This window comes from Micropterus dolomieu, linkage group LG04 (genome assembly GCF_021292245.1).
Source record: "Micropterus dolomieu isolate WLL.071019.BEF.003 ecotype Adirondacks linkage group LG04, ASM2129224v1, whole genome shotgun sequence".
NCBI classification, from domain to species: Eukaryota; Metazoa; Chordata; class Actinopteri; order Centrarchiformes; family Centrarchidae; genus Micropterus; species Micropterus dolomieu.
In genome coordinates this window covers 14,585,930-14,689,333 of record NC_060153.1, presented here as the reverse complement: position 1 = coordinate 14,689,333, position 103,404 = coordinate 14,585,930, and the positions used below count along the sequence as shown (strand labels likewise).

Here is a 103,404-nt window from a genome sequence, read left to right as displayed (position 1 = left end):
GAGATCCCCACCCAGTGCCTCAGTCTGTCTAACATGATGTTGTGATCAATGGTGTCAAAAGCAGCGCTAAGGTCCAGGAGTACCAGGACTGAGCACATGCCTTCATCAGCAGACATTAAAAGGTCATTGGTGACTTTAAGCAGGGCAGTCTCAGTGCTGTGGTACTTCCTGAAACCAGATTGAAACTTTTCAAATAATTTGTTATTTTCCAGTTCAGTGAGCAGCTGTTTGGACACAATTCTTTCTAGAATCTTTGCAATAAAAGGCAGTTTTGAAATTGGTCTAAAATTTTGTGGGAGGGAGGGATCTAAACCAGGTTTCTTTAAAAGTGCGTTCACGCAAGCCGTTTTAAAATAATCAGGGACACAACCAGTAGATAGGGAGCTGTTGAAAACAGAGATCAAATGGGGCCCAGAATCTATTACTTTCAGTAAAAACTTTGTAGGTATTTCATCAAGTGGGCTGGAGGACACTCTCATTTGTGATACTGTTTTTAAAAGCTCAAACAAGTCGATGGGATAAAACTGGTTAAAACTCTCTTGTTGCTGGTTAGAGGTCGCGGGGGTAATAGAGGCTCTGATTGACACCACCTTATTGGTAAAAACAATTCACAGTCATCATTACTTCCAGCTGAGGCACAAGGAGGGGTTGGGTTTACCAGCTGATCTACAGTCTTAAACAGAAACCTGGGGTTGTGTTTATGTGCAGTAATGAGTTCAGAAAAAATAAGCTTGTAATTAATTTGTAATTGCAAGGAGAAATGTGTTTTTGAAGGAAGGAAGAAAATTATCAACAGAACACAGAGAATGACAGTACACCACCTGACATAATGTTAAAGGCAGTCAGGCAGGTGAAGTTGAAGAACAAATCAATCAGAAGTACATCTAAGAATTTTGACGTAAGCCGCTGACATCTCTTTTGGCTTCATCTATGTGGAGCCATTTTCATACAATATTCGAAAGAAGACGTTGTTTAAGTGTGTGAAATGCAACAAATGGGCCTGCGATGCTTGCACCTCAGGCCGGGCAATTTATGTGTGCCAGAACTGTGACACTAAAGACATGTCTGATTAGTCAGATACATATGTAGGTCGTACACAAAATTCACATTGTTGCATTAGTGTGTTTAAACACCACATCTGTTTAGTTAAGAAGTTATACATTTAAGCAAGTTATCTGCAGCATTACATTCAATTACCATAGATATATTTGCACTCCAGAGAACGTTTGATTTTAAAGTTCAAAGAAAGAGGTTGTCCCACTTAATGTGTGCTCTGCCAACATTTTTGTTTTGAATTAAATTATTTATTTTCCAAATTCTCTAGGCTTGATTGGTGATTGATTTTACTTTTGGTTCTGTTTACAATTTGAAATTGAAATCAATATTCACAATTAAGTGTTCTAACTGTTTGATAATCCAGTGTGACAACTTACCCAATGCAGTGTGACAACTTACCTGCCGATGGGGCAAATTGTCACACTCTCTATTGAACAGTCTACAGCTCCATAATGAGATAAGATATGAAGATGTAATGAATACAAAACTTCTGCCCAAGACTTCATTCTTTCATTTGGTTTGACATTTGTACCATTGTGATGTAAGGCTCAGTAAATATTAGATGGTGTGAAAAGTGTGACAACATACCCCGCTCTCCCCTTTATTTAAATAATAAAAACAGGTGGTTTTATATGTACAACCTGTTTCTCGTCTGCTCTCAAACAAAATGTAAAATGATGTATAAATGTAAAAAGTTAAATGACTGCTCTCATACTGAATAACTTATACTGCCACACACTAAATGTTAACTTATATTCATCTAGCAGGTGGAAGTGACTGACAGTATCAGGTTCTGTTATATATTACAAATGAATAATAATGCTTGAATCAGATCAACTGAAAGACTCAAATTCTGTTTTATTCTGAAATAAGTTAATCGCGCCACATAGCCAGGGCAACCAACAGTGACTGACATATTTACTCAACCAACTGATGACACAACACTGGGCTAAGTAGATTATCCCTCCAAGCATCAGTCTTTATGGTTCAAAAGCATTTTTAATGGTACAACAAGATATTCTTAAAGGTACAATGTGTAATTCCTGGCCACATGTTCCAAACAAGTAGGGGGCAGCATTTCACCTTCTCCTCCTTCTGCTCTTTTTTAATCTTTATCATAACCTCACAAATTAAGCTTTTTATGTGTTCCTAGATTAGCGGGCTTGGCTTCTTCTGCAACAAGGAAGTTAAAAGAGCCATCGCCTTGTGTGATGATCTGCTGGCAGGGGCTTCTCTCCTGCCAGTGAGTGTCTGCTCCTCTCTGTGACTCTTCTTAGACACAACTGACAAATATGTGGAATAAGTACGTAATACATCACCACCTTTGAAATGATGTCAGAGCTGTTACTTCTTCTCCCTCTGTTGATCAAGTCAGTTTATGGTCAAATTTTACACATTGTACCTTTTCAGCAATTGTTTTGCCGTTTGGCTCTTTCACTGGTCTCCGTCACTCTCACGATGAGGAATATGCCAAATATGAGTCCACTGAGCTTGTAACAAGCTGGCACAGTTAATAATTAAAAGTCCCATATTTGTTTAAGGACACAACACTTTCCCTCATCTGCCTTTGATGTGGCTTAATCTTGTGCTGCAATGACAAAATTATATTTATTATATCACATTATGAGCTTCATAATGTTGTAGTTGCATTGAATGTTCATTGAATCAGTGGAAATTATGTGTTTTGGCAACATTTCAGTTTGTTTCATTTGAATCAGACACTTAACATCCTCAGAAAAACAAAAGTATAACCCAAGAGCCAGCTCACACAGAGACATACCCACAGTAGTAACAAAGTAAATTCCATGACATATTTTACGGAAGCATGGCTGCTGTCTGGTGCTATCACACCCTCCTTGAGTTGGGAGCCAGATGCAAAAGACAGCTAATCTCTCAAAGATAATGTTTTACCCTGCTCCAAGATTTTGCCTCACGATATATCTAATAATTGTTTAGCAAACATCCTTCCAGTTAATGAGTTATAGTTGCTTCATCTATACCTTTTTCCAAAACTGAACTTTCTCTCCACATGCAATTTTTTATTTGCTTGTTTATGTTGCTGCAAATCTTTGCCAGTCTAGGCAATTTGAGATTTGTTTGTTTTTTATTCTCTCACTTTTATTTTACTCTCTTTCTTTGTCTTTGTCTCAAAATATGTCTCAGAGCTGGCATGTGGAAATTTGGGTGGTCTTGTAAAAGCTTGAAAACCTTGTCTGTGGGGGAAAGGGTGTGACCTGAAATGACAATTTAGGAGTTGTCTGCCTTCTTTCCGGCTCTCCTTCATGTACTGTCACCATGTCATCATGATTAAGTTCGCAGGAACACAAGACACAATTAAGCAACATTGCAATGTTTTGCAGCTAAAGCACAAACATAAATGGGACAGGTTAAGTCTAAAATGTTTATCATTCAACTGGATTTAAAGAGATATTTTTTTCTAACTGATAATTCACAATCAGAAGCTCTGCAGTAAAACTGTAAATGCTTGTACGAGTGGAAAATGCACTGTTGGATACAACTATTTCAGGACCCAGTTTGATAACTTTCAAAAGTCCAAAGACCAGAAAGTGGTGCACAGGGAGGTACTGGGAGAGGGGCCGGAGGACAGAGAGAGGAGGAGGGAGGGAGGGTGAGGGAGTAGAGGGAGGGAAGTAAGAGACCAGTCTTTTGGATTTCTCATTAATTCAATGTGGCCCTTTCTTTCAGTTTTTTTGAAGCCCGCCCACTGACCATTATCAGCCCAGGGCTTATATATGCAGCCCGTTGCTCTTGTTTGTGAGTACACACACTTTACAGAGCTCAGACCCACAGCCAGACAGCCACACTGCTACCACTATGAGAGAGTTCAAGAGCAAGGAATTCTGGAGGGCCGTTCTGGCCGAACTGGTTGGCATGACCCTTTTCATTTACCTCAGTATCTCCACAGCTATTGGGAACAGCAACCCAAACCAGGAGCTGAAGGTGTCACTGGCATTCGGTCTGGCCATCGCCACACTGGCTCAGAGTTTAGGCCACATCAGCGGAGCCCACCTGAATCCTGCAGTTACCCTTGGGATGCTTGCCAGCTGCCAGATCAGCGTGTTCAAGGCGGTCATGTACATTGTGGCCCAGATGCTGGGTTCAGCCCTGGCCAGTGGCATTGTGTATGGAGCACGTCCAAGTACCACTAATGCACTGGGGCTCAACTCTGTAAGTAAAACATTTCATATTACTGTTGTTGACAGAACAGGTGACAGTATGTGATTTAAAAAGGGTGACACTAAAACATCCCACACTATTAAGAAATGGGATGCACTTCAATACGATGCATTGAAAGTGCCACTGTAGTGAAAATTGAGACTTTGTAAGGATGTAGGCACTTACATTGGCACTGTTTGTGTTGTTCTTTGAACATTCTGTCATTGCTTATTATTGAATAGTGATGACACATGATTAAAGCACACTACACTGCAACAGCTGAAAAAAATCTGAAAATTAATAAAATGCTATTACAGAAACTCTTTAACATTTCTCCTCCGCTGTTTTAGTAAATTCAGGGTTTTGCATGATAAAATGCTGCACTTTTCTTTAATCACCTGTAAACATCAGCTGTGTTCTTACCAAAAAGCTTATAAGTGTTAAGGCATGATGTCTGCTCATTGGAGAGACTGCCCCATACATGGTGCACCACAGGAAGATTACAATGAATAACAATGAACAGGTTTTCCCACAAATACAAAATGAATAAGCACTGCGGCGCTTTGGACTCTCTGCCAAATTGTCATCAGACTTCCAGGGCAATGCCAGCGGATGTTATATGGGAAGTGGTCATGATGGGAAACTTTCCAGTTGACATGGACTGACAAACTGTTGTTGTTTTGGATTCCTCCCTGACTCTCGCAGCTCAGCGGTGTCACTCCCAGCCAAGGCGTGGGCATAGAGCTTTTGGCAACCTTCCAGCTGGTGCTGTGTGTCATTGCAGTCACTGATAAAAGACGGCGTGATGTCACCGGCTCAGCACCCTTAGCCATTGGCCTCTCGGTCTGCCTGGGACACTTGGCAGCTGTAAGTTGCACCTATTCAAACATACCCACAACAGTGTTTATCTAAGATAATGCACGGTATATGTGAGCCATGTAAACAAGCAATGGACATGATAGTGCTCTAAAGGGCGTAAGAATTGCATGCATTTTTATTATTTTAGCTAATACACCTCATCCCTGCCAGACTCTATTATACCTCCAGACCATAACTCTGAAGATATCCTCTTATGTTGTCTTTATTGGTGATTACAGATCAGCTACACAGGCTGTGGCATCAATCCTGCTCGCTCGTTTGGTCCTGCTTTGATCCTGAACGATTTCACGGACCACTGGGTAAGTCGGAGAGGGAAGCACACAAGTTCTTTATGCATGCCTCACAATTTTCTGCATGCCTACTACATGTCTAGCTTAAATAACTCAATAACTCCATAACAGACAGATGTCTGTTATTCATGAATCCTCCTTCACCAGTTAATCAGTTATAACCTTCTTATTGTAGCCTGGCTGAGATATCGACAAAAGTAAACCTTTTGAACTTCACTGGAAGTTTTGTGTTATATTTCTTTCTGTGATAACGATGGTTTGCACATGGCAAGCCATAGATTGATCAAAGTAATCTATTACAGGTGTACTGGGTGGGGCCAATGTGTGGTGGAGTAGCAGCGGCTCTCATGTATGATTTCCTGCTGTCCCCCAAATTTGATGACTTCCCCGAGCGCATGAAGGTCTTGGTCAGCGGCCCAGTGGGTGACTATGACGTCAATGGAGGCAATGACGGTACAACTGTGGAAATGACGTCAAAATAGCCCCGTACAGTCACAATCGCTTAGTTTCATTGTACATGTCTATATTCCTGTAAAAAAGCTCTAAAATTTAGTCAGTGTTTTGTGCTATTTTGAAATACCAATGAAGATTGTGGTAACGGGTCAGTTAGTGTCTCCTTCTAATTTACTCCTTTGGTGGAGCCCACCACAATTTTTCTCCAAACTGCCGCTCAAGCATACAAGTCGAGGTTGTGATAATCTTGACACAGCAGTGTGCAGAATTTTTTCCCATATCAGTATTCTACAATGAGCCATTTTTTGTATACTTTATGTGCCTGTATCACTTTTTATTTCTGATTGATAATGTATTGTGTGTGCACTCATGAAATATCTCTCACTTTTTTAAGTAAATAAAACACTTGTTGTTATGAGTTGTTACTCTATGTGCTTTCTTGTGATATAGATACCAAATATAGATACACGTATGGTATCTGAGATATAGATTAGATCTTCTCTGTGCAAATCAGCACATACAAATCAGGCATACATTATATTAAAAACAGGACTATGAATATAGAAAAAATGTACTTACTTATATGTTAAAAAGAGAAAAAAAAGTCTATTACAATGTAAAATATGTTCCACCAAAAGAAATTACAGTACAGTACATTAGAATGGAGATACTTGTTATTATCTTATCCAGAATATTTTTACATGAAAATATATACATTCATCCATGACCAGATTAACCTTTTCAGAGGCCCCAGGGCAAACATTTGCTGTTGGGACTCTTCTGCCCCCTGCCGCATCTAAACCCCCCCTCCTCCATCTCCAGTCCTCTGTGTCTTGTGTATGTGCCCTGTTGCCGACAAGCTCACATCAAAATACAGTGCACACAGCACACCATTCATGACTTATGGTTTACTGTGTGTAATTTCATGATTAATAAACAAAAGCTCTTTTATGAAAATACACTATGTAAGCACAACCTATATTAAAATAATAAAGGTATTAAAAGTAGAATTTTGAAAAGAGATCCTGTGGAAGTCTTCTGCAACAAAGCTTAGTTAGCACCAGCAGCTACGACACAAAGTCTGCCAGCTAACTTTAACAAGCAACTAAGCAAGTTAGCGCAAACTAACTCTGCGGAGAACAAAAGACAGAATGAACCGGTTTCCTCAAATCTACAAGGTGGACACTACACAGCACATTTCTTTTAACTTCTCTCTTAAATTGGCTCTGTTAGCTTACGGATCACATACATAAACTTTGATGCAATACATTCTCACTTCCAACTTGTCAGTTATGGACACATGGTCAAAAACCCCTGGTGTCGCTTTTTGAAGGGCTCCGCAGTAAAGCTAGCAACAATAAATATGCTACGTTTCAAAATAAAAGTGGTTAACGTTGTGAAATGGCACGTGGTTAACTTTGTCAAATGTCGGAATTTTGTTAGGTTTAGACACCAAAACTACTTTTTTTAGTTTTAGGCAACAAACATACTTGGTTAGGTTTAGGAAAACATGGTTTGGGTTAAAATAACTGTTACTTATGTTACTGACTTAACTTACGTAGGTTACTTAAGCTACATGAGCTACGTAATGGCAGGGCATTGCACTTTTAAATATTTTAGTATAAAGATTGCTTGCTGTAACACTTCTGACACACCCGCCAAATGGGAAACATATTTCAAAGCCTGTTGCACTACGTTGCACACTGATTCAAGGAAACATTTAATTCTATCCAGAAACCAGCAAAAACCGGTGCAAAACGTTTTGAGATTGAACTTACCCCTGCTTTTCATTCATAAATGAAGCTATAGGGCTTCCCCCAGTGCTCTGAACTATGACACTATCGCTTCCCAGTGCGTTACAAACTGACACCAAGGGGTCTTGACCATGCATCCATATGTGACGACTTGGGAGTGAGAACGTATTGTTTGTTTGGCCTTAAACACAACCAATGCGGAAAGGAATTTTAAAGTTCCCGCTTTACATGTTTTCTTTGTTGACCATGTGTGTTCACGCTTGTGCACGCAGGACAAAGAAACATTCTTTCTGGCGCACGCCCAGACATAGTCTGTTAGATTATACATATATGGTGTGCTTTGCATTACTATATTTTTAATAAATGCTTCTGGATATACATGCTAAGTGAATGTTGTTAACCTCTTCTGTGTAGAAGTCCAAAACTTACTAGCTATTGATGGCCATTTTGATAATAGTTGTCAATTTAATTATTAATCCACATTGATAGGTTAGTGTATTTTATGACACTGAATCAATTAACTGGCTATCGTTTTCCATCTTTAAGGGTGGTGCCCTAAGGAACTTTATAAGTCATTATTTATTATTATCTTTGATAATTATTTTTCAAATTTAATTGATTGCACACAATTTAGTGCCCCTGGAAACCATTTTATTTCCCAACAGTTGATATTGTACTTTTGTGGTGAACATTTCCTGTCAAATTTGCAAATAATCAAATAACTAAAAACTCCTGGATATGCAGTGAACCTGTGGGTTTTGGATCCCTTAGACTGAGGTTTTCCCAGTTGGTAATCCAGTCTTGGAATTATCTCATAAGAAATCAGTTCCTGAATAACTTGAGCCAAATAATATGTTTCAGCCTTTATATTTCTCGCCAGGACAATTCAACAAAATAAGCTGTAAAAATAAGTTGTATTCAGTAAAGTGTCATACGTGAAAGATAAATTCTGATCAAAGTAAGCATGATGCACTAACAAAGACAAAAACCAGACACAACCAAACCACAGGGGAAAAAATAACCAAAAGGCAAAGCTGTGCAGGAGAGAAAAAGGTGAGAGCGGAACTCAGCGGAGCTTCTCCACTGGAATGTGAATGTAATGTTAATTGTGTAAAGCTCAAGAAACAACAGCACACATCAGTGATTGACTGAAAACTCAAACACATTAGCTGTAATTCAAATGTAAACAAAAGGTCACCCTACTAAGAAAATTAAAACATGGGACCGGAGCCTGCTCTCACACCCAGATTTATTTAAAATCCACATGCAATGATAAATCTGAGTTGTTAGCGTAATCTCATATCAAAGGTTTATGTGTGTGGGAAAACACAGGAGTACAGCACTATAGTCTACAACAGGCTTGGTTTTTCAAGTTTGATCAGTGTAAAGGATATAAATATTGAACATGTTTACTTTCATTAGGTCATGCTCTTATATAATATACCAGTAACTCATATGGCAAAACTTACTGATCTGGGCTTGATCAGCATGAACTGTAACTGACAATTCTACTCATCCAGCCTATGTACTTACAAAGAACTCAGGGCTCACTTCAAGTTGAGAAGAGACTAAAAACATGGTCAACTCTATGACACCATCTGAATACTTAGCTAGTGAGGAATATTAGCCTAAATTTTCACCTTGGGCACTCAGCATTTTTTTCTATTTTCTTGTGTTTTCTTTTTGCTCCGCCCAGCTGGTGGTTGCTGATTGATGAGTAGCTTCTCTCACTCGTGTTTTCAACAGGCGAAGCATCCAATGGCAGGTTGCCAGATTGGTGAGAGTTTCTCCTCAGTAGCCAAGAAAAAATGCCCACAGGGCAGCTTTTTGCTCATCTTTTGACACAGACTATGCTTGTTTTAAGCTTCGATTCTGTTCTCCACAGTGTGGAGCAAGACAAATTTCCCTATTGGTCACCCAAAGCCGAACCACTGGTGGGAGACAAATAAAGTCAGAAAGTCAAAGTGGGTTTTTGTGACAAAATTACGCAGTAGGCTTTAAAACACATAAGCACAATGGAAGGGGAAAAATATATAGAAAAATATATATTATTATTACTACAACCTTTATTTAACCAGGAAAAGTCTCATTGAGATTAAAAAACTCTATAACAAGAGCGTCTTGGCCAAGATAATAAAGAGACCATCAATCCTACAGAATACAGAACTTACAGTATGGTCAGTTGGTCAGTATGTATCAAGTCCACTTTCAGCCTTAGGTGAAGCCAGCCAACTTAGTGGGGGTGCCAATGCACTGGGCTGCAGTAAAAAACAAAAATTGAAAAATAAAACGCAGGGTCATTCAGCTAAAAAAGTTGAACCCAGCTCAAGTTTTGCAGGACTGCAACACAACTTCATATGACAGAGCACTGCGGCAGCCAATAAAATAAGCCCAAGCACACATTCCTGGTGGATTCATTTGCAGTGTAACTGCCTGTATGTATTTCTGCTATTTATCTTGCTATTGTCACGGCAAAAGATAAAATAGTTGCTGCCATGATCTCTAAAGATCTTACTTTCAAGAGTTGTAAAATCCCGTGTCAGAGTATCATAACCTGCTGTACAGTGTTTTGGCATCTGATAATCCTTAAATCTCATGGTTCTGTTACTCAAACTGGATTGTGTTGTATACGAAGCTACACGTCATCACCGATCAGCAAATTATAAGAGTATTGGTGATATGTGGTTAAAAAAAGTTATGACACCTCAACCTACTTGAGCAGTGCTCAATATTACAGTCTACATTATTGGGGTAGGGGATGGACTCAGGTCCATCCATGGCACTAAGGCCATAGAGAACCTGTAGAGATGGGCCCTTCTTTTAGCATAATGCCGAAACCTCCATCTTTTTGGCAAGAATAAAGCTAGAGTGGCAGTTATTCTGTTCCAAAATGAAAAGGGGGCCATAGTAGGTGAAAATAAATGACAGTGCTTCATCTTTGTCAGGTCCTGCAGATTTCTGGGGCCTCTCTCAGATAAGCAGTACTATAGGCCTGATACTCTGATGTTCTGAACTATCAATTGATGGATTTGGCCCTGAATGCCAAAGACTGGTGAATAAAGCATTGCACAGGCTTGCCAGAACACACAGGCTAGACAGAGCTTTCCACCATTAATACGTATACATTTGTCACTTACTCTTGTCTTGTTGTTTTTTTGTCAGTCAGTCAGTGTGTGTCCACTGCACTTCCCTCACAAGTCTAGCTCTCCTTTCCTTCTGCCTTTCTATCATAACTGCTTTGTAGCACAAAACCACAACTTCCTTTTTTTTTAATGATATTTTTGCTGTTGAAACAGAATAGTGGGGCAGAATATAAACAGTGAAGGGTCATTCCAGTATGTAAACCAATGGAGTATAATTTTGGCAGACAGACGGTTTGATTTGCTAGGAAGAACAGAAGTGTAAGATTGTTCAAAAATGTGTGATCACTTTATTGGTTGCCAACCTGCCAATCCTGAGGGAGATCAACACTGACGTTTTCCAGGAACCAACAGTTTTCTTTGAATATCGAGTCCCAATTTTAAGGGGCCTTTAACAGATTGCATTGGCACACAACCTGTTTTCCAAGAAGCAACTGCTTTCTAAGAATTCTAGTTCCCTATTTTTAATGGTTTGCTTCCACTCCTGTTCTCTGCCATGTGCCTGTTAGGTCACAAGATATTATTATATTATAAGTACTATATTAATGTCAAATTATTATATACATGTGCATTACACCTCTTCTTATAAATACAATATACTGTACATAGTACTGTAGCTGTACTTATGAAATCTGTTCTGTCTTCACATGTAAGTTTTTTGTGCTTTCCTTTACAACAACAGATGATGTCATTCTGGGAGGGGACAGAGCATGAACAGTTTCTGCAGAAAATGTATTAGGGAAATAAGATGGGATTAACAGCCTTATTTAAGGCAATCCACCAAGGCTCACTAGTAGCCCTTTTCCTCAGCAGACTAGATGGACAACTGCATCTTGGACTGGAATCTCATTTCAAGCTATGACCTGGACTCTGGATAAACTGTTGGAGATTAACAGACAAATCCAAACTGGACACTGAACACTAGAAACTCATTCATCACTATTTAGAGTTAAATACATTTTTAACCACTGTTTTTCTGTGGTTACACTTGCTAGGAGGGAAAACCTTTGACGTTGTAAGTACCATGTTACTCTGCTCAACAGACCAGAATTCTTAATTATATACTTGACTTGCTTCCATTTCTGCATGATTGAGTTCTCTGTGTTTATCCTATCTCTGAGTAAGGTTGAGGTCCACCCCTCATGACAGACCGCAGTTATACATTTCCTCAGTGGTTCATCAGACCACCTGAATGAATGTTATTTCTGCCTCTGGAAGACTAGATTGGTGGGTGTGTTTAATTTACACCTGAAAGACAGGGGTTTGAACATCATGGGTGAGTGAAGGGCACACGTGATGAGGTGTTCCCACTGCCACTGAATCAAAACTGATTCTTAAATCAGAAAAAACAGAAAACACTGGTCACTTGAGAGTCTCTGACCAATAAACTTGACAGAAATAAGTTGTGTCCGCTTGACAGGTGGATACCACAAATGTTTTAGCAACTGTTATGATATTTCTACTTTATGCCGTTTCAATTTAAGCACTTTTTCGACAACATTTTTCCAGATAGTTTCACTATTATCAATTAACACCTAAAAGCCACACAATAAATAAAAAATAAAAAAAATAGCCATGTAACAAAGATATCTCATGTCCAGTGAGGACCATTGATAAAACAGTGAAAGGCCCAAATATCATTTGCATGCGATTATTGTTTATTTGTATCATATCGTAAGCCTAAACATGAGGATGTCCTGGCTTATGTCAATAGCCTTCATATCTTTTGCTAATTAATTTGGAATAGAGGTTAACCCCTTGAACACAAGTGTTATTTTACATTTTATTGGTATGGTATTTGTAACCCTAATGCTTGTAGCTAAAAATATTTCTTGAATATTCTTCTTTAATTCTACAACAAGATGGCAAGACGGTACACACCCAGCTCCACTCTTTTTACACGTTACTCTCCTCTCTGTAACACACTTTCCTGTCCCCCAGAAACAATGGCAGGTAGGAACCAAACATTTGCCTGATCTGAGCCAGCAGGGAAGTTAAATAGCAAGTTGAATGATACACATATAAATTAATGGATAATATATCAGTAAAGTGCTATAAATGGTTAAGAAATAATTACTGTATGTAATGATAAACTTAATTCTGCAAGTCCAACCAATATTGTGGAATTTCTCCTACTGAAACATATATCTTACCACAGTATACTGAAACATAAATTAGTAAGATAAACTTAAGTAACCCATATATACAGTATAATGTGTACAATAACTAAGGTTACAATTTAAATGCATTTCCATAGGTGAATCATTTTAGACTCAAAGCTTGCGGGTGAATGAATAGGTGGGAGGCTAGCTTTTGAAATGGAATGCAGTAGAGTAGTAGTACTAACAGACATGCATATCCCAAAAGAAAAAATGTCCCTTTTCAATCAATTAAACAGTTTTCTGGGGAGTTGGCATGCCCATAGAGCTAACAGGGTTAGAAAGCAGACCTTTGCTTTCCACAATTATCCCTCCACTCTCCTTTCATATTTACTTTATAATGTGTAGTTCATTACTACACTCCTCTTTCACCCTGCTCTTCTCGAGTAATAAATCCTACATTCTCCTAATTATGTTATCATATCTGTCTGCAAATGATATATGGTTAAAATTGCAACAAATCTGTTGTGTGGTTGTAAACAAATCTCACACAGAAGCTGGAATCAACTATTCGATTTGAGCTTTGAAAGTAACTGAATTAATGACATCACGAAATATTTAGCAAAAATGTGCACATAAAACTACATTTCTTTGATATAGGAAAATGGGGATGTGTTCTTCTTTTTGGGTGGACTATTGTTGCCCATGTCAAAGGTGATGCTTTTAAATTCTACTGAGAAGAAGACGAGAAGCAGCGTGACCCTTTGAAAATCAGAACAGTTTCCTTGTCGTGAATTCCAAAGGTCCCATTTCCTTCACAGTGGCATGTGACTGATTTGACTTAACTTCAGTGCAGCCGGCCCTGCATGACACATGCCCAAAATAGAATAAGTAGATTGATACCAGTTACAAAGACTTGCTAATAGTAAAAGGGCAGGGAGTGTCCTTCACACATCTGATGCATGTCCTTCACACATTGAACATCTAATGTGACTGGAATTAAGCCAAATTATTAATCATTTCTTCCATAATGTTGAGATGTACTGCATTTTTTAAATTCCTGGGTCATTTTATGTTAGTTATAAAAATGCAAATTTACAGTTGTCCTAAGCACGGATTCAATTGCTGAATGTGTTATTTTGTGCTATAATTCACTAAACCATGCTCTTTTCCTTTTTATTTAAAAAAAAACAGAACATTTAGCTAATTTAATATATTTTTCATCTGAACAGGTTTTCTATATCATTCAGTTAGCACTTTATCACACACAATGTAATAGTTTGGTTGACTACCAGTAAAAGCAGCACCGCCTTCTGTTAAACTGGAAAAGTACTGAACCGAACAGGAGACGTGGAGGTCATTCTCACTGGTTGAAATGCATATCTCTCAGCTGTTTCTAATTAGGCCAGATTTTTTTTAAAGCTGGTGAACTTCACTCATGATGTTTTCAATTGGGCTGCTGGTGGTGGAACCAAATCTTTGCCTCTACCACAGCCGTGGTGTATCACTCAAATTCTGCCTCAAACCTGTTTGTCAGCATGCAGTTGACAGAAATTAAAACGTGGACATTTTGGAGGGCAGTTTTGGTTGAGAATGATCATCTTTGTCAGTTTCAACAGGGAACTTAAATAATTCTTCCCGTGACCAGGAGATAAAAATGGAATTTGCCTTTGGCTTAGCCATATTAGTTCAGTGTATAGGTTACATTAGAGGTGCCCACCTGAATCCTTCCATCACCCTGGGGCTCCTGGCCAGCTGCCAGATGAGTGTCCTCAAAGCCTTTTTCTACATAATAGCTCAGATTTTGGGAGCGGTGGCTGGCAGTGCCTTTGTGTATGGTATTAGGCCAGCAACCACACACTCACTTGGTGTTAACAAGGTAAGGTGGAATCCTTGTGCCTCCAATTTCCCTGAGTAATGCTCCGCTTAATGAATGACGTGTAGTGCTCCGATTGAGTGGCATTTGGGGAATTGCCTCCAGCCTGAGCTAGTTTCCTTGCCAGACACTCATTGTTTTAAGTGTTGTGTTCTAATCTCTAGACTTCCACATTTTCTTACTGCTGGTGAGAAGTTGTTTAACTTAAATGCCAAATTTTAATTATTACTCCTGGTTTATCGCTGTAATGCGACAAAGGCAGGCCTCTCATCAGGGAGTGTTTATAAGATGAAAGCTTGTACTGTCCTCGCAGTAATTTGTAAAGGACTGAATCAGTCAGGCAACTAAATAAAGCATGGTCCGGTGTTTGGCAGCATGCTTAGTTAGTTAAGTGCTTTTTCAGAGTTTAAGAAGTGGAGGTGAAAGAATCCCTTAATCATAATTTACTGTTTATCTGGAGACAGAAGAGGCAGAGTGCATACTTAAGTGTTTTCTCCTTCATTGCAGCTAAATCAGCCCACGTCAAGGTTTTGAGCTGCTCGTGTGTGTGTGTGTGTGTGTGTGTGTGTCTGTGTGTGTGTGTCTGCTTGCAGTCAAAAACGTGATGTCAGTGGATTCGCACCTCTGGCGTTTGGATTGTCTCTTGGGCTGGGATACCTTGGTGAAGTGAGTGTATCAAAACATTTCCTCTCCTCATTAATTGGATAGATGGCTTCTCCATCTTGTGTTGGCCCGATACAATGGATTCTCATGGAATGAACTGGCTGTAAATCAGGTTTGCATGCAATCTGCTGATGCACAGCCAGAGAGGCAAGTGGTGTTTTCCTCTGATATGGTTCACAAATCAGCTACACAGGATATGGTATCAACCCAGCTTGATCGTTTGGGCCTGCAATTAAACAGAAGTCTTTTGATGATCATTGGGTGTATTGTGGAGCTGTAAATGAGATACTTTGAACGTGTTGGACTCATGGAATCATTCCCTTTTGAAACGGGGACGTGTCTATCCTGTTTTGTTTTCAGGTGTACTGGGCAGAACCGAAGAGTGCCGGTGTGGTGGCAGCTCTCCTGTATAATTATCTGTTGGCACCCTGTTCTGCTGTGACTCAACACCAGAAAATGACATGACGTGAGCCCCTTCTGGAGGGTGTTAAAGATGTCTATAATTGTCAAAGGAGATAGTCTGTGAGTGAAAATTGATACTGTATACTGCTGATTTGTGACAAATAAAATATTAAAATTTAAATTAGTTTAATAATCTTCTCTAGTGCACAGATGTGTGACCTAAAACCTTGGCAGTGCATCTTCTTTCCTGTTTCTCCTCCCCTCTGCACACAAGCCTCTTCAGTATAAATGCTGAAGCACCCACATGTTGGTTTTAACACGGTAGACACATTTGAAGGAGAGATGATAGAAATAAAACACTGGGTGTTTTGGAGGGCTGTGGCTGCAGAATTTGTCGGTATGTTACTGTTCATATTTGTTGGTATATCTGCTATCACTGGAATAGATGAGAATAGTGATAAGGGGGAGATGGTTGCGCAGGAGCTGAAGGTCTCGCTTGCCTTTGCGCTGGCCATCGCCACACTGGCCCAGAGTTTAGGGCACATCAGTGGAGCGCACTTGAACCCTGCAGTCACTTTGGGCCTGCTGGTCAGCTGCCAGATCAGCGCTGTCAGATGTGTTTGCTACATCCTGGCTCAGATGCTTGGGGCCATTGCAGCTAGTGCTATTGTGAACGGATCTAGACGCAGCAAATCCCTTGGTGTTAACAAGGTAAGGTGGTGATCCTGAGCTTTTTTTTTACTTTCATTTGACAGGACAATTATTTTGATTTCAAAATACCTTTTATCTAATAAACCACTGCATTAATTCCAATAATAAAGTGTAACTTTGTTTCATTTAGCTGCATTTGTTGTTTGTCTTTTGCAGCTAAATGGAGTGACTGTAGGACAAGGCTTCATCATCGAGTTCCTTGCCACCCTTCAGCTGGTTCTGTGTGTGATAGCAGTGACTGATAAGAGACGGAGTGATGTTAAAGGTACTGCACCGCTGGCTATTGGGCTGTCAGTGGGGCTCGGGCACTTTGCAGCAGTAAGTAAATCACAATCCTAAATCTGTGTTTGGATTTTACAGCAATTTTGACAAGGTCAAAAGTAGACTAAAATAATTTCCGGAGACAAATGTATGTGGTAGAGGAGACTCTTAAGGGAGGTTACCACTTCAGCTAAGATAGATTTTTGTTAAGACTGTCAGAGGTTCTTTTTGCTTATTTTTGAGGCCATTTGCAGTGCTGTGAAGCAAATATCCTGTTAAGTCAGTGTTGGTAAGGGTCTACTTGAGAACACTGTTCCTCGTTTTCAGTATAGTTTTTCTTTGTTTGGCAAGAATTGTCATGATAAGACTTTTCCGCCATGCCTTGTTACATAATCCTGTAGTGTGTGTAGCTGATGTCCCAGCACTTCAGGAAGCGGGTGCAGTAAATCACAATTGCAATGACATGTACACAAGGGTCATATTAAGTTGAACACATATTAGCAGTGTGTCAAATTAACATTTTAAAAACACTTTAGTGTATTTTCCTAGCAGCATAAGACAACTTGCAGAGGTACGAAGGGGTCACAGCCTATATCGCTGGTGCTAAAATGTTCTTATATAATGTTAAAACTTCCAAAAATCATTACGGCATATGCTAAAACACAGGGAAACTGCATTATAAAGAACAGCGGTTACAATTAGGCCCTCACCACGATCAACTTAAAAAATGGATAAATAAACGATTAAAACATTAATTTCATTTTTGGTCAATCAACACTAAAAGAAACTAATGAGGCATGTCAACAGGTTTACCTTGTGATTGGCATGCACACACAATAATGTGCAAGTTAACCACATATTCCAAACTGGCATGAATTCCATGAATGTAATTTGTTCAATAACTGAATTTGCCATTTACAGATAAGTTTCACTGGATGTGGGATCAATCCTGCTCGCTCCTTTGGACCAGCCGTGATACGTAGTGAAATGGAGAACCACTGGGTAATATCTGCTAACAGTTTGAGGCTTCTCCTCTCACTTATTCACTCACTCACTAACTCAGTCATCATCAACCGCTTATCCTGTGGGTACAGGGTCACGGTTTCCCTAAAAGCCAATATTATCCATTTTATTTTGTCAGAGACAAATGTAGCTGATGTCTGATTTCATTCCAGGTGTACTGGCTGGGGCCCATGTGTGGCGGCATCGCAGCAGCTCTTATCTATGATTTCCTTCTGTATCCACGAGCACAAACCTTCAGTGTGCGGAGGCATGTCCTGCTTTATGGTCCAGAAGGTGAAAACCATGCAGTTGAAATACCTGAAGAAGGCAACAGCACCCCAGGGCCAAGTCAGTGGCCCAAACACTGAACACCATGTACCATGTTAGCTCTTGTCAACAATGTGTCTGTCAGCATGTCTATAAACAACATATGATTCACAGATTTCCTTTGAATGTGGCTTTCAATTTTATTTTCATTTCTGCAGCAAGTGGCCTTGTAATCATATCATGTGTGTATTTTTTAACCAGTGAATATATTATAATAAAGATGTGTTTTCATTCAGTTTCAGTGTTTTCATCTCAAACTATTTTCTAATTTGCAAAGTTCAAAGTAAGGTCAAGATATCCTTATTTACATTATGCAGTTACCAGAACAACATAATGTATATTTAGATCTGCTTGACCTTAACATTAGCTTCTTCATAATGGACCACATAATGTATACAGTATTATTCTTTTCAAGGTGTTTGGCGACAGTCCCAAAAATCTCTCTGTGGTAAAACAACACAAGGATGTGAATCAAGTAATTGCGCATACAAGCACTTTGATTCTATATAAGAAAAAGTATGATTAGACAAGATGTGGCCATCGTGGAGATTTCCTGTTTGGCTGTGTCACAAGAATGTCCTTTCTCCATCTACGCACGCGGCCCCTCTCATATCCCTTATTATTTTATTTCCTGCTTGTAGGTATTTGATTATCTCCCACGCCCTGGGCTAAATATTGAATTATCAAGTGACTTTAAACTCCACAACCAAATATTTCTCATCAGGAATCCTGTCGTCAGAGGGCAATCCAGCCACGGGTTTAAATAGATGCAAGTTATTGTTGGCTAAATCGCCAATCGGGGGCAGGATAACCACCATGGTGGATGCACATCAACTTTTTGAGCATTCCTATTATTCTGCTCTGTGTGAGATGATCATCAGTTTGGTTCGTCAACAAGCTGCTACGTGCACTGCTTTGAAATTGATCAGTGAAGGAAAGCCATGATGATTGGTTCATCTCACTTATATGACAAGGCATTTTTTCACATGATTTTTTTATGGTGGAATTTTAGAGGACAGTCATTGCCTCAGTCAGCGGCCAATCTAAAATCTCTTTCCTTTGTGTGCTTAACCTCGGAGGTCAGGGCATTGTGTTTAGCCTCTTGTTTTGAAGTCTGTCCTCAACAACATGGACAATGCTCTTTTTGTCGCCCCTCAGTCATTTTGTCTGAGACTGTCCTTCATCAAATTATTTGGCTCTCATGTTGGGCTTGATTATTCCATGACTTGGCATGGGAAAGTGTTCAGTGGTCCTCTCATTATCTTTATTTAGACAAAATAAACAATTGGGAATGAAGACTTCACCTGATTTAAACTGATTTCTACACAGCCCCTAAAGATTTTTTAAAATGTAATTATAATAACTTGTTCCCACAAGACAAATAACTTGTGTGCACAATTATCTTGTGTGCACAAGATAATAACCTGTGCACACTAGATAAGAAATATAACGGTATGGGGTTACATATGGGCTCGTAGATTTCAGAGTAAGAGGAAACATGGGGGAAAGAAACACATTGTAGGATTTGGTCTTTTGATAGGAAAGAAAAATATTGAGAAACAGCTATGTTCATAGGGACATACTATGGCTTCCTTAGAACCCAGCAGAACATGTACAGTAACGTCTACAACTTGAGGAGTACTTCCCCTTTAACTTTAACCTTGACCGCTCACTAGCCCCCTTAACCCTGTCTCCACATGACTGGTGCTGGGCCCCTATCTGCAACCCAAGAGTTACATACCATGCTCACTCCCTTTCTGCTTTTCATCAGTTTTTGGCAAAGGTTCAATAAACGCAGTGTCAAAAAGGAAGGTGTTGTGTGCAGAATTTTGCGTTGGATTGTCAAGTTGCCAATCAAAACTGCAGAGTAAAACAGTTCTTACTTCCCCTTTTTATGAATATTGAGAACACACAGATGCCATGAAAATGATCTCAGCTCTTTCTACATGATTCTACTTGCCTACATTTTCACAGTTTTAATGCTTTTCTCCAAACATCAGCACAACACCTTAAGGTTCAGTTAACAGTCTATGTAACTGCTGAGCTATAAACATTTGTCAGAGGGTGCAGAAGATGAATGGTCCCACTACTACAAACTACTCCAGAGGTCGTGACCCGTGAAACTGCTTGGTAAACAGATCACAACAGGCCACAGTGTTCACATTGGTTCTGTCAGTTAAAGGCCGGGCCAGTGATTGATATGTAAACCAAAGGGTCACCCCACCACAAAATTCAAAACAAGGGAATGAAACCTGATATCAAATTGAATAACAAGTGTTTCACAGGCTAACCCTTGGTAACAGCCATATCCAGGTTATTAATGTTTGTTTACATCAATAATGTTTGTGTACAGCATACAAAATACTTTTTACCCATGTATTTAATGAACAATGTCTTATCTGATTTTAACAGAACTGACTTATTTTGTCAACCTACAAAATGGTAATAAAATCAGTTGTGTGCGTGAATACAAAACTAAAAAATCATGTATGGGTCTTTGATGACTGACATTACAGTGTAATGCCCTGCTGGCTTAACGTGCTGCGTGACATACGTGTTGGCAGTAAATCCTTTTAAGAAATTTAGGCCCTGCAGCGCAGTAGCGGTAATTTTATGCACATAACACACGGAAGTGTACATTAACAAATACACACATGTGCAAAAAAACATACAAATGTAACTGCTGTGACCTTTGTGGTAGCTATTCAGTAGCTGCACATCGGTGTAATGTTTATCATTAGATTGTCATGATCATCATCAGGAAAGGGTGGTTTCAAGTTTATCCGATCATGGTTACAGAACTTGCACACACTCACACACACACACACACACACACACACACACACAAACACACACACACACAGGGCCCACTTATTATTTTATGTGTGTCAGTGTATGACCTGACAGCTTCCACCATAGCTAACAAATATGGTGAGCAACACTACCGCCCTCTGGTCTAAATTGGATTTAGGCTTGGATGTTTATGGTCATATATAAGGTCATATATAAGGACAAAAAAATAAATATAAAACATTAATATAAAAAACAATAATATAAATTATTTAACATATTAATATGTATATAACCAGTCCTGCCTGAGACTAATGTTGACACGATCAACTTACTTCACATACAGACAGACATGAATAAATGTAGAAATACAGAATAATTAATAATTCTAGAAACAAATAAATACATGTAAATATACAAAAATAGCCTTTTTCATTACCAACAAAATTTGTCCTTAACAATAATTAAATGCAGTTACAACTCCTTAAACTTCAATCTGTTTTAACCATAAGGCAAAACAAAATGACAATTAAAGATGACGTAGTTCATGAGCACATTAATGTCTACACCTGGTTTAGACAGATTAAATATTAGCATTGTTTAATGTTACAACTGAGTTGTGATATAAAACAATAAAAAGACATTTACAAAATGCACAAAGTATCGCCATTGCCACAGACAAAGTGGCAGGAACAATTTTGCAGATAATAAAGTATTATAATTTTTTTAACGATATTAAGCGTGAGAAATGGTTCCGGATCAGAGAGCCCCTGAATGCACCCCACCCACCACACAGCCGAAGAAACCGGAAGAAGTTTAGCGGCAGTTCCGGTTGCAGAAGTGGAAAGATGTCGCCGTCTTTATTTAATTTTGTCGACGCTAAAAACAAATTTACGGTGAGAAATATTAAAGTTGCATTTATGTATTAAGACGCGTGCCATTATATACAATATGTCGTAACTAAAACCATATCTAGGTAGCAGGTGTGCTACTAAAAGTTGCTGCTAGTCCTAGTTCTATTAGTGTTAGCAGATAGCAAATGCTAGCTAAGCTAACAAAAACGTGATGCATTTTCTCTAATAAATATTCTTTCCTTCTCTCTCACACACCTACAGACGTCTGTCAGAAATGCCCTTACTGGTAAAGCCGGAAAACATTTGGTAAATGCGTTCAACCAGATCCCTGGGAAGTAAGTAGTGTTAATTTGGCCTCTGCACAAGTTATGAAGTTACACATCAACAAGGTTGGTTTAGCAGAAAGTCGTTTCACATATCTGTCTCGTGTGTTACAGTGAGACAGAAAAGAAGACCACACTCGATCAGGCACTTAAGGGTGTTCTTGGTGATCAGATTGTAAGTAAATTAGCGGTGGCCTACTCTAAATTATTTCTACAAACCTCATTAAATTAACCGGACTGTATGTTAAAGCCTTAAATTGAATGCTTGTGTCTCTGCAGCTTGAGCAGAAGGCGAGCTGTGATGACTACTTGTCTCTCATCTACCTGAGTATTGATGCAGTTACAGAAGGTATGTTACTCTCCGAACAGTTTGCCTTAGGAGAGACGGCAGAACTGAAGGAATACTTGTTTTAGTGTCATATTATTTCAGTTGCCACCCCACATGGTGCTGCATATCAATCAGTAATAGTACATATCTATATCTGTATTGCCGTGATATTATACTAGACTTCATCTTCCAAAGAAGACAACACATACTATAATCTTCCTTAATGGTAGAAATAAAAGTTTCAAAACAGAACATTAAAAGCTGCATATACACAACCCATAACCCACAAATGCCAACTTTAACAACACAACATTTTCTCTTAAAACAACTGCCATGTATTTTGAGTTGTGATCAGTCAATTAATCCCCACACACATCATTTCACCCTGCACCAAGTTTCACTGTTTGAAATATAGTTCTTATTATTGAGGTCTTACTCAAACTGGCTCCATCTTCTGTTATTGACTGTTTGATTCCTTACAAGTCCATATTTTCATATTGGGTTTTATTTAAATTAAGTTAAATAGTTCCTTACCTAAACACGGCTGCTCTAATTTTACACTTTGCTATTTACCATTATCCATAGTATCTCTGTCATCAAAGTGCTCCTGTTTTCCCTAGTTGCCAACCTCCATTTTATTGTAGTACTTATTTTTTTTTATCTGTCATCTGCTACTAATGCCTACATTAATATCACCGTCGTTGCTATGACTTGCGCATCAGTACAGAATGTGTTCTTACTACGCACAAACCACAGCTTAGTAAGAACAAATGACACTGGCAGAAACCTAGTACTGGTGGACATTTGTAGGGTTTTTCAGCTCACCCCCAGGAAAAACTGCTTTGTTATTGAGTGTTTGTAATAATAATAATCTTTATTTGTAGAGCACTTTTCAAAAACAAATTACAAAGTGCTTTAACAAGTGTAAAGACAATAATACCCAAAAGACAATAATACAAAAACAATACAATTGTAAAGCGTTGACCTGACAAAACCACTCATGTGAAAGTCTTTGGAGCAAGCTTTCTCTCACCTCAAACCGATCTTAAGACTGTGGTGATCGCGCTTCTTCTGTCTTGTTTCACTCTCTTCATGTAGGTATCTGTTCTGCAACAACGCCTTTCATTCTGCTGGGAGATGTACTGGACTGCCTTCCTCTTGACCAATGTGACAAAATATTCTCTTTTGTCGAGGAGAATGTTTCCACCTGGAAATCGGTAAATAAGCTGCAGCCTCTCAGTAAAGGCACCTGGATATTTCTCCAGTATAATTTAGATAATCGCTATGTCTGCACCCCTCCCTTTTCCTAGAACTCGTTTTACACTGCCGGGAAAAACTACTTGTTGAGGATGTGTAATGGTAAGCCTTTTATTTTAATTTGTGTTGTTGAAGGAGACTTTTTAAAGGGCTTTTTATTTGTAACACACCTTTCAATCTTTGTAGATCTTTTAAGGAGGCTGTCCAAATCTCAGAATACTGTCTTCTGTGGGCGAATCCAACTTTTCCTGGCACGTCTCTTTCCTCTGTCTGAAAAATCAGGTAAGAACAGATATTTGTGTGAATTGTCTTTAAATGAATAAGACAACATCAACCTCTCGTGGATATAATGAATAATAGTTACTGTATAATCTTCAGCCTTGTCTAATTGCACTTTTGTATGTACTGCCATTTATATTCCAGGTCTTAATCTACAGAGCCAGTTTAATCTGGACAACATAACAGTGTTCAACAAAAATGAACAAGAAAGCACCCTCGGCCAGAAGGTAAAGTGCTGACACTTGATAACGATTGTGGAAATTGAAGATGTAATCTGAAAACTTCAGTTTAGGCTTATTTTATGGTTCCATGTTTATAGCACACAGAAGAAAAGGAGGATGGTATGGAGGTGGAAGAAGGAGAAATGGGAGAGGATGATGCTCCTGCACCATGGTAAGTGAAGGTCATGCTCTACAATACACAACGTTTTTATTTTTTGTATTTTTTAAATGACACTTTTGTTTGTTACGGTTTTTGAAGTTTATGAAGATGGAGTCAAATTTTCCTTTCAGTTCCATTCCAATTGACTACAACTTGTACAGAAAGTTCTGGACGCTTCAGGACTACTTCCGAAACCCTGTGCAGTGTTACGATAAATTCTCTTGGATGACATTCCTTAAGGTAATGCACCTGACCGCAAAAGCAGAGAAAATTTAGTTCCCTTGCGCTCCGTTTGTCAGATCATAACATACATAACAAAGTAGATGTTAAAAAATAATGACTCACTGCCAAATACCTCTCTGTCCCGCACAGTACTCAGACGAGACATTGGCAGTGTTCAAGAGCTACAAGTTGGACGACATGCAGGCCTCTAAGAGAAAGCTGGAGGAGCTGAGAGCATCGGGAGGAGAGCATGTCTACTTTGCCAAGTTCCTAACAAGTGAGAAGGTGAGAAAGCTCTTTTATACTCCAGGAGTAATTGGCAGTTCATATATTTCTATTCAGCTTTAAGACTCTTTAAAGGCTGGATGAGATATTAAGTTCCACTTGGTAAACAATAACTTTCTTTTTTTCATCTCCAGCTGATGGATTTGCAGCTCAGTGACGGCAACTTCAGGCGGCACATTCTGCTGCAGTACCTCATCCTCTTCCAGTACCTGAAGGGTCAGGTCAAGTTCAAAAGGTAAAGCATGTCCCTCCCTTAGTTTGTGTGGAGAAAAAAAACAGTCATCAAGTAGCTGGGAGTTCATATTTTGTATGCATTTCTTGTACAGCTCCAGCTGTGTTCTGAATGATGACCAGACTACGTGGATAGAAGAGACTACTAAACTTGTTTATCAGGTCAGTCCTAAGTCACACTGACATAGATCATACATACTAGTAGCTTCTGTAAGCCGTAAATAAATGTGCTTGACTGTTTCCCCATTATCTTACATTTTTTGATGTTAAGATTTACCTCGATCATTATAAATTTGCAGTAGGTACTTAAAAGGATAATTTTGGTATTTTTAAACTTGGGACCTATTTTCACATATTTGGTGTCGAAATGACTGGTAGGTACAAAATGTTTTAGAATCCATGCTGTAGATGGCTTCAGCTGCGAGCTGGCTGCAGTGGCTGCAACGTATTCCTTCAAGGCAATTACACCTGTCAAAATAAGTCTACAGAAAGTGCTTCTTTTTGCCACTGACAAGCTCAGACTGTTATACCAGCTGTCTGACAACATCATGGAAAGGTAGAAAGTGACTCCCAGTGAATATGTTGCCGCCGGTTTGCAGCTGCTAGCTGAAGCCATCTCCTGCAGGGATTTTGAACCCAAAATGTGAAAATAGGGCCTATGTTTAAAAATACTGAAATGATCCTTTAAGGGTCAGCAAACTAATATCAGGAAAAACATTATTCTACTTACCATCAGCAATATCGAGGCATGCTGATAACTTCAGTTTGATTTGGTAAGGTTCTGAGAGATGCGCCATTTAGACAGTTCTCGTTTTTTTTATTTGCATGCCAGAGAGAGAAAAGCAAATGTATGTGACTGTTGTCTTGTAGCTGCTGAGAGAGATCCCCCCTGATGGAGACAAGTTTGCCACCATGGTTGAGGTAAGCCATGCCTTGGTAATACTGATATAAAATTTGAAATGGTGCTTCCCTGTACATGCTCACGTTCTACAAAGTTTGTTGAGTTCTCTGTACACTAGTGACACTAGAAATGTCTCATCTTTGACAGCATATCCTAAACACAGAGGAGAACTGGAATGTCTGGAAAAATGAGGGATGCTCGAGTTTTGTGAAAGAAAGGTACTGAAACGCTGTGTTACAATAGAGTTGTGGCAGATAATTTTATTTGGTTGATTTTTACATTAATTAATACATTTTTATAACAAAAGAATGTTGTGGGAGGATGGGCTACCATGCCAAAATGACCAATTATTTCCTCTTTAACAGGACAGTAGACGACAAACCCAAAAGACCCACCAGAAAAAGACAAGCTCCAGAAGACTTCCTTGGAAAAGGGCCGGACCGCAAGATTTTCATGGGAAAGTATGTGATGTAATACAATTTAAATATTTAGTCTTATAGTCAAAATGTCTTTGAAGTAGTGAAACTGTGCCAGCTTGAGGCGACTTGCTCTGTGCAGATAAATAAAAAAGACAAATAAAAAAATCTTTAATAATCATGACCAGAGTTGAAGTAAGTGTACTTACATAATTCAAGCTGTTCTGTTTTGTTAGCGATGAGCTAACTCGACTGTGGAATCTGAACCAAGACAACATGGAGGCCTGCAAGTCAGACAACAGGTCAGTGGTTCTAAAATCACACTTACCTTTTTATGCATGCATCAGAAAAATGCATTTTTAAAAAAAAAAATTTTTAAATATCTGATGTCTTTTATTCAGGGAGTTCATGCCATCACTGGATGAATTCTTTGCGGAGGCCATTGAACAGGCTGACCCTTCTAACATGGTGGAGGAAGAGTACAAGTGAGTTTGCCTTGTGACATGTCTTCTTAGAACTTTTGAAAGCCAGTTTGCAAGGAAGAAATCCTTTAAGAAGTCCAAAAGTTGTACGCCTTTGTGCGAGACTTCCTTTTTTTCCTGTAAATTAATGCAGGGTGGTGCGGAACCCAAACTACGGCTGGCGCGCTTTGAGGCTGCTGTCCAGGAGAAGTCCACACTTCTTTCAACCAACTAACCAGAAGTTCAAGAGCCTGGCAGATTACTTAGACAGCATGGTTAGCAAACTGGCTAAAGAGCTGCCGGTGAGGATTTTTGTTACTTAAAAAAACGCATTCATCATTATAAAAAGGAAAAACTTTGGATAAATGCTGATAATGGGATTTTCATTCCATACATGCAGAAGGATATCCCTTCTGAAGAGATCAAGACAGGAGAAGAGGATGACGACGATAATGGAGATAATCTTCTCAAAGACAGCAATGACAGTGAGTTTGAATAGTTGCTCGACGAGTATATGGAGCGTCTATTTACATCCCAACATGCATCTGCAACTAAAAGTGAAAAAACTTGGGTGTATCCATCCCCCAGCTTGATCTGTACTTTTTAGGTCAGAGTTAAGATGATTAAATCACCTCATCTTCCACGTCTCTGCTCATTTCCATCCTTTTTTAGATCAAGTCTTTTTTTTTTTTTTTTTTTAAATCCTCCCCATTTTTTCAGGTCCAAGCATACAGAGCAAGATGGTGACAAACCAGCAGATGGATGACATAGCAGCCAAACTGGGCGCTCAGTGGAAGACGTTGGCTTCTCATTTGGAGATGAAGGCGGCAGAGTTGCGGGAGATTGAGACAGACAGTGAAGATGTTGACATGCAGGCTAAACTGCTGCTTGTAGCCTGGCAGGACAGAGAGGGAACACAAGCTACTGTGGAGAACCTGGTCACAGCGCTTAATGCTGCAGGATTCTCCCAGATTGCGGACAGCCTCAATGAGGCTTAAAGTACATTATTCTTGACCTTAAATAATCAGTACTTCCATTTCAATTGTTGCATCACTTTTCATACCAAGAACAGTTTGAGACTAAATTTTTTGTATGTAGTATAGGTTGAAACTTGTTTTTTCACTGTAGTAGTGTTCAATAAATCAAATGTTTTCTAATAAACATCTGTTAGACTTTTCATTATGATCACATTAAGAATCGCACATTTTGGTATAACAGTTTATTTTCACCACCTATGAAAAGCAATCATTCAATAACTTATTACAGAGTGGTAATGTTTAGGTCTTACACATTGTGGCAGAGTGATCAGAAACCTGCGAAGAGGAACCGAGTGAAGCATAGCAACAGTGAAGGTGTCTGAAATCTGGGAGCAAGAACAATGTTCAAGGCTTGTGGAGTAAACCATCATGGTTGAATCTCAAGTCTTTATTTAACCGCACACAGGTCACCACAAGGGCAACCTGTTCTGACCAGTTCCCCACATTCTCTCCACTGCCCCCCCCCCCCCAAAAAAAAGCATTAGTAAAGATTTGGCAGAAAGAACCTCATCTGTCAATACATTTGAGAACAATCCCAGGAGATGATGCGAGCCAAGCACTTAAGAAAAGACCTGAGATTGAACCCACACTTTCCAGAGGGCCAACTGGTCAACAAGGGCAATTCATTTACAGTGTTAACGTGAACCTCCATAATACATCTGAGAGGATACAAGCCAGAATGTCAAGGACAACAGCTTGGTTGATTAAATGACAAGAGAAATATTTTGCTTTTATGATATGAGCACCTTATCAAAGGCTTTAAAAAATATACAATGTGTATAAAACATTTAATGAAACTGCAGAGCTAGACTTAAAAACCTCTTTCAAGGATTCAGTCCAGAGATTGCCTCTCGTCAGATCTCCATTTTCAAAGCCCACTCCGGTTGAATATTTAACACCATTTGACAGAATTTGTTTTACAAGAATCTGTGTTGGTTACAAAAAACAAACAAAAAAAATTAAGGTCATCAAATCTTTAAAGACACCAGTTTTACTGCACATCAATGCAGACAGTGCTTGAAAATGGCAATTTGTACGTGTGTTGGATGTTGTCTTTGTCTTCTAGGAAATCTTCCACAGCTACTGTTCCTCTTCAAGTATTTCCAGCCGCCGGGGGCCGTACAGTAGAACGTATGCTATATGCCAGTCTCCGCCACCAGACAGTCGTAAGATATCCTCTGGAGACACCAAACTCACCTTGTCATCGTCAAACTTGACCCACTCATCTGACACAGACCAAGGATAACAATAAGTTCATCTGTACGTCTGCGTACACGTAAGATTAGGTACATGTGTGCTTTTATAATTAGAAACTGACATAAGTCATGACACATGCTGAATACAGTGCAGCGTCAATCATCTTTGGTTACCTTCTTTCCTCTTGACCCATCCCACGTAGTGACCTGATGAACTAGAGCGGCCTTGGTGTGTCAGCACAGCCTGCAGGTCGTAATAACCGCTATTGTTGGAACCGATGTCTGCAGGAGAAACAGCAGGATATTACAATTTCCTCCTACCTTAAGAGGGAAGTCCACCTTCAAATGTCATTACACTGCTAGGCATTGTAGGGCAATGATGTTTTGCAGGGACTCAAAACTTTTGAGATTTGCCATTTAGTCATGACCTTGGTAAGTCTTAGTGCAACAAGCTGTGGTAATAGCACAGAAGGAGAAAACACAGCTGCATTTTTAACAGTTTTACTGCTGAAATTGGTGTAAAATTGTAAAATCTAAACATTCTCAAAACCTGACTAATGTTTCAGCTGCCTATATGTGTTGGTGGATTTTTATAATGAATAAACTCATTTATCACAGTATTTGTATTAATAAGCATCCACTTGAGTGGCTGGAATCAATTTATTAAATTTTTTTTTTTAATACCACCCCATCCAAAGATAAAGGTCTACATACTTTTCCTCCTATGTGTTGAAATAGCCTATATTTCACCAAATATGCATCATGAAAAATTAGGGCTGGACAACAATTATTGTAATAAAAACTTTTTCAACAATATAAAAAAAATGTTCAATACATATTGAGTAACGGTTTGATTTTATTCTCTTGAATCATCCACGAATTAGGACTTAAGTTTTTTTATGAAGATGTTTATTTTGTTGAAGAAAAAGGACTGAAAAAAGCTTACTTCATTTTACTCATGCATATTTGTTGACAAAGATTTTTTTATAATTGTTTTGAATGTTCTAACTCAGATTTGTGAAGTGATTCACTGTTTGGCATCTAGTGTTGACTACAGAGAAACATTTAAACCACAACTAACCATCAGGTTTCTTTAACTTTCACTCAGGAGCAAAAATCTGCCTTTAAACTAGAAAGATACTTGAAACATATCGTGATAATTGGTATAGAAAGATATGAAACTTATTGCGATAACATTTTTGACCATATCGTCCAGCCCTATGAAAAATTGCAGTGTTTTAGTGTTCATCCCCCCTTTAAAACAGAGGGTGTTGATGTCAAGTTCCAACATACCGTCAGAGTCTGAGAAAGGCTCATATTTCACTGCTTTCACTGTGTCTGGCTTCTTCACCAACTAATGCAAAAAAAAAGACAACACTAAAGTTAAGCATGTAGGATTGAAGACTATTCAAATAAAGAGATAGGCATAGAATAGTCTTACCTTTTGCTGCTGTTTCTCTAGCTTCTTGTCCTCAACCTCCTTAAACTTTGACCTGATTGGCAGCATTTTCTCCTGGAGCTCTGAGGTGCACAACTCATAGACATCCAGCATGAGCGGGAACTTGACATCCTTCAAAGAATATTTGAAGACACTATTTTAGACTCAGAAATTATATGACCAATTTTATTGAGTCCTGTTATAAATCAAAAGACTAGTGGCTCAAGACAAACCTTAAGGACTTTTGCATTGACAGACTCCTTCTCTTTGTAGAAAAATCGGACCATTTGTATAGTCAAGTAGGCAGGGAGACGGCTGAGTTTTGACTAGAGGATTGACAGAATGTTTTAAAAAGGTACAAACATTTCAAATTTAAGTTTACAAAACATAGCTGTAGACAAGACTATTTCTTTCAAATGTCCAAGGAAAATTACAGGGAAAGGAAAAACTTACAGATTTTATATACAGGGCATTTCTTTCCAAGGATGGAGACATTTTTGTGATTTCTTCCTGCAGTCTCTGGAGAGATAAAACGGGCAGAAACATGATTTGAACCATGTTACTCTGGAGACAAATTGTGTGCCAGTTTGTCGTATTCATTTCTATCAATCTGATTGGACATGGACAAATATAAAACATCCAAGCATAGTTTTAAAAAGCAAAGCTACCCAACGTGCACATCTTACTACTACTACTAGACACGGGGACAGCTTCTGAAGACGACACTTCTCTCATGAAGAAAACATGCTCCTCCATTTCAGTACATTTCTAAAAAAGTATTCAGCTGCCATTTTTTGCTGTCTGATACGTACCAGCCTTAGTCCTGTTGCAAGGTATTTAACTTCTTGGTTGATGAAGCAACTGAGCTGGAGCTGGCTCTCCTTGCCCTTGATTGGCTGCTCCTCCTCAGACTCTGTGCATTTCATACTTACATACAGGAGAGTTAAGAAAAAGCCTAGCAGAGTAATGTCATAGCTGGGACGTGTTTGCTGGGCCTTACCTTCAACACAACAATGACACTACACACCACTCTATGTCCCAAACCTTCAGAGTCAAACCATACTACTAAAATGTAAAAAGATGAGATCAACAAGAAAGCATGCAGCAAGGATACGTAGTTTCGAATTCTACGCCAAAATACTGGTCAATGAAGTTCTTCTTCGCAGAGGCAGAGGCAGCAGCGCTCTCAGAGTCGGTCTACAGATTGAAAGACAAAACGCATAAATAAAACATGTTATTTGTCCTCAACTAACTTGTCAATTACATGTTTTCTTCATAAAACATAAGGTTAAAAAAAATCATTAGGTTTTACCTCCATGGGAGTCTCTGGCTCTAATGGCTCCAACTTTTGCTGAAGCACTCTCATCATCTGCAGCCAGCATTCATTGGCATCCTGAGATAACAAAACACAACACAATGCCAACAAGTGAGACCGTGCCCTGATATTTTCATAAAAATTTTTTTTATAAGAATGCAGATACAAGATGCATGGCATGGCTGTATCAATTTCAGTCCTAGTAACTGTGGTGGGAGTTTCTCACCTGCTGGAGGTACTGTCCCTGGTCCCCTTTCTCAGCAAACTGCGGAAAGGCCATGTGAAGGAACTGCAGCAAAATTATGGGTGGGAGGCTAGATGAGGTCTTGTCCATGGTCTCATACAAGTCACGAAGGGCTGGGGATGCAAAGATAAACATTCATTTTATATGCATTAGTACATGTAAAGACACTAACATATGGTTGAGTTTCACAAGATTAACAATTCACTATGCCTCATACCTGCTGTGATGTATTGTGATGGTGCATTTGCCCCTGAAGATCGCAGAGCACCTGAATACCTAGAGGAAACAAGATGATTTCAGCAACAGCAAAACCAAAAGAACAAGACCCGGGGAAAGGATAAAAACACTTTAGGTGAAAGACAAAAATCTAATTTCAGTACATCTAGACCACATAAACATAGTATCTTTATGTATTAAATATCTTAAACTTCTGAATATAGTTTAAGTAATAACCCAATAATAGCAGAACCCACTTTCTGAGTGCATTTTTGAGCTCTGGCACAGAGCGCAGGCACTGCACTGTTGCATTCATGTAACAGGTGTTGCCCAAGTTTGTCAGCCCACAAGGCAGCTCCATCTGAAAATGACAGAAATTGGGATAAATTCCTCCACAGTTATCAACGTAGAATAGTTTTAAAATTTTAAAAATGAAGGACTCTGTCTTCCATTTAGCTTCCTCATGCCAGTGTTTCCTGAGATAATAAAAGTAGACCAACATGTCACGCTGTTTATATTTGAGCTGATTTCATCTTAAAGTGTTGGCCCGTCATTTCATGTTTGCAAAACATGCTGTTCTTTCTCCCACATTTTATGTTTTCATTTAAAAGTACTGTTCAAATTAATTTCTAATTTAAAGGCTTAGGGCCCGTGTCCAAAGCGTCTTTTTTTCAATTCATTCCAATGGGAGCACCATGTTTTTCCAAGCTGCTAAAAACGCCAGGAGCGTGATGAGGCGCTGGGCGTCTTTTCCGCGCTGGGCGTTTTTTTCCGATCAACGAGAGTTGAAAAATGTTCAACTTTGGGAAAAATGCTGCACTCATCACTGTCACTTTTTACCCAGCCCTCCAATCACAGTGCAGTAGGGGCGGGACAAACACCACACCGTGCATATCTGATCTTGAACGAAACGATGTGCATACTCGCTGAGGTGTTTCCTTGCCCGCAAAATCTCATGAATCCACGTACGGAGAGTCTGCGCTCATGTTTCAGCCTTCTCTTCATGCAGAGCAAAGGCCAGAGCAAGCAGGCGTACGTACTTTGTGGTGACATTTTTACATTCAGTAAAATTAACTAGCCTACCCTACTTGCAGCACATCACCTCCAAAGACACTGTGTTTCATAGCAACCACTGCGCCTTCAAAACGCACCCTAGCACTCCCAGCTAGGCGTTTTCAGAAGAGCAGGTGGTGTTTTCAGCTGGTAAAAAACGCTTTGGTGGACACGGGCCCTTAATCACGGCCTCCTAGAGTTCCCTCGAGTGCGGAGTAGTTATATTGAGCCATCCTGCTGTACGGACCTGCTAACACATGAAATCATTACATTTGTGTGGATTTCAAAGGAGAGCTGGCATCGTCACAGACCATCAAATAAGCAACTCTTTCCTTTTGAAACATGACTCTTTGCTATGAGCTACTGATGATTCCTTAGCTGAGATGAGACTGCACGCCAAACAGCAGGATAGTATCAAGTGACAGCGGTTTAGAGTTCACATGCATTTAGTGTTCAGTGCACAATTCCTCCTCAATAGAAATGTTTGGTAAACACTGGCATAAATTCATGACAATAACAAAAAACCTTGCTGACTGAAGATTAATTTGTTAACAGTACATTTCTCTCAGATCAACCCAAATGCCGAACTTTCGGAAGCAGATCTCCCAGAAAGGAGCATATACTGTATATTTAGTTTATTATGTTCTCTACTTGGTAAACATCACATTTAGGAAAACATGTTACCTGCCCACGCCAGTGAGGAAAACAGCAACCACCATATTTGTTTTAGGCGTACTGGTCATTTTCAGGCTTACTCACCGCTGAGGCCAGCTGCTCCTCAGTCATGTCCTCTACAAACATGGGCCGGACAGCAGGTTCCTCAGGCAGGGCATCTGCTGAGCCCATCATCAGCAGAGTCATTCCCTATAAAATAGAAATACACTAAAATTCAATAACTTTCTTGTTAGAATACATTTGCTAGTATAGCTCTAAATGCTTGTTATATGCATTCCAACATAGCTTAAATACTCACATTTTTCAGTTTAATGTTCCCCCACTCATCATCCTAAGGACAAGACATTGGTTAGCTTCTTAAAAAACAGTTAATGGGTAGGGCCGCCGTCAAAAACATCTTACAAAAGACCAAAACCAATAATGTGTTAGTACGTCTCTCAATACTTGTACAGAGCCCATTCGCGCCCTACTGAAACTTAAGTCATATACTTTCTTTTTAACAAACACTACTCCAAGAGCAGTCAACAGTGCATTTGCTGGATACCATTTTCAGCTGTGGATTAATGCACATTTGGTGCTCTAATGAATATTTAAAAAAGCATTTGTTCAACATAATGAAAGAACACATCACTGCATGCAATTTTGTGGCTCATTGGTGTGTTTCAATTTGTCTGTAACATCTTTAACACTGTAAAAAGTGGCTAGACAGGCAACACTTGTTAGAAGGATCAATAAAATGTTGGTGGTTTTGGTCTTTTCATGGGATTTGTTGAGAACAAGAGAAAATATAGAAAACTGCCTATTCCTTTAACAAAAGCAAACTGGCAGCCCTATATATATATTTTTTTTTACATGCACCTCAGATCCAGATGCTAGACTGTTGTTAATATCAGTACCTTAAGAGTGCCTCCCTTCACCATGACCTTCTGTCTGTCTGGCTGGACTCCTGTCAGGGCAAAGAGCTGCGCCTTGAATACCATGGGTGGTTCCTCAGTGTTCAGCTCTACTGCATCAAACTTCTCTTTGCCCCATTTCACATTTACTGAAAGAATAGAGGAATAGTAAATACACACACATTAGCGACTCAGGGTGAGTGTTGGAAAGCGCGCTAACGTTGTCAAACTGCTGCCATGTATGACACAGCATATAGTTAGCAACAGTAAAGTGCATCTTGGAATCAGACAGCTAACGTTACAGTCCAACTGACTAACGGGCTAAGAGCACGGAGTGAACGCTGATGTTTAGCTGTTTGGCTGCCAATTTAATGACAAAACAGCTGAAAACTCGTATAAATGTACTGTTATGTTAAAACGGCCTTGTGTTCTACAGGTATTAATGTTTTCCAACAAGCCGCAACTGCAGTGAAAAGCTTAACGTTAATGTTATAAAGTGTAACGTTACTCTCGTGATTTGGCTAACTTGGTTAGCAAGGCTACCTTTGCTAATATAAAGGCGTGCTTCTATTAATTTCATACCGATACAAAACTAGATATGGTCATGGCTTTAACTGACAAGAATACAAATAAAGTGGCTCAAGGTATTTATAGAACGTTAACTCGTTTAACCTGCGTTAACGTTGGCTGTTGCTTGGCTAACCTAATGAGCTGACACTTAGCGGCAGTAAGTTAGCTAGCTGCTTTCTGTTTTGTGTCAGATGCCAATTAGCGTAGCCGGCTTCCCAAATACATTCTGTAAACTCAATTAACAAACAGTTACACCAGTCTAACAATTTAGTACATTCTCCTGTCTCGAAATATATATATATTTTTAATAATGACCCCAGTGGCCTAGCAATGCTAATAGACTGCCGACAACCGTTAGCATGTTAACTGCATATCATGCTAAAGCTAGCTAAGCTAGTATGCTAAATGTAAGTTACGTTACTGCACAAAACACGTGTAAGGGTTCGAGTTTGTATTGTTATTTTCAATGTCAATTAATGCGTTGTATTAAAAACATCATACCTGTAAACACCGGCATATTTGGCAACCTTTTACTTCCTCAACTCTTTATTTTTTCCTGTTTCAATCCACCGGGGCGCGAATGAAGACTTAGCTAGTTCTCAGTCTGAACTTCATTCAAACAGAATGACGCTGCAACAACACGCTGGGAACTTATCGATGCGTTCCAGCATCTGCTGGCCATCCTGACGCAGGCAATATACCCAGACGATCGTTTCCGAGATCTTTCTGCCACATTTATTACAGTATTTATGAGTTGTCTGGGTTGTTGTCACTGCAGGTTATAGTTTTCCCACTATTAAAACTTCCCTGAACATGTGTTACAAACTCAATTTCACTCTATAACCTGTTATACTGTGACAAAATAAATCGACCTACTTACTACATCATGGCTGGATTAACCATCTGAAGAGCCCCAGGGCAAAAATTAGCTGCTGGGCCCCCATTAAGGTCCCTATTCCTCCTATGTATTATGTACAGTTTGTCTACAATGTAACACTACTTGGCCCACTTAAAACCCCTTGAAGCAAATTTGTGATATTGGGCTATATACATTAAACTGACCTGATCAACAATAACTGTGTGGTAATTTCATTAAAATACCAATTTGTGTAGTATATATATAACATGTAAGCACAAATTTGAAAAAGTATCTAGTAACTAAGATTGGAAAATAAAACAGGACCTATCATCATGTCAGTTGATGATATTGTGCTTCTGCACTGCATATTTATAAACAAATTCTTAATTAACACAAACCAGTTGGCAAACAGTAAGCCTGGACCTTTTGGAGCCCTTGGGGCTGTTGCCCACTTGGTAATCCAGCCTTGGGATGGCCTCATGTATAGCCTTATAATAAACTTCTGAAACGTGTCATGTGTATCTGTAGTGAAAACTGGTATACAATGAATGATAAAGATATGTTTATTGACATATCCATCAGTGCGGACTCCAATGCAATTAACCATGCAAATTATCCAAGACAAGAGTAGATCATAGTTCCAGTGCTTTTTTAACTGAACAAAAAGTTACAAATACAAAGATTGTGGAGGTATTCCATAATCCTTATGTCTCTCTCATTATATACACTGTGGGGGGTTTGCATTAACGGGACATTACCGAGTTAGAGAAACAACTTGTAATTGTTAACGAGGACCATCACTGACACAGGTAGGCTCGCTTTAGGTACACCATCCCAAAATTTGTCACGATATGAACTGAGTCTGGGGGACTTCTTTTGACACGCTAACTCTATTGCAATGTGTCTATAAAGAGGTAATCTAATATATATATATATATTTTATATACTCAATCCAGAGAAAAGAAGTTACAATAAAACCACAAATATGCGGCAATTTCTTAAAAAATAAATGATGGAAGAGTTAAGATTTGTCTTGTTTTGGAGAAAAAAAAATATATAACAGATATGGCAGTAAAATCAATATCCAAACGTTAAGGCACTAGGTGGGCCAAATGCTACACCTGTTTAGTCTTCTACAAATAATTTACAATTCAAACAGTGCAGTTTTACATTTGTTAACTTAATGTTTTCCTTTTGAACCATTTATCTATGAATCAATGTAAGGCAATACATTACAAAAAAATATTACAGAGACAATGTACCAAATAAACAGAAAAAAATCAATTAAGTTTTAGAACTCCTATATGCCATCTCAATGGAATTTTACTTATGGCTTGGAGCAATAAAAATAATAATAAAAAATAATGCATAGATTTAAATGATGATCTTGCATGCTCCTCACTCAATACTCAAAACATCTAATACTTATGTCCCAATACTCTGTCCCAAACCTGATAAGTGACTTGCAGAGTGATAAGAATAAAAGGCAAAAAGGCCAGAGATAGCAGATGAAGGCATCAGTCATTTTTTAAGCTGGAAACAGAAGTATGCTTGCATTTAGCTCGAGTATCTGTCAGGTGGAAGGGGGGGGGTTACAAAATAGATATTCATTTTCCACCCCTGAGCCACAACCACTCACTGCAGATCTGCAATCCCTGTATGGCAGTACCGTAAACTGAACACATACTAGCAGGAGTCCCAGCAAAACCCCCATTTACCTTTCCATTTCCATCATAACTGCCATATAATATGAAACACAGAATGTCTCCATGACATGAGTCCTTCTATTGCTCCAATGTCCATCGTCAGTTCAAGACAAGTGTGCCATCTTCTGGTAGAAGTGAAGAGCTGCAAGTTTGTTGAGTTGGATGAGGGTTATCTCTTGAATGTGGAAAGGTGGCGGATGAGGGTATCAGGCCCCTTAATGTCCGTGATGCATTGTGTCTGACATGTGTTGCAAGTTTCCAGCGCTGGTCATTTATCGATATATTTTTAATGAATTTTCTATGTAATACAGGTTTCTCAGTTTTTTTTGTTTTTTTTTTGAGGATGTGGAAGGAGGGAGAGTTTAGAGTCCAGAAAAAAATCCAAACGGTTCAGATGGTTAGCTGAAAGAAAGAACAGAGAAAGGGTGTCCAGTAAAAGAAAGACAATATCTTTACCTTGGTTAGTAACCCAATCTAAGTCACCGTACAACAGTAAAGCTGGTTTACAGACACTCCAACACCATTTACACCTTTGCAGCATGTTTGACAGGTAATGTAAAAATACTTTACGTGGACCATTCTAACAAGAGTTGTACAGTAAGTCTAAAAGTTAGTTACTGAACCCACCAACAACACATTAGTGCCATTTAGAAAAATCCCAAGTGTCAACTGGAAAGAGCCCAGCAGACAACCAAACAAGCAACCAACCAACCAGGAAGTGTCTCGTGTTAGAAACACCAAGTAATACAATTAATAAATAGACAAGTTTAAAGCTGCAGAGAAAAGTCTAAAAAAAACAAAAAACATCAACACTTTCTGAAGAAGTTCCTGTCAACAAGTGCTGGAAGTTGTGTCTGCTGCTTGGAGGCTGGACTGCGCTCTGCTACAACACAGGAGACAAACAGCAGGTCACGGGACTTACTTGACTACATCTCAGTCCACTAGATGGGATAAAATAATACTTGTGACTGCAGCACACCCCACTTACTGCCTAAAACAATATTACAGTGATTTATTGTATGTCGTGCAAATATCTAATTAAAGACACCTTAAAAGGCAAGACATCAGTGACTAAATTCTCAAGTTACCTCAGCTTTCCTGTATTGCTTTTAGGGTTCTTGCGGAAGGACTGGTTTGGTCCCGAGCGAGTGGACATAGAACGAGGTGAGGCCCTTGAAAATGTGGATGGTGGGGTCTTGGGAATCTTCTTTCCAAGGTGGCCAATCCATTTCTTCTGCTCATCTTGGGTCAGGGCCAGCAGGAGCATGTCCCGGGCAGAGGTCACATCGTAGTTTACTGTAAGGGGTGGCAGAATGTATTGCAGATCAAGACCCAATTCTGACAAATATGACCTCAAAACAAGCCTGCATCTCAAGGCTTGCCCCTAAAGCATAAAAAAATTACTTGGTTTGCCCAACTAACAGTCCAAAACCCATAAATATTCAGTTTACTATCATAAAAAACAGGGAGGTGGAACTAGTACATTTTATTGCATTTTGTAAAAAAAAGAAAAGAAAAAAAGACCAACAATCACTTCTCAAAATAGTTGGCCATTCATTTTCTGTCACTCAACTTAAATATATAATCGACTGACTATATAGTGTTTTATAATAGTTAGGGTTGCCAGGAGTTTTTGACCTCTAGTAGCTCTATGGAACAGTCCATGAGTACGACCCAGTTTTGTTTTTCTCACGCACGCACGCCACAGCAATGCAGTACACCTTCCTGCCAATTGTATCGCATGTTTCCACTGATCAACAGGTGGCGGTAACACACCAAGATGTGCTGAAATTCGACAATAAAGGAAGGGTGGAACAAGAGTTCTAGCTAGTAAACATGGATTTAATAACTGCTTTGCTAGTATTTCATGAGGAAGGCACTGCATTCAAAATATTTGCATTTTGGTGAGTAACACTGAATTTTAACATTTTTTTATTTGCTTACACAAATACTCCACCTTTAAGATATGGAAGCTACAAGTAACCCATTTTCCACATTTAACTCAAAACTCTTAAACAGCCACTACGAGTTATCACCCATGCTTATACAGTCATTTCTAGATTAGGTCCTCATCAGCTGTAAAGTACCTTAAAGGTTTTTTCCCTTGGCATAGTTGAATAAAAAGAGCTCATTGCATGTAACTGACATACCGTGAGCCTCAATCTCCATTGTTTCCTCCATCATATGTAAATCTCACGCACCCAAAATACCCCCGAAAAAATGTTTACGCCCCCAAAGTTACATAGACCAGCCATCTTTCCTGAGACAGTGGTCATACGACCTCATAGAGCTAGAGCTGTATGTTGTGCAGTCCAGTATGTCCAACAGAAAGTGCTTTTACACTTACGAAGGAAAGGGAAATATTTTCAGGTTTTCCTTCTGATGTCCTCTGGCTGCTCTGCCGTAACTCATAATTTATGAAGTTTCCTGATGGACAGATTTACTTTTTGCTAATGCTACAGGTTACAAACCGCCGTGCAGAGTTTCTGTAGTAATACCACCCCCCCCCGGAGTACCAAGCTTCTAGTCCAGGCAGAATCGGCAATAGGATGGCTAGTTGCACGGCTAACTCAGTAGCTAACTTAGTAGCATCTGCTGATAACAGTAGTTGCTGCTAAAGTAACTAGTAATATATAAACTCCATTAATCAGCAAAAGTGAAGGATGAGCAGCCTGAGGACATCAGAGGGAAAACCAGAAAATATTTTCTCCATCAAATCTGCTAAAGTTTCAGTAAAACCAGAGAATAAAGTTGTGTTTTTGAACAGTAATCAGAGAGTCCTAGTCTCGCACTTGATTTAGAATGTTGCCGCTAAGCCCCTCCCGACTTCTGTGCTTGAAAGTTAGCCAATCAGAAGCAAGTGGGCTTTTAGGGAGGGTGGACTTGAAGAGACAGTAGCTAAAACAGAGTGTTCAGAAGGAGGATGAAAAGAGGAACTGAAGCAGTGGACAGTTTTAAAAATATGAGTTTTTTGAACATTACAGCATGTAAACATTTTCTAGTAGAAACCCTAAATACAAGTATGAACCTGAAAGTAAGTATTCTACGGCACCTTTAAAACATTTACAGCAGATGAGAGCTCATCTTCTTGAAAAACAAGCTATATTAATATAATATAAGTCTGTTCATCTAACAGCTTACAACAATACTTTACCTTTGCAAGGAGCAATAACGTCCTCCTTTTTGTCGAGGTGGTCCTTGTGGCACTTGACGTGGCAGCGGCGACACTCCAGGGCTGGAGGCGGCTTGAAGACGTGCCACAGAGGCTTGGAGCAGGCCTCGCAGTTGGAAGGGAAGTGATACAACGTGGGGATGAACTCGTGGCCTTTGTGTGGGAGACAGTTGGTCTTGTCGCCCTGAGGGACCGTCTCCATGTCCGCCTCCTTCCTGCATTCTCCCTCATTGGCATACAGAATCTGAAAGCAGAGCGAGGGCCACGTCAAAAAATAAACCTGCACTAAAATAAAAACTTCTGAGGCAGAGCAGAGCTTCACAGAATCTGACATCAGAGGTCCAGGCTGAATGCAAATATGAAAATCTAGAGCAATCTTAAAAGACAGGAAGAAGTTTCAAAACCTGGAATATCCTTGGAATCTCTTCTGTCTCCGCTCGGTACACGTCTCCTTGTGTGACTGGTCTCACGTGAAACAATTTACTACACAAGAGGACACAAAATTAGCAATTACATATCCATAACACTGTTTCCTTTACTAACATGTAATACCACCCCTGCGGCATGACCTCTGTGGATCAATCTATAACTGTCAAAAAGGAGCAGAAGACAGGACCATAAAATGACTTACTCGATATCTAGTACCATTGAGGGGTTGGACTGTTCCTTATCCTGCTCATCATTGTAGAACAGAATCTTCTTACTGCTCACCACCACATACTGCAAATATTTAAAAAGGACAATGAGAGGAAGACTGATAATGCAGTCAAGGGTTTGGCAGCATTCTCAACAAACCATAACAGACTTCAACACAATGCAGGCGCACAGAGGAAACACAAGATACCTGCTTCTTCCATCCGTATCGCTTGATATTAGCACGGTTAGGAATGGACAGCCAACCCTCCAATCTGGATTCTGAAAAGCAGCCCAGAAACACAACTTACAAATCTATGCAGTGAATTAAATGCACTGTGGAAAAAGGCCATGCAGTGTTTAAATCTACACTCAACTTGAAAAGTTGGGGGGATGAAAATTTAAGTGGCAAAGGTCATATCTGTTTCAAAACACTAGGTGAACCCCTCAAGGAGTTCTGCCAGCGTTAAGAGGTAACTGCATTGGAGTAGGTGATAAGAGATGAGTTTCAGTATCCCATGCTGCTACGACACTCCCCATGCAGGAGGAAAACATTAGATATTGGTAAGTCCTTCTTTCAGCATGTAAAAATGTATAATTTCAACTTGTGTTAAAAGCTCTTTTTGCAGCGGTCTTCATTTTCTCTCAATTAGCTTGATCACTCACTCCTTTCATAGAAACAACCATGTGCATCACAGGCTATATACATTATTTGGTGTTAAAATTCAAATTTCAAGTGCATGCAGCTGAAACAGAACGGTTAAACGGGAACAGTGAACTAAGAGGGGCTTGTCTACTGAGTGCGACATTGTGAGGGAGGTCCTCGTGTCCAAACGGGCAGTACTTCTGGGTGAACATGCCGGCAACAGAAAAAACAAGAAGAGAGTGTTAAGTGTTTGAAGGACACAGTGCCATGATTTAAAAAACAGCCTTTTCAGTTTCAAGACATGTTTTGAAAGAGTGAGGCAGAAAACCTCACACAGGTTGTAGTCTCGTATGATGTGGTTACGTTACCGTTGGGGTTGACCTTGTTGCAAATTCGCCTTAAGCATCTTTGCTTAATGTTACTTTGAAGTTGGTCTGGTAAATTTTGTTGATCAGACAGTTATGACAATTTGGAATGATATTTTTCTCTCCACTCCATTAGGCTTCTTTCAAAAGTGTTGTTGAATTCCCCCCAACAGAGATGGCTTTCTCACCTCTGTCTAAAGTATACTTAAGAAATATCAGGGGCCCAAAAAAAAAAAAAAAAAAAAAAAAAAAAAAAAAAAAAAATAATCCGAGCAAATTCAATAGGGACCTCACACGGTCGTGCTCGGGCCCTAATTAAAAGGCATTACCTTGGTGAGTTCTGACCTGTGCACGACAGACTCGTCAGTCCTGTTCTGTCTTCTTCATTTGGAAGGTAAGAACAGGTTAAGTCTCTGAATCGAAGTCTTGCAAAAAATGCCGCCACCTGCCGCTGCGTAATGATGCACAAGAGCACATGCGCACCATGATCTGGGCATTTATAATCCCATGTTGCAAACAGGGACAAATATCAAAAATGATATGATCATTTTCAGGTCTCTTGGGTATACTCACGGCCTCAGTATTTCTGAAATCATGGCTACAGCCTTACCTTAAGGAGAGAGAAGTCTTAATAATCTGTATTGAAAAGTGTGAAATTACTTGACAGGCAGACTCTTGTTTTAATAAAACAGCAGTTTTAAAACTCACAACAATCTGATGTGGCATGTCGTGCAGTGCTTCTCTGCTATGACTGCATGACTGTGTCTAATTATTTCTCGCTTCAGGCTACACTACTGAATAAATGACATGATGTAGGCTTGTGTGCTTCTCTGCACCAAATTTCCCATCAGTCCAGCTCATTTGCATGTGGCACTCTAGACTCAGTATTGACATCTAAATTGACAATTTACTGTAATTACTGTAGACCTATTGTATATATAGTGGCTTCAGTGAATCTCCCTGATATTTTTATCTTGCTTTAAAGAAAGCAAGATTTTAAGACTCAGCACTGGACTGAATTACTTAGGACAGGCATTTTGCAGTGTAAGCTGAAAAAGTATCTCATGGGAATGGATGGAGAAGAAGAGTTTTTTTTGGAATCACCATCAGTTGGCTGTTCTCTCTGTACCAGCGGGTGACACTGACAGCAAAAAGACTCTATCCTTTGGATTTATTAACATGGATAGATGTGACAGTCACAACAGAGCAATCATTTGGCCACTGCTACCCTCCCAGGAGAGAGGATCATTAGTGCCTTTCATGTCAAGCGTGCTCTCATGAAAGTCATCTTATTCTCAACCACAGAAAAATGCATTACAGTTTTGTGGAAAAGGTCTCATTGCCTGCTGGCATATTCCTAAGAAATGTCTGGCGGAGAGGGAATTTGAGCTTGGCTGTGAAAATCAGCAAGTTTTCCTGCTTAATGTAAGAGAAGAAAGGCAGATGTAAATGCATTTGCCCCCTGCTACTCCCACAAGAGCTGTACATCCATTGAACTTCAAATGCTAAAAATGTAGAAACACGTAGATTTGTTTTTAGAAGCCAAACAGGTAGCAGAATTCTATTTCTCACAAAGGAAGAACCATTATTTAGTTCGAAACATCCTGGTTAAATGCACAAAAAGCATTTTGCTATTTCTCCATTGTAAAGCCCTTTTCATGCCAGCCTTTAGGCAAGGCAATCATTCGTCTGGAGAAGGATAAACCAGACTGCGATGGCTGGGTTTCAATAAAGCTTGCAATGTGAACAGATGGCTTTGATTAATGCGGAGGCTCCAGACAGGATCTCCCTAGATGCCTCCTATTTCCTAAATGAGACATTTGTGTGCAAATGTATTGTTTGTCAAGTTGTCACCAGTAACTCCAGTAATTAAAGTGAAAGTTCTGCACATTTACAAAAAAAATGGCACCGGTTTACGCTTCCTTGGTGTTTCTCGGACACAGGTTAAAAACGCCTTTGTCCTAACTTTGGACTTATTTCTTCAGCTTTCTCTTTTTCTCCCCTCTCATCTTGTCACTCTAGTCCCTTCTCTGTGATTTAGTGCTGCCCTGTCATTCCATGATATATTGTATGACATAAACTTCATCCTGGCACCTTGATTAAACCTGAGTGATCCTGAATATGTATTCACGTTTGACAAAGACAAAGAGCGAGGGAGAGACAAAGAGGATAGCCACAGCAATAAAACATCTCCAAGGCAAAAAATCAGTTCACTGGCTTGGAAATAAATGCAAAAATATGCAAAAAATGCTAAAAAAAAAGTTCTTGCATGTATCCTTCAAAATGTATCTGCAGGCACAGATGTCCTTGTTTAACAGTTTGGGAATCTCAGATTTTCTCAAATACTTCTTTCTGGTCTACATCTGTGGGCTTTTCAAAGTCAAACAATGTGATATCCACTGGCTTATCCTACTCAGTATTACTCCAGAGAGACACCACCAAGCATCCGATAACAAGAAATATTTCTGGGTTGCTGTCTTCTCATTAAAATATGACCATATTTAAGGTGACTGCTTGTTTCACCATGGTACATCTCTAATAATGGAATAATAGAACGTACTGAACTATAAAAAGGTTTGGTATACAAAACTCTAACAAATGAACATTTAATAAGATCCCTTACAGTACATTCAGTTATACACTGTTACACAATGCCAAACACACTGGTGTGTGCTCTGAGGACTACTGACATAAATTAAATAAAAGTAACTACTGTGAAGAAAACATAAATAACACAGTATAAATAAATTCATATAAAACGGGTATAAGAAGGTTTCTAAATAAAGATTGCACGTTATACCATAACACAATGCATTTGAAGTCCTAAAAACAACTCATCAAGTTAAAGATGTTGAAAACAGTAATAAATAATAAACCAGTTACTCGCACAGCTGATATTTAAAGTAACTGGTTTTAGCAGCTGCTTTTAACAGATGAAAAAGATTTTTTCCCTATTCTACCTGCGTAACATAAGGTGGTTATCATCGCTAACTATAAGCATGTCTAGTAATACATTGTTATATCATATTCAAGCAATCATGACACACTTTTAACTATAAGAATATGAGAATGATGAATACAAGTAAAACAAAGCAAATGTCCTAAAACCTTATTGCCATACAAAAGATTGGCAGAAGCACTTGGCATAGGAGTCTATCACAGTAGTTAACTCTGAATGAACAGAAGTCTAGAGACAGTGGTAAATACATGTGAGATTGTTTCTTGAGACATGTTTCTATTTCATACATGTACGGTTGGCAGATTCAGGAATTTGGGGGATGGTAATTTACTCATGAGTGTGTTTAAATGGGCAATGAAATACCTTGAACAGGATAACTAAGACACAATATCTCATCATCAGTTGGGACACTCAGGTATTGGCTTATTTGATATCTGCTTTTGGTGCTGTGGTTTCAATGAGCATCGCTTTCATGGTAATTTTAGATAGAAGATTCATATGACATAAAATTACTTTAGTTCAAATAACACCTTCACAGGAACATGAGTTTATATTGAGAATACTGCGTACATGTAAAAACATCCAATGTGCATTTGCAGTTAGAGGTAGCTCCCCCAAACTAAACACAGGTACATTTACACTTACAGTATCTGCTCTTCCTAGGATTTTTACCTAAACTACATCACTTTAACTGTCCACATTTGCCGTCCCAGGTTTGTGTGAAGCAGTTTTATGGGAGGCAGCTACAGCATTTTATGGGCTACTTTGCAAAGACATAATGACAATCAGACACATCGGGCTGTGTCTCAGGAGAGTACAGTTAGGACCACAGTTCCCTTGGTCTTTTTCAGGATGTCCACGGCTTCAGCGTGAGTCACACCCTCCAGACAGTGCCCATTCACAGCGATGATCTGATCTCCACGTTTCAGCCTGCCGTCCTCTACGGCCGCCCCCTGCGGAGTACAAAGACTAGTCCATCACTACTTGCAGATCAGAGATCACAAACAGTTGACACCATTATAACTGTAACAACGCACATTGAAAGAAAATGTAAATTATGTTAAATATATTATCTTATTAAACATAAGATGCTTAAAATGATAAATTGCTGGATGATGCAGCATTATTACTGTACAATAAAAGGTGTAACACTTTTAACCAATGGTGTGCTAAGAATTCTAAATGGTGAAACAATTTGTGATTTTTTTATTTTTAAATTACAGCATATTTATATTATTATAACTCACTCACTAGCTGTTGTAAACCTTAAGCCTTTTGCAGTTAATAATTTTGGCTTCCTGTCTTTCCGTTCTTGTCTTCTTGCAGTATATGTGCACAGACAGACACTCTGCCAGTTTAACTGAACACCATGCTGTCCTGAAATTACATTTTCAAATCCCAGGATTCCTTATGAGAGATTTCTCCCTGGAGGACATTCTCTCACCTTGTTGAAGACAGTTTTGATGTAGATCGGCAGGTCTCCGTGCGGGCTGCCGAACCCTCCTACGATGCTGAAGCCCAGTCCCGAGGAGCCTCTCTCGAGAGTGATGGTCTTATACATGCGAGTACTGTGGGAATAGAAACAAAACAATGTAGGTGTGTATTTGCTGGGCATGCTAATGTGCATGTTTTCAGTTGGTGCACTAGCTCTGCTCTGAAATCAGCTGTGTGTTTGTGATCTCATCCAACCAGGATAGACAGTGGGTGAGAGGTGAATATTGAATTCGCTGCATGGTTAAATGTGATGAATCCCAGAGTTATTAGATCATTTTGTTTTCACAACTAAAGCAAACAAATTTTCAATATTTAAGGACACAGTTTTTCAACCTTGAAATTGGGATGGGTTGCCTGTTTTGCACAAAAGGTTGCAGCAGATTTAAGACTGATACACTGTCTCTTTAATAAAAAACATAAGGTAACAAATAATTACTTTCACAAGTAATTTGTCTAATTCTTTCAGTTAATCATTTACTTGATTAAAATGACAGTTACCAGATTCTATAGTTTTACAGTATCTTCAAATCCATTATTTAGTTTGATAAGCTGACAATAATTATTTTCACAACGAAATGAAACAAAGAAATTTGTATTTTTAGCTGAAATCTGGCTTAAAAATAATAACAATAAAAATAAAAACAATCCATTGAAAAGACAACAAAATCACAAGAAAATTCTCATTCCGGCCAAAAGCACAATGCTTCTCACACAGCGACTGCACTTCCTCAGTATTGTCTAGGGGACCAGGGTCAGCCAGCCTTTGTCCTTATTCAGTGAATAAACCAGGAGAGAGCCACAGTAAGATCATAAAGTACAAGAGACTGTCATGAAACTTACCGGAGGTTGTTATGAGGGCTGGGCAGGCTGCTGGGTTGGCCTGATGACTGGGCAAGCACATCATTGTGGTCCTTTGTGCAGAACCCACCAGAACACGCTGCCACCTAGATATACACAAACACACATACAAAGTATTATGATAAAAGAATGAGTAAATATTGAGTTAGACAAACATATTTTGAAAGCTCTTAATAAACTTTTTCATTAACTACTTGGACAATAATCACTATCCTACTGCTGTTAATTGTCATTTTGATGGTGTTTTTTTAAACACACAATGTACTTGTCAAGAACAACTTACATTTTGTTCCTTAAAAGTACCTATTTTTACCTCTACAACAAGAATCCTTCCAGAGGCTTATTAACATGAAGACAAACAGTGTGCAATCATTGTCACACACAAGCCATTATCTGCAAATGACAGCATAGTGTTCACATGCAAAATACTGATAACAACAACTGAAACTTTAAACGGTCTAACTTTTATTCCTTGTTAAAGAATTGCTGTTTCAGTTGTTTTTATGTAAAATGGTGTCTTGGTGAGTTTTATAAAAGTAATAATGACCTAGAGGAAGCAGGTTATGGTGCATTACTGCCATTCTCTGACAACTTGCTGAACTTACTTTCTCACAGGCATTATAGATTGACTGCTGTATGGCTCACTGTGACATTACCTGTAGACGGATGGTACCGGTGGCATTCTTCAGCAGGGCTCCAGCTTGGACATTAGTCATTCCCTCTGTGGACACATCGTTGATACTAAGGATCCTGTCTCCTGTCTGACTGACACACACAAACACACAAAATTTGCAGGACATTGTATTGACTTCCCTAGAGAAATAACCTAACATCAACCAACCCCGCTACGTAATTAACCCTAACCATTAGCCAACCTTAAGTTACCCTTTGCATTTCTAAGATTTTATAAAGCCCTCCTTTCTTTTTGATTTTTTGGGGGCTTTTAGTAAGCTACTTCCAAATTCCTAATCTTCAAGTGGGGTGGCCTCCATTTATACTTCATTTATTTCATTTCTCTACTATAAATTTTATGTTTTGTACAGTAAGTCTTTAATGCAGTATTTATGAAAAACTTAATAGATCCAGTGGGCTCATCTATTCTTTGCAACTCCTATGTATAACCTATGGCATGCCATTTTTACTCTAATAAATATGCACCAGATTGTGCAGCTTCACCTTTATTTTACCTTAACACAGTCATAATTCAAATCTTCATCCAAAAATTAAAGCATACAATTTAAATGAATGGTTAACTTTTTGTGCCTAGACAAGGAGGTGAGTCCTTATGATGTGATGACAATAACAGATCTATCCCCACAATATGATGAATGCACAATACACCCATACACACACACAGGGGCACATATACATTGGCACTCCCCACCTGTAATTGCTGTGTTTTGGCAGCCAGTCCATTGGTATCCATGGCAGCAATAAAAAGAGGTACGTTGTCATGGGGACTGTCCACTCCTCCTGCTACACCGATGCCCAGGGAGTCACACGGACCCTGTGGTGATACCACACACACATTATAGATATATTAGACAATACCATGGCAGATTCTGTGGGGTGGTGATGGAGCAGTGGATAGGACACATGCCTCTGGTGTGGGAGACCTGGGTTTGATTCCCACTGCGACATCCACCAATGTGTCCCTGAGTAAAACAGTTAACCCCTAGTTGCTCCAGAGGTGTACGACCTCTGACATATACAGCAATTGTAAGTTGCTTTGGATAAAAATATCAGCTTTATTATTATATGACATAAACACCTAATGCCATGTAAGACTGGGGTCCAGACAGGTAAGGACGTTATATATGGCTCTAATTTGGATTTCGTTATTTGAGGTAAAAGGACAATAGGAGTCACAGCCTGAAAATATACATCAAAATATTGCCAGATTTTATACCTTACCTTTTGTATTATTACTCTTCTGATGTTAAGGTTGTCTTGCAATGCTGTGGGATATAAGTTTGCATAATCAGCTGGAAGATGTTAACAGCATGCTTTTCACTCAAAGTAAATTGCTGAACATCTGACACACAAACGTAAATGGTCTTAAGAATAGTATAGTAATTTGTATATGTTTTTGCTCTAAGAGGACACTCTTGAACATGAGAGCCACTCACAGTAGGTCCCTGATTTGTTATCTGTCTCCCTCTGGTGGCCGAGGGGAGCATCACATCCACTTGAGGGGGTCAGGGTAGAACAGTCAGAGTCTTCGCTCTGGATAAAACATAACTTAAAGTACTCCTAGGTTCACAAAGTACTATTGTTAAAATAGTGCAAGAAAGGAATAGTTGAACTGCAGACAACATCAACATGATTGAGCCCATTTAAGAAAGTGCGGATGCTCAAATCAATAGAAATCATAGCAAAATAAAATAAAACGGTAATTTCAACACTCGATAAAATCATAAATGTTTACATTTTCTTTGCAAACCTGTCATGGATTAGACACAGACAGCCAGATGAAACAGTTTACCTGGCTCCGCTGTGAGTACTGCAGCCCAGCTTTAAAACGAGCTACCTCCAGGTTGGCCACTCCACTGCAACTCTAAAACCAAAAGTGACACATAAGATGATGAATCCATAAAAAAATGCTCAATCCACTACTAATTAGTTTATAGACTTTGAATGTGTAAGTGTGAATGTGTCATACCTGCAGAAGCTTCTGAGCATGTTCCTGTGACGCTGCACGGACATCCTCCCCATTGACTGACAGAATCTGATCGCCTAGCAACAACCTGCCATCTGAATCTGCTACGCCTCCTCTGACGATATCTGACACAAAGATGCCTGTGTCATTACTGTTGGAAGAAAACAGAGGTCAAAAGCTGTGTCTGTGCCACGCTTTTAGAATGAATGATGAGACCTGTAAGCCTGCTGTTTTGCATAATGTCACACTTGATTGTGCAAATACATGAAGCTGCATGTAAATCTGCACCTAAACTCTTCAGAAATAATGCGTGTCCTGTGTCTTCCCTGCAGTGTGACCTTATGGCCTGGCTCTCTAGCTGTTATTGTGTATTATTTCATTAAGTGTCTATCACCTTTTTAAAAAAAAATAATGGTCCCTGTTGCTGCAGAGTCCCTGACCTCTAACAGGGTATAAGCCTCACAGCTTGAGAACACTGTAAAAGGAAGTTTACTTTTTACAGTATTGTCATTTCATTCCTTATTATACATACACTTGACAAAAAACTTTAAAAAAGAATAGCAAAAATAGTTGCATTACTTAAATGTAAATGTAAAATAAATCATGTTCAAAATATTAACACTTGTTTAAAATATGTTTGTTTCTAAAAGTTAACGATACTTGGAAATATGACTCTGAAATAATTTTTGACATTTTTTGCCTTATCAAGTGTGGGGAGATAAACAAGGCTTGTGGTTTTGATATTTTGAAATGAAGAAAATAAATTAGTTTTACATTAGGACGTAGACTATAGTACAGAGGACCTGATTGGTAAACTCGACTTAGTTCAGAGGCTTTATCAATAGGTGTACATAAATTTGTGCCAGCTGATTAGCTTTAAAGAAGGTTACATCTATGATTTTAATGAAATTAAGTTGCATGTTATTCAGCATACAGTACAGTAAAATCTGGTCATGTTTACCTAAAGGTATATAAGATTCCATATTTGTTAATCAACATTATGAACATACCTCTTCCCCACAGTGGTGAAACCCAGCCCCTCTCCAGGACGAGGCCTCAGCTCCATGCTGAAGACGTCCCACAGATCCTCCTCCTTGTAGGCCTCCTGATGCCTGAAGACACACAGGCAAACACGCTGGGTGGTGAGCCGCAGCACGCCAATGGCCTCATCGTGAGTGGCTTGCCGCAGGTCAATACCATTTACCTTTAGGAGGTAAGAGAGATGGAGACAGGTCATGGTTGCATGATGGGTATTAATAGAGATGGGGAGTAACTGTATTTGTATACCATAAACAGCAGATGGATTTTACAGTAACCAAATACAAGGAGGGCTTTGCTAAATTGTGGGCTATAACATCAAAATACATGCATGTTGCTTTAAACCAACAATGTTTTGCTGCGTACTGTTGCTCTGCAGGATTAGTGCACTGTCTTGTGCATGCTGATTTTGGCATTTCATCTTTTCAGAGGACATCTTGCCAAAGAAATACAGTTTAAAATTAGCCAATGAGCTGACACTGGCATATTTACAGAACCGTTGACTACTGTGTGTTGTCCTTATAAATAAAGAAATGAGAAACAACATATTACATTTTAGAATATTTTTAAATTACCAAAAGTTGGAGATGCATGGCTTTCACTGGACAGTGATATAATGTAGATATACGAAAAGCCGTGGCTTTAATTCTGATCACCAAAATAACAAGAAAAGATTTATTTTGGTCATGTGCCCACAAAAAGTGTGTGTGTGTGTGTGTGTGTGTATGTGTGTACCCATAATACCTCTAATATTTGGTCTCCAGCCTGCAGCCTTCCATCTCTCTGTGCTGCTCCTCCATCATTTACTTCATGGATTATTACTGCCCCCTGGTGGAAAAATCCAAAAACATTATTACAGAGACTGAATGACTATTCAGCATTCTACTACTTGGTATTTCAGGCAACACCATGCACTGAAAAATCAAACAAACGTTTGTTTGCACAATACAGCATCAGCACTTTCTCTCACAGTGTCTGTGAAGATGCATTGTATTGGCAAAAACATACCCAATACCATATTGCCAACTTGATGCTGTAAATCTTGATTATTTAGAATTAAAAATCAGTAAAGTTAAGGGTATGATTTCACCTTATTTCCAGGAATTGCAATGCATTTCATAAACAAAGACAACAATATTAAATGTTGACGTCAAATATCAATTGGCCGCTCTCACCAGCAGAGTGTCGGTTCCTCCTACGATGCTGAGGCCCAGGCCTACATTTCCTTTACAAATCTCTATGGTGGTTTCCTTGCCAGCCATAACTGGACAGGTCAGAGGGTCAGAAGTTGTGGGAGCTAATCCGAACCAATCAGACCGCCCCACAGGAGAGGTCTGCATGGTATTCACGGATGAAGAGGCGGAGGAGTAGGCCGCAGGGAGGGTTAGGGAGGAAGCAGGAGAGAGAGAGCAGGGATAGGTATGAGCTGTCGGGGGAGGTAGGGAAGAAGAGGAGGAGAGACTCTTGGAGCGACTGATGGAGAGCTTGACAGTGACCCGGTGTTTGAGAATCAAACTGGACACCTGCATACAGAGAAGACAGGTGAGTCATAAATCATTAAATCAGCTTGACCTTGAAGTGCATATTGTGTGTGTGTGTGTGCGCGCATGTGTGTGTTTGTACCTTGTCCGCTGACAGTCCTGCCACAGGTTCATCACCCACTGCTATGATTCTGTCTCCAACCTTCAGCCTGCCATCCTGCACACAGACAGAAACACGAATAAAAAATGGAAGTTGAACAAAATGTATGAATGCGTATGTAATAGAAGGATGTAGAAGAAGTGAGATGAAAAATCAAACACACCCTCGGGACAAATATCTGGATAACTGTTGCCTGGGGCCCTACATTAAAGCTTATTAGTACATGACGACATCACTTTAAAACATGGCAACCATCTCGAGGTTATTCTGGTTTAAATATTACCAGAAATACCAAGCGACTAGAGCTATCACACAACTGTTTACAGCTGCATATTTTGTACAGTAACATGGGGCTCATTCGTCTCTGATAGATTTTTTACCAAAGATTACCAAAGCTACAGTCAAGCTACTGAGGCTTGATAGATGCAAAAAGCTGATGAAATTGCAACCTGTGTGCTTCCAAAGTAATGATTAGGATGATGTCTACTGTCATGAAGGCTACAATCACAGAGATGACAGATCCTAAGGAGAAGAAAAACACTAATACAATACCCGGAGTATGTAGCCTAGAGAATAATGTTTGGGTTAAAAAAAGCGAAGGCTACTTCTGAAATTGTGCAGTGGTGGAATGTAACAAAGTACATTAACTCAACTACTTGTACTACAGCTGAGTATTCCCATTGTATGCTATTTTACATTACTTCCACTCAGAGGTAGGGCTGGGCAATAAAACAATGATAATTATCGCAATTTAATTTTCCTCAATAACAATACAATTAATGTTCAATATATCTGCAATTAATATTTGGTTTAATTCATTTGAATCCCTTACAAATTAGCACTTAATTTTTATATTAAAATATTTTTATTGTTGAGGAAAATTAACTGAAAACAAATATTTACTAATCAAATTTGTTGAAAAAGATTTTATTATAATAGTTTTTAATGTTCTATGTCAGATTTGTTATGTGATCCACTGTTTGGCATCAAGTGTTTGTCACATTCTGACTAAAAAGTTTAAACACATAATTAACCATCTGGTTCCTTCAATTTTCACTCAGAAGCAAAAATCAGCCTTTAAATTTGAACAAAATAATGATTTGACATTGTGACGACTTCCCCAGTCTGCCTGCCTGTATGTCTTCTCTGTTTTGCAGATCCTGGGTGTGGCTTGTAGGTAGAGCTGGGAGGGTCCAATGCATCTACCTGCCCATCTGGGTTGGGCTTCCTAGAGGGCATAAAAGGGCTGTCTTTCTAGAAATCACTCTCTCTGCTGGCCTGCTGCTTCAACCTCAGCTTTTGTTCCTTTGTTCGATTTGCTGCACCCACCAACATGCATTACACTTCATCCTCACTCATCCACACACTTCTGACATGACTGATGTTCCTCATATCTACCCACGCCATCAACTTAGTTAAGTTGTTTGTTAGTTTGAGTTAAATAAACCACTTTTGTTCTTATTATCTGTGTGAGGCCTCCCTTTTTGTTGCCAGCCTTGAGCCAGGTGGTAACAACAAATATCGTGATAATTATCGATATCGAATGATTAGAAATGTTTTTATTGTGATAACATTTTTGGCCATATCGGCCAGCCCTAAACAGAGGCACTCTATTTTACCCCTGTTATAAAACATGATACATTGTTATTATTTAAACTACCCAACAATAGAGGTAGTAGGTTAAATATTCTCCATTTTACCTGGCTAAAACATTATTGAAGCTGCTTACATCTTAAAGCATCAGCAATGATAATCCAAACACAATAGAACAGTGTGACAGGGGCCAAGTACATTTGAATACTTAAGTTCTTCTATTAAAGTAAAACTATGCCTGCATATTCATAATAAATGACTAAGTGATGATTTATACACACTTCAAATGACACCACTTCTGCAAATTCCTACAAAGAAAACATATTTATCTAATTGATGAAGGTGTTGAAGATAATGAGGTTGATGCTGCTAATGATGTCGCACCTTACTGGCAGTGCTGTGCTGGGTCATGGACCTGACCACCACTTCTTCCTTGGATTCATCCTCCACCAGGCAGAGGCCAAGACCTACGTGATCCTGGAGGGAGATTGAAAAAGAACAGACAACAAAACTCTAACTTTGAACCAAGAGTTAGTGAAGCTGAAAGCTGTGTCAAGATATGGATTTGCCATCATATTTCCAACGATGTGGGAAAGACATTACATTTTCTAGTATCAAGACTGTTTTTGCTACAATGAGAGCCTGCCACCACCAGACTGGTTGCTTCAGCTGTTAGATATGTGCAACTGGACGCCTGACAGTGGTTAATGCCAAGATTTACTCAAGGTGTTGTACCTGAGGTAGGATGATGTGCTGGATGTCTCTGGACAATCCTCCACACTCTGCAGAGTCTGTCTGGGAGTCGACTGCATCCTCACACTCTGTTCTGGATCCCTGAGGCGTTTGACCCAGTGCCGCTTTATTCCTAGTAAAACAAAATCAAACCTGTTATTATCCATCTTTAATATCCTGTTTTGTAAAAGTTCGAGGGAAATGCAAATGCCAGCAGTTACCTGATGAGAATTATCTTGACTTTAGACGGAGTGTTATTGATGATGGTGGAGGCATTATGGTGACTCCGGCCATACAAGATCTGACCATTGATCTAGAAGAAAAATCAAGTCCTCAATGACATTTTTGCTTTATCCCATCCATCTCCACATTAATCTACCTTTCTACCATCTTCTTATGACTCTCCTCCTCTCAGCCGTCAGCGGCCCCTCTACCTCAATTTCCCATACCCTCTGTATTACACGGTTGCTCATTGCAAGAATCCAGCCCAGCACCAACCATCCTTCAAATGGTAATTTGTCTGATAAATCAACTGTGCAGGTACTTAACACTGTGCACTCATCCATGCCTTACACAACCTACTACTCTCTTTATGTTGCTCTCAATTTTGACCCCAATATCCCCCTAAAACCCCTCCCATCTGTTCATCCCAAACCCTTCTAACTTATTATCCCTTATTGTCCCCATTAAGTCTCCTCCTTACCTCTAGTAGCTCGTCTCCAACCCATATCCTCCCGTCTAAACCAGCAGGTCCTTGAGGGTCTATATCTGCAACGTAGACACTCATGCGGGCCCTGGAGCCATCCTTGTTCCCTGTGAGGCTGATTCCCAGGCCGTGAGCCGCAGGGTCCTTCTCCAGCTCAATCATATGGAGCTTCCCAGACAGGCTGCCATAACGCTCAAGCATCTTTTCTAGAAGAGACAGTGTTAACAAACAGAAGACTGTCAGGAGGAGGATATGATGGGTGCTCTGAGAAAAAAAAAGAACAAACAGAAGTGTGGAATGCTACATGTAATGACTGACACTTCATGTGGAGAGGACACACTACACCTTACAGTAGCTTGTGTGTGAGTGTGTGTGTTGGTGCAATTTGTCTGGAAGGCATGGTGTCAGTCATGTTGAGGGGAATGTGAAGGATGTCTGTTTCTGTTTAATGAACATATGCACTATGACTGTATGTGGATTGTGTCTGCATGGTTGTGCAGAGAGAACCTATATGTGTGTGTGAGTGTGCGCATATGTTCTGTATCACTAAAATAGATGTTATGTATGTAGGGGCCTGGTAATTTATCTATGTGCGCATGGCTATTTTCATGTGTATGTACCTATATATATTTGCGTGACTCAGATTTACATATGTGTAATTAATCATGGTCACACAGACTCCCTGAAAGGTAGGTTTTTGACCAGTACAAGCGCTATGGATCAGTGTTTTTATGAGCGAGTAAACTATTTTGTTGAGCATGTTCCTATTAAAAGTTTCATACAATTTTACTGCTCTACAGGAGGCAGTAACATGTCAAACAATAACAATAAGCCAACAAAGGTAGTGAAGAAGAAGAATGCAAGTTAGTAATGTACATTGGATGTACATTTCAAAATTTTAAGTAGATTGGACCTGAAAATGAGGAAAGAAATATTTTCAACACTTTTGCTAGGCCTCAAGGATACACACAATACATTTTGATTAGTTACACTGAATGTAAGGTGAAACTTTATTTTGTTTGCAAGAAAACTCCACGGGGCACTTTTAATACTGTATGTGCATTGAGCAAACGAAAGGAAAACTTTTTTGTGTGTGCTAAAGAACAGGCTGAAAGTCTCAAATCTCATCTGAGAAGTAAAACCATTCGTACAAATTAAAGTCTTCCAGGACATACTGTACAGAAAAAACCCCAAACATTTCTTTTAGGCTTTAGGCTTGCATTCTTGGCTCATAATGCATTCTCACTAAATTAAAAAAGCCAACCAGGCCAACCAGGCTTCACATGAGAATCGCATGAAAATAATTTGCTCATATGGCTCTTTGTTGCTTTTAAATAATGGACCTTTGAATAATGTGCCCATTTATGATCATTCAAAGAGTTATCACATTTTCTTAATGTGTCTGAGACTCATGACATTTTTCTTTTTTGATGGATGTGTCCAAGTCTCTTTGGGCCAGAGAGCATCACATGACCTGCACTGTGTGAAGGTGGCCACTAAAATCGCAAAACACAGCTCCTGTTCCTGGGGGCTTTCAAGGATCCTTTTGTATGTCTGTGTGACGTCTTTATTATGGAGACTTACTCCTGCCAGTGTCTTTCTCGTCTTCAGCGGCCGCTGTGATTGCAGTTCTGGGCCTTCTCCGATCAACTCTATCTGATGTCGGCGAAGGTACCTTGGGAGAAGTTTTGCATTATTGAAAAGGCAGAGTTGGAGATGCCTCAGGGGTCCTTCAGGCATGAGTTGGACTACCCCTGAGGCTTGTTCAGTGTGCTTGATGTAGCAGTGGGAAAAACTGACGAACAGGATGAATTAATGAACACAGTTTTAATGTCAGCTAAAAATAACATGAAAGATGACCAGAATCATGCATTATTTTGTAACTAACTTATAAGTGCATGGAAAAATAACTTCAAAAGAATGCACTGTCTATTTAGAGTGCTAGGCATCTCCACCAAAGAGAAAAACAAAGGGTTTAAACAAACAAGGTAGCTGCGAGGGACTTTGAACTACAAGGGTTCTATCAACAAATATGCACGCTAATTAAGTTTTTGGATGTTGGCTTAGTGCAAATGCTAGGCTGCTTTTAAGATGCTGCATAACCATGATAACACACACACACACACACACACACACACACACACACACACACACACACAACACTGTACCAACCTTAAAGGGGGTGGGAATGAAGGGGTTTGTAGGGGAGAGACTAAGGAACAGACCACTGAGAGTCTCTGCTTCCTACGATCATGAGGGGAAACACAGATATAGTCCTATACACATCATCACCAAAACAGCAATCTACCTCTCAAAAAATCCTTTAAAACCTCTTCATACTTTGTGGAATACCATGTAGGTGTTATTGACTCATCACTATATATAATACAGTGTATACATAACATTCTCTATACACTACAGGCACCCACAGCCAAAATTCGGTGGCTGTGTGGAAACAGAAACTGAGACAAATTATTTCACAGCTTGTCATCTGTTCAATTGAAATCTTAAGCAGTGTTCACGACCTTTATAAGACAAAAAAGTAGCTACTGCTTTTTGATATTTTAGGGCAGGCATACAATATATATACTCACCAGCCACTTTATTAGGTACACCTTTCTAGTGCTGGGTTGGACCTTTTTGCCTTCAGAACTGCCTTAATTCTTCTTGCCATACTTTCAACATTCCTCAGAGACTTTGGTCCATATTGACATGATAGCATCACGCAGTTGCTGCAGATTTGTCAGCTGCACATACATTATGCGAATCTCCCATTCTCCAGCATGTTTTGTTATTGTGCATTATTTCATTTGTTATTTGACATTTCTGTTGCTGTTTTTCAGAACATTTTTAACAAAAACTTTCAAAAAGTGATGGAGACACTCTGATTCTGACCTGTCTGCAGCGTCTCCAGTATAAATGACACCTATCTGTCAATACTTATACTCTTCTCCCTCGTCTCTCTCCGCCGACAGAGTTTAACAGGCAGGTGAGAACGGGAACAGGTGAGCGTCACGTAGCGCCCAGAGAACCTGATATGGAGAGGGCAGAGGAGAGGACCGGCAGCTTGGGAGAAGTTCCGGTATACGCCAAAAAGTAAAATTTGGAGGTGCTGGTACTGTTTACCGGGGCGTACTGCCCTACTTCTAGCACTGGCTGTGGCATTTAAAAAATGCTCAATTGGTACTAAGGCGCCCAAAGTGTGTCAAGAAAATATCCCCCACACCATTACACCACCACCACCAGCCTGAACCGTTGATACAAGGCAGGATGGATCCATGCTTTCATGTTGTTTACACCAAATTCTGACCCTACCATCTGAATATCACTGCTGAAATCAAGACTCATCAGACCAGGCAACGTTTTTTCAATCTTCTATTGTCCAATTTTGGTGAGCCTGTGTGAATTGTAGTCTCAATTTCCTTTTCTTAGTGGCAACTGGTGTGGTCTTCTGCTGCTGTAGCCCATCGGCTTCAAGGTTCAACCTGTTGTGTGTTCAGAGATGGTATTCTGCATACCTTGGTTGTAACGAGTGGTTATTTGAGTTAATGTTGCCTTTCTGTCATCTCAAACCTGTCTGCCCATTCTCCTCCGACCTCTGACATCAACAAGGCATTTTCATCCACGCAACTGCCGCTCACTGGATATTTTCTCTTTTTGGACCATCCTCTGTAAACCCTAGATATGGTTGTGTGTGAAAATCCCAGTAGATCAGCAGTTTCTGAAATACTCAGACCAGCCCGTCTGGCACCAACAACCATGCCACGTTCAAAGTCACTTAAATCCCCGTCTTTCATTCCCCATTCTGATGCTCGGTTTGAACTTCAGCAAGTTGCCTTGAACACATCTACATGCCTAAATGCATTGAGTTGCTGCCATGTGATTGTCTGATTAGCTATTTGTGTTAACAAGATATCGAACAGGTGTACCTAATAAAGTGGCCGGTGAGTGTATATTTCAATGCATATCATTTTGTAAGTTATACACCACATTTATCACTTTGAAATTGAAAACCACAGTGTGAAGTTCAAAGTATCTAGTGGAGCAGTGTTACCTTGCTGCTGTGTGAGTTGAACTGTGGTGTTGGAGTTAGCCTCTCATGGTTGGAAAGCAAAGGGGACTGTGGGCGAAACAAAAGATGCAAAGAACGCAGAAGCATGCCTATATAACTGCAAAACACAGAGGCTTCAAATGGTGCATCCAACATGGTTTGTTACAGGATACTATATAGGCTTTCAGTCAAAGATACTTCTGTTCAATATGCTTTATGTCCAGAGGACATTACATTGTAATGCTACAAACTCCCACGCACAACATTGCTGAAACGTCTGACGAAACGTTGTCCAATAGAGTATACACAGCACCTTCTCCTTGCGTTTGCTGAGTATTGAAAATCAGCATAAAAGAATCTGGAGCCTCAAGAGACTGAACAGCTACAAAATGTAATGTATGCATACCTGAACATCCATTGCACGGTTCAGTCTAAGAAATGTGCTCCTTTTTTGGCTGTTTTTCTGAGAATTAGTACCTGAGATCTGTGTTGTCCGGACTGGACCAGGAAGTCCACAGAGTCTCCAGCCCTGCGAATGGCCTCCACTGCCTGCTCATGGCTGGCATCTCTGAGGTCCAAACCGCACACCTTGACCAAGTCAACACACACGGCAGACATTGGACAAAAACATTCATTATAATTTTACCATCATATCATCTTATCTTATCCTTATCATCAATACCATATTACTGTACATGCAGTCACAATACACAAGCACACACACACAGTAGAGTGTGTGAACACAGGCTCATGCAGCAAACACACACAATCCTTGCAGACATTATTGTTTGTGTCTTCTCCACTGTCTCTGCAATACACACACACACACACACACACACACACACACACACACACACACACACACACGCACCTCTAGTATCCTGTCTCCAGTCCGGAGAGTGCCATTATGTGCTGCCGGGCTGTCGGGACTGATGTGCTTGATGAAGACTCCCCTCATCATCTCTCCACTGCTCAGTCTCTGGCCCATACCTCTGCCTCCCATTATGCTGATACCCAGGGACTGGCCTGGTACTCGAGTCAGCCGCACACTGGAACACAAAGAAGGATACAACATCCACATATATTGTAGAGCCGAACATCCTTCTTACAGTACGGACAGTGATAATGAATGTATGTCTTCTGTATGCCTGATGAGGACTTTTCTTGGTTTGAAACATTACTGCAAAAATGAACAAGAAGGAGAATTAATCCAATAGTTGTGCTTTTTTTTATCCTTTTGGTCTCCCTCTATCTGCTGCTTAGGGCTGCAGATCGAGTTTCAGAGATTAAGTCAAAACAATAGAATTTAATACCTGCCAGGGAGAGACACACAAAAGCTGGTCTTTGCATGCAGTGCAGCTTATGTGATTTATCCAAGCAGGATGCAGTCATAAATGTGATAAACACAGGTTGTGAAAGTAGTCGTTTTCTCCTGCCTAAGAAATATGACCATGTTGAGTCTGCACTGTGCTGCTCTACCCCTCCTGTGAGCATAACCTGAGCACATTAGGATTTTGCTAAGCCTTCTTTGGCAGCGAGAGGATAAAGGACATCATGGGCAGAGATTTGAAAAAAGGGACAAAATAGAAAATTTGAATAAAATCTGATGGGAAAAAGACATTGTTAGTTACATCACTGATTCACTAACCTTCTGGGTTCATTCCAAGACACTGCAGTATGAGAATGAAGCTCCTCTTCTCCCTCCTCTTTACCATCCACCTTTATCTCCACCTCCAGTTTTGGTACTTTCCCATCAGCATTACTATTGTCCTTTTTCCTCTCCACAATCTCTCCATCTTTTTTGCCTTCCTCCTTCTTCTGATGATGTAGAGATTTTGGAATCTGCCAACTGATGGTGAGAAAACATGCAAAGAGAAATAATATCGAATTAATGTTTGATGTTTTTTTGATTTTCTACACCTCCACTTAAACCGTTTAATAAATTAATAAATTGATCAATTTTATCAACAAGTCAATTTACAGAAAATTTATTGTATTGTATTTATGGCATTGTCATTTAACTTAATTAACAAGCAAACAGGCCGAACATTCTTTCAGTCTAGCTTCTCAGATGCGAAGATTTATTTTTCTCCTTTTCATGTCACTGTACATTGACTGTTTTGGGGTTTTAGACTGACATTTGAAAACATTTGAGCTCTGCAATATTCTGACGAGCATTTTTCACAATTATTTCACATTTTATAGTCTAGCAATCCAAAAAAGAATCCACAGATTAATGAAAATAATCATTTGTTGCAGCCTTCACTCTATGAAATAAATAGCATTTGACTAGATCACACTAGTAGAACAGATGCTTTAGGTGCAAATAGTCCTGAAATGTTCTGCCTGTGAGGTCACAGTAATGCAGTGTCTTTATGTGTGTGTGTTTGTGTGTTAACATATATATATGGTATCTCTGTATACACTCCATGCCTATATGTGGGGAGAGAATTTTTCATGAATATATTTAACGGTAGAGGGCTGTAACAAGCCCATGGAGGTGAGTGATAGTGGTGCTTTCTGCGCAGCAGGAGCCTATAGCCAGTTAAGTTACAGAAGAGGGCAGAACAAATGGTTCCACCAGGACTGAAGAACCAGGAGAGGGGGACAGGACCAAGGCGAGAGGAGGGGGTGAATTAGGAGAAGAGAAAAAGACGAGATGACCGAGGGAGAGAGAGAGAGAGAGAGAGAGACGAGAGACGGATGTAGACACAAAGAGTCAAGAGAGAAGTCTAGCAGAGAAAGACACAAAGACAATGAACTGAAAGATAAGAGTGAAGAAAAGGCTGCAGAGAGAAATGGGGGTGAGTGAGGGAGGAGAAAGGCAGAGGCACGAAGATGGAGCGAAAGCAGGGACAGACAGAAGCGAAACAATTCATTTTCGCTGACAGTCAGCACTGAGATCCATAAGCGACCAGCTAAATATAACTCAGAGATTCAACATTCAGAAACGCTTTTGCCTTTACCACCAAGAAGAATGGAGAACAGAAAATACGGACTGGAAGAGAGCTGGTTGCATACTGAAACACATTGTTTCCTCATGGATACGGTTAATTAAAGTGTCAGATAATAACTCTGATCATTAGTATGACTTCAGCTGTGTGATGTGTTACAGTAATAAAACCCTGGCTGCTATAAAAATCAAAAGACCGAACACATTAAAATAACCTACATCCGGCAGAATGTATAGATATTTCATGGTCTGAATTCTCAGCACAAAACATATCAACATGTAATAAAGCTGGAGTCTTGAAGTTCTAATGAGACAGGTTTATCTTGCACTCCTGGGCCAGACAAGGAATTAGGTGACCATAAATAATAGGCCGAGACCTCCGGGTCTTACATTACCTTGAGTCTGGGGCCGGGGTGATGGTGGTGAGCATGTCTGGGCCTCGGAAAGGAGATTTGCATGAAGCAGAGGTTCTGACTGCTGCTGGATCTGGAGCTGCAGCTTTAAATTTGACTGAGGCAGAGGATTTGAGGGTGGATGAAGCTGGAGTTGGAGCTGTGGCTCTGACAGCACTGGGGGATCTGGCTGGGGCGGAGGCAGGTTCTGGAGAAGGGGTTGGCGGGGTGGGTGAAGAAGAGCCGCTGTCCGCCTCGATGGATGCCAGAGGGGATAAACATAGATGGGTACGATACTCGTCCACCTGATGGGCTGGGACATAGGTTATGCTGAGGGTAGGGGAATGTGGGATAAGAGAGGGGGGTGAAAACAAATAATTATATTAAATACTGTATTTATGTGACTTAACTTTTCCAACCACTTTGTTTTCACAGCTGCACATTTATTTAACTTTCAGCAGCAAACAATGCAATGACAAGGAACGAGCCAAATGGTAGCAAATGGTTTCTATAGAGGATGGATGGAGCATTACCTTTGCCAGTGAAGGAAACAAAAAAAACTTTTATTTGCTTTCTAATCGAGAGCTCAGTGAGAAGATTGACACCACAAAAACATTTAAAAAATGGCAAGTTGTGGTTTTATTGGGGGCTTGTAAGCTGAGAGAGAGGGGTATTGAATTCACAACCCCCAATGAATTATCTAAAAAAACAGGTTTAGATTAATTTCATCTTAGACCTATCAATCAGGATCTAACTAAGCTATGGTGTAATTGATATAATTTAACTTAAGTGTCAAGGACATCGTTAAAGCCACCCCCATTTCCATTCTTGTGTGACGCTACCAGCCAGTAGACATGCTGTTTGATTTCGCTGAAAGAGCCGATTTCTCCGTTCCACTCATGGTGGCAGATTGAATATGGAGGTCTTCTACGCTAAGCTGTTGTGACTGAGCCATGTGGACAGCCTGTCTTGTCTCAACAGAGGCAGTTTTAATAGTGACAAGCCCTCGCCCTTCTATGTTTGTCTTATTCTGAGGCTGCCAAAGTATCTCATCTGCCTCCACTGTCTGTTAGTTTGTCTGCAGAGCTGTCAGGAGGAGGCAGTGTGGGCATGTGTGTGCGGGTGAGTGTTTTGTGTGTGTGTGTGTGTGTGTGTGTGTGTGTGTGTGCACATGTGATAGAGAAAGACAGAATACATGTGTGTGTTCATTTTCGTGTGTGTTGTGTGCATCTATGAGAGGCTCTTTAAAACGCTTTTTTATTCCGAAGCGCACTGTTCAAGGTGAGATGAGTGATGAATTATTCAGAGATATTTCCCATCCCAGGAATAAGGTGTTTTTGGAGGTTAGACCCTTGAAAGGCTATGTATGTGTGTATGTTAGTGTGTGTATGTGCGTGTGCCTGTAAAAACAAGAGAGAGAGAGGGAGAAAGAGACAGAGAGGTTGAGAGAGAGTGAGTGGGTGTTTTGCAGGGCAGCAGGGAGGTGGAGGTGGGGCACATCTCTAATCAGCCAAACAAGCATTGTCAATGTGGAGCCATAACTGCTGATGTTAGAACAAGTAATAATTTACCCACTTTCCCCTCAGGCAATCTTTGAAATTTCATCATCTAATCTAATTTAACTTGACTGTGGCGCCTCAGTATACTATGACTGCAGTGTTAAAACCAAGGTGGTAATGGAGATCCAGAGTGAGACATTTAGACGTGATGATGCAGTGAAAGTCATGTTTGTGACTGCGGAGAGCACATATTTATATTTATGATGTACATAAACTCACTCATTTGAGACACACAGACTGTCAAGATCTGCATGGGTAGATCTAGAAAACGTTAGCAGTATTCAGTTCCTTTGTTTTTCCCAGTGGTGGATTGTTCTCTGCATTCCCAAAGGACCTTTCTACATTCTTTCTAAATTAAGAACTCTGGCTTTTTGTTTTTCAAGCAAAGATTTGTTTAAACTATGACATGAGGGAAAGTGCATATGACTGTCATATAAATAAACGTGCTAAATAACTGACTGGAATCTGTTTTAAATGTGGGTGTTTAGAAACAGCCAGTATACTAATGTTATGTGTTACATTTTAGCCACACACTATCAGCTACATTACGACCTGCACAATTCATGTTTATTTGGTAGTAACAGCCGTTAACAGGCACAGCACTGTGCAGTGACAGGTTGCATTTGTGCAATGAACAGTTGTGTACACTTTAAATAAAGTAAGCTCAAAATGTATTACATAGATACAGTACTACAGGTATAAGTATAATGATATAATAACATATGTAATTAATTTAAACAAAGTATAAATATCGAGTGATTCTGCATTTTGTGCCAGGGGGATGCACCTGTGTCAAAGTTAGACATGCATTGGAGCAGTCTAACATTTGGTACTGTATGTAGGGGGTTGGGAGTCATCACGGCAAATCAAATTGTTCAACATCACATACTAACTGAGTATGTAGTGCATTTCAATTAGATTTTTTGCTAATTTGAAAAGGGACAATGTACACTGATCAACATTCAAAACAAATGTAAATGTACTCGAGTCAGCCACTGGCTTCTCCAAAGAAGAAACTGATTTTGCAAGGCACACATAAATATGGCACCCTAAATTTGAAACAATGACAAATATTTAGAATAGCGCCCCTGTTTAGATTAACTCATGATTCGAGAACTGCTGAAGCCCCAGGCATTATGTTTTCTGTGTGTAATTGTGTAGAATCTTAAGAACACCATAATAAAATGTGTCCCATATAAGAAAACTCAAACTTTTGTGAATTTCCTGTATGTTATATTGGTGTTAATTTCATGTGCCCGATTAGACCTCTTTTGGGGATTGGTGGGCATCTATGCAGACTGTGCTTGATTGAAATCTCTCTGACCCTTCTTTTAGTTTTATCACATCTATCATACAGGATAAAGAGTTACACCTTTATAATTTTGTCATGATGTCCTGATGTAAATCCAACACAGACCTGCCCAACTTCAGCATAAGCAGATGTCTAATAAGCCAGAATAAGTGAAAACACCTGCCTGTGTGCAGGATCTTCAAGCCACTTTTTTCACACAATACATTTTGACATGTCACGGTAGGAAAAGCACAGATTGTAAATTATGAGATTAAGTGCTATTGAGAACAGGTGATCCAGAGGGAGTGCAGTGATGTTGAGGGAGAAAAGTTCATGAGAGGTGTGTGATCTACACAATGAGGAGGTTCACCTGTTCTTGTTTTTAGCCCAGAACTAAAATCTCTGCATATTGTAATGCTGTTGGACAGTGACTGGCTCCTCACCTCATCTCGGGCCCTATGACAGAGTGTCTGCGGAGCATGGCCCTGGCCCTGGCGTTGGTCAGGTTGGAGGTAGGTTCTCCGTTGATGGACAAGATGGCGTCCCCAACCCCCAGCCTGCCATCCTGGCTAACAGAGCCTCCCTGAACCACACTGCGCACCAGCATGCCTGAGCCGTCCTTGATAGCACTCACCGACATCCCTGCCAACGCGCACACAAACAAACACACACACACACACACACACACACACACACACACACACACACACACAAACACACACACACACACTCACAAACACACACACACATACATACACAAACACACACACACACACGCACACACTCACACACACACACACAAGCACAGGTGAGTGGAGGGTTGGCTAAGGCTGCTTTGAATGCATGCCAAACAGACAGTCGCCCAAACAAACACCTGACAGTGGCATAATCAGCATAATCAAGACAGACACTAGGCAGATTAGCACACAAACATGGCTACACATGCTTGACATTTACACAGCACCATTCTTCACAGTCACACTCGCACAAGGTGCACAAACACAATCACACACACTCCCACGCACATAGGCCACAGGCCACAGGTGACTAGAGGGGTAACACATGCCAGTCGCACAAACACCTGACTTTGGCATTATCAAATTGGACACTAGGCGGATTACACAAACACTTAATTAATGCAAACAGGCAGAAGCAGGTAAATCAGGCATCACACACATACCCACACACCTCATGCACACATATACACACACTGAAGTAAGGGAAGGCTACAGCAAATTAGGCCTAGTCTACGGTGCTTGAATACTACATTGCTATCTAATAGACGACTATGCACATCCACAACACTATGGTCGTACAGAATTTGAAGTTGGTCAAAGAAATGACTTTGTGCTTATTTTTGGTCAAATAAATAGTTTATTGTCTTTTGGTGTTACATTCAAATTACAATACAATCATAGTGCCTGGAATACAATCGACTGGAGACCCAGCTACTGACGCTGACAAAACAAACAGAAGACACAAATTTCAAAGACATGAAAGGAAGTCAGGAAGTAATAGGAGTTGAAATACTATACCACAGCATCAAAATATTTTTTTTCTATTACAAGCTCTGCTACAAAAACTGAATAATAATTAATGGTAAATTCCCATGTGAACATTTCCATATAAAAATCTATTTGTTTTGACCTCAACAAAAGTTCTTTAGGGTACCACAAACTTACAATAAGTGCAATAGGTTCACAACATTCAAGAAGAAGCAAAGACCTCTAAATAGGCTGCTAATATTTATGTTTTTAGACGAGCAAGGCAAGAAAAAAAGACCTCATTTTAGTCCATCAAACTTTTTCCTTTAACAACCTGCTCTAAAAGCCATACAGTCCTTGTAGTACATCCATACACAGTCAGAGTTATACAATGTCTAGGATTGTTCATGGCACCTAATAATAGGAAGAATGTAAAGTAGTACAAATAAATATTGTACTACAATACTAGTGTTCATAAAAAATTTCCAGTATGTAGGGCTTACAAATTCAGACCATAACTCTCTCCAAGCTGAAGCTTTTGCTTCAAATTAAAATATATTTTAAAATAACCAAAAACACATAAAATCTGTAAACCCTCCAGAAAACCATGCTACGTTAAATATCTCAGGAAGAAGACCTACAATATTTTAAACAGATGAAAACCAAAGAATGCAGTGACACAAAGACTGTAGGTTATGACCTTGATTTTCTCTACCTAAGAACATTTACATAATTTTAAACTTTCACACACACACACACACACACGAATAGTGTGGTGCCTTATAAGAAATCGTTTCCAGCATACAAATGAGTTTGTTTCTTTTTGCTTTGCAAAGTGCCCCTAGATGAAAGTGCAGGAGCACCTTACACCCTGTGTTTTGTTTGAATAGCCCAACATTGGACTTGCTCTTGAAGCAGTAAAAACAATGTACTCTCAACACTGGAGTATAAAAACAAATATATTTAGATCAACATTCAAATTAAGATATACTTGCTGGTTTTAATATTCTTTCATATTACTTTGATGCCATACTAGCCTCTTAGACACACACACACACACACACACACACACACACACACACACACACACACAAACACAGTAATCATCTCCTCCCTCAGGTATGAGGAGCACATCACTTCACCACTCCTCTTCAGGGCAGTCGTCATCACCACCGCCTATTAGCGTCATTATTGACATGCCAGCGAAGTACACACACCAAGACACCATCACCATGAGAAAGACAGAAAACATACCAAGGCTACGGTTGCCCCGGACAACAGTGATAGTCCTCTCAAAGCTGGTGCGGGGGGGAATCAGAGTCGGTGCTTGTTGCCTATCGTCGTCTTCCATGATGCCGTAACGATTACGCAACTGGTTTTCCTAAGAGAGAGACAGCAGGGGGCGTGAGTGAGTAAGCATGAAGGTGGGGCAACAAATACATATAAAATAGAGTAGGAGCCTACAGCCATGCTTTGTGAGGCTGTGCCAAGGCACAGTGGAGCTTTAATATACGTGCTAACATTGCTAACAAGCAAATGTTCAGCAGGTATAATGTTTACCGCATTCGCAATTAGTTTAGCACATTAGCATGCTAACATGTGCTTATTAGCAGGAAACACAAAGTACAGCTGAGGCTGAGAATTTCTCCTCTACAGACCTTGAATATATGTAGAAAATTTCAGTAGTCATCAAGATATTTCATTCTGAAAAGCAAACTTCCACCTCATGGTGGCACTAGAGGAAGTTCACCAATAATTTTTGCGATATTTCAGTCTGGACCAACTGACCGACAGACAGATCCCTAGAGCCATCACTGTTTGGGCTATACAGTATAGGAGCAACAATAATGGTGGATAATTGGTTTCCTACAACAAGGCTTTTGTGCATATTAAACTGAGCAAATCTTACAAGTTATAGAAAAGTAATCCATTTGCAAAAATAGTAGCCCTAAAGTTCTAAACTGCTATCATCCCAACTAATCAGATTTCTGGTGCGACACAAAAATGATTTCAAACAACTATTAACTCTCCAAGGTGAAAGCCTTTGGAGTAATTCTGAGATGTAAAACACTTCTTTGGTCCCACTGGGCATTTCCCAAAGAAAAGGGGTAAAAAGGAGATCGTCTTTGAACCCTCACAGAAAGTACAAGAAGAACTGAAGTTCTGAAGCTACCTTTGCAACAAGCCTGCCTTTGATGAGAACACACTGACACTTGCTGCTCTGAGTCTGTTTGTGTGTGTGAGTGTGTATGTGTGGGAGACGTTGAGGCAGTACTATATGTCCTTGTGCTATACCGGGTGCCAATGTCATGCAAGCAGTAAGCGCTTTTCATTGAGAGGTAATTGTTGGTAATTAAGCAAAAGCGAGTACAAAGGGCTGCCTCAATAGGATTGAGTTGAGGCCACAATAGAGGAGCAACTCTTTGACACTGAGTACTTTCTCTCAACTTGACCCAGTGATACCGATACAGGCGGCTCTAAGCTCCCCGCCATAGAGCGTTAACAGAGAGAGCATACACTGTCATAGTAACCACCTTTAGGAGCTAAAATGGCTACCCACAGAATCTCAGGTTTGCATGGTAATGAGCAATGCTTCCTGTGTGATGGACTGCAAGATTTAGGGTGCTGCAGTGCTACTGTAACTGTCACTGCACTGTCCTGCTGAAGCATTACGAATGAATCATCTACAAGAATCCTGTTATATGGTGGCCCAGAGGTGTCAGGCCAAATACAAAAGCCACAACACAAATACAAAAGTCACAACCGAAATACATCTCTGTTAGATGATTGTGCATTATGATCCAACAGACTTGAATTTCATCAAGGGCTGTAACAGTTCTATGTATATCAAATATATTTTCTGCACACAATATACACAGAAAAACAAGTGCAATAAAAAAAAAATTAGAAACTCTATTATCTAGCCAAGCCAAATGTAAGAGACAAACAAATGGCCCTTTTACTCTCCTGTGGACCAAAGTTCTACTGTTCTCTAACCACAAAAGCGAGCATAAAATAAGCTCCTGCATGTATAAAGAAGAATCCAGCAATATAAATCAATTTTTCTTTTTTTACTGAATTTCATTTTGTGTTGTATGACATACCGTTGTAATGTAACGCGGCTGGATGATGCTGTTGTCCTCAGAGTAACAAGTGTTGGTGTTAGTCTCCCCTGCCTCAGCTAGCAGGCTGACCTGAGTGTGGCTGTCAGTGTCATCACAGGAAGCCCGCGTGCTCCTCTCTGAGATGGGCGTTAAGCCACCACACAGTTCCAGCTGAGAATACAAAATTCCAAAGTTGAGGAAAAAAAGGATGTTCTTAAATTCACATGGAGGCAGGCAGTCTAAAGACGGTGACTGTAAATTAGACACCCTCTTCTCCTCTCCCCTTCTCTCTCCATCTGTAGTGTGGTCGAGCATTGTGTTCATCTCTCAGCTGCATTAAAAATTCAGACGGCCTGTAACTGGATTCTCTGGTCCTTGTTACTAAGCCACAGTCCACAACAAAAAGAAATACTGTACTCCCAAGAAAAACATTTAAGTGATTGTCTTGCATATATGTGGAAATACGTATTTTTTTACAAGTTCATTAATATAAAATATAATTTTTGTAAAGAATTTTATGAAATCCTGAAAAAGAAATCCACTTTTAAATTTATGTGTAGATATGCTGCAGCCCCTGATAATCAATATGTTTCAGGACACATTTCCCAGATGTGTTGCACAATATGATGATGTATACTGTAATCTAAATTAGTCTGACCGATACGTGATTTTTAAGACCGATACCGATTTGGATCTTTTAAAATTAGATATATCGGGCGTTATTCTTTTTTGGTCTTTTCAGAAATGTTTTTTTTTTTTGCATTGTGATGTGACCTTTATTTGTCAGGTATTTCATTTGCAGAATTAGTCAAAAACACTTGTCACATTTAGTTCAGTCATCAGTCAGTTTTTTTTATCAATAAACAATTTCTTATTTGATGTACTTCATTGTGATTTATATTAATATTGCAACATCAGATTGAGATTATAACCTTTTGGGTGAAGATTTGGTGAAGTCACAACTAGAATTACCGCCCAGCAGTTGTATGCCTCTGCCAACCAGTCAAGTTCCCTTTTACTTCCACATCTGTCCAGACTCATATAATATATGTAGTGAATACTTGTAAGGAATTGAATAAAAGGTATAAAGTCTATTTAAAAATATACATTGTTCACTCAGTCATGTTATTCTAATGAAAAATTCAGAATAAGACTGGAAGTGAATGGCAAAATGGACGAGATAAAGGAAAGCCCTTACTGTGCTAGTTATTGTTTATTCATTGTGTTGTCCCAATCAACGAGTTATGTGTGTGAAATCTGGAATAGCCCAATTTATTTTTAAATTACGGCTAATACCTTATTTTGAGGTCACAATAACCTTTAATGGCCAAAAGCCTGTTCTTCCAGGACATTAAGATGTCGCAGTGACCTTGACCTTTGACCTGTGGCCATCAAATTCTACTCAGTGCATCTTTGAGTCCAAGTGGCAAATGTGAAGAAATTCCCTGAAGGCGTTTCTGAGATATTCTGAGATAAATTTACTCCTTATTAAATCAAATTAAGTACTTAAATGTAAATCTCTTTAAATACCGGCAGTGGTTTGGCAACTCCAATGTAGACAGGGCCATAGCCGGTGGACTTCAGGACGTGCACAGCATAATCCAGGCTGGATCCTTCCAAGTCAGTTTCATTAACGAACATGAGTCGGTCACCAGGCAGCAGGCGACCATCTCGATCCGCTACACCACCTGGCACCAAGGACCGGATTACCAGAACTGTTTTTGTGGCATCTTCTGGATCCTAGAGTTTGACATAAGGGTGGAGAGGATGGTTTATTGAATATACCAGTAATCTAGATAAATTAGATAAATTTTGAATGAAAATGAGAGATTGATGCAGATAAACAACAGAATAAAATGACCAGTCTATCCTACAGACTTGTTATTAACACAAGACAAGGAAATGGATTGGGTAGTCTCACAGAGGGTCAGTCAGCTATAGTAAAGCTTAAATTTTTATGCACTGGCTAATTATTGGCCATATTTTTAATCTAAACTTTAAAACAGCAACACTTTCCAGTCTCAGTAGTTTAGCACACAAATTGCAGAATAGTGCACATGCTTCCCTATTTTCTTAGTGTTCACCCTATCCAACCCGACACTGATATTCTTAGACTGCAGCCTATTCCAGTCTGTTCTATTTATAGAAAAGCTTAAGGGCATGTCTCTGACCTGGTAGTCCAGGAGACTGAAGCCCAGTCCCGACTCGCCTTTCTCCAGCTCGACCACCTGAGCCTCTCTTTCCCACATGGCCAGAGGAGGTGACATGGGGGGCACTCCACGCTTGGTGATGTCCTCAGCATTAGGGCAGGGAATGACACAGCCCTGGTCCAACTGGGATAAGCAAAGAGGAGAGAGAGGACAGAGTAAATGAGGTATATTTTCAAGATAAGAGCATGTCAGTGGCTGTGGCGTTACATTTCTAATACAGTTTTATATTGTCTTAAGGGAATATACCAATTCTTAATCCCTCTATTCTTCATTTCATCCATGTGTGCTTTCACCTTGTCGTTGAACTCAGCCAGCAGCTCCTTCAGGGTGAGATGGACATCATCATCATCTTCTTCCTCATCACTGTCGAGAATTGCAGGGGGTACAATGCGAGAACACACCAAGCAAACGTGCATCGGGAGCTCCTTCAGAATATTGACAACCTCCTTATGTGTCTCTCCAATGAGAGGGATCCCATTCACCTGCCAGGAATAATAAGCAGTATTTGTAAACTAGATATTCCTATGATCAACAATTGGCTTTTAGTTAAAAAACAAAACAAGAAAAAAACATATAAAACCCAAATGGTCTGATGATCAGAGGTTAAAGATGCAATATGTCCATATTTTTTGGGACATTATTGTACATTTGTGTCTGTCTGTAACTCTGTTTCTATGACTGTATGTTCATGACTACATCTGCTAGAATAGCCCTAAAATTGAATATTTTTAGTGATTCAGTTTTGGTGAGGAGCAATTAGTGACCATAGTATCAAGCCACAGAATGAACAATTAAAGCAGAAAGCGGTGACTAAACCTTATGAAGCTAATTTAAAAACGCAAATGAACAATGGCTTTGCCTCGCTAATGTTGTCTGAAGGCGATCAAAGGGTTGAGCTCTGACACAGATGTTGGCTGTGCACTCAAAGATAAGAAAGACACTATCCAGTGTGCAGTGTTGTCTATATCCTATATCCTACATCTATGTCCAAGAGTTCATCAGACTGCTAATCATGATGAGTGATACGTGTGGGTGCATGAACTTGCCCAGTGGAGGGGGAGGAGGGCAAGCTCTCCCACTACAGTACAAGCACAAAGGCACAGAGGCACACATACTCACACCCACCTTCTTATGACTGTTTTCGCTGCCTTAAGGGAAAAAGGTGCATACTGTACTTGAAATTGTGTGGTGTTTACCGAAAAGCAAAAAAACTAACCACTTTAAAGAACATGCTATTGTTGCTAACTGCTTGAATGAAAGGGAGAAGCATGACAGAAATGATGGTACAGTGAACTAAATATAGCCTCCTTACTAAGCCTTTTTATTAGTCATCCATGTATATCCCGCAGATGTGGCAAAATAATCAGTCCCACATAGATCATATCTTATTCCATATTATATGATCTCATATCTTTATCAAATTACTTTATCAAATTAGAGCAACTGGCTGAAAGGATCAGTATCATTCGGTTACCTCCAATATCTGATCTCCAGTGAAGATCTTGCTACTTTGGCCAACGGGTCCCTCAGGTAAGATAGAGCACAGATAGTGATGTCCCGCCCGAGCCTCCAGACTGATGCCAAGACCACTTGTCTCACTGAAACGCTCCAGATGACACACCTGATGTGAAGTTGAGTGGTGGGAAACAAAACAAAGAGAAGCAAAGTTTAGTGGGTAAGAAGGGTGTTGAGGGTAAGTATAGGCATCACACTGTGAGAGGTAAGTGTTGTTTTCTTCTTTACATGGGTAATTACTTATTAAAACGTAAAGTTGTACAGGGTGAAATAAAATGATAAAGCATCTATGCATGGTATATTGTACGCTTATCTTCGTACAAGAACTTCATATCGCGGTCCGACTGCATGCTGCCACCTCTTCCTTAGGTCTTCCTCCTCAGCTGGTGTCAGTTTCACACCTGTAAAATGTGCACACACACAAAGAAAATCCCCCTCATGTCACACACACACAGATATGCAAACGCAGACATGCACAGATCCCCATTCACATTGTTCCTGGGCCTAGATGATCCAATCAATAAAGAATAGGCTATTTGAAAACATCACCTTGGCTGTTTTATAAAGAGAAGACAACATAATTCTTCTTGTGGCAAAGCAGGATGTCAACAGAAAGCCTGTCAGCCAGACAGCATGCATATTCACACCCACCATCTTATGATTTCTTGGCAAACTAATGTTTTCTCGTTCATCTATTAAAGCCTCAGAGCAATCAGGGATTATTTGGCTGTGCTCTCTAATCAAGCCAAAAAGTCCTTGTCTAAATAAAGACATATATGCAGGCGGGGTGAGAGACAAATCATCTGGAATGAGCTGAATGAGTTGGATAAACACATGGCTGCACAACACTATAAATAGACTCCCATCAAAGAGCATGCTTCACTGCCACATTGCTGTTCCCTGAGCCCAATCAGCATCTCAGACCAAGTCCCACGATCCAGTTCCAGACTGCACTGCAGTATGGGAAGGGGAGCTTACCGTTTCTGGAATGATGTCGGGGTCTTCTGTTGGCGTATGCTGCTCGCCGGGAGATTTCACGTAATGAGCAGATTCCTGGGAGACGGGGAAACACGTTTGAGGACACATGCAGGTATCCAAACACACCTGAGTTAAAAAAAAGATAATGTGTACACATTCGCAACAAGCATTTGAGAGATGACAACATGCAGGAGCTAGCAAAGTTCATCATCCAAACAAGCACCAAAATATGTTTTATGTCTAGTTTGAACAGATAAATTTGGTCATAAATGATTAAACCAGACAGTGCAGGTAGCACCTGTGGATGATTACTTGCATAATCATTTACACAAGTGCATGTTGTGCATGCTGTCAAATCACATGCTCTCCATTTCTCTAACCAGTCCCCTTATGATTCCACTCAGCCAATACGTTCTCCTCTCTCAGCACTAAAAGCACCTGTCTCTTGAATCTTGTTGAGGCCCACTCTGTAGGGATTGCCCTCATGGAAGCTATGGGAATGTCGGAGGGGCTGCAGGGGAGGAACTGGGGGCAGGATGTGACTCAGGCGGACAGCCTTCCTCAGCAACTTCAGTCTGACCAGCGGACCTGTCCTCCTCAGCACCTCCATGGCACGCTGCTCGCTGCAGCCCTGCAGGCTCACCCCATCCACCTGAGGGAGGGGACAAGAGATGTGAAAGTAGGGAGCATGGAAAAGAGCCAGGATGAAAACACACAGGTATGATGGAGACTGAAGCAAACTTTCTGTTGACGGAGTGGATGATATTAAGTTCGGCAAGTGCAGGTAAATTAAATAACAAAGTAAAAAAAAAAAAATCAATAGTAATCAAAAATAAAAATAGTGCACGATGAAAAGCACATATAGGTAAAAGCTAAAGATGATGAAGAGATGGATGGGAGTAAAAGTAAAACTCGAAGAAATCCCCTTCATCAGCTAAAATAAGACCCTAATTGGTGTATATGGAACTACTAAAAGTTGCAAACTGTGCAGATTGTGAGATGCTGAAATCGTTAAGATTCAGTAGAGAATATTTGAGACAACAAGGTATCTGTCATGAGAGAACACAAAAGCCATCTGTTGAGTTTGTAGAAACTCACGGACAGGATGATGTCTCCGATGTGGATGCGCCCATCTTGATCGACAGAGCTGCCTTTCGTTATGCTCTTCACTATCACACCAGCGCTGTAGACTGAGGAAAGCAAGATAAATTGAAGGAAAACTCAGCACTGATTGTGTAAATGCTCTCTAAACTCAATAATCAATAAGGTGTTACATAGGGGTACTGCTCATACTTCTGCTATTTCCCCAGTTTGTTTCTATTAACTTAGCTTGGAATAATGATAATTAGCTCATTTTTCACTAGTTGATAGCTATTATTACCTGAGTTTAGGTCACCTATGTAGGAAGAAATGGTGAATCCCAGGCCCCGACTGTTCTTAGTGAACTGCACACTGAACTCATAGTCATCATTCAAGTCATTGAGCTGGAAAGTAGCAGAGGCAGAAAAATGCTATGCACATCTTTGGAATACTGTATTACACATGTCACTGATTAGCCATTTATTTTACATAAAAAGTTTGATTTTGACTTTTATTATGTGCTGTTATTCTTTACACACACACACACACACACACACACACACACACATACAAACCTTGTCGTCCAAGCTGTCCTGGCTTAGGACAGGAGAGGAAAGGTGTTTGTCCTTTGTAATATCTCTGGCAATGAGCAGTTTCACCTTGGTACCAGCATTTCGTAGTACCTGGGCCAGTTGGTCGTTGGTGAATGGATGAAAAGTATGCAACAATTAATAAATAAACGAAAGATAATGAAAACTCTGTTAAGAGACACAAGAGTAGATTAACCCTGTTTAGGAGTGCCTCATCCACTGCTTGGGAAGCTCTCCCAGATGGTTCCACTGAAAAGTGGCTATGCGCTGCTCTTTAGCGGAGGTGGAGAAGTTAACCAATTGTTAATTGCACCACCTCCTTTAAAGAGCAGTACACATCTGCTTCCCTGAGATTTCCTATGGAACTAACTATGGGATAACAATAGATTCGTACAGAGAGTGGGTCAGACTAGGTCAGACAGCTGTTATTTAAACACCAGTTACATAAAGAATTATCATACAGACAAAGACTTGAGGTAAAAAAAAGCACTTTAAGGTTCAGTGTGTACGTTTTAGTGGCATCTAGTGGCGAGGGTTGCAAATTGCAACCGACGGCTCACTGCGCATTCACGTACTGCTCAGATGTTCTCATTTCCCGAGTTGTTCTTCTGACTTCAGTGTGTGTTCCTGTGCTCTTATGTCGGAATGTGGAATCAACATGGATGCTACTACAAAAATGTGTTTGATTAGCATTATCAGAGCATATAAACAACACGCAGACACCCAGTTCACACTACATGGACAGCAAATTAACTGTTATATGTATATGCAATATGTGTTTTTGCACAAATCAAATTTCTGTATACTTGTTTATGTCCCATGTACACTTTATATCTGTTTTTGCAATAAAGATTTAAGGAAGAAAAAAAGATTCTGATTATTCCGACTCCACATTAATGTGGAGTCGGAAAGTCACTGCTCAGCCCTCCCTTTCCAAGCGCGCAGGAGACGGTGACCGACACGCTCTGTCGGCTCTTGTGCTAAATAATACGTGTGGTCTTTTCTAACTTCTAATAAATCAGTCAACTACTACTACTACTTATTCTTCGTACATATTCAAGGTAGTGACAAAACGCGCTCTGTAGAGCAGTTTGTCCTTTTGGGCTACTGTAGAAACATGGCGGTGCAACATGGCGACTTCCATGTAAAGGGACCTGTGGTGTATGTAGATAGAAATGGCTCATTCAAAGGTAATAAAAACATAACAGTCATTATCTATGGTCTTTATACACCACTGAAAACATTTATGTATATTATATTGCATTTCTGTCAATAGATCCTCCTAAATATTACACACTGAGCCTTTAAACTCATCATCTACTTTAGTAATATTTTTTTTTACAAATGATATCTCACCTGTGCCACCTGCTCACTGTTCATGCCCGCCAGATCTGTATCTCCGATGCGCAGGATTTGATCTCCACTGCGCAAACGCTTATCCTACGGAGCCCCATTAACAAAAACGTTTAGTGTGGACTATTGCTAAAGTTTTTAAATACAGTCTGCAGATTCTACACTTCATTTAACATTTCAGTATGTTGTATGTTCTAAGATTTCATTCATTCATAGCTTGAGTTTTAACACTTTTTCACTACCTTGTTGAGAGTTAAATGAGAAAAATGATACAAGTCATGTTTGTCTGTTAAATATGAAGTCACAGCAAGGGGGCTATTAGCTCTAAGTCCAAGGAAGATTAGCTTGGACTGTTCTTGTCATGTCAAGTATACTTCAGGAACTGTCCCAGGCCAAGAAATAGACTGTAAAACCACAATTTCTTGTTTCTACGGACTAAACAAACGAGTTACAACGTATTAATTAGTGACCTTTACAAGAGGTAGGGAGGTTTGGTAGGGTTTTTTTTTGTTGAACAGAGGCAGATTAGCTTAAAGATAAAGACTAGAAGTGAGTGGAGGGTAGTGGGGACACTTCCAGTCTTTCTCTTTAAGCTAAACTTGGCTCATTAACTCTTAATGAATATGTTGTGGCTCCGCGATTACAATTGGCAGGTGGATTTACCTGTCCAGCAGCTCCACCAGGAAGTATGGTCTTGACCATGACCCCTGTGCTCCGTCCTCCTATGATGCCAAAACCTAGCCCTTTCCCATCATTGATCAGCTCTATCATCTCCACATGACGCCTCTAGCATTGCAGAGGTTAGACAAAGGGAGGGAGACAGAAAAGGGGGAGAGAAAGAGAAAATCTATTGTAATTTAACTGGTAAAAAAAAGCATCGAAAGTTGAAGTGATAAATGTGTTTGATTTAATTGTTTATCTACATCCACAGACACACGTTTACCAGCTACAGTGTCACTTCCCATGTAAGCTTACAGTACCTCATGAGCAATAGCAGACAGGTTTCTCCCCATCGACATGGTGCGGGAGATTCGAGGGGGAGTGCAGTACTAAAAAATAAATGTTACTTGTAAAACAAAAGCAGACTTGAAATGACATCGAGTTAGCTGAGCAGCCTCTGACGCTGAAACCCTCAGACGATGTATTATCCAACTGTGCTTGAGTTTTATAATGTAATATAATATTCTCAAATATAAAATGTGACATTTGGAATAATGATTTGTTTTTACAACTGAAAAGAAAAAAATGGTTGGAGTGCTTTAAGTATAAACTGCTAAATTATCTCTCATTTACCATGGATATTTTACGTACTTGTGATTCAGTGTGAATGCAGTTGTCTGAGTAGATGTCTGAGAAGGACAGATCCTGTGAGCCCAGAGAAGAGATGCTGCCATCCCTGTGGACGGATCTGGCAGTGCTGGGCCTTCGGTTCTCCATGGCCCATGTGTAGGAGTCACTGTGGCTCAGTGCTTTCAGGCCCAGCGCCATGCCCTGGCAGGGGCCACAGTTCATAGACACAGATTTGGAAATCTTCTTCCCCTTGTAGGATTGAGAAAGCAATGAGGGGTGGATAGATAGGACACATGGAAAGATGGGAAGAAGAGGATAAAAGTGTAAAAATGGAGAGGACAGAAGCAAAAGAGATGCATTGGGTGGGATAAAGAGAGAAGAGATGAATGAGAGAAGGATTGAGGGATGCAAGGGAAAGGGGGGAGAGAATGATTGGGCAGGAAATGGATGAGGGAGATAAAGAGATGCAGAAAGGGATTGATAGAGAGGTGGGGACATTAATAGAAGAAAGGAATAGGATGAGGGTGGAGAGAGTGATGGAGGGAAATAGAAAGGATAAAGAAATTGAAAAAGGAGGGCATTGTGAGACAATGAAGACAGAGGTGGGAGGGAGAACAGGGAGGGAGGGTGAGTGTATGTTAGCCAAAAGGAAAAAAGTACAGAAAGATAGGTTTAAAATGGAGCAAAGAGGGAAAAGATAGGAGAGCACGAACATAAGGTTCTGAGATAAATGCTTCTGTTCACTACCACATGACTCTTCCCTTTTTTCTTTTAGGTTTCCTGTTTCAAACGTTAACAGGGAGTTTCAGTAGATTCTTATTTCTGAGCTGTATGCTTTCGGTTTAGCAACCTTGACACCTGTTGAAATAGCAGTAGTAGAATAAAAGACACTATCAACATACTAATAAGCAACTTCACACTCCTTGGATTTGCACTTACATTCTTAATGCTATATACAAAAACTTGGGAGTTTGATAAGAAACCAGAACTTGAACTAGCAAAAACTGTGTCAGTGTCAATCCTGATAAAAATCCAGAAACCACTGACATAATCCAGTGCCATGTTTCCGGGAATGCAGAGATGCTAAATGACTACAGGCTCACACCTCACAAAGCTAACATAATAACGGTTGTGTGTGTGTGTAAACCTGTGGTGCTTACAGGGTTAGCCTATTACAGTGCACCACAACAGACAATTACAAAGCCAGGATGATTACCGCTGACAAATCAGTTAAATACCTTGATGGTGTGACAAATTTCAAACAACAACAACAACACTTACACCATGCATGTGTGTGGGCTATGATGATGAAGCAGATGTGTGTGAATAAACATTGCTTTGTGACATATATTAGCCACTGCCAGGACCCCCCACCCCCCACCCCACCCCACCCCACACACACACCACACACACACACGTCAGCTCAAAAGTTATTACAATGTTACAGATGACTTCTTCAAACTCCTGCCATGATATACAGCCATCCACCACCCCCCACCCCATCCTGCCCCCCTTCTTAGGGCTTTAGTGGTAAGCTTAGGTAAGCTGATTACTCATCCAGTTTGGTTCCTGCATTCAGTATTTTGGGAATGATTCCGACTCCATCCCCACCATTCAATATACACCAAGCACCCACGCACTCATGCGCACGCTGTACCTTTGCCGGGGGCTTCCGCTGAGCTTGCTGTAAGCTGAGTATATGATGGAACAGGGGGCTCTGCAGGACACTCTTTAGCAGGAAGAGTTTCTCCTGTGTGGGGGCTTCTCCCCTCTCCTTCAGTTTGGATAGCAGTCTCTCCACAGCCTCCAAGGCACACTGAGTATCTGCAGAGAAATTGTATATCATTTGTGTCATTCAGAGTAAGGATTTCTCTTATTGGGCTTTGTGTTAGTTTCCACATGCCACATGTTGCAGCAGCTGCTGCGTGACCCAGACGCAGACCTTTGATAATGAACTATGAAATATTAATACTTAAATAAAGTTGTTTTCTAAAGTCTTGCAAAATGACTTTGGCAAGATACAACATCTGTCGTTAGAATCCAGAATGACATCCTCTGCCAGAACTGATCCAGAAAAGAAGAAGCTGTGTTTGGATTTTTGAGAGGACAAGAACTGTGTTTGTCTGAAAAATATCTCTGAACCATGGCTGCAAGAGTGTGGGTTCCTTCAGTTCCAAAGGTTTTCAAATGCTGTCAAATTTCTCTCCATCCAGTTTCCTGGCAAACTTATTATATTTCAAACTAGTTCACTTGTGCCTAAAACAAACAAAAAAACTACATAAAAAAATAATCAAGAAACATTAAGATAGTACTAAATGAGGATGTGCTATCCATTCTGCAGCACCAAAAATGCACAGGCAGAAACTGAAATGTTGTGTCAGGTCATATTGCCCTTGTTATTTAGTGGAGCAGCAGCTAATGAGCACAAGCACAATTGTAGTAATTGTATGTGGCAGAAGGTTAAGACCCTGTAAACTCTTCACCACAAAGTTTTGACTACCGACCGGACTGTGAGCCCTGTGCCACCTGCACATGTAATTATTCTCCCCTGTTTGGCTGTGGCAGCCATGCCTGACACCTTAATTGTAAGCCTCTGATGATGGCAGCGGTATGGGAGTCTTATTGAGGATACTGGAACATGTTTGGCTTTAAACAGCGCTCTACATCGGCAGGTCCACTTACCCATGATCTCCATCATAGACTGACAAGATTGTTGAGATGAACTGTTTCTTTGTGAGTTTCTGTCTCAGTTAAATGTCATTCTTCTCTGTTTGGCACCTGCAACACAAATAACAACATGAAACAAAAGTTTTCTGATTCAACATAACCTTGAACAGTTTCACTATTTACATTTTTGACAGTGTATTTGTAGATTAAAAGTGCCATGGTGAGGTTTCCTCTAGAAGAAATCTCCACTGTTGATCCATTATGGCAGAGACACTTTAACTGGTCTCCCCCTGCTCATGTGCAAAGGAATAATTAGTGAACCAATATCTATTTTACATCTGTAGCATGGTATCATCCTCTCTTACAAGGCCTGTGCCATGGTTGTTTGCAAGCGCCTTGCTTGTGCACTAAAGCTCTTTAGCAGGATTTAAATCTTCTCCAAAAGGCTTTATCAGCAAGTGATGGTAATTAACAGAGACACATGGCCTCCCGACCATTCTGACTTAAGGGGAAGCCTGTATACCATCAAAGCATGATACCAATGACATGATTTGATTTGCAAAATGATGGGCTGAAAATGACAACATCTCATCAGAAATCTAATTAGGAGCCATTGATAGGCACGTGGGGTTTCGCACTAACAATATGCCCTTCACGGCAATCTAATGAAATCTATATCTTGTACCTGTTGATATTATAGCGATACTGACTGCTTCAGAATAAAAGCAAATCCTTACAGATTCATGGTTTACATTAATTACGCAGGCCCATAAACTACAAATTTTATATGAAGGCAGTCTGTTTACTTAAAAATAACACGGGCACATTAGACATATTTCTGTGACGAACTGACAGACATCGTGGACACTTCAGAATAGCTTGTTGCAGAAAGCCTCATCTCACCTCCATTGCAGCGCCGGTGGGCTATCAACAGGTCCCCACTGAGCTCCAAGCACAGCGCATCCACCACCTCCACCAATCCGCAGGGTAAATTTACCAGTACCGAATACCAAGAATGACACTTTACCGATGGGACATGTCATAAAAGCTTCTTGAGAGACGGCAAGCTATCAAGAAGCAAGCTGTGCGCTTTATTTTGCAGCATTGTGTCCGTGGCTTGTGAGCGCTCCGTGCAGTGCGCATGTCACCCTCTGATCTTCAGGCACAGAGGGCTCATCCCTAATGAAAAAGAACTAGACTACAGTAATCCTGTAATGCATTTCAGTGGGAGACTCTGCAAATAATGCTGATGTATATTACGGTGAAAGCCAAATAAACTCCAAAGTCATTTAGCTAGCCTACACAGTCCCTGTTCCTGATACCTCCTTATGAGAAAATGAATGTAAAATCCCAAAAAATGTAAAGAATCAAAGATTGTGAGGAATAGCACAAGAATACGTTATTATACGCTAAGTAGCTATTAAGATTAAGTATATGCCTACCTGGAGCTAGAAAATTAGGTTGCCTTGAGAGGATACACACTTTGATTTGATTTGACTGATTCATTTTTAATTATTATTATATGCATGTGGCCTGGGATGAAATAAAATACATATTTTTCAAGGCAGTGGCTAATTTTCATATTTAGACCTTATTTTAATTGGCTTGGCTTTTTTTTTTTTTTTTGCTGCTATGAATTTGTCATTTTCTTAATGTTAACTTTACCCTGTATACCCATACAGGACAATTCGCTGTAGGCTGAATTGTTATAGTCTACTACACTGTTCACATTTAATTTCTGACTTTCTAAATCCCAAATAGTGGTCCAGGGACCATAACGAGCTCTGACGAGCTAATAACCTCTTTATTTAGCTGTATGTATGTATAGCTTGTATGAACTGTACAAACAGTTCATATTCTAGTTGTCACCCAAAGGCACAAGTACAGGCCTATGCAATCATACACCAAGCCGTGTCAAAACCCCCCCCCAAAAAAACGCCTCTCATTTGGGAGCTCCTGTGTGTTTTCACACGGCAGGTGGAGCCCTAGGTCCAGAGATTTAGGAGCCAAATCCAGTTCCGTGTTTTCCACCAGATACCCTACTTCATCTCTCCCTCTTTCTCTCTGCATCCCCCAGGCAGGAATCATAGCCCCCCTCTCCGGCCCTCCACCCACCATCGGCTCCCCGCCCGCCTGCAACGCAACGCTCTCTTCTCGCCAGGCTGCGCTCGCTCAACCGAGCATCCACCACGCCTCCAAATTGGTTTGTCATTTCTGACCCCTCACTCTCTCTCTCTCTGTTGACCACGGTCCTCTGCCCCGCTGCGCTCTGCGTCTGTGGACTTCAGCAGAAGTCAGTAAGAACATAAAGGCAGCCGAGAAAGATAGGGAGGGAGGGAGGACGGGATAGACAGACGGATAGAGAGTGAGAGATACGCCTCTGCCCACCTCCAGCACTTCACTGGACTTAGTGCATTGGATGGACGCGATACCGCCTCTTGTGTGAGCGCTGATCGGGATACTAAGCACGCAGCTACTGGTTTATTACACCCTCAGCTTTATCTCCATCACATCTTTGGGTAAGATTAACCCACGTCGTTTTGCGGCAGCAAGAACCAGACCCGGAGTCGAGGCGCCAATCAGTGAAATTATTTATCGACTGGGAAAATAGCCTATATTTCTATCCGAGATCTACGTTCTGGGGACTGTGTGAAAGAGCGCAGAAAAGGTTATTCCTGACTCCAGTGTGCGCTGGATGTATATATATGCGCCTATATCGCTGCGACTGGTGATACGGTAAGGATCCGCTCTTTATTCCTTCACATACGATGTAGCCTAGATTTGTTTTTACAGACATCGCCGGTGACTGTCGGTAAACCTCTTGGCTATATGTCAACCCGTGTCTGTCACTGACCTGCTCTGAAAGCTATATGGCAGCGCTGACTTTGGTTCTCACGGATGCCCATGGGAATGTGGCCTGTGATTATTGTACTTAAGACGCGCAAAAACTGGCCCTAATAGACAAGGGGGTAAAACGAATATACGTCCCGTGTTTGCACAGATGATAATGGTCCAGCGACTTGTGGCTGGATGGGCGTCGCTTGCATGTGAGATGTCGCTAAGGCGAAGTAATAATACCTATTACCTCTCCGCCAAATAATCAATGCAATCACATTATCCCATGGCGGCTTCTCCAAGGTGTACACATAATTATTATTCTGTAGCCGCCTGTATCTGCCTCACTGCAGGGCGCAATGGCAGATCTCATGCTTTGGCATGATGGATGACAGATACACTAAGTGTTTGCCTCCTCAGGTTTTTTTTCACCTTTTTTTTATGTGGTTGTTATTTGAGTATATTGGAATGCAGTTAGCTTATTCGGGGCTGTGCTTTTTTTTGTCAGCCGCAGTGTAAAAGCCAGAGTAAATCCAGCTACTCTGTAAGAAAAGCAGTATCTAGCAGGCCGGTGCACCCCAGGATACATCAGTCATGCGGATTCATGAGTGAAAGCAATAGCTCTTATTTACAGAAGAGGCACAAGAGGTTGCAGATGACCTTGATGGGCTCCTGAAAACTACTGAAGGTCTTCAATCTTCACCAAAACTAGAAAGAGCACCCTGCTTCATATTTGTGTGACCACAGATGTACAGTGTATTCATTGTAAACAGCAGGCTGCCCTTTTAAAAAAAACTAAACAAATAACCACACAGCCTAATCCTTTTTGCGCCTGCATACTGATGATGAACTATATGGTTAATCATAATGGTCTGCCTCATTATGAATCTGGCAATCAAAGCGCCCCTTAGTTGTCTGTATCTGCTTGGGTGGCTGTGAACTGGCCCTTTTGAGTCCCTACTCTCCACATGCAAATGGCCATCAGCAAAGATAGTGTGTGCAAACTTTGTGTTAATCTCTGTGTTTAGTGTGATATGAAGGGAGAATGTAGGCTCTATAGGGTGGAGTGGTTGACAATATGTTGACAAGTCTGTCAATGCTGCAGCTAAGAAGAGTGTCTCCAAGGAATGGCCGAGCAGGTGGGAAAATGGTCAGTGTAGGCAGTTATCTCTATGTCTATGTTGGAGAAATTTTACATAGATTAGCTTGGCTGCCATTTTGGCAGCATCTGTTAAAGCACAGGCCTGTCTCCAAGGCGATTATTATGTTTGTGGATGGGATGAATATCACTAAATAATCTGTCATCAGTGCATCTGTTTGTGTCTAAGTGATCCTACAGTTGCTTGGTTGCCTTTGCGTGCCAAGTTGATTATTTGTTTTAAACATTTGAAAAAGATAGCAAAAAAAACAACTTGTAATTGGCACTTGGCACAAATCCTGCACTTGTTGGCTGTATGTGTCCGACACGTTATTAATCTGTTTTTAGCGGTGGAGAAAATTGTAGCCTCAGTAGTATTTGTGTTTTCCTGTCCAAACTTACACCAGCTACAGTGGATGTTTTTGCTTTTCTAATCGGCTCAGACAGCCTCTCCAGAGAGCCACAGGATGCTAGTCAGACATCATACCATGAACGCAAGGTGTGTCGAAGAGCATCTTGGGTCATGCTAAGAATTGACAGCCACACAGCACTGATGTTGACGAAACACCTGAAGCTGTATAATGTGCAGCAGCAGCAGCAATCAAGCATTCTGCTGACAGTAGGTCTGTCTGTCCTCCTCTAATTAGGTCACTGATTCGTTTCACTTGTTATGATGCACAGGAAAAAAAACAAAGCTCCTTGTTGGGGAAACCAGAGTGCAAATTATGATGGTTGTGCTTATTCGGATTCTTCTGCTTGATTGACCGAGCGAGGGCTGACTCTCTTTGTTTAGAGCTGTTAATGTAACACAATATTTGGTTTAGATTTCGATGGCTCCAAAAACAGTCTCTAACCCTGCAATGGAAGTAGCCTGTGATTTAAATGAGGGATCGAATGCTAAACATCTTGTGTGCACATTGAAACCTCGAGATAATAAAATAAACCTTGGCAGATTACATAATCCATTGCAGACAAACAGTAACAGGCAAATATACACACTTGCATATAATGGCAAGCATATAGTCAGATCTGTAACTAGTGTAACTGCTTGTTACTGAAGTCTCTGTTTCCATCGTCAAGGGTTATTAGGGAGACTTACTTCAACACTTGTGCAATTAATTCTGTTTAGTGGGCACACAGAACCTAAGGGCTGATTGCCCCAGAACTATTTAACAAGCGTTTCCTCAAAAACTTGCAGTTCCTGGATCCAGTCCTCTGTTTAGTTAATTTATGCATAGCAAGGTAAAGGTTTGTGTCAGGGAGCCGTGCAGATAAACAGAAGGTGGTGTTCATTGTGCTCACAGAGACAAACAACCTTCCTGCATAAATAAATTGTCACTCTTGTGGCTTACGCTGCGAGGAAAACCAAAACAAATCTTAATGCTGCGATAATAATATTAAGTTTCAATGAAAACGGAGCTGTTGAATTGCACTGCACTGTTTCCTAATGTGATGATGATTCACATTCCTAGTCTCAACCCCACTTTGTGTGCTGAGTTTAACCTAATTCAAAAGCCTTTGCCTGCACTAGATGACATCTCTCTCCCGTATTGAAATAATGAGGCCAGATCCTTGCCCGTCTTCCTCATCCACCTAAAGCACTCAGTCATGTGTTAACGCATCCTTCCTCCTACCCTTTCCTTCCCTCAAAGAGTTACCCCAGCGCTCTGTGTTTTCCACCATCGACTGGAGCAATCAGTTTAGTAGTTCACCTCTCTTAATTTGTGAATCTCGCCTCTGATATTATTCAACCTTATTAGATGTTCTGCCCATGCTATAGGACTACATAGTTACTTTGCTACCTGATTAGACAGAGAAAGAGGAAAACCAGTAGATGACTGGCTGTCAGATCTCAGGGCATTCACAGACTCATTGCTCTTATGGCCTTAACCAGAATAGCCCTCCAGAGATAGTTGTCTTACTCTGCCTAAATATGGAAGTTTTGGAAGGCTTTCTGATCGAACTACCACAGCTTATTATCTGTATTTTGGGGTCGATTGGGGGAAATGTACACTGTTGGCCTGACTGCTCATGCCGTCTGTTAATCACTGAAAGTGATACACTTTGTAATTCTGCTCAGTGGTTATTGCATTGTTAAGCAGTACACTGTAATCATACTATTTAACAGCATAAGCAGGCTGTGATGCTAAATCAGCAGTGATTCTGAATCAGTGGTTCTATATGTAAAAAAAGAAAGATGTTCGAGAGATGGTTCGCTGTAACCCACTGACATAGGATGATATTTAGTAATTAGAGCCTAAGTAGATAGATAGTTAGATTAGTGGATTATTTAAATGAAGTAATTCTTCAAGCTAAAACATTATGTAGTCACAGCTTCTAAATATTATTATTATTATTATTATTATTATTAATATTATGAAGCACTCCTTAAAAAGCAAAGCTGCTGATCAAGGTGAAAAGTCCTCAATGCAATCAAACCTTCAATCAGACCTTTCAGGTTTGATTTAATCTTGTTTTTATCAGTTGTGTTATAGCCAAATTAAACAAACCTAAGGACCTTACGTTGTGATCCATCTCACAAAGGATACAAATTATTGAGAAATCAATTCGTGTAAATTAATTCTAAAATTACCCTGCAGCCATTTATTAGGATATTAAAATTGTGGTGATGCCACAATGTGATGATGCCTTTGGCTCTTTCCTACTTTGTATTTCTGGCTACCTTCCTACCATAAAAATCCTTAATAGAACAAATACCGATACTATGAATCTTCCGCTTCCGTAAAAATCAACACATGCTGATGGCTTTTACTTCACCATCCCGTTGCCTTTTCCTTTGGAGTGATCAGTCTGATCAATCAATGTCACATCTCACAATAAGTCTTTTTAAAGACAGACTTTTATTTGTTTTTCTTTGATCAGTTGACCAGTCACAGTCTTTAATTTGTTTCTTAGGCATCCCACATTTTATTTCATGTCCAGCTTTATGTCATTGGCTTTTATTTATAGGCAAAACGCCTCATAATAATGTTTTGAAGAGGGCTATAATATGTCAAGATGAAGGTTATAATTGTGCCATTTGGAAGTGGAGTGAGGAGGCTGTGAAAAGGTACATTTATTCATTTACATTTAATTGTTAATACAATTATTCTAGGTAACAATCTGAGAAAGATGGCTGTATGTATTGATTTTTTTAAACCGTTCATCTTACCTAAGCCATGCAATGCACAGTTTACAATAACCTTGTAAATGTTGCAACTCGAAGTCTGACCGGTGAAAAAGCATTAAAAGTGTCTGTGTTTATGTCTTAAGGCTTCAAATGGCCTTCACTATGTGTATATGTGTATAAGTGCTTGATTTGTCTCTGGACTACATGTTTAAGCAGCTGCTTTCTGTGCTAGCTAGTGTATCCACAGCCCTTTGTTCTTTTAAAATCACTCACTCAGTGGTTGTTATCCCTCTTTCACAGAGGAAAAAAACACTTGTTCTTCCTTTCAACACATCTCCTGTCCACACTTCTCCTCTGTGCCCTTCACCTCCCTTTGCCCCACTCATGGCTGTCACCACTCAATAGAAACGCGTACAAACACACGCATGCATGCATTTCTTCCCACAGATACTCTAAACACACATCAATGCGGCACACATCAATTACCACCTCTCTCTCTCTCTCTCTCTCACACACTCACACACACATGCACACTTGTATGATCACACACATATATGCTCACACACCCACATAGACATTGCCTGTAGCTGTATATTTAGTGACACACACACAGTGCCATTAGGGGGCTGAATGGAGAATCAGTGTACAAGGCCAGGGTGATTGTAAGAAGCTCACTCAAAGGTCTGCCGATTATTTTGGTCTCCGCAGGAAATCATTTACAATGGCACTCACCCCTCTCCTCTTCCCAGCTCAGTCCATTTAAACAGCGTGTTGCTGTGTGTGTGTGTGTGTGTGTGTGTGTGTGTGTGTGTGTGTGTGTGTGTGTGTGTGTGTGCGCGTGTGCCGTGCATTTGCAAGTCTTAAGTCAGTCACCACAGTATTGATGGGGAGATTCTTTGCCTTGTTGTTTGTGCGACTGACTATGGCGGGCTGAGGAGGGCCTCGCTTGTTTAGAGAATAGGGTGCTTGGAAATGAGTCATACACAATGTGATGCAACACAGCGGAGCAGATTTGAATTATGGGGCAATGAACAATGAGGTCATCATAGGGCTGGGGGCATAAATCTCCCATTGCCGTGGTATAACACAGCATTTTTTATCAATGGAGGAAACTATGGTAGGATTTGAAAATGCAGTATTGTTTAAGAGACTGATTCAGTGTTGGAAGTAAAGGATAGGGTTGGTTGGCTTCAGTGGAGCTGAGACAATGGAAGGGGAATTCTGGTTTGATTGCAGTGACATTGTTTTTTGAGTACAGTTTACTTCAACTAACAACAGCTACATTGTGTCACTCATTTTGAAGGATCACTTTAAAATATGCCAGAGTCAGATTGTTGCAATGTTTCCTTTCCCCCCAGCTTCTCAAGTGTTTGCACGCCTCTTATATCCACCACACTGCATCCAGTGATATTTTCCATATCTTTTCCTTCTTCAGCAGATTGTCCACAATCAGCGTCTCCTGTAATACCATCATCCCCAGGCCCCTCTTAAATTTCCTGCTTACTGGGCTTTTACTTTAACTGCATTACATACATCTTCCACTCTCTGTTCATCTGGTTCCTTTCAGCATAAACCAGGCTGAAAGATCTAACTCGAAGCGCTTTGATGCGACTGGTCGTTTGATGGTAAATTAGAAAAAATAATATTGTCATTTATTGTGCCTGTTCAGTGGGACAGCTGTGATCTTGATTGATATCGAATGGTGTTTTCATTCCAAGTCTTTGAGAGTGAGAATATGTGCCAGGGAGTATTGATCTGGAGCTTAGTTGATGGTGCAGTGTGATAGGCCGGAGGAGGGCGAGGATGACCAGATGGTCATGCTTGATGGAACAAAGATATTAACAGAAATAGCAGTGATCAATGGCTTGATTATGTATGTTTACATCATTTGTGTTGTTTTTTGTTTTTCCCTCATGTTATCAAGCTGACTGGTCTTAAGTGTACATACAACACCTAACTCTGCCTAAGGTTAAATCCCCTTTGACTGGCTGTTAATAAGTCTATGAGAATGGCGCACACATCTGCTAGGTTACTTTTAGCACATTCACAATGTGTGACTCTAGAATAAGCTGTAGGGTACAGTTTCTGCCAAAGACATTACAACTCATTTGAGATAAAAGCACCACTACTCTTTGGCGTGTATCAGCACCCGTCAATTTGTCCCAGACATATCTTTCACAATTTGAAATAAAACCATTTTACCACCTGTGTGTTTTGCAAGGGAGCCTGATAGTGTCACACCAAGACAGATGAGTACCACTCTGGCCTGTAGACCTGCAGCAATAACTTACATGGACCACGTGTCTGTTTTCGAACCATGAAAGGAAGTGTATGCCTGTTCTCCTGCAGCTTGCATTGGGTTTTGAACCCCCTGATTGGCTCTCGCTCGGATGGTACATGTATGATAGATGAGATGGTATCCATCACATGTATCAAGAAGATAGTGAGAGGGAATTGGACGAGGACCTTTATTGTATAGAAAGGGTGTGCTGATGCAAGCCTTTGATAAATGATATTTGGTATTTTAAAACCAATCTTTGTGTAGAACCCATGGCAGGCAATTATAATAAGCTATTTTTATGGTTAGAATGATATATGTTGGTGTGTGTCTTTTTCTTTGTTTGTATTTAGGTGTGTGTGCACCCATGTATTGAAACATCTCATTGTCCTGGGTTGAGTATGGTTGATTACAGTTCAGTGGTTCACAATTGCTGGACAAATCAACCAGGTTTTTGTTTCATCATGTACACCTCCCTTCTTCATCCCCTCACTCTCTTTTTCTATCTCTCTCTCTCTCTCTCTCTCAAAGATTTATGTGGGGTACATAGACAAGATTCTTTAATTTTACGCCTGGGTAGACCATATACACTATTGCGCCATATTCATAATGCTCGTATCGAATCTGTCGAAGCCCAGGAGGAGAATTGTGCTTTTAGCAGACTCCACCCTTTAAAGGAAGGCATCACATTGCTTCATTTGGAAGCGCCATAAATCTCCACCAACAGGCATCAACACAATTTCTGGTGTCTTATGGCGCAATCTGTTGTTTGAAGCATAATAACATAGGGTAATACATGAAACAAAATGTCATGAAAGCATACTGTAGAGTTATCCTAATTACATACAGCAGGCATGAGTAATGGGCGTGACCTGGGACATCAATACAACCACTGCCTCTCATAATAGAAAACACCATTGTTTTACTGTGAGAAAATGGTCAGCATCTATCATGTCAAATCGGTTCTGTTTTTTTCAGGAAGACATTTAGCCTAGGGACTTAAAAAAACTCCTTCCTTCTCCTCATCAGGTCCATCCATTGTTCAGTCAGGCTGTCCAAAACCCTCTCGGCCAGCACCCCTCCCTAGCTCTCACACTAGTGAAAGCTATAAGAATTTCACCATTTTCCCATCTAAATCTCCCTGTCTGTTGTCCTCGTCTTTGCTCCTCTACTGGTTGCTCTCAGAGGAGCCCTCTCACCTTCATTTGATCAAAATCTTGCTTCTGTCTCCTCTCATGAACTCGCACAGTATTAAACCTTAACCCTGCTCTCAAAATGGTAGTCAGCTACTACTGCTACTGAAAGATCTACTATAGTAGGGAAGACCTGAAATTAGACAATTGGCCCATGCAGATGCAGACGATTCATTGGAAATGGAGCTATCTGTTGATATCAATACAGATATTATTCAAGCGTTGACATGGTTAGCAAAATTAGGCAACTAAAAAACTTGACAAAGGTTAGGGAAAGACTGTATTACAGATAAAAGAATAGTTAAAAACAGCTGCAAGTCTGTGGCAAGACATTAACTACGGGCTCCCGTACCCCAACCTTAATATCCTTTCCACCTCGGTAAAGGGCACACTATTTCCTGTATTAGCGCTGAATGTTAGACATAGATTGTGAAATGTGCAATCATCCAAAATTAATGTAGTTCCTAGTGATACTTGTCCATAGGCAAAATATACCAAAACATTTGTTTCATTCAGTTGCAACTTACCAGACTGTTCCCTGGAAAACTGTTGACAAAATTAGGATTTAATGAAGAATTCCTCTTTGAGGATGGAACAAAGCAATGGTATGCTGCTGACGTATGCATGGACTTTTGCAATGGCTGCATTTGTAATCTTTCTCCTTTTCCACTGGTTCACTGGTCCTAATGAAAAATCTCAATCCCACCTAGTTCTGCTGCTGATACAAACTTATTCTTTCACTATCTTGCATGTGCATCCATACCTGTTTCTTTTGTACCTCTCTTCCACCATTCCTAATTCATTGATCCATCCATTGTTGACCTATGTGTGAATAATGTATACCGTGTTCTGAGTGAATCAAGTAATACAAAAACGAAGGTAATGTTTAGGTGGCGGGAGCTTAGCGCCTAATTTATCTTTCACCAATGCTCTGTTGCCTCTGACAATTCTCCTGCATTGTAGTGCATGCAAACACATATCACATTGGGGGTGTACACTCATTCACATGCATACGCATGAATACATGCAAACACATGCATGTAGACAAACACAGTACTGTGAATCCATCTTTTGTTGCAGATTTTGCCCACCCAACCACAGAGACATTGCTCATGGCCTCCTGTACTGGCTAATAGACCCAATTACTGCACAGCCCTGCCTGAGAGCTCCATAGAGTTCCAGGCTGTGACACTCTTTATGGATGCGAGTGTGTGTGTGTGTGTGTGTGTGTGTGTATTAGAGTATGTTGATGCACTTGTTTTTGTGTACCTGTGAAAATCTTGCATTGCACAAGACTCTGAAACAGCAAATTCATGGCCAAACAGATATATGCTGTTTCCTCGGCCCCATCAGCCCTCCCAGTAAACAGCAAACACACAAGAGAGCACGCAAGCACACACTTACACACACACACACACACACAAAGCAACAGTTTGCATGCCACGATGTGCACACACAAACTCATGTGCAATGTCAGTCACAATACACACACTGACATTAAAATTGACCCTGGTGAGATGAGGTTACAAAGTTTACCCTCAAGAGAAGAAGGTTTAAGAGGAGGGCGGGGGTGAAGAGAGAGCCGGAGAGAGAGAAACAATGGGAGACGGGGGGGGGGGGTTATTGTGAAAAATGTATATAGTGATGGAAAACAGAAGATGCAGAGGGAGGTAGGGAAAGGAGACAAGGCACAGATAGAAAGAGGATATAAGAGGCATTCTAACTGTGAATAACTGCCACTCTGCATTCTAGTAACAGAGCTAACAATTTCCCTGTCTGAAAAGTGCCTCTGGCATTTGGCAGTAAAATGCCACCCATATAAACCAGTTATCATGGCATGAGAGAGCTTTTTAGCTGTAAACTGCCAGCGAGCACAGAGATAGACCATTATAGACTTTGATACCCTGACACTTAAGAGGTCATTACTATGAGGTGTCAAATGATTCAGCCGACTAACATCAAATGCCTCACTAGCGCCTACTTAAGACATCTAAGATCTGACCAAACCCCTGCATACACGCCAACAATTTACACTCACAATGTGAGACACAGGCGCACACACATGATGTAGGCGGTGGTGGTGGTCGTATCATATAGATGTGAAAAAACACAAATTGACAGGCCGTGTGTGTGCAACACACCTACCTGTACATTTGATCTCATATGCAAAGCACACATATGCCACATCACCACACTACACCTTAAAGTTTGATAGATAACTCAGAGTGTACCCCACTGTATAATATATAATGGAACTCACTATTGTCCAGTATTATCTAAAGGTCTACAACGGTTTTTCCAGGCATGTAGTTGTTTGCATTATGGTTACGCACTACAAGGGAGCAAGCAACTTTTACAAAAAAAGGGAAATGCCCCCTGGGGTGGAAAAGTAAAACACAATGCTTTCTTGATATAAGTTCAAGGTTAGGCTGGTGGTGTGTAGCGTTTGTTGCAGCATACCAAATTACATGGTGTGAAAGGTGACAATGGTTAGCTAACTAAGCAGCCAATCATGTCGATTGTTGCTTACCTTTCTGTGAACTGGCACAGTGATAAATGACGTTAGAGAAGAAGCTTGATCCTCTCATCGTCACTCCTTTCATCAGAGAATACAGATTATAGTGTAATCCAAAATAGTTAGAAAATGGATGATATTGTTGCATAGTTTGCCAAGTATTTGTTGGAGGTAGTAACAATATATCAAAGGCTGTGATTAGTCTTTATCACTACACATTTGAAAGGATTAGGCCATCAAGCACAAATGTTTTTAATAGTGGCCAGGATGCTGCAAATATACAGTATGTTGTAACCTATTTTTCAGCATCTCCCAATCATAAAATATTTGGATGTTATCCATGTGCCCAGTTTGTTACAATGCTTTTCTATGCAGTCCTCTTTATACATCCAGGTGTTGCTGCCATGCCGCCACGCCGCCACACACATTTCTAACATGTTGCCATCATGTCTGACGTCGTTGTGACATCCCCTATACTCTCCATTAACACAATCAAAATCAAAAGTTGGTGAACGTAGAAAAGTCGGTTCTCGTCTCAGTTAGCTAGGAATCCAGTTCTGTGTCAGCTTTCTCATCCCATAATTTCATACATTACTAGGCAGTGCACACGTACACATGCATGTGTGCCGCACACTAAACAAGCAATCACAAGCGAAAGTGGCTAGTGAAATGTCTGGTTCTTGTGTTTGAGTGGGTTATGGCTATTCACACACTCTGGTGGGGGACATTATTCACATTGCACCCCACATTCACTACATATTATTGCTATCTGTCTCCATTGTGAAAAATGACAGGGACTTCAGTTCACTGAGCTTGAATAACCCCCACCCTTCTGCATTTCTGTCTCCTCTCTTTGTCTCTTCTGGACTAGGGTGTCCAGCTGCCATTGAGATGTGATTCTCTGGAGTTTCATTTCACTTTGACAAAGGAAAGTAAACAGGTAAGAATTTGTGTTTGAATATCCAGTAAATTCAAATTCAAATTAGCTTTATTGGCATGAATGTATAGCAACAATATTGCCAAAGCTATATATAAAGTACATAAGGACAATTAATTTCATACATTTCATTAGATAAGAAAATAAAACAGCAAAAGTTGTGTTTGTGTGTGTACAAAATAAAATAATAATAAAATATATATATATAAAATAAAAGTATAGTATACAGTATATCACTCTATGATCATTTTAGTCATATTTAACCAGGTGATAAATTCTTTACAGCAGGCTTATTTAGGCCTGGGGGATACTCACACAAATATATACACACACATGGTGTGTTGTTTTTGCCGACACTACAGTACACATTATTCTTTTTTAGAACCCAAATATGACCCAGCATTCTCCCTAGAGATCTCAGGGTTCCATCTGTGCCAGGAAGTGCTCTAATTGGCCAGACAAATGTGTCCTCTTAAACTGCTAATCCAATCAGATATGACCCACCGAGCTTCCAAAAGAATACAGAACAGCATGCAGCAGCAGAACAGAACAGAATAGAATAGAATAGAAAGGTTAGTGTAAATGCAGTGCTTTCCCAGAGATTCAAACTGAGCATAAAAATGAAATATACATCAAATTATATGCACTCAGCCTGCTGTTCTCTTGAAGGCATCAAAAGGAGTTAAACCACAAACCCAGACCTTCATCTGCCCATGAAGCTGCTCACTACAACTTATTTACAGTGCATTTACAAGCCAGCTGGGCCTGTAAAATGTCGAATTTACGAGCTCCTTTTTAATTACAAATACTGTCTCCTAGAGTTGGGCTGATGAATTGCACATTCAATTTATTGATGATAGAGGAGGGTGCAGTTCTTGGGTATTGACAGCTAGTCAGAGTGTCCCAGTTGACATCAGTTTTTCACTAAGAGGAGGAATATGTTGCATCTTTGCTGTATAAAAACCCTGAGACCATGTTTTCATGTGGGATCTTGTTTTTAATTTATTGAATTGACTGAAAGTGTATTAGGGTGCTCTCTCTCTCTCTCTCTCTCTCTCTCTCTCTCTCTCTCTCTCTCTGTCCTTCTATGTGGATTGGCAGTTCGCTATGTAGTTAGTTAAGTTTTCTCTATTTAATGGCCAAGGTCATTTCACTCAAGTGTCCTGCCACTTGAATAAAATGTTAAAAGGAATACACAAAGACATGTGTGGGATAAGGATTTTCAAAATATCAATTGAGCATCAAAAGATTGGATTATTTATTTATTATTTATTATTTATTGTTTTATTTTTAAACAACATTTAGTTTTTATTCAAGCTTGAAACGTCAAGTCAAATTTATTTCTATAGCACATTTAAAACGACATGAGCTGACCCAAGAGCTTTACAAAAATAAGAAAAGAGGTCAACAGAGCAGACAAAAAAATCATGCATATACAAAACAACCATTATAAAAGGCCAATTAGTAATAGCAATTTAGGTACTTTCAAATTCAGAAGAAAAGAGCCGGGCCTTAAGCTGTGCTTTGAATCATTCAATAGATAATGCATTATATATACATATCTATTTTCTATTGAATGATATAACCTTAGTGTGTGCCTGTGTGTGGTGACTTTGTGAGTCCATTCTAATACACTTCCTGTCCAGTGTGTGTCACCCAGCATGCTTTCCTTCCTTGACTCTCATATAACTTTGAATGCTTGCTTTGAAATCTAATTCGGTGATATCAAGGCTGTATTTTGTCTTTATTTCACTGAAACAATGAGCGAAAAGAAAGAACAACAGGAAAGGGGATATATCCTTCTTCATATGGGGGATGTGCTTTTTTCTCTGCGCAAAACAGGTGTTTCCCGCTCCGCATGCACAAACACACAACATTCATTTAAAACAGCACTAATGAGTGTGAAGATTGAAATACAATCCCTATCAGTTTCATTGGTTAAACAATGATTACATGTAATATGAGGTGGTACGGAACACATGTGCGTGGACAGATAAGCAGATAAATGCTCATCTGGATATGCTGCATTCATACTAAATGTGACAAATATTAATTGTGAAACTGAATTTAAAAATATATTGAATCCCATCATATAAATGTGGTGAAGATACTGAATGTTAAATTTTCTGCATCTTTGTTTAAGTCCACGATAAAAAAATAGATGTAATTTAAAGAAATATTTCAGATTTAAAATATTTAAAATTACAGCTATAGCAGCCATTACACACATTGCATTTGCATTTGATGTCACACAAACACACACACACACACACACACACACACACACACACACACACACACACATATGCAACCTCCTTTGCCCCCCTGTTGCCACCCCCCATGAATACAGGCTTATTGTCTTATAATGTGACCTTTGCCTTGAGTGTAGAGGCCTTTGTCCTAAGACAATAGAGTCCATATTGTAAACCATGCCAGTCAATGCCGTCCACACAGCTGCCAAAGAATGGATGCAGATTGTCCAGGGTCCAAGTTGAAGGCTTTGAGGCAGGGACTAGTGGCGTGTATGTGTGTGTCTGTGTGCGTTTGACTGTGTATTTTTGTCTGTACTGTTTGTGTCTGTAAGATGCAAGCCTGCTTTCCAGAATCAGCAGATGGGCCTGTGCAATTAGACTCTGCCTTCTTCCCTTGTGTGCACACATGCACGCATGCACACAAACAGACACACACAAACCCACACAGCCACCCAGGGCTGGGCATGAAGCAGATGTCTCTGAAACACTAGACCTGACAGATAACTGTAATGGAGGTGGAAACTGAGGAATGAGAATAGAGTTGCCAGGGCAACCACTAAACATCACTCAAAAAGTTGATCCAGCTAACTACTGTCTCTCTATCTATCTCTCTATTAGAGCTGGGTGAAAAATCAATACAATAATTTAATGATTTTCAACAGAATCATACAATGATGTTATGAACATATTATGTTGTTGTTCAAGTTAATAATTATGAACAAACTGAAATAAAAAACAAAATCTGTCTGACAATCTGATCTGTCTATCTCAGTACATCATCTCCACACTGGTCATGTATTGACCTGCAGTAACAGATATGCTCAGAGGAAATAAGCTTGTGACTGAAAGGTCATAGTTTAAAATCTGAGTAGTATAGTAGCTGTGAAAATCCTGGCGGTTTAAGTCCCTCAACAACTAGCATCAGGGCTCTGACCTCTGGGCACTTAACCTTTAACTGTTCCAGTGGAGCAGCTCAGTGCCCAGTAGTGTGAGACTGTGTAGCTGTGCTGTGCAGTTTCCAGGTGTGACTGTGTTAATGTGCGAATGTGGTCCGGCCTTCCTTCCTTGCAGCTACTCCCCCTCAGCCATTCATGCAAACATGAATGTGTTCTCTCTTAGTCAATGAGCCACGCTAAATGAGGCTCATGACTTGATAGCTTATAAATGGGTGGCATTTTCGATTATTATTCTAGCTTTGAGTGTGAACAATTGCATTCCTAATTTGGTGCACTGCATCAGTGACCGTCAGGATAAATGCTGTTGATCTTAGATTTGCTGTTTATCATTGATACATGACATTTATACAATGTCTGCTGCCTGGTGGCCAAGTATCATGTTGACTGTTCTAAAGATACCAGTCTGTCCCTTATGCGCTCTTTTTTTCCCTTCCATGGATTGTGACAGGGCAGCAGGGGAGCAAACACACACACACACCTACTCAAACATACATACACACTGACTTAAATGCATAAACTAAGACTCACACATACACCTCTTACAAACACAAATGCATTGCCACCTGAGTGCAGTGGTACAATCCCCAAACACACACACATACACACACACACACATAAACACTTGACGAGAGGGAATAGCCCACAGAGATGTTCTTTGTCAACAACTTGGAAGAAAGCAGCTATTTAAGGCCAACATATTCCTGGAAGGATAAACCATCTGATTTGTGTGAAGAGCCTGTGTGAAACAAAAAAAAAGTTCTAACAGTCATTATCCCTACTATATCTTCTCCTATTTTTGGTGTTCTGCTTATGAACTGGTGCTAATTGTGTAAAGCAGAATACAATATATTGTGAATACAGATTTCCAACGGGCTTGGTGTGATGATGAGCAGATGCACTCACAGATGTTTTCCCTCCATGTGTCTGTTTACCAGTTCAATTATCCCTATCGCATACTGTAGAGATTTGTTGTTCAATTTGGGCGCTTCTGCATAGATTCCAACAAAAACACTAGTTAGTGAAGTATTACAAGCCCATGCTAATTCCATTCTTGCTGGCACTAGAAAGTCAGATACTCTTTGTTTGATACATTTGGTGTGAAGTGAAAACATTAAAAACACTATGAGTATCAAAACATTTTATTTCACTCGTAGATTAAGAACACTTGTCTGTCTCGGTCAAAGATTACAGTCCAATTGTGCTGGTAAATACTGTGGAAGCATATGTGTTTCTGTGCCAACTGTAACGGGAGGCAGTTGGTTTCAGAGTTTCGCTCTTTAATAAAGAACCATACAAATATATTAGTCTGCCCTATCCATTATCAGAGAGGTTTAAATCTGTTGAATGCGTCCTCTATATGCATTTTCAGCTATTGTATGGAAATATGCCAACCTGTGTTTTCGGAACTTGAATCTATCCAGAATTACAATTTTGAAAGGGAATCAATGTCCTCCAGACCTCCAGCCACTGCCTGAATATGAGATCTGAGCAGCATAAGATGAGGTTTTGATCAAATATTTTGCACTGGCTCAATAAAGCATTGATGAAACAAGGAGTTCACACAGTCATTCACAGCTGTGTTTTTTTTCTTTGTTTGGACTTGAACTTTATGAAAATAAACTATTTTCTCACTATTTCTGAGTAAGATGAAACTTTGTATATGTTATTTTAAAATACCAAACCTTTTTGAAGCACATCAAATTGTTCAAAATGCCAACAGTGATGTAAAATAGAGATGTATACAACAGTAATGGAAGGCCTTTTAGGTATTATAGCATTATATAAACCAACAGTAACATGCACATACAAGTATGGCATTTGATATGTATGCCAGCATCAGACATAGGAAATGATAAACATTCAAAGACTGCAGAAGGGAGATACATAGTAATAGTTGTGGTCCACTCGCCTGCTCCTCTGAATTACTGTATTTTCAATGCATCTGCCTGCTCTGGTTTGTTGATTGGAATACATCAGCACACCAGGGATATGAAACTGCAATAAGATCCAGACCTCGACCCTGCGTGATTTGAATATGAAATGATTAGATTATTGATTTTGGTTATTTGGGTCTCCCGCCCCGAGATGATATTGTGGCAGCGCAATCATCATAGCTGACATTTAGCACTGTGTTTACCTTTGCTGTCTCCATTGATTGCTTCAAAATCACCACCCATACATCCTGCTGGAGCTCATTGTATCACCAGTTTTATGCTATTTCAGAAAAGTGATGGGAAAAAAACAACCACATTGCTGTGCAATCATGGAACAGTGGTTCTTACGGGCTTCCATTTCCAACACTGTTGAACATCATTATAAAGATTGTGGATGCAATGCATATGGAGGTGGGGGGTGACTCTAAAATAGGTATTTAACATATGTTTGATAATGCAGGAATGATATTTATAGCTGTCTCCGTGAGACTGATGAGGGTTTGAGTTTAAATCCAATGATATGCCAAACCTTTTTTTTTTACCCTGCAAGCTGAATACGCAGCCTCACCCCAGCAGGGAACAGCAATAAGTCTTGATTTTTATTTATTAATGTTCCAGGTACATTTCTTGCACTGAATAACCACCGCTGTACCTCTTCAATCCCAGTAAACTTTGAAGTAAATCTCTTTTTCAGTTTAGATGTTTTTCGATTTTGTTTCCGGAGAGAAGTGAAAATGTAATATCTGACAAAAGTGTTTGCTGACAAATACTCCCATATCACTATGGACATCTGTCATGAGACATTTTACACACATCAATGCTCTGAGCAGCCGGCAAACTGACTCAAAGAGATTGTTGTGTTAATGTTACTCCACTATGTGATGGGAATATTTTGTTTTGTGTAGTTTTGGGGCGGTTTCTGCGGTAGTCAAGGTGACAGTCTGTAAATGAATGTACTCTCCTAGATCACTCTGTATTCCCTCTGTATAGTTAGACAATCCAGCTTTAAGTGCCTCCTCTTATATTTATACTAGTGTTTGTGCTTATGCATTATTAAATTATGAACAGGGCCCAGTAAGCGCCCCAGAAAGGCCTTTTTGAATGAATATTTCAGGACTCTCATACATACAGTTCACATCTGCTCTGTAATGCAAGAGGCAGAGGTTTGGTCCTAATGTCTTATGCAGAAATCACCCCCCCCCC

The 103,404-nt window shown here is 40.0% G+C and overlaps 6 protein-coding genes and 1 pseudogene across 7 annotated transcripts; 4 read left to right on the top strand and 3 right to left on the bottom strand.

Moving 5' to 3' along the window:
* Positions 1 to 3,827: 3,827 nt before the first annotated feature.
* On the top strand, positions 3,828 to 6,273 carry LOC123970212 (aquaporin FA-CHIP-like). Its single transcript, XM_046048131.1, has 4 exons — positions 3,828 to 4,245; positions 4,939 to 5,100; positions 5,331 to 5,411; positions 5,705 to 6,273. Exons 1-4 carry the CDS (start codon positions 3,892 to 3,894, stop codon positions 5,882 to 5,884), a joined length of 777 nt encoding a protein of 258 aa, XP_045904087.1. The 5' UTR covers positions 3,828 to 3,891; the 3' UTR covers positions 5,885 to 6,273.
* An 8,184-nt stretch (positions 6,274 to 14,457) lies between these two features.
* LOC123969697 lies at positions 14,458 to 15,852 on the top strand (annotated as a pseudogene).
* A 225-nt stretch (positions 15,853 to 16,077) lies between these two features.
* On the top strand, positions 16,078 to 18,326 carry LOC123970147 (aquaporin-1-like). The gene is made up of 4 exons (XM_046048039.1): positions 16,078 to 16,500; positions 16,657 to 16,818; positions 17,683 to 17,763; positions 17,937 to 18,326. Exons 1-4 carry the CDS (start codon positions 16,078 to 16,080, stop codon positions 18,129 to 18,131), a joined length of 861 nt encoding a protein of 286 aa, XP_045903995.1. The 3' UTR covers positions 18,132 to 18,326.
* A 3,329-nt stretch (positions 18,327 to 21,655) lies between these two features.
* Positions 21,656 to 27,979, top strand: thoc1 (THO complex 1). The gene is made up of 21 exons (XM_046047313.1): positions 21,656 to 21,776; positions 21,996 to 22,069; positions 22,172 to 22,232; positions 22,337 to 22,406; positions 23,484 to 23,602; positions 23,696 to 23,744; positions 23,829 to 23,924; positions 24,066 to 24,148; positions 24,241 to 24,314; positions 24,434 to 24,542; positions 24,675 to 24,809; positions 24,944 to 25,044; positions 25,136 to 25,202; positions 25,911 to 25,961; positions 26,089 to 26,159; positions 26,307 to 26,402; positions 26,594 to 26,659; positions 26,759 to 26,842; positions 26,973 to 27,120; positions 27,219 to 27,303; positions 27,539 to 27,979. Exons 1-21 carry the CDS (start codon positions 21,729 to 21,731, stop codon positions 27,814 to 27,816), a joined length of 1,965 nt encoding a protein of 654 aa, XP_045903269.1. The 5' UTR covers positions 21,656 to 21,728; the 3' UTR covers positions 27,817 to 27,979.
* Positions 27,980 to 28,022: 43 nt separating this feature from the next.
* On the bottom strand, positions 28,023 to 36,118 carry usp14 (ubiquitin specific peptidase 14 (tRNA-guanine transglycosylase)). Of its 2 annotated transcripts, none has more exons than XM_046047315.1 (16): positions 35,957 to 36,118; positions 34,889 to 35,034; positions 34,291 to 34,323; positions 34,077 to 34,181; positions 32,522 to 32,625; positions 32,266 to 32,324; positions 32,031 to 32,161; positions 31,802 to 31,882; positions 31,604 to 31,686; positions 31,302 to 31,416; positions 30,943 to 31,008; positions 30,723 to 30,815; positions 30,493 to 30,621; positions 30,345 to 30,405; positions 29,226 to 29,333; positions 28,023 to 29,081 (listed from the first exon to the last, which is right to left on the bottom strand). In XM_046047315.1, the coding sequence occupies exons 1-16, from the start codon at positions 35,970 to 35,972 to the stop codon at positions 28,936 to 28,938; spliced, it is 1,476 nt and encodes a 491-aa protein (XP_045903271.1). In that variant the 5' UTR covers positions 35,973 to 36,118; the 3' UTR covers positions 28,023 to 28,935. The 2 variants fall into 2 exon arrangements, with proteins under 2 accessions (XP_045903271.1, XP_045903270.1); XM_046047314.1 differs by lacking the exon at positions 35,957 to 36,118 and adding an exon at positions 35,429 to 35,480.
* A 743-nt stretch (positions 36,119 to 36,861) lies between these two features.
* On the bottom strand, positions 36,862 to 42,683 carry LOC123969696 (rho-associated protein kinase 1-like). The gene is made up of 7 exons (XM_046047317.1): positions 42,623 to 42,683; positions 42,037 to 42,131; positions 41,824 to 41,912; positions 41,597 to 41,675; positions 41,175 to 41,436; positions 39,109 to 39,316; positions 36,862 to 38,903 (listed from the first exon to the last, which is right to left on the bottom strand). The coding sequence occupies exons 1-7, from the start codon at positions 42,681 to 42,683 to the stop codon at positions 38,852 to 38,854; spliced, it is 846 nt and encodes a 281-aa protein (XP_045903273.1). The 3' UTR covers positions 36,862 to 38,851.
* Positions 42,684 to 45,561: 2,878 nt separating this feature from the next.
* On the bottom strand, positions 45,562 to 83,146 carry si:dkey-92j12.5 (multiple PDZ domain protein). The gene is made up of 43 exons (XM_046048554.1): positions 83,049 to 83,146; positions 82,024 to 82,190; positions 80,388 to 80,615; positions 80,057 to 80,125; positions 79,740 to 79,862; positions 79,080 to 79,163; positions 77,709 to 77,816; positions 77,435 to 77,537; positions 77,152 to 77,243; positions 76,492 to 76,705; positions 76,054 to 76,179; positions 75,397 to 75,476; positions 75,035 to 75,181; positions 73,854 to 74,042; positions 73,522 to 73,683; positions 72,881 to 73,090; positions 71,351 to 71,521; positions 69,501 to 69,627; positions 67,206 to 67,404; positions 63,916 to 64,242; positions 62,216 to 62,416; positions 61,439 to 61,616; positions 61,045 to 61,155; positions 60,571 to 60,636; positions 58,689 to 58,760; positions 58,101 to 58,191; positions 56,514 to 56,722; positions 56,032 to 56,123; positions 55,814 to 55,943; positions 55,463 to 55,555; positions 53,468 to 53,542; positions 53,020 to 53,367; positions 52,589 to 52,672; positions 51,817 to 52,010; positions 50,810 to 50,957; positions 50,633 to 50,704; positions 50,277 to 50,400; positions 50,062 to 50,105; positions 49,532 to 49,654; positions 48,804 to 48,908; positions 48,130 to 48,233; positions 47,240 to 47,363; positions 45,562 to 46,748 (listed from the first exon to the last, which is right to left on the bottom strand). Exons 1-43 carry the CDS (start codon positions 83,062 to 83,064, stop codon positions 46,602 to 46,604), a joined length of 5,877 nt encoding a protein of 1,958 aa, XP_045904510.1. The 5' UTR covers positions 83,065 to 83,146; the 3' UTR covers positions 45,562 to 46,601.
* Positions 83,147 to 103,404: the final 20,258 nt, after the last annotated feature.

What these genes read in the sequence shown, in the direction of transcription:
- LOC123970212 (XM_046048131.1), top strand. Translation starts at nt 3,892, where the DNA reads ATGAGAGAGTTCAAGAGCAAGGAATTCTGGAGGGCCGTTCTGGCCGAA. An exon ending in GCCTGGGACACTTGGCAGCT is followed by an intron (nt 5,101 to 5,330) that starts GTAAGTTGCACC and finishes TGGTGATTACAG; the next exon opens with ATCAGCTACACAGGCTGTGG. An exon ending in ACGATTTCACGGACCACTGG is followed by an intron (nt 5,412 to 5,704) that starts GTAAGTCGGAGA and finishes AATCTATTACAG; the next exon opens with GTGTACTGGGTGGGGCCAAT.
- LOC123970147 (XM_046048039.1), top strand. Translation starts at nt 16,078, where the DNA reads ATGCTGAAGCACCCACATGTTGGTTTTAACACGGTAGACACATTTGAA. An exon ending in GGCTCGGGCACTTTGCAGCA is followed by an intron (nt 16,819 to 17,682) that starts GTAAGTAAATCA and finishes TGCCATTTACAG; the next exon opens with ATAAGTTTCACTGGATGTGG. An exon ending in GTGAAATGGAGAACCACTGG is followed by an intron (nt 17,764 to 17,936) that starts GTAATATCTGCT and finishes ATTTCATTCCAG; the next exon opens with GTGTACTGGCTGGGGCCCAT.
- thoc1 (XM_046047313.1), top strand. Translation starts at nt 21,729, where the DNA reads ATGTCGCCGTCTTTATTTAATTTTGTCGACGCTAAAAACAAATTTACG. An exon ending in TATTGATGCAGTTACAGAAG is followed by an intron (nt 22,407 to 23,483) that starts GTATGTTACTCT and finishes CTCTTCATGTAG; the next exon opens with GTATCTGTTCTGCAACAACG. An exon ending in CTTGGATGACATTCCTTAAG is followed by an intron (nt 24,543 to 24,674) that starts GTAATGCACCTG and finishes TGTCCCGCACAG; the next exon opens with TACTCAGACGAGACATTGGC.
- usp14 (XM_046047314.1), bottom strand. Translation starts at nt 35,465, where the DNA reads ATGAAATTAATAGAAGCACGCCTTTATATTAGCAAAG. An exon ending in GGAACATTAAACTGAAAAAT is followed by an intron (nt 34,182 to 34,290) that starts GTGAGTATTTAA and finishes TCTATTTTATAG; the next exon opens with GGAATGACTCTGCTGATGAT. An exon ending in CTCAAAAATGCACTCAGAAA is followed by an intron (nt 32,325 to 32,521) that starts GTGGGTTCTGCT and finishes TGTTTCCTCTAG; the next exon opens with GTATTCAGGTGCTCTGCGAT.
- LOC123969696 (XM_046047317.1), bottom strand. Translation starts at nt 42,683, where the DNA reads ATGTTCACCCAGAAGTACTGCCCGTTTGGACACGAGGACCTCCCTCAC. An exon ending in GATACGGATGGAAGAAGCAG is followed by an intron (nt 41,913 to 42,036) that starts GTATCTTGTGTT and finishes AAATATTTGCAG; the next exon opens with TATGTGGTGGTGAGCAGTAA. An exon ending in AGATTCCAAGGATATTCCAG is followed by an intron (nt 41,437 to 41,596) that starts GTTTTGAAACTT and finishes CTCTGCTTTCAG; the next exon opens with ATTCTGTATGCCAATGAGGG.
- si:dkey-92j12.5 (XM_046048554.1), bottom strand. An exon ending in GAGTTGCCAAACCACTGCCG is followed by an intron (nt 71,522 to 72,880) that starts GTATTTAAAGAG and finishes TTGTATTCTCAG; the next exon opens with CTGGAACTGTGTGGTGGCTT. An exon ending in CTGGAGACAGGATACTAGAG is followed by an intron (nt 61,156 to 61,438) that starts GTGCGTGTGTGT and finishes GACTTGGTCAAG; the next exon opens with GTGTGCGGTTTGGACCTCAG.